Source organism: Delphinapterus leucas, chromosome 8, assembly GCF_059928025.1.
Source record: "Delphinapterus leucas isolate spDelLeu-1000000601 "Yukka" chromosome 8, BTC_Dleu_Yukka2, whole genome shotgun sequence".
Classification (NCBI taxonomy): Eukaryota; Metazoa; Chordata; class Mammalia; order Artiodactyla; family Monodontidae; genus Delphinapterus; species Delphinapterus leucas.
Window position 1 is genome coordinate 2,541,673 of NC_143136.1, and position 144,179 is coordinate 2,685,851.

Sequence of the window (144,179 nt, forward strand, 5' to 3'; positions counted from 1 at the left end):
TGGGACAGCTGGCCTACACATTTAAGGATTTATCCTGAAATCCATACTTGTTGGATGTCGAGGGTGGCTCTGAGTTGGGGCTCTGTACAGACCCAGGAGCCATGGAGCATCTTTACTTCTTTCCAGAGGAACAGAGAGGGGTGCTTAGTGCTGGTCACGTGACAACTCACGCTTATCCTTTGGCTCATTCCTTCTCTTCGTTCCGGCATTCCTTATCTTTTTGGATCATAAAAATGTTTCATACGATGTACATTTTCCTTCAACTCTTTTGTTCAGTGGAGTTGTGTTTCCCCCTCCTCTTCTCTGTAGGGAAGGGAACCCCAGAGCCCTGAACTTTTGGAAGGACATCCTACCATATTAGAGCACGCACACACACAACCTTTGATCCTTTCTCTGACACATGGCACATTAATCATACTTTACAGACTTGCATTGTCTGGGGCTTACATCATGAAGCATGGTCCTGTGAAGAGACTGGATCTGAAGAACACATGAAACAGAAAATGCGTATTGTCAAACTGATTTAAACTTAGAGGAATCAGCAGGAAATTGTTGGCATCATGAATCATGGGCGAAAGATCTTTGCATCACAGGCAAAGTGCTTCATTCCAGCATCTGAGGGTCTGAACCTGAAGACTCCTTCCAGTAAGGACTTTCCATTGCAAAGCAATACTGAAAAATGAAAGGATGCTTTCACAATTCTTTTATTTTTGTTTTTTTATTTTATTTTTTTTTTTGCGGTACGCAGGCCTCTCACTGCTGTGGCCTCCTCCGCTGCGGAGCACAGGCTCCAGACGCTCAGGCCCAGCGGCCATGGATCACATGCCTAGCCACTCCGCGGCACATGGGATCCTCCCAGACCAGGGCACGAGCCCGCGTCCCCTGCACCGGCAGGCGGACTCTCAACCACTGCGCCACCAGGGAAGCCCCCACAATTCTTTTATTTTTTAAGTTTATTTTTTAGAGCAGTTTTAGGTTCACAACAAAATTGAGAGGAAGAGAATTACCATATACCTTCTGCCCACCACATGCACAGCCTCCCCCATTATCCACATTCCCCACCAGAGTGGTACACGTGCTACAACTGATGGACCTACAGGGGCACATCATAATTACCCAAAGGTCCACACTTTACATAAGGTTCACTTTCGGTGCTGTGCATTCCACGGGTTTGGACAAGAGTATAATGACATGTATCCATCATTATAGTATCATACAGAGTAGTTTCACTGCCCTAAAGATCATCTGTGTTCCTTCTACTCACCCCTCCCCCACCCCCAGCAGCCACTCATCCTTTCATTGTCTCCATAGTTTTGCTTTTTTTCCAGAATAACATAAGTTGGAATCAGACAGTATGTAGTCTTCTCAGATTCACTTCTTTTGTTTAGTAATACACACTTAAGTTCCTCCATGTCATTTCATTGCTTGAAAGCTCATTTCTTTTTAGCACTGAATAATATTTCCCTGTCTGGATGCACCACAGTTTATTTGTCCACTCACGTACTGAAGGACTTTTTGGCAATTATGAATAAAGCTGCTATAAACATCTGTGTGCAGGTTTTTGTATGAACATGTTTTCAGCCCCTTTGAGTAAATGCCAAGGAGTGTGCTTGCTGCATCCTATGGTGAGAGTATGCTTAGTTTTTAAAGAAACTGTCAAACTGTCTTCACAAGCGGCTGCACCGTTCTGCATTCCCACCAGCAACGAATGAGCGTTCCTGTTGCTCCACATCCTCGCCAGCATTTGGTGTTGTCAGAGTTCCGGATTTTGGCCATAGGTGTGTAGTGGTACTTCATTGCTGTTTAAATTTGCATTTCCCAGGTGACCTATGTAGGGAGCATCTCTACTTATTTGTCACCAGTACATGTTTAGTGAGGTGTCTGTTAAGATCTTGGTCCATTTTTTAATCAGGTTGACTGTTTTCTTAGTGTTGAATTTTAAGAGTTCTTTGGACATTTTGGATAATAGTCCTTTATCAGATGTTTCTTTTGCAAATATTTTCTCCAGGTCTGTGGTTTGTCCTCTCATTCTTTTAGCATTGTCTTTTGCAGGACAGAAGTTTTTAATTTCAATTAAGTCCAGCATGTCAATTCTTTTTTTCATGGATGGTGCTTTTGGTGTTGTACCTAAAAAGTCATCACCATACATAAGGTCATCTAGGTTTTATCCTATTTTACCTCCTAGGAGTTTCAAAGTTTTACAGTTTACATTTAGGTCTATGGTCTACTTTGAGTTAATTTTTGTGAAGGGTATAAGCCCTGTGCCTATAGGTCCAGCTTTTTTTGCATGTGGATGTTCAATTGTTCTAGCACCGTTTACTGAAAGGACTATCTTTGCTCCATCGTATTGGTATTGCCTTTACCCCTTTATCAAAGATCAGTTGACTGTATTTATGGAGCCTCTCTGTGCTCCCCCTTCTATTCCATTGATCTATCTGTCTATTCTTTTGCCAGTAAGACACTGTCTTGATTCCTATAGCCTTATAGTAAGTCTTGAAATTGAGTAATGTCAGCCCTCCAACTTTGTCCTTCTTCAGTATTGTACTGGCTATTCTGGGTTTTTTGTCTCTGCATATAAACTTTAAAATCAGTTGTTAATAACCACCAAATAACTTGCTGAGATTTTCATTAGGATTGCTTTGAATCCATAGATCAACTTGGGAAGAATTGACATCATCACCATGTTGAGTCTTCCTATTTATAAACATGGACTATCTCTCCATTTATTTAGTTCTTAGATTTCTGTTATCAAAGTTTTCTTCATATAGATCTTGTACATATTTTGTTAGATTTATACCTAAGTAGTTCATATTTGGGGGGTGCTAAGGTAAATGGTATTGTGTTTTCATTTTAAAATTCCACTTGTTCAATGGTGGGTGTATAGGAAAGTGATCGACTTCCTTGTATCCTACAACCTCATTTTAATTAATCAATGATTGGTTCCAAGAGGGTCTTTTTTTTTTTTTGTAGATTCTTTTGGATTTTCTACATTGACATTCATGTCTTTTGCAAACAAAGACAGACTTCTCTCTTGCCTCCCATACTATATACTTTTAATTTCATTTTCTTGTCTTATTGCATTAGATAGGACTTCTGCTTTCATGATTCTAAAATATTTAAAGTCACCATAAAAGAGGAAAATGAGCATTCAGGCCTCAATTTGTATTCAGACTCCACCAGTTATGACAGATGTACACAGAGTTGTGATCTTGGGCAAGTAACTTAACATTTTTTAGCCTCAATTTCCTTTTCTGTAAATTGGGATGATAATGGTATATACTCCAATAAGCTGTTGTAATGATTAAGAAGAATAATGCAAAAGAGTGAAGCATGATGTAGGTGTTAGATATTGTTCCATTTTCATTCTCACATGTGCTACCTTGAGATTTCCAGGCTGTTCCATTAATGACCTTGTTCCCTCTCCACAAGTGATCCCAGGTGGGCCCCGTGACTAACACAGAACTTCACTTCCTGTGATTCCACTCCTGGAAGGAATGTCACCCCATCCTCTGGCTTAGAACACGGTTCCTACGGAAGCAGAACAATGGCCCCCTAACACATCCATGTTGTAATCCCCAGAACCAGTGAACACTTGACCTTCCGTGGCAAAAGGGACTTTGCAGATGTGATTAAGTCAAGGGTCTTGTGATGGGGAAATTAACCTGGATTATTTTGGTGGGTCCAGTATAATCACAGAGCTCCTTATAACAGGGAGGCAGGATGGTCTGAGTCAGAGAGATGGAAATGGGAGAACAGAAGCCGAGGCTGGGTGATGCAATGTGGCCATGAGCCAAGGAACACAGGCAGCCTCTAGAAGCTGGAAAAGACAAAGAAATGGATTCTCCCCTGGAGTCTCCAGAAGGAAGAGCACCCTGCTGACACCTTGATTTTAGCCGCATGAGACCCGTTTCAGACTTCCTGCCTCTAGAGCTATAAGGTAATAAAACGGTGCTATTTAAAGCCTGTACACTTGTGGTCACCGGTTACAGCAGCCGTGGGAAACTACTCCAGCTCCCTTCTGGATTAATCACCTAGGATAAGTCCAAAGTTCTGGGGCTGAATGGCTTGGTGTTTGCACCTTCATTAATGTTGTTTGCTTTTCTGGTTGAAGTCTGGCCTGGAGAGCCCCTGTCCCACCAGGCAATTGGATTTTCTTAATCGCTGTATTTGCTTCATTTTCCTTCTAAGAGTCACCCTAGCCAGGCCCCCATGGAAGGCCTCTGACCAAATATGACAATGGTTTTGATGGACTGTCGTAAAGCCTCATTAAGATCAATAATTATTCTTTCACTATCAAAATCTACTCCAAAAAGATCTGGTTGGGCTTGTCCTTGATGCCCTGGATCTATATCAGCAGTGGTTCTACAAGGCACGAGGGGTGCAGAGAAACTCCTTTCCACATCCTTCCGATGCTGTTTACGTATTTGCCCCAGAGCCATTTCTTCAATATACCAACCTCCAGGCACATTAAAGAAATAATTTAGGAAATAGTTACTAGGACATTGTAGGACCTGGGGTAAAGGAAGCTGTGACGTTTCTTGCCACAGAGAAATCTAACTGGTTTATTGTTCATTTAAAAATTACTCTGTCTTGCTCTAGCTTTGTCATTCAGAGCTGCTGTCTGCTGTGTAAAATGGAGGAATATGACGAAATAAACCTTGCTAACTTTAGGAGTTGACAGTTCATTTAGAATAATAACAGAGGTGAACTGGGTATGAAAACCTGTCTCACTTGGGGTATTGGTACAAGCTAACTTTAGGAGGAGTTGACAGTTCATTTAGAATAATGACAGAGGTGAACTGGGTATGAAAACCTGTCTCACTTGGGGTATTGGTACAAGAGAGATGAGTCTTGCCAAAACCTGACATGATTCGGTGGCTGCTGGCCAGTGATTTTCAAGCTGCATGGGCCTTTAGGAGGCTCAGGTGCACTCCTGTCACCGTGCAGCACCGTATGACCTCCCAGCAGGCGGCCAGCCCTCTTTAAGCTGCAAAGGCAGATGCGGGCCAAGCAATGCAGAGTCTGAGACAAGAGCGCTGAGTCAGGCAACCTCAGGCCCAGTGCTGGAGCTGCTTCCAGGCTCCGGATGATGTTGAGGTCTTTTTGGTCACTGTCAGGTCAGGATTGGCCCCTTCCAAGGGCACTGCACGCAAACGAAGTCTCTCAGACGATAATTCACATTTGTTGATTGAGTCCTGAGTGCCAGGCATCACGTGAGCCTGGGAAAATGCCTCGGACAGAAACTGGGATGCAGTTCGTGTCCAATCAGTGTAGGCTACTGTTATTATTAAGATCATTACGATTACTACTGATACTCAGATGTGGGGTAGTCCTGTCTCTGAAACAAGGTGGACGCTCCCTAAAGAGGGAAAACGTCTTACACAGGTACCACACATGCTCCATACCCCCCACAAAATGCACCAAATGCTCGCCCTCCATAGATGCTCACTAAACTGTCCTTGACTTGAAATGACGTCCGATGTACAGTCTTTTTTAAAGTCTAACGATACGGAACCGAAAGTGTTTTTGTAGAATTAAATGACAGAGGTTCTGCCAACGTCCACTGGCTATTAGAGAACATGTGTGTGTTTCACGGGCTTTGTTACCAAGGAGCTAGTTTATCCTCCCCTGAACCTAAAGTGAAATCACAGCTCTGGCCTAAATGAGATCATTTTTTTCTATTTTGGGCAAATAAAGATGTTCAAAAAAATGTTCTCTTCAAAGTCTGCTTTGAAGAGCCAGTGAGAGAGTTTGATAGCCGAGCAGGAGGGAATCAGAAGTAAGTTGTGACTTCCTGCTTTCCTTTTTAAAGTTCTCATGAGCCTTCTTTTGTGGGAGTCTTGGTTATTAATACGACACCTTGTAGATAGAAACACTGGATCCCTGGAGATGAAAGAGTGTCAGAGGCCAGGGTGGGCACGCTGCCCGCATTCCCTCTCACTCTATCCCTTCCCCAAGTCACCACTCGGCATCATAACATTTAAGAGCAGATGGGCTGGTCTAGATCCTTTCATTGAAAAGTCTCGAGAGATCCAGCTATTTTCCCAAGCTCATGAAGCCAGTAAGAGCTGGAATCAGTTTGAACCGAGGGCTCCCAACTACCAAGTTTCTCCTGCAATTTTGAATTAAAAAATATATATGCCTGGATCAATCTCTGGAGCTTTTGAATAAGAAAACTTTGGACCCAAGAGTTACAAATCACCCTGTCCCTTGTCCCCTCAGTAGAGCATCTGCCCTCAGCTTCTCCCCCTGGGTCACCATTTCTCCTTGGAGGGCATGTCACATGGTTAGAACGGTTCTCATGCCTTGAACCCGGTGGCCTCACTGTGGCATCAGGACAGGGTGCCTGGAGCTTGTGGGAAATACCAAGCCTCCCAGCTGGTCTGAGCTGAGTGAGAAAGATGTGTTTGCTGTGAATTGGGGAAAGTTGGGACATGGGTACACTTTGGTGGTGGCTCTTGCATGAAACTCTAGTTAATATGAATAGAACCACATCACAGCACGAATTGTACTCAGTATAATTCATCCCAAATTAGCCATATTAATTCCCAGCCACTGTAACTCAATTCAGTTTATCACTCAAGCCTAGATCAGCTACATACAGACTGGAAATAAGTCCATTATCTCCAGTATACACCAGTAAAATTTGTTTACTAGATACCGTTATGTGTAGAATACAAAACTAACTAAGACCCAGATGTTAAATGTAGCCTTTTTACATGGAAGATCAAGAGATGGGGTAGAGAGGAGAAAGTGTGTAAAATGCCAAGTCAAGTATGAACTCTAGCACAAAACAACCAGAAGAAATGGAAACAATCTAGGGCACAGCCATAACCTAAAAAAATAACTTGTGTCTTCAGAGTGAGGAGATGTTTCTATCTTTGAAACAAGACAAGATGATTTGAAAAAGGAACAGAGAATGAAAGTGAGCCCTTAAACTCTTTTTAAAAATGTATTGTACAACATGGGGAATATAGCCAGTATTTTGTAATAACTGTAAATGGAAAGTAAGCTTTAGGAATCGTATAAAAAAATCATTTTTTAGATTTTAAAAAATAAAATAATGGAAAATAAAAATTTAAAATTACTGCAAAAAATAAATGTATGAATGATTAAATTAAAAAACTAGTAACAACACGTGATTACTGAAATAAACATTTCAACAGAATATTTGGAAGATAAAAGTCAAGAAAATCTCAAAGAAAAATAGAACAATATGACAAAGAAACAAGTAAATGAGAGCCCAGATTCTTCCAGGTTGTCCTGGACTAGTTTCACCTGAGTGAGGGCACCACCAGCCTCAGCCGGACTTGCCGACCTCAGCCCCATTCTTGGGAGCACGTCTCTGATGGATAAGTGCTCAACACCACAAGTATCAGTTAAACCCCAAACTGATGCAGTCATCTTTTTTCATGGTGGTTGGCTCACTTTGCCAGTGAGTTTTATCTGAAGTCTGAGTCTTTTTCCTTAAACCCCAAGAACGATCCACTGTTTACACACATAATCTCGTTCAGCCCACCCCGTACTTCCATCTCTAACTGTATCTCACTTCTTGTCATCAGATTCCCAGCTGACCCTGGTGCCAAGAGCATGCGGGATCTCTCTGGTTCACCTCTTTGGAAGAGAAACCTACATCTAGTTGGGGACAATGGCGGTCCAGACGATGGCCTAGCAGGAGCTGGAGAGATGGGTCAGGAGGAAGCACTCCGATTCCAGTGCTGCATCAGCAGATCTGCATGACCACAGATGAGCGTGTGGCCTCCGGGGGTGCCTGAGCTCATGTGCGGTGCCCGCGCCAGCTGGGCAGCACCAAGCACAGAGCAAGAACCCAACAGTCACTCGCTCTACTCTCACAAGTGTGCACCACGGTGAAGTGCCCCCAGCAAGAGTGGCTGGTTCTATTTCCCCCAGAGGAAGGAAGGATGCTAACGTGGCCTGCAGCTCACTCAGGACTCTTGCCAGGGATGTGCCGTAACCTCCAAGAGACTGTGAACTCTGAGAATAGGAGAGAGGCAAGAACCAAGGCCAGCCCCCATGGGCTTGTCCTTCCCATGAAGCTCCAGCTCGCTGTGCTCTGCTTCCTTCCACTCTCACTGCAGCCTTCAAGGCAGGGCTGATATTCCCTCTGTTTGCAGGCGAGGCAAGGGAAGCAACAGTGTAGCTGCATTGGTTACCCAAGGACCACGCAGAGAGTAAGAGGCAGGGCCAGTGTTTGAACCAGGCATCTTCCCAGAGAGGTTAGTAAGTGCTCAGTAAATGGAGTGGAAAAGACTTCCTGCTCTGGTTGGACATAGGGTGCTGGGGGTGGAGGTGCAGACCCCCTCATATGAGCCCTATCCTTCCAGCTCAAGGAAACCCAGAGAACACAGAAGGCTCTGGAAGCACAGTTTAGAGTCTCCAGGGTAGGCAGAAGGAAGGGTGGGCGTCCTAGAAAGTGGTCCCCATACATTAGGAAGGACGCCAACGGAGGGAAGCAAGGCTGAGATGTGTTGCTAAGGACCCCGAGGGCAGAATGATAAGAGAAGGGTCTAAGTATTCAAAGAACACGCTGAGAAATGGTTATGGGGAGACAGAGAAGGAGGACACACACCCTGACCTCAGCAAGGCTCAGACTAAGTGGAGATAAAGACAGAGCATCACACAGGACCCCTGACGTGGCACAGGAGTGACGTGGGGGTGGGTGCCGGGAGTCCCTCGTGTCCCAGAGCGCTGGGGGAGGCACCTCCAGAGGTGGGCGCGCACTGATTCTCCGGGGACGGGCAGGATGGGAGTGGGAGGAGGGAACACAGGAAAGTCCTCCAGGAGTGGGGCAGGTAGTGGTTTCTCATTTCGTACCAGACGCGTGATGGAAGGGGCAGGAGAGTTCTCCGAGGGATAAAGAGTAGAATGATCTCTTTAGGAAGGAAGGTTGGTATTGGGAGCTGAAGGGAAGAAGCCAGGATGTGGGAAGGGGTCAGACTGAGGAGGGATGGGGGGCTGGGTCAAGGCTTTGAGCTTGATTGCTTAAAGATCTCGAGAAGGAATCGCTTCTGGTGACGATGGATGGAGGGTTTAGACTAGGAAAACTGGAAGCAAGGGTATTGGCCATAAAGGTACAAGGATAGCCTGGGGGAGAGGGAGGTTGTGTGAGCCTAAATGAGACCAGGATGCAGGGGCAGAGGAAAGAAAGAGAGGAATGAGTGGGAGAGGAAAGAGAGGAAGGCTTGGTCCCAGCCCTGGTTATTATCAACTTTCCAACACAAACTGCCTAGCTGCTGTGAGCTTCCTCATCTTTCAGATGTGGCTCTCGTCCTCCTCCTCGCCCTCCCTCTCATCCTCTCCCTCATCCCTTCTCCCCATAGTCATTCTGTCCTGCGGAAGTGTGTGTGTCAAGGGCTTTATGAGAAGCTGTAGGTAAAGGGCCCAGCAAAATAGCTGGCACACGGCACTGAATGAAACGGCAGAGATGGCCACTGGTGTCCGTACCCAGGAGGCCGCGGTGTGACCAGTGACTCGTTGGCTGTGAGGCTGAAAGAAGGGGTCACAATGGATGCATATATGCCATGTTTACAGGAGCCAAGGATGGGACCAAGGACAAACCTAGGGGTGGTTTGTACTCAACCAGGTCAGTCCCCAGAGGTGTGACTTCCTGCCACCACCTGAAGGGGGAGAGAGTCTGCTGAGCACCAGTGTAAGCTCCCTCCCACCCACTTCATCTCCCAGATGTCCAGGTCTCCCCAACTGCTCTGACATCTCTCTAAAGGAAAGAACTTGGAGAGCTGGTCCACATGCCACACACCCACGGCTGCCCCTCCTGAGAGCTGTCTCCTTTTGGAGGTTTCTTATTCAGCCTTTCAAACATGAAGAAACACGTGACAAGCAAGAACCCTCTGTCTGGGGCTGTTTACTCGCAGTCCCTGGCCTCCGGAAAGGTGGTTCCTGGTACAAGAATGAGGAACAGAGAAACTGCAAGCACTCTCAGGTCTGTGGTACTTTCTACCTGTACTCAGACAGGCGTGGCTGAGATCAAGACACAAGAAAGGCATCAGAAAGGGCAATGCTGTCTAAGACGCCAAAGAGCTGCAATGGGAATTGAAAACAATACCTTCGTTGGCTTCTTTGGCCATATGGCATCACCACTTGCATTGTTTCCATTAAAAACCTTACAAAAATTGTATTCAGCAAGACCATTTACATATTTAGGTTTAACCTGGGATTAACTTAATCTGAATTGTTGCATGTCCATCTGTTTCCTTTTCTGTTTGATCCTTAGACATTCTAATGTAATCAACATTGTTTTGGAGTTAATTTTGAAGTTGAGGATGGAGGGGAGGAAAAAGTATATTTAAATGTGAACGTGGGCCAGGATAACGCTGATTCAGTCCTGACAAAAGGAGGAAGAGTGAGCACAAGGCCCGGGTCTGCACTGGAGGCTGCAGAGCTGAAATGGATACGTCCATTGTGGGGGCTTTGACTGCCTGCCATCAGCTTGTCTACGTTTCCTCTGTGTCTGTGCGTCACACTCCTGGTGTCTCATGTTTTCCTTCTACCCCATATTCAGAAATACTTGAGAAGAGTCAACAGATGTGGTTCTATCTCTATGGCTCTTTGTTATTCAAATTAGGGAGGAAAGCAAAATTTTAGGGAAATGGTTTTAATTAGCAAATGAAATAACAAACGTCTTCCACTAGGGCGGACCAGTGTATCTGAAATTGATTTGCAAATAGGAGTTCTGTTAATCCTTTCAATGTTTCCTAAGATATGGTTGTGGAAAATGTTATTCTGCTTTTACACAGAGAAGCTGGGCTCTGTGAGAAGCAAGTGGCCGTATATTAAAGAGAACCCTTTGAGAGGCAACCGCTTTAAACTGCTTGTAAACATCACTTGAAATGAAAACCAGAACTAGGCTGCTTCTTCATGAATCACTCGCACCCAGATGTGGCAGAGTTAAGTTGAGAACTTTCTTGTTCTGATTTCCAGATGACTTTAAAAAAAAAAAAAAGTTTTTATCATTGGGGTGTATCATATCAGCCTTAGGAGATGGTGGAAACTTCCTGCTACACAGGGGGACTGTCAGGATGAAACAGGCCATCGTGCCTGCCTGTGGGTCTTTTGCTGTTGTTCTTGGAGGGGGCCTGGAACAAACTAAACCGTGAACGTGTAATTCCAGAGAAGAGAGGACCGTCCTGGGAGGAGCTGCTTCAGAGCTGACATTCCGGTTCCAGAGGTCGAGTTGGAGCAGATTCCGCTCTTCTGCATGATTGGGCCTTGGAGTAGCGGGGATGGTGGTCCCCATGTCCTAACCCCTGGAACCTGTGAATGTGACCTTACTTGGAAAAGGGGACTTTGCAGATTAAGATAAGGATTTCAAGATGAGGCCACCCTTGATTATTCAGGTGGACCCTAAATCCAATGACAAGTGTCCTTATAAGAAACAGAAGAAGAGAGACACAGAAAGAGGAGAGGCCGTGTGAAGACAGAGATAGAGGCTGGAGCGATTCAGCCAAAGTCTCAGGAACACTTGGAGCCACTGGAAGCTGGAAGAGGTGGGAAGAAGCCTCCCCGGAGCCTTCACAGGGAGCGTGGCCCCGCTGACACACGGGCTTCGGGGTTTTGGCCTCTAGAACCGTGGGTAAATACAGTTCTTTTGGGCTGACCCATTCCTGACCTCTACCCTGAAGTCCTTTTGGGGTGTGTTGAAGGTCCGCGACTGCAGTGGCCAAGAATGAGTGGCTTCATTCTTGTAGAGGCGGATGGCAAGTGCCAATTTTTAGTTGGCATTTGAAACTACCAAGTTTGTGATACTTAGTTATGGCAGCCCTAGGAAACTTATTACAGGCCCTAACACAGAGAACACAGATGAGCTGGGCAAAGAAACCATTGGGGTCACCTTCCAGTCCCTTAGACCCACTGGAGGGGAAGAGGGAGGGGCTGGGGCATAGAGCGGGTGGAGGCGGCCAGAGCTTTGATACAGCAGAGAGGTGGAGAGGACTCTTCTGACCGCCTGCCTGCTGGTCCAGATGGAGAGGACCAGCAAGTTCATCAGTGGGGCTCAGCAAGTTCACAGCCCAGACCAGGTGGGCCAGGGGCCTCAGCCTCCCCAGAGAGCGGAACCCAGGCTTGTCAGAAGTTGGGGTCTGGACCCCTGGCCAGTGTGGCTGAGCCTCCTGGGTTGTCCCCAGGCACACATGACCTACAGACCCTTTAAAAATTCAGAGCTCGAGATCAGTCACTCTCTAGTTCAACTTTAGGTGTTTGAGCTTGAATTCAAGCTCCTGCATTTAAGTCAAGATGCATCAGCCACTTTTACGTTAAGACCCACAGGCTTCAACTGAAGTAGGGAGACTGGCAACTGAAGGAAGTTTGTCTTGTTTGTTGTCGGAGGGAGGCACCCAGACCCTAAAATGGGTTTTCCCAGGACCCCAGGCTCTACCTTTAGGATCCTTAAATGAGAATCAACCCTAGTGATAGGCAGGAAGACTTCAGGGCTGATCTGATCGCCAGGCAGGCCTCAAGCCCTGCAGCAGGAAGATTCATGTCTGAGCAGAAGCCCCCGAAGCCTCAATGCATGGAAGTCACGGATGGAGTGAGCTCTGGATGTGGGGCGCCCCTCTCTACAGGGTGGACCACCCCATTTGAATTTATGGTATTTCTGGAGGTCTGGTTTTGTAGCTTTAAAAGTTCACAGTGTTCACTGAAAGGCATTTCTCCCTTAGGTAAGGTTTGCAATATGGGCTAGAAGGACATGGAGAGAAATACACCTGTTTAAAAGTCATATGTAACCTATTTAAAATAAAGATATGATCCAAGACAATGGATGCTTGAAAAATACAACTGAAAAAGTAAAATTAGAAACTCTGTGGATGGACTCAAGAGCAGAATGGAGATGAAGAAGAAAGAGTCAGTGAACTTGAAGAGAAAACAATAGAAATTACCCCAGTCTGAACAACGGAGAAAAAAATAGACCAAAAAAAAAAAAAAAGTGCCTCAGGACCTGCAAAATTACAACAAAAAGTCAAAATTTATGTCCCTGAACTCCCAGGAAGAGAGAAGAGAGAGGAAAGCCCTAAAAGTATTCAAAGAAACAATGGCTGAATAATTCCCCAAATTTGGCAAAAGACATAAACCTTCAGATTCAAGAAGTTGAGAAAACCCCAAACAAGAAAATTCAAAGAACCCCATGCCAACACTCATTACAACCAAACTTTAGAAAACTAAAGACAAAGCAAAAATCTTGAAATCAGTGAGAGCGAAATGATGCTTTACCCAGGGAAAAAGAGTTTGAATGCCGTTGGGTAACTGGACAGAATTCACGGAAGCCAGAGTGACATGGCACAATGTTTTTCAAGTGCTGAAACAAAAGAACTGTCAACCCCGAATTCCATATCTGGCAAAATTACCCTTTAGGAATGAAGGGGAAAAAGACATGCTCAGACAAAGGAGCACTAAAGGGATTTACTGCCAGCAGCCCTGCTCTGAAAGAAAGGCTAAAGGGAGTCCTCTAAACAGAAAGAGTTGAAGGACTCTCGGAGCATCAGGAAGGGAGAGAGAACAACTGAAGAAGCAAAAATTTGGATCATGGTATTTTGGAGCCCTGAGCCAGCAAGTAAGAATCTGACTACTCTGAAACTGCTGTGCAGAGAGACACATGGAGATGGAACGCTGAAGTAGGGAAACTCTGGTATGGCCTCCATGCTTGTGTTGTCCCCGTCTCCTGCAAACGGGCGAGGCCATTACCCTGGATGGCCTGACCTAATCAGGTGGTCCCTGTAAACGATGTTCCAGAGGTCAGGGATGTTCCTGCTGACCTTGGAGAAGCTCTTGTGAACTGCTGGGTGCTGAGCGCTCAGTCCCACCACTGCAAGGAACTGAATTCCGCCAGCAAATTGGAGGAGCTGGGAAGAGGACTCTGCACCCCCACTGAGAATGCAGCTCAGCCAAGAGAACCCAGCTAAGCTGTGCCTGGGTTCCTGACCCACAGGAACTAGGTGGTAACAAATGGGTGCTGGTTTAAACCACAAAAGGCATATCTAGGCTATTGAAAATAGAGATATGATTCAAGTCAATGGTATTAGGTATCTGTAATCATTTTTCATCAATAGAAACAAAAGGTTTACTTGAATATCAAAAGTTTTATAAAAGCCAACATATTCAGTGATATAAACTCAGTGGAAATCTTATATTTATCAGCTCTTCCACAAGGAATTAGAATTTGCAATTACATGTATATTAACAGCAAAACAGTTTAGTTATATCAACGCCCTTGTCATTGCTCCAGTCTGGTACCTACTCAAATGCCCATTAATGTCTACATTGAGAATACTACACAGCCATGATGAAATTAATGTCTATCCTGTGATATATTCCCACAAGAGAGTACTACACAGCCATGAGAAAGAATAGTCTACCCCTACACATTGACAAATCCCACAAATACAATGTTAGGTGAATAAAGCCAGACACTAAAGCATACATGCTCCATGATTTCACTTATACAAAGAACAAAACTGTGGCCGCACTAACCTATGTGATTAACAGTTATGATCGTGGACTTTGGGGGCGGGGGGTAACGCCTGGAAGGGGGCACCATGGGGGACTTCTGGGTGCTGGCAATCCTGGTGGCTGGTTTCCTAGGTGTGTTTAGCTTGTAGATATTTACATGTGTACTCTTCTCTATGTACACTGTGTTTCATTAAAGTTTTAAATGACAAAGAAAGGTCTTTCAATAATAAAAATATAAGTGAATTTTGTTTTTCTGGGGAATCTCATTGCTCTGCTGAGACTGAAGATTCTCCTTCTAAGAAGTGTGCCGTGGCACCAACTACATCTTTAAAACGGAATGCCACACGATCCGTAGAGTGTGAATGGGGCTGTGACATCAATGGTACATGAGAGGTCACATCGTCACTCTATGGGGTGCACTATGGCAACAGCTGGGGTTTAAACGTGCAGATAAATCATCTTCTTGATTTAAAACCACCAGTGGATGCCTACTTCTACCTCCAAATGAATTGCTCAATAACTCTCCAGAGTAGCTGGCTTTAACTTAGCAAATGCCCTATGTGGCCCTTTGGGCATCAGGTACGACCCCCAGCCCCGGCACGGTGTGGAAAGGCGACTGTGGAAGCGTCAGCTGAGTCACTCCAGGGAAGAAGCAAAGAGGGGCCGGGGGTGCCAGTGCCTTTCCTTTGCTCTGAGTGGGGTCCCGCCATGTCTCCGCCCGGCTCTGAGCAGCACCCCAGGAGCTTCACCGCCCTGCCTGCTCCGGGTCACTGGCTGGAGGCTGGGGGAGTGGGAGGGAGGGAGGAGCCAGAGCCGTCCCACAGCAGCAGCTGTGTCAGCCCCCAGAGATCTCTCGGCATCAGTGAACTCTGGAGCATTTACTTGGATCTAAAAGCTTGGGGGAATGGCTCAAACTCGGGCTGCTTAGCTGCAACACTGTTGCCCTTCTGCTTATTCCCTGGACCTGACTGGGGGTCAACTTTGTGCCATGGCCTTGAGATTTACGAGGCTCTCCCACCCGCAAAGGCTGGTGTCATCCCTAATGTGGACCCTTGCTCCTTCATCCGTATAAGTGCATCAGACTTGGATTTTTGGAAAATTTTTACTGGGGTGTGGGATGGAGGTGTCTTATATGCTACTGAGGTATTAACTCAGAACGTGTGTCATGTACAAATCTGTTTAAGTTGGAGTCTCCCAGGTTGCCTTTCTGTCCAGGGCTCAGAAGAGAGCTCAGGGCTCCAGAACGCTCCAGCCCCGGACAGGTTAAGACGTCAGGCCCCACAGATGCCAACGGCCCTCTCCGCCGCTGAACAGCTCGCCTGACCCTGCCTGGGCACTCCAGGAAAGCCCACCTTCAGGGACCTCGACGGTCTGCTCAAAGAGTCCACGCCACGCTCCGCGGGTCTGCAGAATCACAACCACGGGGTGGGCGGGGCTTCAACGGGCCACGCCCCCAGAGCACCTGCCACTCCCAGGACAGGTAGCTCAAAGGTCATTCTTCCTCCCCTAAATGAATAGAGAACCCAAGGGGGATTGCTTTCAGCCAAGGTGACTCTTCATTACAAAATATTCACAACCAAGTTTTCAAGCAGCTGTTTCTTTTAATTCCGTCCTCATTTTTTAGATAAGATTCTGCGTATAATAATAATGATTAGCAACTGTTCAGAGACATAGCTAATACAGAAAATGAATTAGACATGCATGTGCATTTTGGAAGGCAGGTGAGCAAAAGTAAAAGACGAAGGGTCTCTCCTGCGTATGGGCTTTATTTGGCTTGGGGGTGAAATGCACCAATACAAGAGCAGATTATCCTTTTTCAATCACCTAAGCTAATGGACTTGTTTCCCTGAAAACTGAGGTTAAATATTTACTGGCTTACCATCCTTGTTCATTCTTTCAGGCTTTTAGATTTTTCTAGTCTGTTTCAAATCACAAGGCTACTCTATGTTTGAAGCCCCTTTTATTTTATTTTTTAATGCAACAAAGGTCACACAAACCAGCTTTTAAGGTTTGTAGGGGACTCGCCATATTTATTTTCTCAAGTTATTGGTTCTGATCCCATGCCCTGAGAGATACAGCGGAGAACGAGTCTGTTCCATGAGGCACGTTTGCATCAGTGTTAAAAAGTCCTCGCTGTGGACCTGATTAATAGAGTATGTTTGAACTAACTAATCATTTCGTGCTTCCTCTAAATATGTTTTAATTGAAGAGGCAATACCATTGGTATGAGGGGACTTCTGAAAACTTCTAGGGGAAGCTGATATGTGATTGAGCAGGAAAAATACCCTTCTAAATTCTTAAAATAACAAAGTTAACTTTAACTCTCAAAACATGTTAGGTAATCTATTTCTCTCTCTGGTACTTTAATTTCAGGATTGAGGAGGCAGTAGTTATTTCTGAGGGCGGAAAATAGACCATTCTCTTTTCAATTAGCTCAGAAATACTTTATTTTATAATTACTTGTTTCATCAGCTACTACCCCACTGGTTTTTAAGGTATGAGTTTGGGTTTGTTTTTGGTTTTGTTTTAATATTTACCTTAATGCTAATAATGGCAGATCCAGTGACAGGTGAGGAAATATTGTGAGACCAAATCTTTGTACATTTTCAAACTCCCAATTGTCCCCCAAAGTGGTGGGGTGGCCCATCTGTTCCGTGCAGGGGTGTGTTGGAAAGTTCTAAGAACACTCTTAAAGGGACACACATTTGTTGGAGAGGTTGCGTGCGAGTACCGTCGGGGAGGTGGGTTTCTCACTATTAACTCTTCATGATCTCTGAGACAGCCACATTCGGGAAAGTGGGTGGTGAATCAGATGTGGTGGGGTAGAGATTCAGGAGAGCTTTGGTGCTGCACCAGAGAGGATGAGAATAGCTAGGGCAAATGATGGCGGCCGTAAGCTTTTAAGAGGAAAATACAGCACTCTGGCCTTATTTTTCCTTTCAAAAGTGCTTCCCATAAATGATGGAAATCCTGTAAATATCCCCTTCTCAGATCCGTCGCAGGAAGACGCAGCGGTGAGGAGTTAGTGTAGTTTGTGGTGGAGTGAATTCTTTGACCTAATTCAGAATGAGACTCTTTGGGATCCTTCTGCTTTAAAGCGGTCCCGGCACGGGGCTCCTGAAGCATCCGCGGCCAGTGCCAAGCCGATTATCTCTGCTTTTTATCTGCAGACGGAAATGGGAGCAATACATGCAAAATTAGCTCCATAAATAAATGCTGAGGTCTAATTGCCCAGTCGGCCCCAGCCCAGGAGGCTGTGGGACGTTCTCTTGTCTCTTTCATCTCTGGTTGTGGCTGCCCAGGGCGTACAAAACCGTGTGTTTTCTGCCTTCGGAGGAGAGCTCTGGTGGCCTCCATCCATTTTCCTAGTGGAGAAATGTTTACTTTGCACTAATTGGTCTCCCGCCTGGCAGCCTCCCGCAATAGCCACAATTCTTTGAGCGGAGCGTGAGTCTTGTGTGGAAAAGAGAGAAGGTGACAGGAGGCAAAGGTCAAGGGCAGAGACCTAAAGGATAATGGCGCTTAACTATTCTAGAACCTTCTCACCAAAAGGTGAGTTCCAGAATGAGGATTGTCCTCAAAGTCACACGGCATCCTTTCTCCCCAGAGAAAGGTTTCTGACACCAGCGACCCGGGGTCCTAGGCCACATTCCTAGCCATTCTTCAGGTCAAAGGGATTTTCTTTCTATCAGAGGCTTTAATTTTCTTAAACATTCATTATTTTGCTGTGCTTATAAAGCAGCCATATGGTAGAAAACGTGGACAATGCAGAAAAGTGTAATAAGGAGAAAAGAAGTCTTCAACAATTTACCGCTCAGAGATAACCACCAAAACTCAATATCGTGTAGCTGCATGCTCTTTAAAAGGTGCTGTGATCGTTTTTTATGTGCAGTAACATAACCTGCTTTTTTTCACTTAGTATTACCCCATGTACATTTTCTGTTATTAAAAACTCTTAGGAAACAGTTTATACTGTGTCATGTTTCATCACTTAATTTTCCATGATTTATTTGAAGACATATCTCTGATGATGGACACTGTGGTTATTTTCAGACTTCATTATTATAAATGAGGTGGTGACGAACATCTTTGTGCATAAATCATTGTCTCCATTTTTGATTATTTTTTTAAAGTAAATGACTCAGCATGGCATTATGGGGTCAAAGACAATGGACATTTGATCATTGTTAATAGGTACTTCCAAATCCCTTTCCAAAAGTGTTCTGTCGGTTTGAAACCCCACCCCTGCCAAAACCTAGGAAAATACCTAGGCATTCCACCCACCCTGCCTGCAGCACTGGACATTAACGTTTTTTTTAAATCTTTGAGTATGATAACTTATTGCTTTGATCTGCATTTCTTTGACCATCAGCAAAGTTAAACACATTTTTAACTGATTCATACCACATTTTGTACTGTTGCTATTTTTAAAATTAACTCCTTAATCTTAATGATGGTGACCTTGTAAGGCAGACATACAGCGTGTTTTTCTACATAGCTCACTAGTTATATAAACAACAATTATTCACTAATCCTCCCAGTCTTCAGTGCTTTGTGATGCCTTCTTTGTCAAATACTCACGTCTCTTCTCGCTTTCTGGGTTATCTATTCTGTTCCTTCGTCTGTCTGTCCTGGATCAGTTGACCAATGTAATGATCAGGGGTATTATTTCACTGTGTTCTGACATCTGGTCTACTAATGAGATAGGCACAACTGTCTCACTGTTATTCCTTCATTGAGTGTCTGTCTTTTTATCCCTGGTAGCTTTTCAGATTTTTTCCTTCTCCTTGATATTTGAGTTTACTATGTTCTGTCCTCATGTGAATTTGCTTTTATTTATCCTGTCTAGGACTTGAGGATATTCTTAAATTGCAGCACTCATGTCTTCCTTCTATTCTGGAAAAATTCAGGCATGATCTCTACAGATATCACCTGTGCCCACGTTTCAACATTCTCTCTTTCTAGAAGTCTTACTGGATGCACTTAAGCATCTTATTTTATTCTCTACATCTGTCAATTTCTCATTTATATGTCGACTTATCTTTCTGTGCTGTGTACCCATGAGTTTTCACACATTTTTCCAGTTCATTATTTCTCTCTTCAACTACATCATGTCTGCTACTGGAGCTTTTTAAAGATATGCACTAACCTAAGGTTTCTACTTAATTGTATTTCAAATTTGCTTATTTTTGTTTCATAATGCCTACTCTTGTTTTAAACATTCTTAGCTTCCTTTGATTCTTTGAATATTTAAAATATTTTTAGTTTAGAGTTTCATTCAGATTATTCTGTTAAGTCTAATCTTTGGGTGTGAATTCTTTGGGGGAGTGGATTCTGTGATCCATCTCAGTTGACACTGGACTTACCTGTAGTCAGTTCTCACCTGTGACTTGGTTTTCAGCATGGCGTTTCATACCCCAAGAGAAGACATGTGAATTTGGGTTTCACACCTGTGCACAGCATAGGCTGAGTTTCTTCTCAATTCACAGCTTGTTAAAGGAAGTTTTCTTCCAGGCCGTGACCTGGGGCCAGAACACAGAGATTTTTCTGCTCTCTGTTCATGCATGGTGAAGAACTTTCCAATTTCTCATCTCTTAGATTCAGATAAGAAGAGCAATTCCAGATTCTTGGGTCTCAGGGTCACATGTAGCCTCTGTTGCTGTAGAAACTCCAGCCCACACCCGCTTTGGAGCCAAAACTCCTGCTCTAGCTGAGATTGTCCTCTTTATTTCTGGGAACTGGAGATTTGCCTTGCTTGCTTTTGTCTTGGCTCAATATTTTAAGTTTGAATCAGCAGTTCTAAGTGTCTGGAACAGGCATGAACATATCTCATGACTGCTGGGTCCTTTGTAATGACCAGAAATCTACTTAATTATCGTAGATTGAAAATTGCTATAAGATCCTCTTTCTTCCCTTCCCTTCCCATTCTTAACTTTCTTTTTCCTTCTTTATCCATTTTCACATGACTTTTTCCAGAGGCACCTATTTTTGTGAAGTTAGAGAAATCCTGTAGGAATTTGAATTAATTTAGGAGGAATTTTTATTTATCTGATATTTAGTCTTCTTATTTAGAAACATGGTATAATCAATTCTAAGTTTCATGTTCATTATTTTGTTGTTTACTATTACACTTTCTTTTTTCTTCAAAATGTTCATTCGCGTATAAGCAACATTCTTGGTAATGAGTTGATGAATCTTCTTGATTTGCATATTCAGGTATTTTCAAATAGCCTAGGAAAGTTTTCTTCTCTTATAACTTTGATTTCCCTTGTATTTTCTCTTTTTTTTACATGGGTTTCATGGATCTTCATTCTCTCTCTTCTTTGTCTATCATTTTCTCTCTCATAATTTTCTTATTTTTATCTGCATTTTGAGATGACATTTCAAAAGCTTATGTTCTTCACTATAAATCCACCTTTCTGCAGGTGAGCTCGGTCTCCGCTGCATCCACTGCAGCTTTTGTGCAGCCTCCTCTCCTCTCCCTGTGCTCGGCAGCTGGTCCTTGTCTTGTCACCCCAGCACCTCCTCCCTGAGGCTCCACTTCCACACGATTGGTGCAGACCCAGAGCTACGTATAAGCAGGCCAACTGTGTGGATGGATGACTTTCCACCCTCTTACTCCATCACGCCTACTCTCTTCTGAGAGAAAGCATGCTTTGATCATCCTTTTTGTTTCTCAGTCCACCTTCCCTGTCACCATAGTTGTTAGAGGTTCCACCTTATTCCGACATACCCTGTCCATCACACCCGTACCGCCATTGCTTTGGACCAGATCTGAGGACCCAGGCAGGACTGGGCAGGGCCCTGCTGGGACTCTTTCTCTGGTCCTTATTTCTCCTGGTGCATGAGTTCCATCTCCCTCACCTGTATCTTGTCTCCTGTCACCTGGCAAGGGCTTTGGCCACCAAGACTTTGCTGGTTCACAGCTGTGGCTGCACACTCCCGGAAGACCAGGCCCCCGCACCTCCAGGGGAAACATTTTTTTTTCCTTGTTGGTTATTTATTTTAAATATAGCAGTGTGTACTTGTCAATCCCTAACTTCCTAACTAACTCCCCACCACCCTTCTCCAGGGGAAACATTTTGACTGGCTCTGCAGGGTCTTATGCCCAACCCCATGGCCTGAGGGCAGGCTGCTCTGATGGTCAGCCCCTCTAGAACCACTGGTTCACATAGGGAAGGATACGCTCCCCAGAAGGAGGGAGTATGGACCCCAGAAGAGGAAGGAGAACTGAGAAGACAAAAAGAGTGTGTGCCCCCAGCCTGGTCTGTATTTAGAATTGGACATAGGTCCTTTCCAAGGTTTCAGAATAACCACTGAGTCAGTTAATGAAATGAAAAAATGTTGCCAGTAGATTGTTGATGTCCTGTGGCTGAAATATCTGTCAAATCCATTGAATTCTTCATTTTGTAACCTATTGTTTTTTCTGTTTTTTTTTATTAAGGCATAGTTTACTCAGTAAAATTAATCCCTTTTGATTTTGACAAATGTAGCCACCAGCACAATCAAGATATAAAACAATTCCATCACCTTCCAAAATTCCTAACCTATTTTTGAATCAAGAAGATATAACCAGTGGTGCATCAGAAAATGAGATTTCATTTTAAAATATTTAATATGTAAAGATATATTCATGGTTACCCTCCATCACATTTATATTGAACTTGTTTAAATCTGGGGCTGGTAGAATGAATGTGTGTGTGTGTTTGTGTGCATGTGTGCATGTGTTTAATGCCAGCAATACTAATTCAACAAAATTGCCTTCAAAAGCCACCCAAGTATTCCCTCTCCTGCCAACGTGCATTTCACAGCCCCACGTCCTTGAAATGCCCACCCAGGTTGAGTTGCAAGTCCCTTTCCAGAAATTAGAGCAGAGTGGGAGTTATGCTCAGAGGGAAATAGACAAGGCGTCCGGAGGACGGGAGGCGAGAATTCTACTGTTGAACCACCAATGCCTTAAGCATCCGGAGAAAGGTTACAGAGAGATGGGAGAAGAGCAGGAGAGGCTTGGTGAGAAGCGGGCACAGAGCAGGGCTGGGGCAGACCAGAAGCGGTTCAGGGACACAGAGAGAGGGCAGAAGATGCCGCGGAGCTGAGCAGGCGTGGGACTGGGCTGAGGGCACCAGCAGATCCTGCGATGTGGTGGGAGCAGTGACCAGCTATCCGCCCACTGCCTGGGCAGAGCCGGCCAGCGTGGGGGTCTGAGTAAAGCATTCCAGAGGTGAAGACAGGGCCACCAGGAGAGCTCTTTGCCAACTTGTTTCTGTCTCTCTCCAACACACATGCGTGATCACACAGGTGACTCTTCTCTGCAAAGGTCCTTCCCGTAAAGCAAAGGTGCAATTACAAAGGCTTCCAGAACATAACTGCAGCACCAGAGACCCCTCAGGTTAAGTTAGTTTGAACTGAGCCAGAGTCAGATGATACGTTTTTAATCTCAAAGAAAGGTAGTATTTAGAGGTAGAAGAGATGAGCCTCTGAGTTCAGTGACAGCACTCGGAATTAAGGCCGGCCGGAGGATGCAGCCTCCCAGCTCTCTGGCAGGTGTTTGCTCCAAGTCAGACTTGCAGAGTTAGCTCCTCGGACCCAGGAAAGCCCAGCCTGGAATCTCTGCCACCAGCACATGGAATCCTCAACAGGCTCACGTCTTCCCAGGAACGGCGATGCTGGTTAGGTACATGCTGAGATTTCCACATCTCCAAGGTGAAGGTCTCTTACCAAGCAAACAGCACAATAAATGTCATTAAATGCCTTCAAACTAAAACAAACCCAAAAAAGTTCATGCAAATTCAGGGAAATTGTGTAACCTATTTTCCCTATTTTTTATTAAAGCACAGTTTGCATTCAGTAAAAGTCATCCTTTTTAATTTTGACAAATATATAGGAATGTAACCACCACCACAATCAAGATATAAATTCTGGTTTGTCACAGAGTGCAATTCAAGGTCAGGACAAGCTATTACCCCCGCAGGGCTGCGTAAGGATATGGCTCTGATATCCTGTGGCTCTTAGTTTCACATCCGGGTCAGGCCCCCTGAAGCCGAGCGACTTTGGATAAGTAACTATATCTTCCTAAGGTTTCCCAGCTACAGATGGAGAGGACAGCATTGCCCACCTAACAGGGGGTCATGTAAGGATGGGACGAGTTGCTGGGAAATGTGTAGGCAGCTCTGGGCATGTGTCGCTGTGAGCACCTGTCAACGATGGAGGTGGGAGTCAGAGGTTCTCATCTGTCAGCACACCCAGGAGTCTGCCTTCTGCCTGAGATTTTGGTTTGTCTTTCAACTAAAACTGAGACCCACTGTGCAGAATGAGGAAAAGCAGCAACAAACAAACGACAAGCAGCACAGGTAAGTCTCCCACGGCATTTCCTGTGCTCCAAGTAGGGCTCTGAGTATTTTACATACACTGACTTATTTAATCCACACAACGTATGTGGTGAGCATACAGAATCTCCATTCTACACATGAGGAAACTGATGTAGCGAGAAGGCCATTTGCTCAGGAATTCATTCACAGCTGGTAAGGTGTGGGGTGGGGTCTGTGTTTTTAACCACTACACAACCCACTGTTTCCAGAGCGAGGGCACAGTGGGGAAGCAGAAGAACAGGTTGGACACTATGAACATAGATGCTCATTTATCTACAAGGAAAGATGTTCCCCATATATAAGGTGAGAAGAGCCCTCTATAAATCTAGGTACATCGAAAAACAAAGAATTCAATTTAAAATGGGCAAAAGACTTAAACAGATGTTTCTCCAAAGAAGATACACAAATGGCCAGAAACACGTGAAAAGAAGCTCAAAATCACTGATCATTCGGGAAATGCAAATCTTCATATCTTTCAATTAGGACGGCTGTTATCAACAAACACACACGCATTGACCAGAAAGTGGAACCCTTGTGCATTCCTGGTGAGAATGTAGAATGGTGCAGCCCCTGTGGAAAACAATATGGCAGTTCCTCAAAAAATTAAATAGAGAATTACCATAAGATCCAGCAATTCCACTTATGGGTATAAACCAAAAGCATTTAAAACAGGGATTTAAACAGATATGTGTGCACCCATGTTCGTAGCAGCATTATTCACTCTAGCCAAGAGGTGGAAGCAATCCAAACTCCAACAGCAGATGAATGGATGGATAAATAAAATGTGGTCTATCCACACAATAGAATATCATTCAGCATTAAAAAGGAAGGACATTTTGACGCGGGCTGCAACATGGATAAACCTTGAGGACATTATGCCGAGTGCAAGAAGCCAGTCACAAAAGGACTAATACTGTCTGATTCCGCTTCTACAAAGTACATAAGATAGTCAAATTCACGGAGACAGAAAGTAGAATGGTGGTCGGCAGCGGCCAGGGAAAGGGGGAGGATGGGGATTTAGTGTTTAATGCGAGCAGAGCTTCAGTTTGGGAAGATGAGAAAGTTCTGGAGACAGATGGTGGTGACGGCTGCACGACAATGTGGATGTGCTCAATGCCACTGAATATAGGGAGAGGGAAGGAAGGAGAGAGATTATCAAATGCTGTCTCTGGGGTTCGCTCAGTTTAGGAGTTACCTTTCTTTTCTCCTTTACATTTTTCCATACTTTTGACAGTACTTTGATGACAACCATAAGCCTTTTACTGAAATCCCCTACTTCCCTCATCTCCTCCCTCTCCCCATCCGAACCTGCCTTTGTGCTGCTCCTTGATGGCTCGTCCCTGGAGGTGGCAAAATACAATTAGACCCATTTTGCAGACAACAAAGTGAAGACTCTGAGAGGCAACATGAGTCACCCAAGGTCACCAGGTAGGTGGGGAAGTCTGGAATCCAGTCGGCCCTGCGGGGGACACAAGAACACCCCCGTCTGCCTTCCTGCAAGAGGCTGGTCCCTGAAGCCCCAGTCATCATCTCTACGGGGAATATGTTTGTTTTCAGAGGCTGGAGCCTGTGCCTGTCAGAGGCCTGGTGAAATAAAGGCGGTGGCAGTTGGGTCTGGGCTGTGGCCGGGTGCGTGCTCGGCGCCGCAGGGGAAAGCATCGAGAACAGTGACACTCTCTGACTTTGTTATCCAGGGAACTGGAAGCCGACACCTCGCTTCCCACGTGGGTTGACTTGGTTGGGACCAGAGGTGGGGGGCCGGCCTCTGTGGTTTTCCCTGGAGGCCTCGGTACCTTTTCCCCCACTGTGGCTGCCCCTCATCCTTCCCCTGTGACCCTGCAGAGGCCCCAGGCCGGGCGTCGGGCTCCCACCTCGGGGCGGGGCCCGGGCTGTCCTCATGGCCCTCTGATGCCAGCATCCGCTGATTCAGACTACTGGCTACCACTGGACTCTTACTTTTCCCTTTCAGAATGGTCTTCGGGAGGGGGTGGCTATTATAAAGTTCAATTTCTACTGTGTTTGAATTAGCCCCATTTATAAATCTGTTACCTTCTTTTTTTCTCCCTTAGATCCTACAACCACAAATCGCATTGGCTTACAGTCATTTTTTTTTTTTTTTTTTTTTTTTTGTGGTACACAGGCCTCTCACTGTTGTGGTCTCTCCCGTTGCGGAGCACAGGCTTCGGACGCACAGGCTCAGCGGCCACGGCTCACGGGCCCAGCCGCTCTGCGGCATGTGGGATCTTCCCGGACCGGGGCACGAACCCGCGTCCCCTGCATCGGCAGGCGGACTCTCAACCACTGCGCCACCAGGGAAGCCCTTTACAGTCATTTTTACGCTGCACTCACTTGTTTATTATTTGGATCCTAGGAGATTTCTGTGCTAATAGAAGCTGTTTCTACATATTCAGCGTCAGGAGCCACGAACCGACCGCTGGCTGCCCTTGGCCGGGCTCTGCGTGACTCTGAGACGTGCACGGGCCAGGACGCCAGGGACCTCAGCCCCGGTCTCCAGGCGGCCTTCGGAGACGCTGCGCAGTCCAGCTGGGGGACGTGGGAGCCTGGGTGGGCAGGAGGGGACAGGCGGGGCAGCCCCCAGCCGAGGACACTTCCTGACTAGTCACTGGCCTCTTTCCCAAGCTCTGCTCCTTCTTGGAGGTTAGGCAGTCACGGCGGCTCCGTCTTCGATGGAAAAGGCCAGGATCTGCACTTTTTTTTTTTAGCAACTGTCCTTTCCAGCTCACAACGTGCAGGCTCAGGCTGTGTTTATTTGGATCTTTCCGAGGAACCCTCTAACCGTATCCATTTCTGTAGACAGAGTTGGCAGAGTGATGGAGCTTTCCTATTCTTCTTCTTTTTTTAAGTTGCAAATGCTTAAAATTCTGCTGGCCCTTAAGCTCCCAAGGGGACCCCCAGCCTCAGCCCCCTGTGCCGTTGCCATGGCGATCTCCCCTTCCCTTTAAAGTCTGGAATGCCACATTCCATAAGATTTGCACAGAAAGTCGTTTGATCGTACGCAAAGCCCTGGCTGTCGATCTCGAACATTCTGTATCAATAAACACGCTCGAGACCCTCTCTCTGCCTTGCTGTAAGAAATCAAACTTGGAGACTCATTTAGGAGACTCTGGAGGAGTCCAGGATAATAGACGGCCCAGCCCGGGTATAGCACGAATTACCTCCGATTCTGTCCCTCAGCAGGCTAGCGTTTTAAACTATTATTACACGACCAATAGCCTGCATTACAGAGCAGTGGTAAAATTATGTGTAGTCGAACCCAACACCGACCAGGCTCAAAATACTGAATTTTACACAGACACTAAGGCCATTTAAAATGTTAAAGCAAATTTAAATCCTTAAATAAATAACTTTAATTACATAAAGAACTAGATTTCAAGGAGATTATGGTTATTTGCTAGAGGAAAATAGCCTCCAAGTTGTCTTTACGACGTAATGGTTAGTAATTTTTGAAGGAGTATTCTCTTCTCTAAGCCTATGTGTTCAACCATTTTCTGAAATAGGAACAGGACTAATTGCTCTCGATTAAAAGATTGTCCCTATTTTGTGTTAGGTCAGAGGGACGAAACTAAACAAAAGATACAATGTTTCTTTGTACAGAGAAATTGCTTTGTCAAAACGGAGAATTTCCACCATCAAAAATAAAGCATCAGGAATAGAATTGCTACTTTGTTACAATAAGACAGAATTCCTCTGTATTGACTAATGATGGATTTTATGTTTGTTACTAAGCAGCAGGGTTTTTAAAAATTATTATTTCAGGAGTGTGTCCTTCCTTGTTTGCAATTGTGCTTTAGCTGGACTAGATGACAGTCAACACACCTGCAGAGTTTTACAAGCAGGAGCAGTGCTGGGACTGAACCCAGGCAGTCAACTATTGTAATGAATCCAGAAAAGAAGTACACCACTTGTTTTCCCTCAAAGATAGAGGTGATGTGGCAGCGTTTTCAGATGTGCTTGGTAAGGCGGGGGGTGGGGTGGGGGGAGCAGTCTCTGCAGGTGTGTCCACTGCCATAAATCTGTTAGGAGCGCTTGCATGATAAAATAAGGGAGTGGATCGCCTGCTTCGAGAAGACAGCTCAGGAAATTGCAAAGACAGAATAATGCACGTGAATCTGGGCCGGCAGGCTGGCTTCCTTGTGCTTGTACAAAGGGGTAAATCAATTCTTCTCCAAACATCTAGGACCACTTAAATGCAGAGTCTAGGCTGGATGGGGTTGGATCTGCATTTTACCCTAAACAGAGAATACCCATTGGAATATTGCATCAAATTAGCTTCAGTAAACTTCCCACTCCTGTTATATTGTTTTCTCATTATGAGATATACTCTCTATGGCAAGGCTGAGGAAAGAACCAATAATCCAAAGCCCAGTTTTTTTTTTTTTATAAAGTCTTTACTATATAACAAGTCAATGAGCCAAAAGCATTCATTTTTAAACACTGTGGGCACATACTTTAGAAAAACGTCCTCCTCTGCAATGATTGAGTTTGTGTAAATGTGGGCGCACATGTTGTAGACGAATTATATGTTCCAGAATTGCAGAAATGAAATAATTCTCAATTTTAGAAATGTTTGGAGACAGAGAATGTGATTTCCATTGCTAATTTAATGCAGGTTTTTAAAAATGCCTTTTATAACATCAAAATATTACAGATGGAATATATTTTTGTCCTTCTCTTTTATCTAGACAAATTCAGGAAAACCCAGAGGTTTGGTATGACATTTTCATCAAAAAAAAAAATATCACCGTGCTGTGTCAGAAACACTCCTGTGAAAATAGGAAGAGAGAATTTAAAGACTTTTTCCTTCGAGGAAACCCCTTCAGGGAGATACACTCAGAATTACCAACATTTCTACCAAAATATAAAGTGTAAAGAAAGTCTTCAATTAAACCAGAGGTTTTTTTTTTTTTTTAAAGAAAGCTGTATGATTTAAATGCTATCTTTTCCTGCATAATTTAAAATTACTTTTTATTTTTAATTAGATGTGACATTGTTTGCTGAGGTCTTGGTACCTTCTGAACTGTTATAAAGAAGAAATTCATTTAAGCTTCAGTTTAGCAATCTGCAGTTTTCCAAGAGCTCAAATAAGTGAAAATTAAAGGGTAATATTCAAAAGAATCCACTAACTACAAAAGGGGTCTATATTGAGTTTATTACAAGTTAATGAATTGCTATGAGAACACATTTCCGGTTTTAAAAATTAGTTTTAAAAGACTTAAGCAGAATATCATGTAGGTAGTAAAACTGGAAGTTTGTTTTTTAAAAAAATATCCTGTCATCATTAACTGAGGCTGTAGCTTCAAACGTCTTCAAAACCTGAAGTCACAGAAACAGCTTCTTCCTCCGGAAGGTTTCTAAGTGGCCATTTCACATAGAACATCCTTAGCTTTCCGTGGAAATATGTCTTCTACGGCACTTTCATTTTCTGAAGTGATTTGCTGGAGTTCATAAGAGAAGAACAGCTTTATGGTTCCCTGTGAGGATTTTACTTAACTTTACATAACTTTACCTCATTGCACTTTTTTGCTATTTGAGCAGCTCATCTGAGCTTTAGGTCACCCCCTAATGCTTTGCCTGTTAGTTTCTGGGGACCTGAAATCACCAGTGCCTGCAGCCCGAGGGGAGGGAGCCGAGGAAGCCTGGGGGCTGCTGTCAGGGTTGCCTGGGCTGTCCCCATGCTTGGACACAAGCACTCGGCCAGTGCGGGTCTGCTGGGGCCTCTACCCTTTTCTGGACCAAGGATGTTCAGTAGAAACAAAGGAAAGCCGACCTTGACCTATCTCTCCTGAGCTTTTAACGATCTGGAAGGAATAGTAGGTCTGTTTTCATAGAAAAGGGTGAGCCTGTTGCAGGATTTTAAAAGAGAAGTTTGCTAAGAGCCAGGAAGTGTGGAAGAATTGCAGCAAGGGCGACACCGTATTTAATTTGGCCTCGTGCGGTAATTCTGATCTGGGGAGGCGGCCTGGCTTTGGCATGAAGCCTGCCGCGGAGAGCAGCCCTTGGGTGTCAGTGGAGATGCAGAAGCAGGGTGGCCACAGTTGCACACAGAGAGCAAACGATTAACGTGAGAGATTTGTGACCGTCCCTTTGCGTTTACATTCAGGAAGAATGGGCAGTGAGAGGTAAGAGAAAGCACACGTTCAGGAGGGTTTTCGTTGGAAGGAGAGGTACAAGGCCGTGGTGAGAGCACCCGGAATGTGTCACACGCCTTGGCAAGCTTCTGGGCTGGGCAGGAACAGAGCCATCGCCCCCCCCCCGCCCCCCCCTCCCCGCACTTACTCCCTTTGCTGGCCTCTGTCTGATGCATCTGGTAATTAATTGCTCACTGGAGAACTACCTTTTCAGCAAACCAACATGTTTTCCGTGTTTTCAGATCAAATGAAAGGACATTTCTTTTCAGGTTCTGAATCCAATCCCACATTTCAAACAGCATGTGATCCCGGGCTGCAGCCGGAGCCGGGCCAGGGGTCGGGAGAGCTCCCTGGCAGGAAGGAAGGAATCCAGGCTGCCTGGGACACCTGTAACCTTGGGGGAGGGCCTCCTGGACGCCCGGCTGGGAGGGGACGCACACCCCCTCGTGGAGGAAGATGTGTCGTGTTACTGTGAGTCCATGTGATGGTGGCTCTCCTGCCAGGCGTCAATAAAACTGCATGAACTGTGGAAACAGCCCACATGTCCATCAGCAGATGAATGGAAAAGCAAAATGTGGTCCATCCACACAGTGGAATACTATGCAGCCTTAAAAAGGAAGGGCATTTGGACACAGGCTATGACTCAGAACCTTGAACCTTGAGGACATTATGCTCAGTGAAATAAAACAGTTGCAAAAGGACAAATACCGCATGATTCTGAGCAGTTCCCTACAGTAAGCAGTCAAGTTCACAGAGACGGAAAGTAAAATGAAAGGACCAGGCTGTCTGGTTGCTGGAACCACTCTCGGGCTCCTATCCCCAAAACGTCAGCAATTCACTGTGTGATCGTAGGCAAGACACTCACATCTCTGGACTTTAAACTCCCTAATTTTTACAAAGGAAGGATTTGAACAAGATCTTCTCAGAAATTCCTCCTAGCCTGGATTTTGGACAGCCAGAGTGATGATCTACAGTTCTGAAATTAAAAATTCTAATGTTCATGCTATTTCTTTTTGACAGAGAAAGGTAATACTGATGTAACATCTCTCTTGCCTACACTTGTGTGTGTGTAAACAACGTGGAAAAAAAGGGTGCCCGGTGATGCTTTCCCTAACAGAGAACATATTTCCGTTGTGCAAAACCGTAGCCTCCTCCTAACTTGCCTTTTATTTTTATTTTTTTAACATCTTTATTGGAGTATAATTGCTTTACAATGGTGTGTTAGTTTCTGCTTTATAACAAAGTGAATCAGTTATACATATACATATGTTCCCATATCTCTTCCCTCTTGCGTCTCCCTCCCTCCCACCCTCCCTATCCCACCCCTCTAGGTGGTCACAAAGCACCGAGCTGATCTCCCTGTGCTATGCGGCTGCTTCCCACTAGCTATCTATTTTACGTTTGGTAGTGTATATATGTGAAACTTAAAAGCTTTTGCACAGCAAAGGAAACCATAAACAAGACCAAAAGACAACCCTCAGAATGGAAGAAAATATTTGCAAATGAAGCAACTGACAAAGGATTAATCTCCAAAATTTACAAGCAGCCCATGCAGCTCAATATAAAAAAGACAAACAACCCAATCCAAAAATGGGCAGAAGACCTAAATAGACATTTCTCCAAAGAGGATATACAGAGTGCCAACAAACACATGAAAGAATGCTCAACATCACTATTTATTAGAGAAATGCAAATCAAAACTACAATGAGGTATCACCTCACACCAGTCAGAATGGCCATCATCAAAAAATCTAGAAACAATAAATGCTGGAGAGGGTGTGGAGAAAAGGGAACACTCTTGCACTGTTGGTGGGAATGTAAATTGATACAGCCACTATGGAGAACAGTATGGAGGTTCCTTAAAAAACTAAAAATAGAACTACCATACGACCCAGCAATCCCACTACTGGGCATATACCCTGAGAAAACCATAATTCAAAAAGAGTCATGTACCAAAATGTTCATTGCAGCTCTATTTACAATAGCCCGGACATGGAAGCAACCTAACTGTCCATCAACAGATGAATGGATAAAGAAGATGTGGCACATATATACAATGGAGTATTACTCAGCCATAAAAAGAAACGAAATTGAGTTATTTGTAGTGAGGTGGATGGACCTAGAGTCTGTCATACAGAGTGAAGTAAGTCAGAAAGAGAAAAAGAAATACCGTATGCTAACACATACATATGGAATCTAAGGAGAAAAAAAAAAGGTCTAGGGGCAAGACGGGAATAAAGACACAGACCTACTAGAGAATGGACTTGAGGGTATGGGGAGGGGGAAGGGTAAGCTGTGACAAAGTGAGAGAGAGAAGCAAGGACATATATACGCTAACTTGCCTTTGAAGTTTTTCATCTGCTGCGTGACCACAAGAGGGCGATGAGGGCAGTGGATTCTGTCAGCACATGTGGGAGCCAGGGTTGCTGTTCTCTCCTGGATCCTTTCAGCGTCTCTCTGGGGCTCAGTGCCTGCCACAGCTTCTTCAAGGGACTGAGAACAGATATGGAGGCAGCGAAAGAGCTGAGACCATTTAAAAATAGAATATCTCATAATCACCAAATAGAATTCATTTAACAATTAAACTAGCTAAAAAATATTTTAGCGTCAGGCATTTGTTTCATTGCAAAGTAATCTAGGAAGCATCCAGAGCTTAAAACTCAAATGTCATCCACCCGCGCCGCAACCCCCCCCCCCCCCGGCTTGCAGGCTCCGGGGTGATGTTTCCAAACCTCGGAGGCGGTCAGGCTGGGTGGCCAGGCGCTTCCTGCTCACCATGCTGCCATGAGCTTGGCTTTGTCCCAGTGTGACCTAAGGACCATCTGAGACACAGTGCTAGTGAACTGATTCTGGTACCAGACTGGGAACGGGCAAAACTAGTCCGTAAGGGGAGATACATTGAAAAGTTCCCTCCCCAAGCGGGCCACTCTCCCGTCTTTGTGGTTTCCTCCTTGGTCCAGCCAGAGCGATTATTTGCATCCCGTGTCCCAGGCTACCATCCACTGACTGAAAGATGCAGCCGCCCCTCTGGTTGGGAATGTATACCGTGTCCTGCTGGTAAATTATGACCACGCCCTTCGAGGCTGACACCTCCTCCTGGACCCAAGCTGCTTTGAAGCCCCTGCTTTCAGCCTGGTCATGTATCCTGCATGAAAGAATGTCCCTGAGATGAGTGAGTTTCTTCCAAAAGGCTGGGCCTGTAGTAACTGATTAATTGTTTTCTTTTTTTATTGGAGTCTAGTTGATTTACAATGTTGTGTTAGTTTCAGGTGTACAGCAAAGTGAATCAGTTATACGTACACATATAACCACTCTTTTTTAGATTCTTTTCCCATATAAGTCATTACAGAGTACTGAGTAGAGTTCCCTGTGCTACACAGTAGGTCCTTATTAGTTATCTATTTTATATATAGTAGTGTGTATATGTCAATGCCAGTCTCCCAATTCAGGGTGATTTCATGAGCAGTGACTACCTCCCAGGCACTGTCCTAGGTTTCCCATTTGTGGAGACTCACCTCTGTTTTCCAATAGACTTGCATTATAATTTTATTTGTGACTGATTTCCAATGGCAGCTAGCATTTCTGCTTTCACTTTCTCTAGTCCTGTCTCTTTCCATCCCAAAACAATCTGAGAACCTTGAAAAGCCTAAGACATCACATATGAAAGTTACTGCTGCAGTGGACCACTGCATCTTTCAAGTCACCCTTTTGTCACCGATGGATACAGACTGGTATTGTGATGGCACAGTGCCAGGCAGAGAATACAGACACAGTGCTGGGTCTTCCCTAGCGGTCCAGTGGTTAAGAGTTCACCTTCCAGTGTAGGGGGTGCAGGTTCGATCCCTAGTCAGGGAGCTAAGTTCCTGCATGCCTCACGGCCAAAAAACAAAATATAAAACAGAAGTAATATTGTAACAAATTCAGTAAAGACTTTAAAAATGGTCCACATCAAAAAAAAAATCTTAAAAAACAAAAAAAGAAAGACACAGTGCTGTCAGGCTTAAGTACAAATTTGTGGTACCTGTACCTCAACCTAAATTTGTTTACACACATGTGTAAATGTCTCCTGTTTGTTTTATAATTGACCAAATATTTATTCAAAGCCTAAGGTACACAAGACAAAGTTGTTCAGCTCTAAGGATAAGAATAAATTCAACAGGGCCCTTGGCTTCAAGATTTGCATCAAGAAGAAACAAGACTCATACACACAAAAGTGTACATGGTAGCGTTTGCCCGCCTTACACTTGTGAAAAATGCCTTCTACTTGCTTTGTTACTCTCTGGTTAAGTTCACATATTCACGTATTCGTGTACTCAACATGCAGTCAGTCCCTACCAAGTGCTGGGCACTGATGCAGACCCTGGGGTGCTAAAAATGAAATCATGGGGATGGAGAGAGCCTAAATACAATAAAAGACCTTGCCACTTCCTTCCACCTGAAATGAAAATAAACAAAAACTAGACGAAATATAAGAAACAACCTTGGGTTTTTAGGCCACAGTACAGGAAGGGGGCACCAGCCAGGGCCCATCAGACTCCCTGAGCTGAGAAGATAGGGTTGAGAGTTTGGGGAAACCAATGTAACTACGTTTTGCAGGGCGTAGTACCAGAGAGAACACTGGAGGTCTGCAGAAGCTAACCTGGAAGTGTTAAGCTGATTTCTGATCAGCAGATGTGTGTGAGAAAAACTGTCCAAGGCCAGGAGAAAATGGGTTAGAGGGACAGTGCCCAGGATGCACATATGTCTGGGAATAGTGCTTGTTCCAGCCAGCCAGACTGGAAAACCTCTAGGGGCTCTGGGTACCAGCACTTGCCTTAGTAATGGAGAATAAGTACCCTGGATTAAATGAAGCTCTGGTCCCACCAACACCAAGACTCAAGAGGATCAGACTGTTTTCAAGAAATTCAATTGCATCCCAGAATAAAGTTCAAGAATATTTACAGGAATACAAAACACCCAGCACCCAAGATGAAATTCACAATATCTGACATCCAATCAAAGATTACCAGGCAGGCCAAAACCAAATAGAATCTATAATGAGGAGAAAAATCAATAAACTGACATAGGCCCAGGCCTGACACAAATGTTAGAATTAGCAGACAAAGAAATTAAAACATTTATCATAACTGCATTCCATATGTTCCAAAAGTTAAGAAAAGACATGAAAGATATAAATATATTTGAAGAAAGATGGAAATAATAATCCAAAAATTTCCAAATTTGATGTGAAAACTATAAACTCAAAGACCCAAGAAACTCAGTGAACCTCAGTCATGAGGAATACATGAAGAAAGTTACACCAAGTTAATCAAATTGCTCAATGTCAGTAAAGGAGAGGAAAATCTAAAAAATGGCCAAAGATAGATGGCATTTTATATAGAGAAACAAAGATAAGACAAGAACAGATTTCTCATCAGAAACAATGTGAGTGGGAAGATGGTAAAGCAACGTATTTAAATTACAAAAACAAAAAAGCCGTCGGCCTGAAATTTCATACTATAATATATTCCCAAAATGAAAGTAAAACAAAGCCTTTTATTAAAAACAAAAAAAAGAAAGAAAGAAAAAGGTAAAAGAAGCGGAGACATGAAGGTACACTACTGTAGGGTTCATCTACTCTGCCTGGTATGGTTTAGCACCCCTGGAAAATAGACTGCGATAACTTAAAGTTGTACAGTATAAACCCTGAGGCAACCACTCAAATAACAAAACAAGGAACTATGGCTAAGAAGCCTTATAGGGGGATAAAATGGAATCATAGAAACTACTCAGTTAACCCCAAAGAGGGCAAGATGGGAGAATAAAGAACAGATGGGACAAATAGAAAATGAATATTAAGAAAATAGCCTTCAATTGAACCACGTCAGTCATCGTGTTAAATGTAAATTGCCTAAATGCCTCAATTAAAGGGCAGGTGTTGCCATATTGGATAAGCGAGGCCCAAACTCTATGCTGCTTACAAAAAATCCACTTTCAGGCTTCCCTGGTGGCGCAGTGGTTGAGAGTCTGCCTGCCAATGCAGGGACACGGGTTCAGGCCCTGGTCTGGGAGGATCCCACATGCCGTGGAGCAAATAGGCCCGTGAGCCACAACTACTGAGCCTGTGCGTCTGGAGCCTGTGCTCCACAAGAGGAGAGGCCGCAACAGTGAGAGGCCTGCGCACCGCGATGAAGAGCGGCCCCCGCTCGCCACAACTAGAGAAATCCCTCACACAGAAACGAAGACCCAACACAGCCAAAAGTAAAATAAGTAAATAGATAAAAAAAAATTTTAAATCCACTTTAAATGTAAAGACACAAATAGGTTAAAGGTAAAAGGATAGGAAAAAGATATATCATGTTATGCTAATTCACATAAAGTTAGGATGGCAATATTGCTATCTGACAAAGGAGATTTCAAAGCAAAGAATATCACCAGAGATAAAGTTATTTCCTAATGATAAAGCCGTCAAGAGGACTTAAATATCCTAGATATTAAAGATATTAAAAGAATAAAGGATTTTATGAAACTTTATGCCAATAAATTCATGGTCTTTGATGAAATGGACCATTGCTTGAAAGACACAGGCTATCAAAGCTCACTCAATTCTTTTCCAACAACAAACACAGCTGGTGTTGAAGGAAAAAGACCCCTATATCTGAAGAAATGAATTCTGTGCCCGTAGAGAAAGACCCTGCTTGGCTGCAGCTGGAGTTTGAAGTTTTCCGTTTGCTACTTCTGGAAAAGGAACCACAGATAATGTGAGCTCAAATCTGGATTAAGGACAGATGAAACCTTTTGCCCAAAGTCAGAGAACCAGGCTGCAGAAACAGGAAGTCCCCACTCAACTCAGAAACTCTGCGAGGTCAAGGCCTCCTGGGACCCAGGATTTCTGGAAAGGGATGCAGCACATCCACCAGCCCTGAACTTCAGATTCCAGATGATCAACTGACGGAAAACGACCAGGGCTTCGTAATCATGGAGGTTCAGAAAAGACTGGCCGGCAGAACAGAAGGAGAAAAAAGCAAGATGTGAAGCAAAAATGTGCTTCTGGAAACAATTTACTCTAGGAAGCATCAGTTAACGTCAGGAAGTGTCCTCTGCAGGCTCAACATAACCCAGGAAAATACAGTCTCCATTAACAAGGGACGAAGAAGTCGGTACCAGACAAGTGCTAACCCTGCCTGTGGCTCCTCCCCAGACCCAGCCAACGCCCACCCCATCGCCTGTTCCATCCAACCTTGAACTCTGACCTCGGCTTTCTCTTCTCCAGTTGCACTGCTGTCCTGCCCAACCAGACCATGGTGCTGTCTGCTCCCGCCTCAACCTATGGCCACCAAAGACCTGTGGCTGGACCACCCGCCTCTGGGTTCACTGTTCACAGTGGATGGGTGCACTTCCCCTTCCTCGGTCTTGTTCAGGCCATTTCTTCTGCCTACAGCGGCCTCCTGACTCGTCCCTGGAGTTCAAAGGCCCAGCGAGCCTGCCTTGAGTCACAGCAATGTCCCACCTCCTCTCAGCCCATGGTCAGGTCTTCATCTGACACGTGCCTAGATCAGGCCATCTGGCTGCACCCAGGCTCAGGGGGATCTGCCGGCCCGAGTCTGAAGCCTGACCTTTCACCCTCAGCTCCAGGGGTCCTTTCACCAAAAGGGCTGCTGTCTTTGGTGTCTGTGGGAGGGTCAGAACCCATCTTCAGCCCCCATAACTCTGAGACCCGCTCCCTTGCCCTCCCGCCCAAGCGGGGCCCCGGGGCAGGTGCCGGATCGCAAGCGAATGAGGCCCTGGCTCTGAGCCGGGCTGGACTGGACGTGAAGTCACACCTGGGCTCTTTCAGGGGTTGGGTTTGAGAAGCATGACTGAGCCAAGCCTCAGCATCCCCCGAGCGGCCGTGCGGGTTACTCCTAAAGGGCCGGCCTGGGCTGCTGCTTGAGTCCCCGCCCCATAGAGACACGTGGGACTTGCCGGGCTGAGCAGACCCCCGGTCCCGCTCTCCGCCGCGAGTGTGGCAGGGGCGCAGCTCAGGCCCGTCTAAGGCACAGGAGAACAAGAGGGGTCAAGGGACAGAGGGTCTCAGGTGAAGTGGGAAGCTGGGGACAGCTGTTCCATGTCATGCTGTGTCTTCTGTGGGGCTCCCTCGGGTGGGTTGTGCTAACGAACGGCGCCCTTCTCTCTTGGACCCTCCTCGGCCAGCGCTTCCGGTGTGTTGGGGGCAGCCAGGCCTGGGCGAGCTCCCCTCCGTGCAGCAAAACCCTTTGTTAATTATTAAAGGACGCCCCTTCCTCCTCAGGCTCACAGGAGACCCCAGGGCGGCCCCGGGCCCCAGGGAGGTGGGAACCACTTGGGCTGATTGGTCTTGGCAGGAAACCAAATTAGCCGGAAACACCGGGTGTGTTTCTCATTAACCAGGTGGTGCCGCCGGACGCCCAAGGTGGGCTCTGGAACCAGAGCCCTGTCCTCTCCCACATGGGGGCTGCCCTCTCCCTCTTCTCTTCTGCAGAAAGTGGCTGGCGAAAGGGACACATTTCCTAAAAACAACGCAACCTGCTGACATGTAACTGCGAAAAGCAAAAGCTCTTTTCATGGCTGAGAGGCCAGAGAAAGGGTGACAAGTGTGCCCGACCCTTTGGAAAGTTTACACCACCTCAGGCTTGGATTGATCCCGGATCCTAGCATGGCCAAGGGCTGGAAAGCTCGAGGCAGGCATCAGGTTCAAGGCTCAGAGGCTCCAAGTGGCCGGGGCTGTCTTTGGAGGCTGCAGAGACCAAGGGAAGTTGGCCCTCTCAGACATTAGCAGAACGGGAGAATCATGACCGTGATTGCACACGTGGATATGCATTTCACAGCTCACATGCAGCTTCAGGGTCAAATGACATCTCTGCCAGACTCTCTTCCTCTGTCGTCTGAGGGGCTGAACCCACCCCCGCCCAGGGATCCAAGCATCAGAAGCAAAGCTGGACTTGGGTCCTGGCTCCTGGGGAGGAAAAGCCGGCTTTGGGGGTGTCACTCTCGGTGGACCCTGGGCTCACCCCACACCAGACAACAGGCCAGTCTGCGGCCAGAGTGGGGTGCTGTGACATCAACAATCCTTCCGGTCACGCCGGCCACTCCCCAGCTTCCCTCCACCTCTGGTGGCTCTTCCTCTGAGCACCCACTGCCCCGGGGTGGTCCTAGCCCCCCAGCTCCAGTCTCACGCGTCCCTCTGTCGGTTCGGCTTCTCCGCTCACATAGACCAGATGCATCTCAAGTCAAGGGCCCGTGACTCCGTCGCTTTAAATGGTCCTCTGTCCATCCAGCCGCTTGTCACAGAACCAAAGGGACCTCGATTTCTCCTTCTCCCTCCCACCACGTCCAGTCAGTACCAACCCTGTCAGTTTCTCACCACAGTAGCTCCTGGATCTCTTTGCTTCTCTCTACACCCTGCCTCTGAGCCTCAGACAACAGCAGTTTCCGACTGTGCTTCCGCTGGTCTCGGGCCACATCCACGGTGGCCAGGGCAACTTAAACACACAGACAGCATCCATCGCTCGTGTGTTTCAGACGGCCCGGCGACACCCTGCACACTTAGAATGAAGCCCGAAATCTCCTCACTGGCAGGAGCTGACCACCATCCCTTCCCTCTCCGGCTCCCTGGGACACCCACACCTCCCAAACTCCAGGTCTCTGCTCCTCTGGATGCCCTCTGTGACCCCCATCTCAGGAGGAGCTCCCCCCAATTTTTCCTTGTCACAAGGCCATTTGTTTCTACTAGTTACTTCCGTAATAACTAGGCTTGGTCTCTTCTTACAAGACCATGAGCCCCACAAGATCAGGGCTGGTCTACTTCCTCTACCCCAGCTGTGGCAATCTGCCCTCATGCAGTCAACACAACAAAGACTTATTGATCAAGTGAATTAGTCATGTTTATGCAAATCTCTTCCCATGATTCTCTGCCCATTGGAATTCTTAAAGATCACCCCCCCACCCCCCCACCCCCGCAGCCAGAAGTCTTCCAGGATGTCCTCTGGTCGTTGATTGCTCGCTCATGCCACTTCCCCTGATCTTCAGTTGAGCACAGGACACGGGAATCCTTGTCCTTTTGAGTTCTCACTGGACATGCAGCACCTGAGTTGGTGAATCCAGTGACACGTCTGTCTGGGGCCTGGGCTGCCTTCAGCTGAGAAGCTGGCTCTTTGCTGATGCCTGTTGCATGGAAAAGACTGTCTCTGGATTTCACGGACTCTGGAGGCTGTGACTGCCTCAGTCACTGGGTCATGGAACTGTGCTGAGGAAGCAGACTGGACCTTGCTGTCCTGAGCGGTGGCAGAGTCATGCCAACACCATCCAAGTCTTGAAAACATGTGCACACTGAGGCCTGAGTGGGGGGTTTGGATATGCAGGACACAAAGGCAAGAGCTAGGGAAGCAGGGAAGTAGCAGCATGCCACACCCCACCAGGCTGCAATGTCCCAGGACCGGAGCTCGCTGGTAAACTTGGCTGTTGGGATCATTCACATGTGATGTTTTTAACCCAAAGGCTCTCCATCTGGCTTCTTGATTGGCTGTGATTTCTTCTGAAAACATTTACGGTCCTTTGAAGTATTTATAATTGTGTGGGGGGCAGGGTGAGGGATCCCTTTTGGCAGTGTTTAGCAGTTTCTGTGGCTGAAAATAGAATTTGGCCTAATAGCCGGGTGGGCGGGGTTGAGGGCCAGAGGTCAAATTCCACTTGTTCCGTAATGAGCACTAATGAAGTGATGGGTTGGCGGAGCTCTGTGTTACAGGAGGGAGCAGCGGGCTTGGTTGGGGGAGGTCGCTGGGCTGTGTGGAAAGAGGCTGAGTGAGAAGTGCTGTGTGCCCACAGGTGACCCCCAGCTCCTTGGGGTCCAGCACCCGAGAAAGGTGTGAGGCTGTGAGTCATACTGTCTTCCTTTGCTCAGAAGAGGTAGGTGACCTGTGGAAATCATGGAGCGAATGGGGTCTATTTTTAAAGCATGGGAAAATCTTCCAGTCCCTTCATCCTTTCTTTAAAGAGATTAAGTGATGGAAGGAGCTCTTGAGGCAGTAATATCCCATGACAGAGCTTGTCTTCCAGAGGAAGCTGGTGCTGAGGCAGGTTCAGTGGGTGTGTCCCGGTGCCCTGACACCTGCCCCCTGGCCTGGTACCTGCAGCCTTTGTCCCAGCCTGCTTCGTGGGGAGCTGGTGGGGGGATGGGAAAGAAGGAAACCCCAGGGCAGCTTGTTCCTGGGCCACAAACAACACTTGTTCTGGATTGAACTGTATCCCCTCAAAATTCACATGTTGAAGCCCAAAGTGCCAGGACGTCAGAATGTGACCTCGTTTGGAAGCAGGGTCACTGCAGATGTAATTAGTTAACATGAAGTCACACCGGTGTAAGGTGGGCCCCCATCTAATGTGATGGGTGTAAAGGGAAATTTGGACCCAGACATGCCCAAAGGGAGAACACCATGTGAAGAGGGAGACAGGGCCTGGGGTGACACACACACGAGCCAAGGGACGCCAGAGGTTACAGCAGCTGCCAGAAGACATCCTGGGACACAGTCTCCCTCATGGCCTCAGAAGGATCCAGCCCTGCTGACACCTTGAACTTGGGCTCTGGCCTCCAGACTGGGAGACCATATATCTCTGCTGTTTAAGCTGCCCAGGGTATGGTGCTTTGTTATTGCAGCCCCAGGACACCAACCCATCCCCTAAAAGGCCATTGTCTGAGAGAAAACTGCTCTCTCATGGTCTCCCCAGCTGACAAGGAGGACGGTCCAGTCCCAGGGCTGCTCAGGTGGGCTCATGTGGAGAACAGCTGCCCCAGAAGTGGCATGTTTATAAACATGGAATACATATTGATTTACAATTTATTGTTCCTGCAAGTTTTATATCTAAATTTTTAAAATAAGTTTCCCGGATGTTCAGGCAAAAGGAAAATTATAACAAGTCGAGATCAAAATATTCAAAAAGAAACGGGGAGTGTCAAAAATAGCACTATGTGGGTAAATACACAATAGTCTTTTTTCTTGTTATTTTAACATCTTTAAAAAGGTTTAATGTTGTTAAATGTTTTCCTGTTTAATGCTTTAAATGTTTTAATGTCATTGAAATCAATGAACTACATTGTGGGTTTGTAATAAATGTAGAAGTAAAATGAATGACAACAATAGCACCAAGGCTGGGGAAGGAGGAATGCATGTCAGCTTATGCTGTACGTGAGGATGAGGAATAGTATCGCCTAAAGGTAGGGTCTGATAAAACCATCTGTACCATAAATAGCAACATAGATTTACAGCAAATAAGCCATCAAGGCAGGTAAGATGGAATTGTGTTCAATATAGAAGGAGAGAAGTCAGGTACAGTTCCATGGTAGTTGGGGTGCTGGGGCATGTGGACGTTCTCATCTGGTTTCTTCTATTTTCTCAAGAAATAGAAGCAGGGTCATCAGTGGAGAGTGAACATTCATTCATTCGTCCATCACATAAATGCTATGACTACCTACTCGTGCCCAGGACTGGTCTAAGAACTGGGGGAACAGCAATGAATAAAATGCCCTCGTTGAGTGTACATTCTAGGGGTGTAGACCGACAAACGATCGCAAGTCTTTGGTGCTATGAAGGCACATGAAGGTGGGCACAGTGACAGGGAGTGCCGGGGCCCATGCCTCGCTCCTCGAGGACTGGGGACCAGAGTCAGGGCTGCAGGCAGCCTGGACTCCTGGGTTCCTCAAGTGGCTGAGGAAGCAGGCGAGCAGAGCATCCTGGGGCTAATCCTGGTGGCCTGTTAGATGGAGGTGGTCAAAGCTGTGGCAGAGGTAGGAGGTGGGAGAAGATGGAGGAAGAGGTGAGGGGATGGGTCTGGCCGGGGTCTCGCAGGGCCCTGGACCCCTCCTCACTCCTGCCAATCACGTGCGGAGGCCTTCAGGAGTCTTCTCTGGACCCGTGGAGCTTCTGGGCTGCCTGGACTCCTGCTGTGGAGAGGGTTGGGGCTGGGACGGGTGGTGACATCTGAGAAAGCAGAGGAGGAACAGGTGAGTTCAGGGAGCAGGTGAGCAACTAGACCCCCGGGGCCCACCTAGCGTTGGTGGGGACCCATGTAGAGGGACAGGTCAGCATGTCATGCCTTTTTCTTGGATACGTGCTTCTGCGGCCAGGCCAGGTGAGGGGGTGAGGACAGTTGGCCTGGAAAGTGAGGACAGTGGCAGGAGTTTTATTTGGAGCAGAATTAGGACTATAGCCCAGGAGACGGCATTTCAGAGAGCTCCTCAGAGCTGCTCCGGGTGGTGGTGGGGAGTCAGTATATATGTGATTTTAGTGAAGGGGGATATGAAGTGAAGCACACATTTTGGCAGAGACCTGCTGCTCGTCACGAGGAGCAGACATCACCGTGAAGGATTTTAGTGCTTTTCTAGATATGAGAAGATGCAAGAGTTGGACTCATAAAATCTTCTCCTGAAAATATCTAACCATCTGAAGCCTGTTCTGTAAGTTTTTCCCAGAGCGCAGAGGGCCTCATTCCTGCTCTCCACCCTGAGCTCCTTTCATGGGGGTGTTGAAAGTCAGCAGCTGCAGTGGCTCATGATTTAATCCTTATCGAGGCAGATGGCAATTGCCAATTTGTAGGTGACAGTGGTGACGGACAGAGAAAGCGAGGCTGCGGGGGGGAGGGCAGTGAGGACAGGGGAGAGCGAGGGACCAGGAAAAGTTCTCCTAAAGGCACCTGACTGCGGGTATGATGAGAACTTGAGTTACTCAATCTCCCCAACTGCCATCCAATAAAAGTCTTATTATCTGTCTCTCGGGAGAGCTAGGAGGAAGTTCAAGTTAAAAAAACACCAGTGACGTTGTTTCAGATATGAAAGAAACGTACAACTACAAAGATGCTGCACTGTGAGCTTATGGAAATGAGGCCCATCCAGAGAGCAAGAGAGGAAAGGAAACTGAAAAATGAAGAAGCCAATTGTGTCTCCTCCAAATCTGGATGCTTTTGCAGCTGCCCAGAGCCTCGGCCCCGCCCTGGGTCAGGGCGATCCCGAGAGCAGGGAGCATCTGACAGCTCTGCTCCCACACAGCATCTTGTTGCTTCACAGTTTCTTTAATCCCATCTTATCCAGGACAGACAGGTGGGGTTGTCAGATCTACAGGATGAAAGGATTTGGAGGAAAAACAAATAGGAACTTGACTAAACAGAGCAAAGACACATAAATGTACGATCTTAAATGACACAAAAATGGACGCTTAGTTGTGTAGAAACACAAACGAAAACTAGAAGGACCCGTCAAACTGTAAACTGCTCGTGATTACGGATGACTTTGTCGTTTGCTTCTTGTGTTTTTCGGTTTCCTATTAGGGACATGTTAACTTTTAAGAAATAAATGTTATTGTAAAAATCTTTAAAAAATGGCTTCATGGAAATGTTTTCAATGATAATTTAACAATAATTTTCAATAATAGTTTTCAATGATAATTTTCAGAGCACTGCTCTGAAAAGCACTAGCCCAAAGAATTTAATGCATTACTTTAATCTCCATGCAAACTGACCACAAACAATCATTTAACTCATGTCTAGCTGGAAAGAGACATCCTCACTTTTTTTGTTCTTCTGAAAACCATTTATTTACAAAACCAATTGGTATGGGCAGCTGAGATCCTAGAAAGTGGAATAACGAATCACAGACTGTCAGCACATTCAAACGTTCCACTGGGCTTTGCTGGTTACTGCTCTCTGCTAACAAATCTAAATAGCCAGTTAATTTGTGTACATTGTTGCTTTTCCTAAAGCAAGTTATCTCATGTCTCTTAAGAGATCTCTAAAACCTCCCAAACTTTGCTCTCTTATTTTTCTTTTCTCTCTCCTTTTTTAATCATTTAATGAATGAATTATAACTGTGTGTGGCTCCATATAGTGTTCATGAGAATAATCATCGGGTCTTCCCTGGTGGCGCAGTGGTTGAGAGTCTGCCTGCCGATGCAGGGGACGCGGGTTCGTGCCCCGGTCCGGGAAGATCCCACATGCCGCGGAGCAGCTGGGCCCGTGAGCCATGGCTGCTGAGCCTGTGCATCCGGAGCCTGTGCTCCGCAACAGAAGAGGCCACAACAGTGAAAGACCCGCGTACCGCAAAAAAAAAAAAAAAAAAAAAATCATCGGACAACTTCTCCTGTAAGTAGAATTTTCATCTCTTAACACAGCTCAAAATTTCCAATGCCAACTGTAATACGTTTTTGGTAGATGAATGTAACTCATTTTGACAGCATTAAAACTGATGAAAATTCAAAGAAGAAAGCCACAAGGCCATCTACACTGAAATATATACTGTGTTTGAATTGTAAACGTCTTTCAAATCCAAATTTATAAAGTCCATAAAAAAGCAAAGATAAATATCAGTTATTTTTCATAGCCCTCTAAATTAATGACTTACAATTGTCTTCTAATAATTTATAAAATACATTGATTTAAATGTTCATTTAATACCATTTACTAGTACACCCCTCCGTGGGATATTATTTTGAAATAACATTTAAATTGTCTCCGTCGTTAGTGTGAAGGGTTAAATTTCTGCATCACAGCATCTATTTACATGATGTTGGCTGACATTTATGGACCCACATCTCCCCTTTCATCTTCCAGATGGCATTCTTCTGAAACTTGCAATCATTTTTCACACGCTCATCTGTGTGTGATCTGGGGTCGGAGCCTGAGATAAGAATGTCACTGACTAAGGCAACACAGGCAGTGGAGGAGCAGATAGATGGTGTGGATTTTCATATGGAAATGTCGGAACGTGACATCTCAGCTCACAGAGGGCGGAGATGACGCTGAGCACAGCTTCCTCTCCTTGGGGTTGGCACCTTGGCAGGGAGGGAGGCACCACCTTCTACAGCCGGCTGGGGGGCTGCCATTCTGCAAAGGGGCCCACGGGGAGCTGTCCTCTTCAGCACTACTATCCAGCAGCCAGACCTGGGCACCCAGAACTGGACGGCAACTTGACTCTCAGAAGAGGTGGGCAGACAAGGGTGTGCCAAGGGTCCCATCCATCCACCCCAGATGGGCAGCCAAAGGGAAAGCTGTCCCCCTAATATGGCCTCGCAGAGGTTCAAGACTGTCTGGCCCCAGAAATCAAACTTAAAGAGGTCTTGCTCAGAGTCATAGGTGGATTATCCATGACTTGTTGCCTTAATGACCTCAACTGCCTGCCTCGTTGGAGAGAGTCTGTCACTGGTTGGCATCAGCAAGACTTCCCAGAGCAGCCTGTGAAACGAAGAGATGCACAGCCCGGGCTCTGAGAGTGACGGGCTCAGCAGACGGGGGCCACTGCCTTCACATGGCATCAGGGCACCTGCTCCTTGCTTTGCCAGTGGTGACCCCCAAAGAAGGGCAGAGGATAGAATGAAAGGATTGATTTTAATCAGCCTGCAATCGAAAGGTGTACTGAAGTCATTCTAAAGCAGGTTTAACTTCCAGCTCAAATTCACAGGTGGAATATCATGAAGATGCTCATAGGTTTCAGTGTTTGGGGGTGAAGGGAGAGAGGAGTGAAAAAGAATAATGCCATGGGATGATGAAAGATACAGTTTGCTGTAGACTGGGAAACAGCATGCCATTAACACACTGCCAGAACCACATGATGGGCAGTCAGATTTCTTCTGATCCTACTCCCCTTGACAATAAGGGTACAGCTTTGAAAAACAGCATAGGCGTGCCCACTCCATGCAGGACCTGAGAACACCCAGTGCCTCTCCCCACACAGCCTCTGCCCATCGTGGAAGCACCAGGAAAATCTGTAATGTCAAGGGACCCCCGCGAGCACAGATTCTAACAAGCTCTCTGAACCATATCCCATAGCCAAGGGTGGTTTAGATCCTAAGACAGGGTCACTCTGAACTACCGCCAACTACGCTCTCCCCTACCACCCTGTCTTAATCTCAGAAAAAGAACTGAAAATTTTATTATATTTCAAGAAGTGTCAGTACAGCTCCCTGCCAACTATATAGGTAACTGGGAACTCTTAAGATATAAAATGTCTTATAGTTCAAGTGGCGCACACACAGACACACACACACACACACACATACACACACATCATCCAGTCGAGGCCTCCTTGAGTCTTTCTCAACACAGCAGCCAGAAGGATCCTTTCAAAACTAAGTCAGATCACATCACTTGTCTCTTCAAAACCATGTTACCTGAGAGCAACCGTTGCCTGGCGCCCACGGTCCCTCTGCCTGCATCCACAGCCGCTCTGTGCCTGGTCCCCTTCCTGCAGCCACACGGGCCCCCTCGCCAGTCCTCAGACACACACGTCTCCTCCCAGCTCAGAACCCTCGAGCTTACCATCCTTCTGGACTAATCTTCTCTCAGATATCCACGTGGCTCCCTCAAGTCATGGTTCAGTGTTTGTGTGCTTTTCCTGAGAATCCTATTTAAAAGTTCCCCTGGGGAAGGACCTTCAAGATGGCGGAGGAATAAGACGCGGAGATCACCTTCCTCCCCACAGATACATCAGAAATACATCTACACGTGGAACAACTCCTACAGAACACCTACTGAACGCTGGCAGAAGAACTCAGACCTCCCAAAAGGCAAGAAGTTCCCACGTACCTGGGTAGGGCAAAAGAAAAAAGAATAAACAGAGACAAAAGAATAGGGACAGGACCTGCACCAGTGGGAGGGACCCGTGAAGGAGGAAAGGTTTCCACACACTAGAAGCCCCTTCGCGGGCAGAGACTGCGGGAGGCGGAGGGGGAATCTTCGGAGTCGCAGAGGAGAGCACAGCAACAGGGGTGCGGAGGGCAAAGCGGAGAGATTCCCGCACAGAGGATCAGGGCCGGCCGGCACTCACCAGCCCGAGAGGCTTGTCTTCTCCCCCGCTGGGGTGGGCGGGGCTGGGAGCCGAGGCTCGGGCTTCGGGCGGAGCGCTGGGAGAGGACTGGGGTTGGCGATGTGAACACAGCCTGCAGGGGCTTAGTGCGCCACGGCTAGCCGGGAGGGAGTCCGGGGAAAAGTCTGGAGCTGCCGAAGAGGCAAGATACTTTTTCTTCCCTCTTTGTTTCCTGGTGCACGAGGAGAGGGGATTAAGAGCGCTGCTTAAAGGAGCTCCAGAGACGGGCGCGAGCCGCGGCTAACAGCGCAGACCCCAGAGACGGGCATGAGACGCTAAGGCTGCTGCTGCCGCCACCAAGAAGCCTGCGTGCAAGCACAGGTCACTATCCACACCCCCCTTCCGGGGAGCCTGTGCAGCCCGCCACTGCCAGGGTCCCGGGATCCAGGGACAACTTCCCCAGGAGAACGCACGGCACACCTCAGGCTGGTGCAACGTCACGCCGGCCTCTGCCGCTGCAGGCCCGCCCCGCATCCATGCCCCTCCCTCCCCGTGGCCTGAGTGAGCCAGAGCCCCCGAATCAGCAGCTCCTTTAACCTCGTCCTGTTTGAGCAAAGAACAGACGCCCTCCGGCGACCTACACGCAGAGGCGGGGCCAAATCCAAAGCTGAACTCCAGGAGCTGTGCGAGCAAAGAAGAGGAAGGGAAATTTCTCCATGCAGCCTTGGGAGCTGTGGACTAAATCCCCACAATCAACTTGATGTACCTGCATCTGTGGAATACCTGAATAGACAACGAATCATCCCAAAATTGAGGTGGTGGACTTTGGGAGCAACTGCAGACTTGGGGTTTGCTGTGACTGACTAGGTTCTGATTTTTATGTTTATCTTAGTATACTTTTTAGCGCTTGTTATCATTGGTGGATTTGTTTATTGGTTTGGTTGCTCTCTTTTTTTATTACTTTTAAATTTTTAAAATTTTAATAATTTTTTTATTTGTTATTTTCATAACTTTCTTTTTTTTCTCCCTTTTCTTCTGAGCCATGTGGCTCACAGGGTCTTGGTGCTTCAGCCAGGTGTCAGGCCTGAGCCTCTGAGGTGGGAGAGCCAAGTTCAGGACTTTGGACCACCAGAGACCTCCCAGCCCCATGTAATATCAACTGGTGAGAACTCTCCCAGAGATCTCCATCTCAACGCGAAGACCCAGCTCCACCCAACGGCCAGCAAACTCCAGTGCTGGACGCCCCATGCCAAACAACTAGCAAGACAGGAACACAACACCACCCATTAGCAGAGAGGCTGCCTAAAATCATAATAAGTTCACAGACACCCCAAAACACACCAGTAGACGTGCTCCTGCCCACCAGAAAGACAAGATCCAGCCTCATCCACAGGCACCAGTCCCCTCCAACAGGAAGACTACACAACCCACTGAACCAGCCTTACCCACTGGGGGCAGACACCCAAAACAATGGGAACTATGAACCTGCAGCTGCAAAAAGGAGACCCCAAACACAGTTAGATAAGCAAAATGAGAAGACAGAGAAATATGCAGCAGATGAAGGAGCAAAGTAAAAACCCACCAGACGAAACAAATGAAGAGGAAATAGGCAGTCTACCTGAAAGAGAATTCAGAGTAATGATAGTAAAGATGATCCAAAATCTTGGAAACAGAATGGGAAAAATACAAGAAACGTTTAAGAAAGACCTAGAAGAATTAAAGAACAAACAAACAGAGATGAACAATACAATAACTGAAATGAAAAATACACTAGAAAGAATCAATAGCAGAATAACTGAGGCAGAAGAACGCACAAGTGACCTGGAAGACAGAATGGTGGAATTCACTCCCGTGGAACAGAATAAAGAAAAAAGAATGAAAAGAAATGAAGACAGCCAAAGAGACCTCTGGGACAACATTAAACACACCAACATTTGCATTATAGGGTTCCCAGAAGGAGAAGAGAGAGAGAAAGGACCCAAGAAAATATTAGAAGAGATTATAGTTGAAAACTTCCTTAATATGGGAAAGGAAATAGTCAATCAAGTCCAGGAAACACAGAGAGTCCCATACAGGAAAAATCCAAGGAGAAACATTTCAAGACACATATTAATCAAACTATCAAAAAATAAATACAAAGAAAAATATTAAAATCAGCAAGGGAAAAGCAACAAATAACATACAAGGGAATCCCCATAAGGCTAATAGCTGATCTTTCAGCAGAAACTCTGCAAGCCAAAAGGGAGTGGCAGGACATATTCAAAGTGATGAAAGGGCAAAACCTATAGCCAAGATTACTCTACCCTGCAAGGATCTCATTCAGATTCAACAGAGAGAGTAAAAACTTTACAGACAAGCAAAAGCTAAGAGAATTCAGCACCACTAAACCAGCTTCACAACAAATGCTAAAGGAACTTCTCTAGGCAGGAAACACAAGAGAAGGAAAAGACCTACAATAACAAACCCAAAACAATTAAGAAAATGGGAATAGGAACATACATATTGATAATTACCCCAAATGTAAATGGATTAAATGCTCCAATCAAAAGACACAGACTGGCTGAATGGATACAAAAACAAGACCCATATATATGCTGTCTACAAGAGACCCACTTCAGTCCTAGGGACACATACAGACTGAAAGTGAGGGGATGGAAAAATATATTCCATGCAAATGGAAATCAAAAGAAAGCTGTAGAGTAGCAATTCTCATATCGGACAAAATAGACTTTAAAATAAAGACTAATACAAGAGACAAAGAAGGACACTACATAATGATCAAGGGATCGATTCAAGAAGAAGATATAACAATTGTAAATATTTATGCACCCACCATAGGAGTACCTCAATACATAAGGCAAATACTAACAGCCATAAAAGGGGAAATCAACAGTAACACAAAAATAATAGGGGACTTTAACACCCCACTTTCACCAATGGACAGGTCATCCAAAATGAAAATAATAAGGAAACACAAGCTTTAAATGACACATTAAACAAGGTGGAATTAATTGATATTTATAGGCCATTCCACCCAAAAACAATAGAATACACTTTCTTTTCAAGTGCTCATGGAATATTCTCCAGGATAGATCATATCTTCGGTTACAAATGAAGCCTCGGTAATTTAAGAAAACTAAAATCGTATCAAGTATCTTTTCTGACCACAACACTATGAGAATAGATATCAATTACAGTAAAAAATCGGTAAAAAATACAAACACATGGACTCTAAATAATACCACTACTTAATAACCAAGAGATCACTGAAGAAATCAAAGAGGAAATCAAAAAATACCTAGAAAGAAATGACAATGAAAACATGACTACCCAAAACTTATGGGATGCAGCAAAAGCAGTTCTAAGAGGGAAGTTTATATCAATACAATCCTACTTCAAGAAACAAGAAACATCTCAAATAAACAACCTAACCTTACACCTAAAGCAATTAGAGATAGAAGAACAAAAAAACCCCAAAGTTAGCAGAAGGAAAGAAATCATAAGCATCAGATCAGAAATAAATGAAAAAGAAATGAAGGAAATGATAGCAAAGATCAATAAAACTGAAAGCTGGTTCTTTGAGAAGATAAACAAAATTGATAAACCATTAGCCAGACTCATCAAGAAAAAAAGGGAGAAGACTCAAATCAACAGAATTAGAAATGAAAAAGGAGAAGTAACAACTGACACTGCAGAAATACAAAGGATCATGAGACATTACTACAAATAACTCTATGCCAAAAAAATGGACAACTTAGAAGAAATGGACACATTCTTAGAAAAGCACAACCTTCTGAGACGGAACCAGGAAGAAATAGAAAACGTAAACAGACCAATCACAAGCACTGAAATTGAAACTGTGATTAAAAATCTTCCAACAAACAAAAGCCCAGGACCAGATGGCTTCACGGGTGAATTCCATCAAAGATGTAGAGAAGAGCTAACACCTATCCTTCTCAAACTCTTCCAAAGTATAGCAGAGGGAGGAACACTTCCAAACTCACTCTACGAGGCCACCATCACTCTGATACCAAAAGCAGACAAAGTGGTCACAAAAAAAGAAAACTACAGGCCAATATCACTGATGAACATAGATACAAAAATCTTCAACAAAATACTAGCAAACAGAATACAACAGCACATTAAAAGGATCATACACCATGATCAAGTGGGGTTTATCCCAGGAATGCAAGGATTCTTCAATACATGCAAATCAATCAATGTGATACACTGTATTAACAAATTGAAGGATAAAAACCATATGATCATCTCAATAGATGCAGAAAAAGCTTTCGACAAAATTCAACACCCACTTATGCTAAAAACCCTCCAGAAAGTAGGCAGAGAGGGAACTTACCTCAAAATAATAAAGGCCATATATGACAAACCCAGAGCCAACATCATTCTTAATGGTTAAAAACTGAAACCAATTCCTCTAAGATCAGGAATAAGACAAGGCTGCCCACCACTATTATTCAACAAAGTTTTGGATGTTTTAGCCACAGCAATCAGAGACAAAAAAGAAATAAAAGGAATCCAAATCCAAAACGAAGAAGTAAAATTGTCACTGTTTGCAGATGACATGATACTACACATAGAGAATCCTAAAGATGCTACCAGAAAACTACTAAAGCTAATCAATGAATTTGGTAAAGTAGCAGAATACAAAATTAATCCACAGAAATCTATTGCATTCTTATACACTAATGATGAAAAACCTGAAAGAGAAATTAAGGAAAAACTCCAATTTACCATTGCAACAAAAAGAATAAAATACCTAGGAAAACCTACCTAGGAGACAAAAGAACTGTATGCAGAAAACTATAAGACACTGATGAAAGAAATAAAAAACGACACAAACAGCTGGAGACATCTACCATGGTCTTGGGTTGGAAGAATCAATATTGTGAAAATGACTATACTACCCAAAGCAATCTACAGATTCAATGCAATCCCTATCAAATTACCAATGGCATTTTTCATGGAACTAGAACAAAAAATTTCACAATTTGTATGGAAACACAAAGGACCCCTAATAGCCAAAGCAATCTTGAGAAAGAAAAATGGAGCTGGAGGAATCAGGCTCCCTGACTTCAGACAATACTACAAAGCTACAGTAATCAAGACAGTACAGTACTGGCACAAAAACTGAAATACAGATCAATGGAACAGGATAGAAAGCCCAGAGATAAACCCACGCACCCATGGTTAACTAATCTATGACAAAGGAGGCAAGAATATACAATGGAGAAAAGACAGCCTCTCAATAAGTGGTGCTGGGAAAATTGGACAGCTATATGTAAAAGAATGAAATTAGAACACTCCCTAACACCAAACACAAACATAAACTCAAAATGGATTAAAGACCTAAGTGTAAGGCCAGACACTATAAAACTCTTAGAGGAAAACATAGGCAGAACACTCTATGACATATATCACAGAATGATCCTTTTTGACCCACCTCCTAGAGAAATGGAAATAAACACAAAAATAAACAAATGGGATCTAATGAAACTTAAAAGCTTTTACCCAGCAAAGGAAACCATAAACAAGATTAAAAGACAACCCTCAGAATGGGAGAAAATATCTTCAAATGAAGCAACTGACAAAGGATTAATCTCCAAAATTTACAAGCAGCTCACGCAGCTCAATATCATAAAAACAAACAGTTGATTCAAAAAATGGACAGAAGACCTAAATAGACATTTCTCCAAAGAAGACATACAGATTGCCAACAAGCACATGAAAGGATGCTCAACATCACTAATCATTAGAGAAATGCAAATGAAAAGCACAATGAGGTTATCACCTCACACCGGTCAGAATGGCCATCATCAAAAAATCTACAAACAGGGCTTCCCTGGTGGTGCAGTGGTTGAGAGTCCGCCTGCCGATGCAGGGGACATGAGTTCGTGCCCCGGTCCGGGAAGATCCCACATGCCGCGGAGCGGCTGGGCCCGTGAGCCATGGCCGCTGAGCCTGTGCATCTGGAGCCTGTGCTCGGAAGCGGGAGAGGCCATAACAGTGAGAGGCCCGCATACTGCAAAAAAAAAAAAAAAAATCTACAAACAATAAATGCTGGAGAGGGTGTGGAGAAAAGGGAACCCTCTTTTTTTTTTTTTTTTAAACATCTTTATTGGGGTATAATTGCTTTACAATGGTGTGTTAGTTTCTGCTTTATAACAAAGTGAATCAGTTATACATATACATATGTTCCCATATGTCTTCCCTCTTGCATCTCCCTCCCTCCCACTCTCCCTATCCCACCCCTCCAGGCTGTCACAAAGCACCGAGCTAATATCCCTGTGCCTTGCGGCTGCTTCCCCCTAGCTATCTACCTTACTACGTTTGTTAGTGTGTATATGTCCATGACTCTCTCTCGCCCTGTCAAAGCTCACCCTTCCCCCTCCCCATATCCTCAAGTTCGTTCTCCAGTAGGTCTGCATCTTTATTCCTGTCTTACCCCTAGGTTCTTCATGACATTGGGAACCCTCTTGCACTGTTGGTGGGAATGTAAATTGATACAGCCACTATGGAGAACAGTATGGAGGTTCCTTAAAAAACTAAAAATAGAACTACCATACAACCCAGCAATTCCACTCACTACTGGGCATATACCCTGAGAAAACCATAATTCAAAAAGAGTCATGTACCACAATGTTCATTGCAGCACTGTTTACAATAGCCAGGACATGGAAGCAACCTAAGGGTCCATCGACAGATGAATGGATAAAGAAGATGTGGCACATATATACAATGGAAGATTACTCAGCCATAAAAAGAAACTTGTAGTGAGGTAGATGGACCTAGAGTCTGTCATACAGAGTGAAGTAAGTCAGAAAGAGAAAAACAAATACCGTGTGTTAACACATATATATGGAATCTAAAAAAGAAAAAGAAAGGTTCTGAAGAACCTAGGGGCAGGACAGGAATAAAGACGCAGACGTAGAGAAAGGACTTGAGGACATGGTGGGGGGAAGGGTAAGCTGGGACGAAGTGAGAGAGTGGCATTGACATATATAAACTACCAAATGAAAAATAGATAGCTAGTGGGAAGCAGCCACATAGCACAGGGAGATCAGCTCGGTGCTTTGTGACCACCTAGAGGGGTTGGATAGGGAAGGTGGGAGGGAGACTCAAGAAGAAGGGGATATGGGGATATATGTATACGTATAGCTGATTCACTTTGTTATACAGCAGAAACTAACACAACATTGTAAAGCAATTATAGTCCAATAAAGATGTTTTTAAAAAGTAAAATAAAGACAATGGCAAAAAAAAGTTCCCCTGGGAACTACTTACATCCCTTCCCTGTCTTGTTTTTATCCGTTGTACTTGTCGCCTAATTAAATATGCAAGCATTTACTATCTTTCTATCTCTCTACTCTGTCTTGAATATAAATTCTATGAGGACATGACTTGTTTGATGTATACGTACACACACAGAGAGAAATGGAGCTAGCACCTAGGACAGTAATACTTAGCAATAATGAGCATGAATAAACATCTATTGAATGAATGAATGAAAAGATATAATTTGTAAGGAAAGGCAAGATCATCCTTGTGTATCTTTCTATCTTCATTTAATACCACATCAGGAGAATGTTCTCACATTGTTCAATGTTCTTCAAAATTAAAATTTTCAGTGTTTGTAATCTGTTCCATCATACAGATGTAGGTAATTAACCATTTCCCTACTTTGGAGAATTTGGATTGCTTCACACTCACAAGTTATCCTGCAATCAGTACGCACCCATTCATTTACCATGTATTGATTGAGTGTTGAATATATGCTATGTGCTGTGCTTCGTCTTGAGGCTGCAAGAGCAGCTAGGACCCGGTCCTTAGGCAGGTAGAAGAGAAGAGTGTGGTTTACGTGTGGTGAGAACCGGGAATGTGCACTGGAAACAGCTGTTCAGGGATTTATTACACCCACAGGTCACTGAGCTCTGTTCACTCTTCTGTATTTTTTCTCTTTACTCTTTAGATGGAATCATTTCTGTTTACCTATCTTCAAGTTCATGAACCTTTATTCTGCTGACTCCAACCTGCTGGTAAGACCATCCAGGGAAGTTTTTATTTCAGATGCTGTACTTGTCAGTTCTCAGAGTTGTGTTGTTTTATATACTCTCTTGCCAATTGGATCAAACCTAGCTACTGCTGTAATGAAAACCTGAATACATTACTGATTACTTGGCTGGTAGGCATGAAAAGCAGAAGAAAAGAGTGAAATTGGTCAGACACTCCCCGTCTTCCACTGAATAATAAAAAAGAGGAGGATAAGATGGAGATAAATGTAAAGGCGGTACTGTGCTGCTGGGTCACGGGACTGTTTCAATCTGCAGAGCGTCCTATCTGATATGGAAGGCTGGCAGAAACCACAATGAAATCTAGCTAAAAAATGGGATTGCAATCTATGGATTAAGTGGAGGTCATTGCCTGGTAAATCTCCATAGCTCGATTGATCAACAATAAGACTTTCATCAATAAGTTTCAATCCAGTGCAGGAATCTCATCCTGGGGCTATTCTGATAATGGGCCTAAAATGCAATGCTTCTTGTTTTAATGAAACTGACAGAATCTCTCAAAAACAACTTATGACATATTTTTATGTATTTTATAATAAACAATATACTAAGGAAGAGAATACATTGATAATGGCTTAGCTTGCACTTTGGATGTTCAGTACAAATATTTCTAGACTCTACAGTTGCAATGCAAAGCATGATCAGAAGACATAAAATGTACAGAAACCTGCATATGTAAAAGCAAAAAAGAGTGTTGCTTCCAGTAAAACACTGACTTAAGAATAATATTAAATCAGCTACTCTTCTTCACTCTGAGTGAGATTTTTTCTGAGATTTCCTTCTTCTTTGAGATATTCTCTGAGATTTCCATTCAAAACTAGTTTTCTAATCCAAAAAGTTCTTGCTTATTCTTATAACAATAATCAAGACCCCATGCTGAAGGCTTCAGGATTGACTTTTACCTCAAAGCCAAAACAGAATGAAGCTTCCTCCCTGTGTATCCCACAGACCCACAATAGTCCTTCAGGGCTGGCTGGTAAATTGAGGAGTAGTCATGAGGGCCAGACCTTCTCAGTTCCAGGTTAGACTATTGTCACATATTTTCGCCTTCCAGATAATTCGACACAAAACTATCTCAACATTCCTTGCCTGTGTCCATTTGATCCCAAGCCTCTTAAATGGTATCTGTATCTTTATTAAGATAAAACGAAAAGAGTATGGGTGGTTTTGAAGACACGGGAAGGAACACACTTATTCTATTTCCAAGGGGCTAATACTAATTGGCCATCAAATCTCCCCCAAAGAATAAAAATGCCTTTGAGGATATGAATGTGTTAGAATTCCCTCAAAAGAAAGACGGGTGAGAGCGACATTTCCCTTTTCTATTGTTTAAAGAACAGAATATGTTTCTTTTTATCCTAATATAAAAGTTAATGCAATAGCATAATAAAAAGCAGAGATGGAATTTCTTCTGTAAGGGAATTTCAAAGAGATACAATCTCCTTTTGAAAAGCTGAAATGACTTTTAAGTGAAATCTGCTCGATACATACATAGGGTGAGCTGGTTGTTACCCACACCCGGCACAAGTTATCATTCACCTGACAGCTACGTGATTTGTCCATATTAGAGAGTATGCTGTGGATCTGTGAGATTGCTCTTGCCAGTATGAGAACTATGAGAAAAATTCGTCTTTAAGAGTTTTCGTTTTACTACTTAAAAAAGAACATGCCAGTTCAGTCCCCCTTCTTCTACGTTCAGGGCTCCATAAATTAATTCCAGTCTTTTTTCGAGGTGAAAGAAATTTCTCTGATAAAAAGTCATTGATGTTTTCACATTTTTCATCATCTTTTTAAAAAACTGTACCATAACATTTTATAAAGCCTAATTTAATGGAATGTCATGTTCTTTGTTTTACAGTGTGGATCTGAGAACAGCCCGGCTTTTTTTGATAATGAAAAGCAGAGTTTTAAACATGGAAAAAAATAATAAAAAAGCACTATGTTATGGAATATTAGTGTTATGGTATATTGATGCAATTATTTTTAAAAAGAAAAATAAAGTGATCAGGGTTTTTCAAACGAAGAATATATGGATTCATTTAAGGAAAAACCATTTTTATGGATGCCCAGCATTTTATATTATTTTTATTACAATGGCACTTGAATAGGCATTAACATAAGCCAAAGTATTGACCCTTTATAATAGCTTTTATGCAACAAATAATGGAAAGAAATATGCATAATAAGAACAGATAAAATGAAACCATTGAGATCCTTATTTACAGCAACAGCTTGATGAATGGATGATGTTATTTTGCTGAGATTTGTCTTGTCTCTTAAAGATGATGTTATCCTAGGTGACAAGGGCCTGTTCCTGTGGCTCTGCACACCCCCAGGTCCACATGCTCTGTGAAAAGCTGCTTTTCTCACAACCGTTTACTCCCTGAGCCTGGAATCCTCCTGCTCTCAGCTGGTGTGAATGCATCGCTTAGTCACAGACTGCCTTTGTTCTTTCTCTCTAACTTTGAGCAATTACACGCCTACTCCTCTCCACCATGAACACAGTGCAGACTTGGTGCCGAAATCACGTGGCTTGGTTGGTTCTAAGCTGGCTATCTAGTCGATCCAGAAAATGAAGGCAGCATTTTAAAATTCTGCTAGAGAGGGAATTCTCTGGCGGTCCCGTAGTTAGCACTAGGCGCTCTCGCTGCTGGGGCCCTGGGTTTGATCCCTGGTCGGGGAAACAAGATCCCGCAAGCCAAAAAAATAAAATCAAGTAAATATAAAATAAAACAAAATTCTGCTAGAGAATACTTCTGCAGACCCCAGCTGGATTGTCACTGATGCCCTTGCTAGCCCCTGGCTGAGGAATAAACGGTTTAAACACGTATCATTGTGAAATCAGTTTTTCATCTTTCTCCTTGGTTCTTCCTTCTTTGCAACAAGTTCTTCTCATTTGTGGCCTAGAAAACTGCTAGTCACCCTGCAGTACACCCCCCCCCCACGAATGTCACTCTTCTGCAAAGTCTGTAACAGCATAGGTGTGTGTACACACACACACCACAGGTGAGGTCAACCTTCATAGTCGGCACGTCCACAGCCCTTTGTACCAGGCCCTGGGGCAGCACTTCTCATTCCTGACCATCCCTGTTTCTATCTCCCCCAGCCCCTCAGTCTGTCCATAAACTCAAGAAGAAGGAGCCCCATTTCTCCATCTTCATCTTACTAGAGCCAGGAGTTGACAGGCCCTCAGGAAATGCTGAATGAATGAACTGTCATGGGATGGTTAATTTTATGCATCAACTTAGCTAAGGGAAGCCCAGATAGATGGTCAGACATCATTTCTGGGTGTGTCCGGGAGGGTATTTCTGGAAGAGATTAGCATTTGAATCTGTAGACTGAGTAAGGAAGATCCACCCCACCGGTGTGGGTGGTCATCATCTAATCCGCTGAGGGATCGAATAGAACAAAAAGGCAGAGGAAAGGCAAATTCTTGTTTTCTTCTTGAGTTGGTACATCCATCTTCTGCCCTAGAACATGGGAACTCCTGGTTCTCTGGCCTTCAGACTCTGGGACTTACAACAGTGGCCACTGCAATTCTCAGGACTTTGCACTCCGACTGAGTTGCAACAACAGCTCTTCTGGTTCTCGAGCCTGCAGCTGGCAGATCACATGACTTCCCTGCCTCCATAATCACATGACGCCTATTCTCCTAATAAATCTCCTCTTATACATCTGTATATCCTACTGGTCTCTTTCTCTGGAGAACCCTAACACACATCAAAATACACACCTGCTTGTAAAATTCGAAATGCAGCCAGTAAATAATCAAAAGTCAAAGGAACCAGGGGATGCATGCTGTGTATTCGTGGTCCCTCCCCATCTCTGCATAGACCGGGAAGATGTGGTCTACAACCATGGCAGGGGATGTGGAAATATTTTCTTCTGTTTTCAACAGATGTTTCAGGGTGGTTACTGCAGTCATGCACTTTGCTGTCGGGCAGAAGCTCACACCACGCATCTCCAATAAATCACTTGTAAACTGTAGCTTGGGAGCAGGAAAGCTTGCCTTGCAGTTGTTTTGCCTCCAGGCCTGGGGTGAAGATGGGGTGTGCTGGTTCCCTGAGGGGAGCAGGCGGCACAGCTGCTCCACATCCGCTGCCTCGGGACGGCCTGCCGAGACCTCCAACCCTGGGGAGGGGGGCCTGAAAGGAAACAGGGGGCCGGCTGATTGCTCCCGGGCTCCAGGGTGGCTTCAAGTCTGAGCGCTAATGCCCAGGGAGACCTGCCTGGGAGCCACAGAAGAACAAGAAGGTAACATGGCCACATTTTTAGTTTCAGAAACGTTGATTGACATTTGTTGAATGAATATATGGCATTCGTGGAGAAGACGTCTCTAAGCAGGGTGATGGTGGGGAGGCGTTCTAGGACAAGAGGCCTGCAGAACACCCAGTCCAGCCTGGTGCCCCAAGTCACCTCTAGTCCATCAGTAGACGTGATGGTTACACCTGGTCTCCTCAGCCTGCCAGGTCAACCGGCAAGTCTGGGCTGGAATCAGCCACAGGTTCATAGATACAGTATCTTTGTGTTATTGATTTAGAACTTAATATGGTTAAATAACATGGTCTATGGGATGCTAATTCTTTGAACTTTGGTGGGACAAGCTTTGTTGGGCTTAATAGATGGCCAGTTTTTAGAAATGCCCCATGTGTTTTTGAAAGAATGGGTACTCTCCAGCTGCTGGGTGCAACGTTTTACGGATGCCCATGGGACCCAGACCTTGAATTACGTTGTTTCAATCTTGTTTGCCCTTGCTGAGTGTCATTTTTTTTTTCTATCAATTACTAGGAGCAGTATGTTAAAACACAGGTTAGTTTGGTGATTTGGACGATCTCTCTTAGTGATTCTGTCCATTTTCATCTTATACTTTTTGAAGCTATGTATTAGGTCACACAAGGCTAAAATTGTCATATTTCCCTGGTAAAATTCATCATTTTATCAATATATGTTGACTCTATTTCTAGTAAAGTTTGTGTCTTAGCCTTTATTTGCTCTAAAATTAATATATTTATAATAGCTTTCCTTGGGTATTTGCCTTTTTCTGTCCCTGTATTTCCCAACTTTCTTTAACTTAAATTCTGAAAACAATATTTTTACCTCTCTCTCTAAAAACATAAAGGACTTTTGAATGCCTTAACTCTGACCATCCCTTCCCAATTTATATGCTATTGTTTTCATTGATGTGTGAATTTCCTTCATCCATAGATTACACATTATTATTAGTGTTTCTACCATCAGTGTCCGGACTTACCATGGGCTTACTCTTGTTTCACAAACTGTTTCCTCATGAATCTCAGACCTTTCTTCTGGAACTCTTCTCCTTCCTAAAGCATATCCCTTAGAAGTTCCTTCCAAAGAGTCTGTCTGTTGTGAATTCTCTCCATTTTTGTTAACCTGAGGAATATTTATTTCACCCGCATTTTTGGAAGATAGACATTCTGAGCATAGAATTTTAGATTGTTAATTGTTTTCTCAAAACATTTCAAAGATATTCTTCTACTGTCTTCCGGGTTCTCTTGCTGTTGAAATGTCAGTGCTCAGACTGTTCTCCATCATCAGGGGACCTGTTTTCTCTCTGTTTTTAAGTGTTCTCTTTGTGTTTGGTGTCCCTCAATTCACTACGTTGCTTCTAGAGTGATTTTCTTTTTATTTATTCTTCTTTGTGTTCATGAGTTTCTTAATCTGAACATTAGAGCCTTTCAACAGTTATGGAAAATTCTCTCTATTTATCTTTTCAAATATTGTCTCTTTCCCATTTTCTCCACCTCCGTCTTTTTATCTTTCATAACTTCCATCTCTTTCACATTTTACATTCTATGTAAATTATTCAGATTTACTTTCTAATTGACTTCGTCTCTCTTCAGCTATATTTAATCTGTTGTTTACCCCATCTATTGAGTTTCTGATTTTAGCTATATCTTTCATATTTTGCAGTTTTATTGGTTCTGTTTTATATCTACTTTTTCATTTCATTGATAGTTTCTTGTTATGATACTTTCAAAATCTTTTATTTCTTGAAATAGATAAAAGAAGTGTATTTTAGGGACTTCCCTGGCTGTCCAGTGGTTAAGACTCCTCACTTCCAATGCAGGGGGCACAGGTTTGACCCCTGGTCAGGGAACTAAGATCCCGCATGCCATGTGGCATGGCCAAAAAAATAAAAATAAATAAAAATAAAAAATAAGGAAGTGTATTTTATATTCTAGCCTCTGATAAGGATGACATCATATTTGTGGGTCACATTCTGCAATTTGTAGTTTCTGCTGACTCTCACTCTTGGTGGCTTGTTTCTTTGTGTGAATTGGCTATTTGATAGTGAATTCTATAGCCCATAGGATTTTATTTGTTGCGGCCCAAGTTTAAAGTTTATTCCGCCAAATTTGCATCTTTTAGGTGCCTGGGGAATTGACCCACTTGTGACTTCTTTAAACTAAATTTTCAGCTCCTTTTCCCAAATACAAAGAGTGATAGAGTGTGAATCCCAGCCCCAACCTTCTGTGAATATGGGCTTTATGTTATGAATTTTTTGAGGATTCTTTTCCTTTATTCAGATCCACCCAGAGTAAGACCATCACTTTCAGCAGGGCAAGCTGTTTTGTTTTTCCCCCAAATTTTGCCTACTGAAGAGGCACACTTTAGGGGATCTGGATTTATTTAAGGTTCTCTGCTTTGACTCCCAGCCAGGCTCAAGCCCCCAGGTTTGTGATCTGTCCCTGAATCAAGTGGCTTATTAAATCCAGGCTGTAAGTCACAAGGGATGGGCAGATACACCCAGGAAAGTACCATCTCCAGAGACTAGACTATTTCTCCAGATTCATGCTTGTTTCAAGCTCTGACAATTTCTTCTCCTTCTCCACTAACCCAGTCATGCATATTAAAAGCAGCTTTCTCTTTATACTCTATCCAAAGTTTTGGGCATTCCATAGTGGGGATTTCTCCAGTCATGGTAGGGAACAGAAGAATCACTGCTTCTGCATTTCAATATTTTTTAAAACCTTACTGCTAGGTAGAGATTGGCACTGTAAACTATTTTTCCATTCTGAAGTTTTCTCCTTCTTTGGTTTCTTTGACAATATTCTCTTGCCTTCTTTTTCTGTCTCTTCAAGAAAGATCACTCTGTATTCAGTTCATCAAGCAAGCTAGAAACCTGGGAGCCATCCTCAACTTCTCCTCGCCCCGCATATACAGTTGGAGCTGAAATCAAACTGCACTTTCCTCCTTATCTACCTGTCCCCACGCCTCCTCCATCTCACCTGTTGCTAGATGTGTTTCAACGGCTTCTGAGCCATCCTCACACCTCCAGCTTTTCATCCCCTATGGTCTTCAGGTGAAGTATTTCTGCATCCTTCCTCTTGCAGACAGTGGCTTCAATATATTGCCTGCATATCAGGCTGTTAGAGGGTGGCTCCTCCCCGTGTACAGATAGGTGAGTCCCTGACCCTTGTGGGCCAGCCTCAGGGGTGCTGGATGGCACTGAGCCACTGCTCCACAGGTGGTGATGGCCAGAATGATTGATGGTCCTTCGTCTCACACACTAGTTCATTTCTAACAACCCTGAATTTGACAAATATACTCCCGCCTGTTCAACCATAAAATTGAGAAAAATTCATTTCACTCAGTGATGCCTTCCTCTTGTTCCTCTCTGACAAGACCCTGGATGTACAGCCCTGGCTTGGAGCCTGAGAAGACTCCTGAAGGGGGCGTGGCCAGTTTCAGGGCTATAAGCTAGAAAGATTGGAGAGGCTGAATGGATTTCAGGAATTGACAGCACCTCCAAGTAAAATAATAAATTGCCAAGGGAAGGATTTTAAAGAGTCGTACTGTTTCATACATCACTCTTACACTCAGTTAATGCTGATTAAGTGTTGAAGGGGTTTGTTAGGCTGTAGCCATATTGTGAAATCTGCCTGATAAACACAAGCCACCTGCAGGGGGTGCATTAGAATAGCTTGCCCTGCCACTGTCCTTTTATGTCAATTTGGACACTTAGTTAAATCTCATTTTCTTCTCTTGGATAATGTGGAATCGATGCCTCTTTCAAAGAGCAGCTGTGAGTATTAAATGAGGTGACACTGGTAAGCAATGGTGGAGGCCATGGAGCTCTGGCACATAGTAGGTACTCAGACAAAACAACTTCCTCTCATTTCCCTCTGCCTTCCTTCTATGAACACTATCTAATAGGTGTTTCCTAAAAGCACCTATTCAATGCCTAAATATCTAATATAAAATTCCAAACTGGAGAAAACCATGTCTTAATGGCATCTCATTCATGCCGATGTCTGGATTTCCCAGTCACATGTCCCACTTTTTAATTTTCTATTCTAGCGTCAGGTAGATGCAGGTCATGAAGGAAATTCTGGAAGGGAATGCATTCACTGTCCCTGGAGTAATCTGGCAAGGCCTGTAATACCATGTGTGTTTGTATGTGTGTGTGTGTGCATGCACGTGATGTGTGTTCATGCCTGTGTGTGTGCATGCCTGTCTGTGCACATGTGAGTGTGTGTGCATGTGTGTGTTGTGTGTACATGCCCACATGTGTGTGCATGTGTGCATGTATACGTGTGAGTGTGTATGCACATGTGAGTGTGTGTGCGTGCATTCTCACTGATGTTTGTTCTCTGGTCATTCCTCCCTCACCCCTCCCTGCTCCCTCCTGCACAGCCCCTGGCCCCATCAATCACAGAGATGGCACCTCGTAAACCTGCCAGCCTCTCCCAACTCACTGGATTGTCGTGCAGATTTACGGAGTGACTCTGGGCGACCAGCGACAGCTGCTTTGCAGGCAGCAGATGTTCACACGAGAACCAGAGAGGCAGCCTGGCAGCAGTCTGCGCCAGCATTTGGGGCTCTGCCATTATGTGGAACAAACTCTTCGTTCCAGGCAGGCAGGGAGGCAGGATGCTTTGTGCTTCACCTCCTTGGTCCTGTGGCCCTTGTACTTTGTCTGCAGAATTGTTGGTAAGAATTAACCAAAAGAGGAGAGATTTGTTCAAGATGGCAGAGTAGAAGGACGTGCGCTCACTCCCTCTTGCAAGACCACTGGAATCACAAGTTACTGCTGAACAGTCATTGACAGGAAGACACTGGAACTCACCAAAAGAGATGCCCCACATCCAAAGACAAAGGAGAAGGCACAATGAGATGGTAGGAGGGGCGCAATCAAAATAAATCAAATCCCATAACTGCTGGGTGTGTGATGCACAAACTGGAAAACAATTACACCACAGAAGTCCACCCACTGGAGTGAAGGTTCTGAGCCTCCCATCAGGTTTCCCAACCTGGGGGTCCGGCAACCGGAGGAGGAATTCTGAGAGAATCAGACTTTGAAGGCTAGAGGAACTTGACTGCAGGACTTTAACAGCACTGGGGGAAAGAGAGACTTCACTCTTGGATGGCACACACAAAGTGGTGTGTACCTCAGGACACAGGGGGAAGGAGAGTGACCCCATAGGAGACTGAACCAGACCTACCTGCTAGTGTTGGTGGGTCTCCTGCAGAGGCAGGGAGTGGCTCTGGCTCACCAAGGGACAAGGACACTGGCAGAAGAAGTTCTGGGAAGTACTCCTTGGTGTGAGACTTCCTGAAGTCCCCCAATAGCCCCATCAAAGAGCCAGGTAGGCTCCAGTGTTGGGTCACCTCAGGCCAAACAACCAACAGGAGGGAACTCAGCCCCACCCATCAGCAGACAAGCAGATTAAAGTTTTGCTGAGCTCTGCCCACCAGAGCAACACCCAGCTCTACCCACCACCAGTCCCACCCATCAGGAAATTTGCAGAAGCCTCTTAGATAGCCTCATCCACCAGAAGGCAGACAGCAGAAGCAAGAAGAACTAAAAGCCTGCAGCCTGTGGAATGAAAAGCACAATCACAGAAAGAAAGACAAAATGAAAAGGCAGAGGACTAGGTACCAGAAGAAGGAACAAGATAAAACCCCAGAAAAACAACTAAATGAAGTGGAGATAGGCAACCTTCCAGAAAAAGAATTCAGAATAATGATAGTGAAGATGATCCAGGACCTCAGAAAAAGAATGGAGGCAAAGATCAAGAAGATGTAAGAAATGTTTAACAAAGACCTAGAAGAATTAAAGAACAAACAAACAATGATGAACAATACAATAACTGAAATGAAAAATACACTAGAAAGAATCAATAGCAGAATAACTGAGGCAGAAGAACAGACAAGTGACCTGGAAGACAGAATGGTGGAATTCACTCCCATGGAACAGAATAAAGAAAAAAGAATGAAAAGAAATGAAGACAGCCTAAGAGACCTCTGGGACAACATTAAATGCACCAACATTTGTATTATAGGGGTCCCAGAAGAAGAAGAGAGAGAGAAAAGACCTGAGAAAATATTAGAAGAGATTATATTTGAAAACTTCCCTAACATGGGAAAGGAAATAACCACCCAAGACCAGGAAGCACAGAGAGTCCCAGGCAGGATAAACCCAAAGGGAAACATCGTGAGACACAAAATAATCAAATTGACAAAAATTAAAGGTAAAGAAAAATTATTAAAAGCAACAAAGGAAAAACGACAAATAACATACAAGGGAATGCCCATAAGGTTAACAGCTGATTTCTCAGCAGAAACCCTACAAGCCAGAAGGGAGTGGTATGATATATTTAAAGTGATGAAAGGGAAGAACCTACAACCAAGATTACTCTACCTGGCAAGGATCCCATTCAGATTCAATGGAGAAATTAAAAGCTTTACAGACAAGCAAAAGCTAAGAGAATTCAGCACCACCAAACCAGCTTTACAACAAATGCTAAAGGAACTTCTCTAAGTGGGAAACATAAGAGAAGAAAAGGGCCCACAAAACAAACCCAAAACAATTAAGAAAATGGTAATAGAAACATACATATTGATAATTATCTTAAATGTGAATGGATTAAGTGCTCCAACCAAAAGATACAGGCTCACTGAATGGATACAAAAACAAGACCCATATATATGCTGTCTACAAGAGATCCACTTCAGACTTAGGGGCACATACAGACTGAAAGTGAGGGGATGGAAAAAGATACTCCATGCAAATGGAAATCAAAAGAAAGCTGGAGTAGCAATTCTCATATCAGATAAAGTAGACTTTAAGATAAAGAATGTTACAACAGACAAGGAAGGACAATACACAATGATCAAGGGATCAATCCAAGAGGAAGATATAACAATTATAAATATATATGCACCCAACATAGGAGCACCTCAATACATAAGGAAAGGGCAGAGGGGAAGATGGCGGAAGAGTAAGACACAGAGATCACCTTCCTCCCCACAGATACACCAGAAATACATCTACACGTGGATCAACTCCTACAGAACACCTACTGAATGCTGGCAGAAGACCTCAGACCTCCCAAAAGGCACAAGGAAAATGCTAACAGCTATGAAACAGGAAATCAACAGTAACACAGTAGTAGTGGGGGACTATAACACCTCACTTAACGCCAATGGACAGATCATCCAGACAGAAAATTAAAAAGGAAACACAAGCTTTAAATGACAAAATAGACCAGATAGATTTAATTGATATTTATAGGACATTCCATCCAAAAACAGCAGATTACATCTTCTTCTCAAGTGTACACGGAATATTCTCCAGGATAGATCACATCTTGGGTCACAAATCAAGCCTTGGTAAATTAAAGAAAACTGAAATCATGTCAAACATTTTTTCTGACCCCAATGCCATGAGATTAGAAATCAATTACACGGGAAACAATGTAAAAAACACTAACACTTGGAGTCTAAACAATGCATTGCTAAATAACCAAGAGATCACTAAAGAAATCAAAGAGGAAATCAAAAACTACCTAGAGACAAATGACAATGAAAACACGACAATCCAAAACCTATGGGATGCAGCAAAAGCAGTTCTAAGAGGGAAGTTTATAGCAATACAATCCTACCTCAAAAAACAATGAAAATCTCGAATAAACAATCTAACCTTACACCTAAAGGAAGTAGAGAAAGAAGAACAAAGCCCAAAGTTAGTAGAAGGAAAGAAATTATAAAGATCAGAGCAGAAATAAATGAAATAGAAACAAAGAAAATGATAGCAAAGATCAATAAAACTAAAAGTTGGTTCTTTGAGAAGATAAACAAAATTGATAAACCTTTAGCCAGACTCATCAAGAAAAAGAGGGAGAGGACTCAAATCAATAAAATTAGAAATGAAAAAGGACAAGTTACAATGGACACTGCAGAAATACAAAGCATCCTAAGAGACTACTACAAGCTACTCTATGCCAATAAAATGGACAACCTGGAAGAAATGGATGAATTCTTAGAAAGGTATAACTTTCCAAGACTGAACCAGGAAGAAATAGAAAATATGAACAGACCAATCACAAGTAATGAAATTGAAACTGTGATTAAAAATCTTCCAACAAACAAAAGTCCAGGACCAGATGGCTTCACAGGTGAATTCTATCAAACATTTAGAGAAGAGCTAACACCCATCCTTCTCAAACTCTTCCAAAAAATTACAGAGGAAGGAACACTCCCAAACTCATTCAAGGAGGCCACCATCACCCTGATACCAAAACCAGGCAAGGATACTACAAAAAAAGAATATCACTGATGAATAGAGATGCAAAAATCCTCAATCCATTTTGAGTTTATTTTTGTGTATGGTGTTAGGGAGTGTTGTAATTTCATTCTTTTACATGTAGCTGTCCAATTTTCTCAGCACCACTTATTGAGAGGCTGTCTTTTCTCCATTGTATATCCTTGCCTCCTTTGTCATAGATTAGTTAACCATGGGTGTGTGGGTTTATCTCTGGGCTTTCTATCCTGTTCCATTGAACTGTATTTCTGTTTTTGTGCCAGTACCATATTGTCTTGATTACTGTAGCTTTGTAGTATAGTCTGAAGTCAGGGAGTCTGATTCCTCCAGCTCCATTTATTTCTCTCAAGATTGCTTTGACTATTCAGGGTCTTTTGTGTCTCCATACATATTTTAAGATTTTTTGTTCCAGTTCTGTAAAAAATGCCATTGGTAATTTGATAGGGATTGCACTGAATCTGTAGATTGCTTTGGGTAGTATAGTCATTTTCACAATATTGATTCTTCCAATCTAAGACCATGGTAGATCTCTCCATCTGTTTGTGTCATTTTTGATTTCTTTTATCAGTGACTTACAGTTTTCTGAGTACAGGTCTTTTACCTCCTTAGGTAGGTTTATTCCTAGGTATTTTGTTGTTGTTGTTGTTGCAATGGTGAATGCGACTGTGCCCTTAATTTCTCTTTCTGATCTTTCATTGTTAGTGTATAGGAATGCAAGAGATTTCTGTGCATTAATTTTGTATCCTGCAACTTTACCAAATTCATTGATTAGCTCTAGTAGTTTTCTGGTGGCATCTTTAGGACTATCTATGTAGAGTATCATGTCATCTGCAAACAGTGACAGTTTTACTTCTTCTCTTCCAATTTGTATTCCTTTTATTTCTATTTATTTATTTATTTTTGGCAGCATTGGTTCTTCATTGCTGTGTGTGGGCTTTCTCTAGTTGTGGTGAGCAGGGGCTACTCTTCATTGTGGTGTTGGCTTCTCACTGTGGTGGTTTCTCTTGTTGCAGAGCATGGGCTCTAGGTGTGCAGGCTTCAGTAGTTGTGGCATGCAGGCTTTAGAGTGCAGGCTTACTAGTTGTTGTGCATGGGGTTTGTTGCTCTGAAGCATATGGAATCTTCCTGGATGAGGGCTCGAACCCATGTCTCCTGCATTGGTAGGCGGATTCTCAACCATTGCATCACCATAGAAGTCCCCTTTTATTTCTTCTTCTTCTCTGATTGCCATGGCTAGGACTTCCAAAACTATGTTGAATAATAGTGGTGAGAGTGGACATCCTTGTCTTGTTCCTGATCTTAGAGGAAATGCTTTCAGTTTTTCACCATTAGAATGATGTTTGCTGTGAGCTTGTCGTATATGGCCTTTATCATGTTGGGGTAGGTTCCCTCTATACCTACTTTCTGGAGAGTTTTTTTTTTTATCATAAATGGGTGTTGAACTTTGTCAAAAGCTTTTTCTGCATCGACCAAAATGTAAGGCCAGACACTATAAAACTCTTAGAGGAAAACATAGGCAGAACACTCTATGACATAAATCACAGCAAGATCTTTTTTGACCCACCTCCTAGAGTAATGGAAATAAAAGCAAAAATAAACAAATGGGACCTAATGAATTTTAAAAGCTTTTGCACAGAAAAGGAAAGTACAAACAAGACCAAAGGCAACCCTCAGAATGGGAGAAAATATTTGCAAACGAATCAACGGACAAAGGATTAGTCTCCAAAATATATAAACAGCTCATGCAGCTTAATATTAAAAAAACAAACAGCCCAATCCAAAAATGGGCAGAAGACCTAAATAGACATTTTTCCAAAGAAGACATACTGATGGCCAAGAAGCACATGAAAAGCTGCTCAACATCACTAATTATTAGCGAAATGCAAATCAAAACTACAATGAGGTATCACCTCACACCAGTTAGAATGGGCATCATCAGAAAATCTACAAACAACACATGCTGGAGAGGGTGTGGAGAAAAGGGAACCCTCTTGCACTTTTGGTGGGAATGTAAATTGATACAGCCACTATGGGGAACAGTATGGAGGTTCCTTAAAAAAACTAAAAATAGAATTGCCATGTGATCCAGCAATCCCACTACTGGGCATATACCCAGAGAAAACCATAATTCATAAAAACACATGCACCCTAATGTTCATTGCAGCACTATTTACTATAGCCAAATCATGGAAGCAACCTAAATGCCCATCAACAGACAATTGGATTAAGAAGATATGGTACATACATACAATGGAATATTACTCAGCCAAAGAAAGGAACGAAATTGGGTCATTTGTAGACACGTGGGTGGATCTAGAGACTGTCATACAGAGTGAAGTATGTCAGAAAGAGAAAAACAAATATCGTGTATTAATGCATATATGTGGAATCTAGAAAAATGGTACAGATGAACCGGTTTGCAGGGCAGAAACTGAGACACAGATGTAGAGAACAAACGTATGGACACCAAGGGGGGAAAGCAGTGGGGGGTCGTGGTGGTGTGATGAATTGGGGGATTGGGATTGACATATATACACTAACATGTATAAAATGGATAACTAATAAGGACCTGCTGTATAAAAATAAAATAAAATAAAATTCAAAAAAAAAGAGAAAGAATTAACCGAAAGACAGTCAATGGAAGTGGTATATATTTAAGAGGTAAAAAGCACGACAGTCACGCTTGGAGAGGTCATGAACGGAAGCCAGGACGGCATCATGGGATATCACCCCCAGAACGTGGGTTACCCTCAGGGTACAACGTTACCCAGCTCCAGACCTCCTGGGGCTGCACGGTCCCTGCTCCTGCCCTTGGCCGTTCCATCCTTGGCCTCCAGGTTCCTCCTGACCCTGATGCTCCCAGGATGCTGCTCCACCAGCATTTCTGGTGTTGGGGGACCCTCAAACCACCTGTGTGGGACAGAGCCCGGATTACCAGCCCTGTCTGCAGATGGAGAGACTGAGGCACAGGGAGAAGGAAATAGACCTATAAAGGGGAAGGATCAGGATGGAATCTGGCTTTTTGGCTCGTGGCTTAGCACCCTTTGCCCCACTCTGCTGTGGCTCAGAGACACCTGCAGAAGATGAACAACTTCACACGTTGATTTACCACCCGCCTTGTCCCGCAGACCCCACCAGCCAGCCAAGCAGAGCAGAACCTGGTTGAAACCTGCCGTGGCCTCTCAGCATGGCCTTCAGGGAGCTCTCAGGGGACAGTGGCAGCATCAGAAGTCCCGAGGAGGGTGCCTGCCAGCTCCATGGTGTAGGTCATGTCCTGGACACCCATCTGTTTGCCCATCGGGGCTCAGCTCCTTGCTTCTGGGGTCAGAGAGGGCCCTGACCTCCTGCACCTGCACGGCTCCAAGCTCAGCTCCTTTGTGGCTGGTGCACAGTCTGCTGCTCGTGGAGCTACAACAGGAAAGACAGCAGGAGAAGGCGGAGGCCCCGTGTGTGCACCAGGCCCTCACCCTGGGGTGGGGGGCGCACAAGCTGCCTCTGCCGGCGTGCAGACCCCTCCAAAGACAGGCTACTCCTGCCCTGGGAGCCCAGGGTCCAGTGGGGGACACGCAGGGGACACACGGGGGACACGTACTACATAAGCACAGGGGCTGTTGTGCGCTGCGGCGGGAGGGCGGGGCACTGTGGGGGGGACACCAGGGACCTCAGCCAGTTGTTGGCGGTGAGGGAGGTTCCAGAAGGAGCGACAGCCAACCTGAGATCTGAGGGCCGGAGAGAGCTGCCCAGAGAAGGAGCAGAGCCAGGAGGGTGTTGGCTCAGATGTCGGCACAGGAGTCAGGGCCATGTTGGGGGAAGTGAGGCTGGGAGCAGGGCCAAGCGGGGGCGGTGGGGGAGGAGGCCGCCCCCACCAGGGGCACGGGAAGGGGTGGGAGAGCAGGGAGGGCCTATCTCGTGTTCAGAAAAATCATCGGGGCACAGTGAGGGGCACGGATTGGAGGGCAGGACAGGGCTTCAGGCCAGCAAGGACACTGCTGGGACAGCGCAGGCAAGATGGGCCAGCTCAGAGGCGAGTGAGCAGTTCGAGGGAAATTTAGGAGGGGGACTCGACAGCCGTGGAGGGGGACTTGGAGGGAGAGAAGCACAGGCTCCCACACACCTGGCCACAGCAGTGGTGGAAGGGATATCCCAGAGACAGGGTCTGCAGAGTCTGAGCCCCAGGCCCTGACCCCACGGGTGCGTCTCAGCCCACTCAGCACAAGCGTGGTTGTCGTGAGCGTGGGTCCCAGCGACTGGCTGCAGGGTCTCCATCCTATGGCCAGCACAGGTCACCTACAATCCCTGTGACTCAGTTTGACCGTTTGTACAGTGAGGACCAGTCCCTCCCTCCTCAGGATGCTGTATCATGTGAGGACACATAACAGTTCTGGACCAGCCCTGGGACCTGAGAAGTTCCCCTTGTCTTGGTTCATTTAGAATGTTGGAAGCAGGCATGCTCCCCTTCCTGACCCCTAAGAAAGATCACTGCGGAACTGGACCCTCGTCCAGTGAGTCCCTTGATTGCAGCTGTAGGATCTGAACGTAGGAACCAGTGTGTTTTGGCTCCTGTCTCCTCCCTTGTACCCAGGGCTGCCATCTGAGAGCTCTTGCTGGCACTCCTGACCCTGCCTTAACCAAGCTCAGCCAAGACTGCAAGAAGATGTGCATCCAAGGAGGAGGCGGTCCTTGAGCAGAATCCTAAGGAGGCCGAGTCTCCTGGCGGAGGAGGTGTTGAGGTGCAGCAGCCCCCATGGTGGTGGGGATGGCAGGCAGCACAGGGAGAGCCCCAGGGGAGTGCCAAGCACTGGGGAAGCAGCTGAGTTCAGGTGGGCTCAGGGTCTGTGCAGGGAGGGTGGAGGGTGGGCAGTGCCCAATGGTGGGCCTCAGAGGCCAGGGCCCAGGGAGCCACACAGCACCACTGAGCAGGGCATGGAGTGAGCAGCCCTGCACTCGGGGAAGCTCTGGGGGCAGGGAGGCCACGGGGCTATTTCCCTGTCACAGCGCGAGGAGACCAGGGCCCACAGTGGGCGGTGGCAGAAGGGGACAGGAGATCAAGTGTGAGGAATGGGCAGAAGGAGAATGGCCGAGGCCTTGCAGCGGATGGGGCTGTGAGTGGCGGCTCAGGGCCCAAGAGGCTCGAAGCTCAGGGCCCTGGGAGCTGGGAGCGGGCCGTAGGCTGTGGATCCATGGACACCCGGCTGGAGGGAAGGACGAGGCTGGCAACAGCCCTTGGTTCCACTATCAGGACCTTCTGGAAATGCACTGGCCAGCTGCACACGGGGTTGTGCTGGTCTCTGAAATCCTTTGACACCCCCAGAAAAAGCACTTTGTAATCACAAGGTGGTTTTGTCAGTGTTTTCAGTTTTGAGTTCACCAGTCTATGAACTTCTTCTAGAAGTCCAGGACAATTGGATGCCCACCAAAGTCGTGGGTGCCCACCAAAGTCCTCTCGATGACTTTCCTCACACTCACGTCGAAGGGGGGCTCTTATCAGTACGTGCAGGACTTTCCTGCCTGCTCCTTGTTTTATTCCTTGATGTCCACTGTTGCCCTATGGCCCCCAACCTGCCAGCGGCCACCTGCACATTGCATTAGCCGGTGCCACTCTCCACCGGCCTATTGATCAGCCTTAAATACAGGACTTAACACCACGCCGAGCCACTTATCTGTAAGGCCCGGGCTTCAGGCTCCTCCGGTTCCCCCCTGGCCGTTGAGGAAATCGTTCACATGTACCAGCACGCAGCCCAGCTCAGTCTTCTGCTTTGCACGTTAGTCAGACAGCCCGGGGCCCAGTGTCTGCTCCCCCAGCGCCCACCTTCCCACTGTAGACATGGAGGGACCCACTCACACACCTGAGGCTTCGAAGGCACGTCTTTCTTGGTCATCAGCAACTGTCTGGCAGCGCGGCCCAGTGCCCTCTTCCATCCCCACTCACGTCCGTGCCTTGGAAGACACCTCTGAGGCCCATCCAAAGAGCTGGCAGCTGTGTCTGCACGAGCAATTAGCCCATTGACCGGGGTGCGCCCACTGAATGTCCCCAGAGGGGTCTCCATTTGGTCCTGTGCCCAACTTCAGATGATAAGCGGAAGCCCCAGGAGAATAAGTGGCTGGGCAAGTGTCACAACTCTCCCGGTCTCCCGACCCCAGATGCAGGCATTTTCACAGCAGCACCCCTGGGCGTGGGCTGTGGCTTGTCCCTTCCTGGGCAGTAGGTGGGGCCTCTAAGCTTTCCCGTAGGGCTCAGCCCCAGGCTCCATCTGATTCTACTCCAGCTGCGTCTCCCCAGTAAGAACTGCGCAGCTCAGTCTTGACCACCCCTCGGATCACGAGAGATCATGCCAGCTTGCCCTTTTAAGTCACTATGTTTCCGGGTGGCTTGTGACGCAGGAATAGATACCCAAAGCAACCTGAGGGCTGTGCCAGCAATTGTAGCCGTGTCGTGAGGATCCTGGGTGCCTCGTGTAGATGAGGCCCCGCTGAGCCGGAACTAGTTCTGGCCTGACTCTGCCACCGGCCAGCTGCGTGACCTTGAATGAGTCACTTTTCCTGAGTCCCAGTGTCCTCATCTGTCCGGTGGGAATTTCCACTCCTTCTGTATTGTTTCTGCCTGACTATGGTCATTTGTTTATATCAGCTGATAGAACCCAGGTTAGTAATGTAATTCTGAGTTTGGCTAATTTTGCTTGTTCTGTGGCCTCATCTGTATTCTCAGCCCAGTTGTGATTATGGGCTTCTGGAATTCCTCCTTTCTGGGCTCCTGGTACCAGCATCTGGTACAAAAGGTGCTCAGATCTCGTGATGGTCAAAGATTCCCTTCCTTTTGCTTCCAGTTCCTCAAGAAGGATGCTCTTCTGGTTGGGCAGAACTCTCATTTCAGTCGCCTTCGCTGGAGAGGCAGCAGCAAGAGAGAGAGAGAGAGAGACGTCCATGGAAAAGGGTCCAGAGACAGAGGTCTCTTCCTGGCTCTGTCCTCAGTTCCTCAGAGGAACTTGATCTATAAAGTGAGGGGCTGCAGGGAGTCTGAGGACCTGAGATGCTCCACACACCCATTAGTTCATCCACTCAGCAAATATTTATCAAGCACTGATTGCCTTTGTGGCAAGTCCTCTGCTGGAAGCTGAGGATTCAGTGGTGGGAAAGAAAGACGCCATCCCCGCCCACCTGGAGCCTTACAGTCTAGAGGAAGACCAGCATTAAATAACTTCTTACACGTGTAACCAGTCTACAAAGGGGTGGGGGAAGGAGCTAAGGGAGCAATAAGAGATTGTCCTGACCCAGTAGGAAGGGTTCTGATCCAAGAACACAAGGTGATCTATAGAACGGGCAAGTCTGGGCCCATTCTACCAAATAGGGTAGGAAAGGCAATCCAGGGAAAAGAAGTGGCATATGCAAAGGTCCTGAGGTCTGGAGTGACTGGAGAACAAGAGAAAGAGAGGCACAGGTGAGGTGGACAGGAAGAGTCACCCCACTTAGGATCTGGTGTGGCCAAGCAGCCGATTTGGGATTTTATTCCAAGACCAACTTGAAGCCCTGGAGGTTATTCCCAGACGAGGTTAGATAAACACATTATCCTAGACAAGGTGTGGACTGGATTAAGAGGGGGTAAGAGTCTAGAGCAGTTCAGAGGCCTTGGCAAAGGTCCAGAAGAGAGGATCAGTGTACAGGTAAAAGAAAGAGATGGAGGGACTTCCCTGGTGGCACAGTGGTTAAGAATCTGGCTGCCAATGCAGGGGACAGGGGTTCGATCCCTGGTCCAGGAAGATCCCACATGCCGTGGAGCAACTAAGCCCAAGCACCACAACTACTGAGCCCACCTGCCACAACTACTGAAGCCCGTGCACCTAGAACCCGTGCTCTGCAACAAGAGAAGCCACTGCAATGAGAAGCCTGCGCACTGCAAAGAACAGTAGCCCCCACTCACTGCAACTAAAAGGAAAGCCCACGTGCAGCAATGAAGACCCAACGCAGCCAAAAATAAATAAATAAATAATTTGTATTTTTAAAAAAAGAAAGAAAGAGATGGAGCAGTGAGACCAGAGCTTTCAGCTCCGCCGTCCACCTGCTCACCATATAGTTTTGAGCAGATCTTACTCGTTATGGTCCCTTTCTTGGTAGCACGGCAATAACCACCATACCACTGAGCTCACTGGGGCGCTGGCTTAAGGCAGACAGAGTGAGTTCGCCCTGACGAGGTTCGCCCTGACGAGGATCGACCGTGATGGACCAGAGAGGCGAATGAAGGGGGCAGTGGCAGGGAAGGTGCCCAGGCTTCGGCTGGGTTAGCTAGGCGGCGGTACCAACGGTCTCCGAGACGCAGACTAGAGGGGTTGGGACTTGAGTTCAGTTACAGGCGCGTCGAGTCCACACCACTCGTGAGATCCCCAGGCGGGGATGAAGTTTCGACCAGCCCGGGCAGGAACCCCTGATGATGGATGGAGAGGGTGGTCACTGCTGTGCTGGCAGCATCCCCTGCACAGGAACCTGCACTTCCCACGAACGCAGCACCTGCTATGCTCCTGGAAGAGTCATCAACTGCCGAAGGCAGGACACACGCTCACAGAAGACAACAACATTGGCGTGCTCACCCGTGGGGAGTCTCAGCGGAACCCTGCCTCCCCTGAGAGACGTGAGAACGTGGACCTCTCTGCCGACTAACGCACAGCAGGGATGCTGGGGTCTTTTCTCAGGGCAGGGAAGATGGCTTCTCTGTAGAAGATCAACTCTGTTTTTGTTTCATTTATTCTATGTGTTAATGGGTAGAATATGGTGTATGAGATAAAAGAAAAAAGAAGTAGACCTCCATGTCCCTTCCTGTGAAAAAGAAAATAGCTCTTTCCTCTTTCATCCATCAGATGAGGTGCTGTAACCAGAGTCTGTGGGGCTCACGGAGATGACCTGGTTACATGAGAGCTCAGAGCTCTGCCCGACCTTCCTCCTCCAGGTCCACCTGCAGGAGGTGGTGCCATCCGGCCCGCTTTCCACCTAGTTCAGGAGGACACCTGCTCTGTCGTCCATTTCAATGAAGCTTTTCCAAATGGAGTGCTGAGCTGGAAACAGGGAGACCCGGGCCCCACCCCAAGTCCCCCTGGAACCCACTGCTTGGCCTTGGACCCACCCAGTCTCTGCATCTCAGCTCCACGGAGTAGGGGAGTGGGGGTCGATGGCTGTGGATTCAACGGAAAGTGAAGGGAGGTCCAGGAGGAGGGCTGGAAGGTGGTGCCTTATGTAATCTTTGACGTCACACAGAGTTATGAACTTTTATGTGTCTCTAATTCTTTTGTATTTTTTAAATAACCTTTTAATTAAAGAATAACATATATACAAAAAGGCAGACAAGTTATAGGAGTGCCCTTTACTGGATCACAGAGCAAACACAGCCATGTTACTGGCACACAGAACAAAAAGCAGACAGACACAGCAGGGACCCAGGAGCCCCGCTGCGCCTCTCGCAGCCCCCCACCCAGGGTGACAACATAATCCTGACCTCTGACCCCACAGCTGGATTTTCATATATATGTGTATATGTGTATATTTAATATTTGTATTTAACGTACTATAAAATTCACCCTTTGGAGCATACAAGTCCATGTGTTTTGACACGTGCAGAGAGTCAGGTACCCCTGTGAGTCAAGGTAGAACAGTTCCATCACTCCAAAAATGTCCTCCCCTACCCCTAACTGCCACTAACCACTAAATTGTTCTCTGCCCTCTAGTTTTGCCATTTCTAGAATGTGGAATGAAGAGAATCGCACAGTATGTAGCCTTCTGTGTCTGGCTTCTTTCCCCCAGCATAATGCGTTTGAGATGCACCCACGTTGTCACATGAGTCAATAGTTCATTCCTTTTTATAGCTGAGCGGTTTCCATTGTTTGGATGGATCATAGCTTGTTCATCCATCCGCTCACCAGCTGAAGGATGTTTCGGTTGTATCTAGTTCTTGGCTGTCATGGTTAAAGCTGCTATGTCCATTCACATACAGGGTTTTGTGTGCTCATAAATTTACCTGTCTCTTGGGTGAATATCTTGGAGTGAGACAGCAGGATCACAGGGCAAGTGTGTATTTCACTTCGCGAGAAGTTGCCACTGTTTTCCGAAGTGGCCGTGCCATTTGCATTCCCATCAGCAGCGTGCGAGTGTTCGGTTGCTTCACATCCTTGCCCACACTTTATATGGTTGGTCTTTTTAATTTTTGCCATTCTAGTGCAGGGACCCAGGCAGAGCTTATAGTGGGGCCAGACTGTCCACACGCACGTGCTCAAGGCCCTCAGGGTGCAAGACAGACCTTGGCAGGCAGGGCCAGAGGCAGATCTGGCCTGCCAGGTCATGAAGAAGGCATATTTGTCCAGAGGAGATGCAGGTGAGGGGACAGGACATATTCTATTTAGTAGTTAATTCACTTGATTTAATGAACTGTGGTTTGAGGGCTTCTGTTGAACTCTTGCCCTAGTTCCCCAAAACAATGGGGACAGGCCTGATTTTTATTTCAGGGAGAGGTTAATGCAGACGTGGTTGGTTTAGGGAAGACAGAAATCTAGGAAAGAGGGAGAGAACGTTCCAAGGCTGCTCTGGCTTCGTTCCGCTTATTCTGAAATGTTTAGAAACTTCCCGTCCCGCTCCCCACCCCCACCCCGGGGGGATCCATCATCCCAAGTCACTTCCTGTTGGTGACCCTTTCTTCTCCAGCCCACCCAGGGGCGCTTGGGGGGACACACAGAGCAGACTCTCACCCCTGCTTTCTAGAAAGCCCATCCTTGCCCCAGGGACTTTAAACACACTCTTGGAACCAGAGTGAATAAAAATTTAGCGTTCACAGACATGAAATTTGGCTGCAAGACTCTGTGCTCCAATCCCATCGTTCTGGGTCTCATCACCATGAGGAGATTAAAGCAAGAAGACACGAGCCTTCCCCCAGCTCCAAGCTCCTTAGCTTGAACTTGACTGGGATCGGCTGATAAGACCATACATGTAATGTCCCCCACGATACACACTGCCCAGCATGACCTGATATCTTCTAGAAGTTTCTGTAGGCAGTGCAGGTGACCTCATATACTTAAAAGAAGATAGTCCTGCAGAAAGGAAGAAACGGCAGGTGCTGCTCACTTAGATTTTGAACAGTGATTCCTTTCACAGTTCTCGAGCTGTCCTCCAAATCACCCCTGCTATCACTGAGAAACCGACACTTCCAGTAAATCTCCAACAAAAACGGCAGGGACTACAAAACAAGGGGTCTGATTTTCAGTTACCTCTGACTGCCAAGTGACACTTGAGCAGGTCTTATCTGCAGGGGGTGAGGCCAGGAGTGGGTCCTGCTCTCAGGCCGGGGCTCCCCTTCCTGAGAGGCCCCACTGGATGAAAGGGGCTGGGGAAAATGCCACTTGACAAGAACGGGGTGTTTTGGAGTCACACACAGCATTTCAGTTGTGCTTCCGATTTTTCAACTCCAATGATAAGGCAAAGTAACACAAGTCAGGAAGACGGCCTGCTCTTCCAAATGCCGCCATATGGGGTAACTCCAGAGAGCTGCCCACACACCTGCTGTTTCATCTTATTCCAAGCTGCTCAAGTCATTTTCTTTGAATGAAAAAATATACAAGGAGAAAGAACACCTTGAGAAGTTCAGAGAAATAGAGACCTGAAAGGTCTTGTATTTAAGCCTAAAGCAATCAGAAGAAAAGAAATTATAACAACTAGGGCAGAAAGCAGTGAAATTAAAAACAGAAAAATCAATAGAGAAAAATCAACAGAACCAAAAATCCGATTCTTTAAAAAGACCAATAAATTTGATAACCCTCTAGCCAGGCTAACCAAGAAAAAAGAGACACAACTTAGTAATATTAGAAATGAAAGAAGGATCATCTCTCTGATCTCATGCACATTAAAAGGATAATAAAGGAATATTATGGACAAGTCTGTGCTCACAAACTTGATACCTGGGATGAAGTGGATCACTTACCTGAAAGACACAAACTACCAAAACTGACAAGATATAGATAATCTGATAAGACCTATAACTATTTTTTAAAAGAATCAGTCAATAATAATCTTCCAAAAAGCACCACCAGACCCAGATGGTTTCACTGGTGAATTCTAACAAATATTTAAGGGAAAAATATTGTCAATTCTCTACAAAATCTTCCAGAAAATAGAAGCAGAGGGAACACTTCCTAATTCAGCCTATGGGGTCAATATTACCCTCATCCAAAAGCAGATAAAGAATTACAAGAAAAGAAAACAACTACAGAGCAATCTCTTGTGCATAGATACAAAAATCCTTAACCAAATATTGGCAAATCAAACCCAACAATGTGTAAAAAGAATTACACACCACAGCCAAGTGGGATTTACTCCTTGTATACAAACTGGTTCCATATTCAAAAATCAACTCATGTCATATACCACATCAACAGGCAAAAGAAGAATGATCATAATGTCACATCAATTAATTAAGAAAAAAAACTTTAGGCAAAATCAACATCCATTTGTGTAAAAGCTCTTAGTAGACTAGAAATGTAAGGGAATGTCGTCAACTTGATAAAGAACATCTACAAAAACCCAACATCTAATACAACACTTAATGATGAGAAAGTGGGGGCTTTACCCCAAGACTGGGAACAAGGCCAGGGTGTCCCCTCTCACCACTCCTAGTCAACATTGTAGTCAAGTCCTAGATAGTGCAGTAAGACAATAAATAGAAATAAAACGTATACAGATTGAGAAGGAAGACATAAAATTTTATCCACAGATGACATGATTACCTATGTCAAGTATCCCAAAATATCAACAAAAACAATCACTTCCGGAAGTGATTATACGGAGGTCACAGGATACAAGGTTAATATATAAAAGTCAATTGTTTTCCTATATACCAGCAGTGAACAAGTGGAATTTGAAATTAATGTAATGTAAATTATCACATACATTTTTGCATAAAAATGAAATACTTAAGTATCAATGTAACAAAACATGTATAAGATCTATATGGGGGAAACTACAAAACTCTGATAAAAAAAATCAAAGAAGATCCAAATAAATGGAGAGATACTCCATGTTCATGAATTGGAAGACTCAATATTGTTAAAACATCAATTCTTATCAACTTGATCTATAGATTCAATGCAATCACAATCAAATTCCCAGCAAGTTATTTTGTGGATATTAGCAAACTGATTCTAAAGTTTATACAAAAGTCCCAGAATAGCCAACACAGTACTGAAGAAGAGGAACAGAGTTGGAGGACTGACATTACCTGTCCTCAAGATTTACTATAAAGCTACAGTAAACAAGACAGTGTGGTGTTGTTAAAAGAATATATACAAATAGATCAGTGGAACAGAATAGAGAGCCCAGAAATAGACCCACACAAATATAATCGACTGATCCTTGACAAAGAAGTGAAGGCAATTCAACAGAGAAAGCATATTCTTTTCAACAAATAGTTCTGGAACAACTGGATACCTATACGACCAAAATATATATAGATATAGATATGTATACATATGCATGCATATATATATATATATATATATATACACACATACACATATATATATGCAGAGAGAGAAAAAGACAGACCTAACACATTTCACAAAAATTAACTCAAAATGGATCAAAGAGGTATATGTAAAGTGCAAAGCTACAGAATCTTTAGAATGTTACATAGGAGAATAACCTAGGTGATCTAGGGTTTGGTGATGAGTTTTTTATATATACCACCAAAATCACAATTCATAATCGAAAAATTGATGTTAGGCTTTATTAAAATGTAGAGACTTCTGCTTTGCCAAAGATACTGTTAATAGAATGAAAAGGTAAACAACAGATTGGGAGAAGAATATTTGCAAAACACATATCTGATGAAGGACTTGTATCCATAATATACAAGAACTCTTAAAACTCAAAAATAAGAAAACAAAAAACTCAGTTTGAAAGAAGACAAAAATATCTGAACAGACCCCTCATGACATAAGATGTACAAATGGAACATCAGCATAAAAAGACGTTCACATCACCTGTCATTAGGGAATTTTAAATTAAAACGACAGTGAGGTACTATGACATACCTGTTAGAATGGCTAAAATCCAAAAGTCTGACAATTCCAAATGCTGATCAGAGTACAGAGCAATAGGAACTTACTTTCCTTATTGGTGAGAATGAAAAACTCGTACAGCCACCTTGGAAGACAGTTTAGTAGTTTCTCACAAAGCTAAACATAGACTTACCATATGATCCAACAATTGTGCTCCTTGGTATTTACACAACTGAATTGAAAACTTATGTCCACACAAAAACTAAATACAAATGTTTATAGAAACTTTATTTATAATTTCCAAAAACTGGAATCAACCAGGCTGTTCTTCAATAAGTAAATGTATAAACAAACTACCATATGACCCAGCAATCCCATTACTGGGCATATACCCTGAGAAAACCATAATTCAAAAAGAGTCATGTACCACAATGTTCACTGCAGCACGATTTACAATAGCCAGGACATGGAAGCAACCTAAGTGTCTCTTGACAGGTGAATGGATAAAGAAGATGTGGCACATATATACAGTGGAATATTACTCAGCCATAAAAAGAAATGAAATTGAGTTATTTGTAGTGAGGTAGATGGACCTAGAGTCTGTCATACAGAGTGAAGTAAGTCAGAAAGAGAAAAACAAATACCGTGTGCTAACACATATATATGGAATCTAAAAACAAAAAAATAGTTCTGAGGACTCTAGAGGCAGGACAGGAATAAAGATGCAGACGCAGAGAATGGGCTTGAGGACACGGGGAGGGGGAAGGGTAAGCTGGGACAAAGTGAGAGAGTGGCATGGACATATACACACTACCAAATGTAAAACAGATAGCTAGTGGGAAGCAGCCGCATAGCACAGGGAGATCAGCTCGGTGCTTTGTGACCACCTAGAGGGGTGGGATAGGGAGGGTGGGAGGGAGACGCAAGAGGGAGGGGATATGGGAATATATGTATATGTATAGCTGACTCCTTTGTTATACAGCAGCAACTAACACACCAATGTAAAGCAATTATACCTTTTTTTTTTACATCTTTATTGGAGTATAATTGCTTTACACTGGTGTGTTAGTTGCTGCTTTATAACAAAGTGAATCAGTTATACATATACATGTATCTCTTCCCTCTTGCGTCTCCCTACCTTAATAAAGATGTTTTAAAAAAAAAAACTGGTACATCCGTACAATGGGATATTATTCAGCAATAAAAAGAATGAGCTATCAAGACATGGAAAGACAGGGAGGAACTTTAAATGGATATTACTCGATCAAAGAAGCCAGTCTGGAAAGCCTGCATACTATATGATTCCAACTACATAACATTCCAGAAAAGGCAAAACCACGTGACAGTATAAAGCTCAGTGGTGGCCAGGAGTTTGGAACGAGGCAGGAAAGGATGAGCAGGTGAAAGGCAGGGGATTTTTAGGGCAGTTCAACTGTCCTGCATGATACTGTAATGTCAGATACATGACATTACGCATTTGTCAAAATCTATAAAACTTTACAACACAGAGTGAACTGCATTGTATGCTAATTTTTAAAAAATTGTTTAGGAACTGGAGGAATCCCAGGAAAAAATGCAGACTTTGATAAGAGAATAGAAATATATTACAAATATATGAAACAACCTCACTGAAGGGGTGGTGGGAACGGACTGACTTAAGGTTGGAAATAAATGGAGTCTGTAAGACTAAACCAAAGGGAACTGTGTATAAGTACCGTATCCCCATGAGGATATGGTTAACAGTTCTGATACTCTTTACTCAATCTGCTGGAATTGAAAGACAGAGTAAAGAGACGGTGGATGGTGGGAGCCACGTTCTCACTGTTGGCGGTGAAACTTATAGCTCAGCAAGGAGAGGAGGGTAGAATGACCCGTGAGGTACTGGATCACAGTTAGAGAATCAGTAGAACTCATGTTTAACCTAATGTACATACAGATGTATGTATGTACACAGAGAAATATTTGTACACATGTATATATACCTGGGTTTGTATATACACATATATTTCCTTGCTCTGCCGATTAAGAGGGCCTAAAAGACAAGACTCCTTCATGCAAAAAACACACCCAGCACCCAGACCTTGGTTTCTAATACCATTCTTCAATGAAAGGGAACAAGACACCTTAGAGAAATGGCTGATTCTAGGACTGGGGCAATAAATATACAAGATAAGCCTGGAGAAGAAAGTAAGAAAGAGAAAGAGAGGAAAAAAGAAAGAAAGCAGGAAAGAAGGGGGGGGGCATCTAAAGGAGTTGAAAATTTAGATCCACACAAAAACCTGCACACAGCTGTTTATAAAATCTTATTCATGATTGCCCAAACTTGGAAACAACCAAGATGTCCTTCAGTAGGTGGATGGATAAATAAACTGTGGTACATCTAGACAGTGGAAAATTATTCAGCACTAAAAAGAAATGAACCTTCAAGCCATGAAAAGACATAAAGAAACTTTAAATGCATATTACTAAGTGAAAGAAGCCAATCTGAAAAAGGCTTCTTTTCATATATGCTGTATGATTCCAACTATATGACATTCTGGAAAAGGACAAACTACAGAGACAGTAAAAAGATCAGGGGTTGTTAGGGACTGGGAGGATGAAAGGATGACTAGGCAGAACACAGAGGATCCTTAGGGCAATGAAACTATTTGGTATGATAGTACAATGCTAGATGCATGTCATTATACATGTGTCCAAACCTATACAATGTACAACACAAAAAGTGAACAGGAGGGTAAACCATAAACCCTGGGTGGGTGATGGTGAAGTGTCAGTGTAGGTTCATCAGTTATAACAAATGTACCCTCTGGCGGGAGATGCTGCTGACGGGGAGGGTCTGCCTGCCTGTGAGGGGAAAGCACGGGGTATGTGGGAAGTCTCTGTGCTTTCCTCTCACCATTGCTGTGAACTTAAAACAGTTCTAAAAAAAATAAAAGTTTTAAAACTATCCTAAAAATAAAAATAAAATTTTAAAAGTTAATAAACTAAAAATTAAAATTTGAAAAGGAAGGAAGGAAGGAAGGAAGGAAGGAAAGAAGGAAAGAAGGAAGGGAGGGAGGGAGGGAGGGAGGGTACATTGATGCGGGTATGTATGTCAAAGGGGCATATGAGTCAAATGAAATAGCCCCAGTGGCCAAAGCAGGAACAATTTGAACAACAAAAAAAGTACTATTGAATTAAAATGCAAAGTATAAAATAAACATCCATGAGTCCACATTGATATAAATATTGATAAAATTAATAAAAAGGTAACAAGAGATAAATGTACAGCATGGCAACTATAGCTAATAACACTGTATTGTACATTTGAAAGTTGCTGAGAGTAAATCTTAAAAGTTCTCATCACAAGAAAAAAGAATTCTGTAACTACGTATGATGACAGATGTTAACTAGACTTACTGTGGTGATTATTTCCCAATATATACAAATATCGAATCACTGCGTTGTACACCTGAAACAAACATGATGTTGTATGTCAATTATACTCAATAAGAAGTAAAGAAATGGGTAAGAAGAGACAAATCACCAGTGCAGAAGAATTCCAAATAAAGCTTGCAGATACCCCACCCTAAAGGAGGGGTGAGCATAACTCCTCCCTGATACTGAAGGGGTCAGTGTGGGAAGGAGGGAAAAGGGAGAAACTTCATGGCGGAAAAACCGGATAGACGCTGCTTCAGCCAGGAGGTCAAGGTCAACACCAGGGGTCATAACTCATGTTGGTATCAGGTAGTCTTGAGGAAAATAGCCCTTTACCTCCTCCAAACCATAACTTAAGTCTAATCACGAGAAAAACGTCAGATGGATTTCTCTGGAGGGGCGCTTGCAATACACCTGTCCAGTTCTCCTCAAGATTTTGTCAGGATCATCAAAGACGAGGCAGGTCAGAAGCTGTCCCAGCCAAGAGCAGCCTAAGGAGGCATGATGAATAAATGCAGTGTGATCTGAGAAGAGAAAAAGAGCGCTAGGTGAAAACTAAGGAAATCTGAATAGGGGATATGGACTTCTGTTAATAAGGATGTATCACAATTGTACAAAACGTAGCAATTTACTGGTGTTAATCACTAATAAGCTCGGGAAACTGTGGAGGTGGGGTATAGAGAACTCTGTGTACTACGAGTTCAACTTTTCTATAAACCCAAAACTGTTCTAAAAAGTAATGTTGGGGCTTCCCTAGTGGCGCAGTGGTTAAGAATCTGCCTGCCAACGCAGGGGACAAGGGTTCGAGCCCTGGTCCGGGAGGATCCCACATGCCGCAGAGCAGCTGGGCCCATGCTCCGCAGCGGCTGAGCCTGCATGTCCGGTGCCTGTGCTCCGCAACGAGGGAGGCCACCGCAATGGGAGGCCCACACGCCACGGCAAAGAGTGACCCCCACTCGCCTCGACTAGAGAGAGCCCGCGCGCAGCAACGAAGACCCAATGCAGCCAAAAATAAATAAATAAATAAATTTATAAAAATAATAATAATGTCTATTAGGGTTTTAAGTTTAAGAAAGAGAAAAAACAGACAAACTTTACCAGGAAGTTGTAGATTGCTGAGGAAACACTGGGTTGTTTTCGGGCTCAGAATGGGCATTGAGTTGATTTGATTCAGCCCCACACACTTACCACAAACTTACCTCCACTGGGAGCTGCTTTCATGCCCCAGCTATAAGGAAAAGTCTAGATACCTCCCTCCATTTCTCCAAAAGCACAGTGAACTTGGCCTATGGCATTCATGCTAAGAGTTCTGCTGATCTCCTTTCTTCGACTTTCTCAAACTTAGGGCCGTGTCACTATTGTTGATGGGTCAACCCAGTTCATAGCTTGTTCTTGCCTTGCACATATACCTAAACCCTAATTACTGGTCAGGTGGCCTCAGACAGTGCTTCCTAAGGTCCCTGTTGGCACACCGAGCTCCTGCAGGTCTGTTGTCTCCTTGCTGTTCTATCAAAGAGCCATTTATCAGTTTCTCTGTAAACTCTAAAAACGTTAAAGCATAACATACTGTAAAGTACACAGACATTTTTGTCAATGTTCATAAAAATACAGAGGGGTAATTTATATTCAATAAAATGCATAAACCTTAAGTTCATTCATTTATCTCAATGAATTTTTGCAAACGAATAAACTCCTGGAACTATCACCAAGTTCAAGACATACAGCACTACAGGCATTCTGTGTGTATGTGTGTGTGTGTGTGTGTATGTGCGTGCGTGCGTGTGTGTGTGTAACTTACCAGATGGAGATGAAATACATTTTTCTAATCCCTGCTGTTCTGAGCGGCAGGCACATTTCTGCTCTTTGCAGCTGAGCTTCACCGTTTCCAGGACTCCTGTGCTTTGCCTCACTGGAGTCTATTTTAAACGTTTCCTGGCTGCTTTTTATTCAGAAAGAGAACTACAATGAACTTCTTGAACTGGCATCCTTCAGATAAGGAGGCTGAATCTCAGTTTTCTGCTCGTGATTGACCCATGGCTTATCTTTAAAACAATTCTGTGCTTCTTGCAGAGAGAGCTGAAGCTCTGGGAGTTTGAGGTGAATTCACTGATGAGATGGCAGAAGCCGAGATGAGCAGGCTCCCGGGAACCCTCCTGACCTCGGCTGAGCGCTGTTAATAGCCGTGCTGGAACGTAGCTGCCCACACCAGGGTCTTGTGTCCCAGGGGAAGGAGTCGTTCTTCAGCTGCATCACCATTCCCCCAGGGGGCTTGTCAGTCACAGACCCTTGGCCCCAGCCCCAGGGTTTCTGAATCAGAAGGTCTGGGGTGGGGGGCAAGGTTTTTCATCTTTATCAGGTTCCCAGGTGATGCTGCCCCTGCTGCCTTTGGGGACCACACTCTGAACCACTGTGTTCCGGGCCGGGCTGGCTCCTGCCTGTTCAGGACTTTGAGCTGAGAGCTGCAGCACCAAGGGGACCAGGTGTGCTCGACTCCCAGCTCTCAGGACCATCCAGTGTTTCTTCATCTGAGTTCTTCACGGAGGATGGAAGGAACTCTGTCCAAGACTTGAGAGCTGGGCTCTGGGTGTCCTTTCCCTGACCCATGGCTCTGGAAGACGTCCTGGTCAGCAGGGCCTGGGGCTCCTTTACAGAGATGCTCTTGGTATCACAGCTAAGCCACAGGCTTTGGGGGCAGGGCTTGTGCAGGTTTAAACGACTCAGTGGAGACAGGGTGGAGCTTGGGGTCGGGCACTTTGAACACACACAGTTCGGTGAATGTTCCTTGGATGGTGACGGTGGGGGGCAGGCAAGTCCTTGTTTGAGCTGAGCTGGGTTCAGACCCATCTGGGCACCCCTGACAAATGGGTGGGGACTGAGGGCCTCGTGGGGGTCACAGTAAATTTGACCCAATAACTAAGCCTCAGAGTAAACAAGGGGAGAGTCCCTCGGTACCCTGGGTTCACCCCGTTACTGAAACCCTCATCACACTGAATTTCAAAGGCTCTTCGATTCATCCAGGGTTTCTCAACCTCAGCTGGATTGGCACTTGGGGTCGGATAATTCTTGGTTGTGGGGCTGGAGTGTGTGTTGTAGGACTCTAGCAGCATCCCTGGCCTCCACCTACTGGAGACCAGTACCAACCCCTCCCCTTCAGGTCAGGACAGCCCAAAATGTCTCCAGATGCCATCCAGTGTCCCCTGGAGGCAGAATAGCCCCCAGCTGAGAACTGCAGTTAGTCTGTGAGCTCCTGGCTGAGAGGGACCATTCCTTCTGTCTCTGTGTCTCCAGGGCCCAGCACACAGTAGGTGCTCACTAAAGGGAAACACCCCACCTGCCTGCATCGGGTGCTGTGTGCAGCATCTCACACTCATTAGGCCCCTGATCTTCACAACTGCCTGTGAGGAAGACTCGTGTGAGAGACGAGGAAACCAAGACACAGCAGGTGAAGCCACTTGCCCAGGATTCCTGGCCAGTTCGCAACAGAGTCCGCACTTAAACTCCATACTCTGCTCCCACCTGACTGGCTCAGCTGAGGCTGGCGCCACTTCCTGTCCCACAGGAAGTAAACTCTGCTTTTTAAGGCATGACCTTGACACTAAACCATGTTTCCCGTGGAAGGTCAGGCAGCTCTTGTTATACCAGGAGCTTTGAGATATCCAGCCCTTCTGGGGAAGGATAGAAAGACCGACTTGAACGTTAGGGAAAAATGATTGCTGATGACCATACAAAAATCGAATGCCAAAGGAAGCCATTGCCAAGGGGAAAGCCAAGATGGGACAGGACTTGGGCTCTGGAATAACGGATACAGGAGTCACAGTAAGTTTAAAAAAAAAAATAGTGAGCTTGCTTTTCCCCTTTCATCAAAGTACTGATGATCAGAAGATAAATCATGTTTGGAGAAGAATCAAAGTGATTGGATTAAGCTTTCCTGCAGTGCTTCTGACTAATCTTGGATCTGGGGAATTTAACTGAAAACTTACCTCCGCAGAACACTTGAACTCTCCAGCTTTCAGAGAGACACTCTTGTCGATTCTGCAGAATCCCAGCGAGACATTTCCTTCTACAGAAATGCACCATACCTGAGATACAGATACAAATGCTCTGTTCTCCCAGCAGTTGTGCTGGGTTCATGGATTATAATTCAAGTAATGGTCCATGATGAGATCATCCCGTCGCCTAACAAGCTGAAATCAAAAGAGTCCCCGTTCCAAGCAAGCATTCCTTTCTCCTCAATGAGAGGGAAGAGGTGTGACGTTACATGACCTCTCGGTTCTAGAGATTTCCCCAGCTGATGGCGGAGTGAAATGATCTTCCCATCGCTGAGATTTCAGTGAGCTCAAAAGTTTTCCTGGGTTCCCTCCTGGGAGCGATTTCATTCTTCATCTGCCCGCAGTGCTCCAGAAGTACCCTGCACTTGTGAGCAAACCCCTAACAAGATTTCCAACTAGACCCTTGGTGGTGGAATTTGCCAAAACAGGGACACGAAAAATAGATGAGCTCTTCTCCTAACTGGGTGTCCCCAGACCCAGGAATCAGGGTGAGGGTCCCGGGCCCACTGGTTCCTGTGACATGGTGACTCTCCAGCTGGAAGGCGGCCCTTGCCAGGGTCCCTCCCGCCCGCTCGGGGGACCTAGGCCATCCCCAGGGGGCAGCCTCCCCTCCACAGTCTCGAGCCTCGTGAGGATAGGGAGGTCAGGACGGTGGGTGTGCAGAGAGGTGGAGAGAAGGTAAGACTGGAAAACATTCAGAAACTATGACAACTGTGTCAGGAGCCCGAGTCCCACGGAGCCAGGCAGGAGCTCTGGTGCTCATCTTTTCCAGCTGTGACGTCATGGCAGGTCACTGAAGTTATGCAACCTCCAGGTTTCTGACCTAAGAATCAGAGGACAGGCTGCTCTTTGTAAATTAAACATCAACTGTACTCACACCCCCAGGAAGGAGTACATTAGGACGTGGTGAAAGCTGAATCGTGTGACTGTGTGTGAGTATATTATCAGACTCATGACTGTCACGCGTTGTCTCTCTCCTGCTAGGATTTACACTCCACAAGGGCAAACCATCCTCGCTGGTGCGTCTTTTGTGCCGACTGTCACGCAGACGCCTAGGCGCTCAGGAAACGTTGGTTAAGAGAAGGAAGAGTGTGGCACACACTCCCCTGCCCCCCAGCAGCACCCACGGCGCCCCTTCCCACACCTCGCACGGCCGCGTTTCCCACCACCTGCATATGGCATATCTTCCCCCAAAGTGTGGGGAGGACACAGAGGTTCTGCTCGAAGGACCAGCAACCTGGGTCAGTATCGACCCCATCACTAACCGCTCACGTGGTTTTGGGCAGGTCCCTTCCCTGCTCAGGGCCTCCTTTGCACAAAGATGGGGTTGCCTCAGGCCAGTGGCTTTTGGTCTGGCTCCACAAACACTTGAGGTGGTTTTCCCACCAAGACCTCTGGCGTCCTCATCCCTGGGCCCTGACCCGCACCTCACCTGAGTCATTCTACTTGTGCATTTCCGTGTGCGTAGCTTCTGAGAAAGATGTTGCTGGAACTAAACAAAGTTCCATCCCAAGTCCCTTCTCTGTTCTAACTACGATGCATGGGCATGACACAGACACGGCTGGGAGAGAGACGTGACGTCCTCGTGGACACCACGCTGCCTCTTGCAGGACATCTGAAATTCCGCAGTGGACAGCTCTGTGTTTCACGAGGGGCTCTCATGGCATCTGCAAGACGGGCAGGCCCGAGTCACCCTGGGCAGTGGGCCCTCCCAGGAGGATGAATCTCCCCAACAGGACACAGACATCCCCACCACCTACCACTGAGGCAGCGCCCGTCAGCTCCGTCTCCAACGTTCCGCGGTTTCCGTCATAAACTTGCATCATCCCGAGCCTTGGCCTCTATCACTGCCCCCAGAAAACCTTGCCTGAGAGATGGGCGCCGCGCCCCGCCCCAGACGCTTCTGCTTCCGCACAGAACTTTCCGTCCAGCTGTCCCTGAGCAGCAGTGATGCGGCTTCATCATAGTTTGAGGTACTGCACTGCGTAGATCCCACCAGTGAGGAGACGGCTCTAGGCAGTTTATTACTCACACAAGAGGCACAAGCAAGATCATCTTGGTATCAGGTTCCTGCATCCCTAGTCTCAGATTATGACACTGAACTGGAGGAACCAGGTGACAGCCATGAGCAGAGGAAGTCTGTCACAGGAGAGACGATTCTAAAATACACCCACGTGTCCTGACAGCTGCAGCTGTGCCCTAAGGGGGGCCAGGGGCAAGTCCCGGGTCTCACCAGAACAAGGAAGTGGATGAGACACTATGACTGCCTCTCACGAGACAGGGAACCTCCTGCGAGACAGGGAGTGGGGGAGACATGGCCTCAAGGCGAGCTACCCCAGGACCGCCCAGCTTGCCGTGTTTCTGGAAGGATCAGCAGGTGTTCTGCGTGGGACGTGCAAGGGCCCTGTGGTACAGTCCCCCCCCCCACTACCTCCTTCCCCTTCTCTAAGGAAAAGGGTATGTCCTCTTGTCGAAGCGTAAACCCACTCTCAGCTCTTTGGATTTTACTGCAACTCTCCTCGGAAACCCGTTTCATCAATGATCCCTTCTCTTTTCTGAATCTTCATCCTACCCGGCCTGCTGGGTGTTTAGACACAGTATAAAAACACGCTGCACACACTTAACTTAAAAAGAAAATAAACTACTAAAAAACATACTTCTGAATCTCCCCTAAATCGTCACTCTCTCTACCTCTCTTTTCTCTTTCCCTCTCTCTGGACGCATCCATCTACACGCCAGGCTTCGGCTGTTACCTCTGTGTTGAAGATGCCTCGATCTGACGCCCAGCCCATCCTCTGGAGCTGCTTCCACAGAGCCGGGTGTTGACTGAGTATCTCCACCTGACTGTCAGAAGAGCATCTCACATTTAACGTGGTTATGAAACAACTGCTCATTCCCCTTCAAACCTGCTGCTCTTCCCCGTGTGCACCTCCAAGAGCCCACTTACAGAACCCAGAAATGTGGCAGACAGCCTAGACTTCCCTTTCTCGTACCCCTAACTTCCAATATCCATTTGGAGACTAAGTCTTGTTTATTTTTAAACGTTTCTTTCCTTTTTAAAGGAAAATACTTCCTTTTATTATCACCATAGTTTTTGCATCTAGATATGTAGGCTTAATAGCTCAAAAGCTTAGTGATAAATATTAAATATATTTTAATTTTATCCCACTCTGCCAAGAAAAATTAACATTCGTTATGTGTAATCTGGGCCCACTTCCATGAGTAACGTGTATGGCTGTATAAATGGCTTAGCTTCTCCTGCTGAATATTCAGAACCAAGACCCCAGAAAGATGGGACCGGGTAAGAATTATTTTATAAAGTGTACTACACAAAATGATGACTAATTTTAAGCTAAATTCTAAAGTAAGAATGAGAGGAAATGAGGGATATTTTCTTCTAGAAACAATTTATAAAGAGTTCTAATCCATAATTTTTTTTTACAAAATGGTTGTAGGAAGAGGTAAAATCTCAACCTGAAATTCGGAATATTGTGAGGGAGTTTCACTTCCAGGTGTGATGTCGTGTCTGGAAAGAGACTTTCCATTCAGGTAAAAGCTGGACAAATAGATAAAAACTAAAACACCTTTTTTGAGACATTGGACTCAGGAATGTAAACTCTGAAAGAAAGGGAAGACATGTGAGCAGTGAACCTTATAATTACTCTAAAATGACAGCTGAAGGCACTTTCTGGACCACAGTACAGGGACAGCCTGGCAGTCTTGCAGCATTGAGGAGAAAGAGATCAACGTTCCAGAAGGCTGGGTGAGCAGAATCTGCACCGCAGAGAACCAGAGAGAAAGGAGCTACACAGAGAAAGAGCTACACACCTCAGAGGTGTCTGCTTGCTCTACATTAAGCTTCTTATGTGTAGAGTAAAGGTACCTGTGGTAGGCAAAGACATTCTGGGGAGTTATAAGCAGAGCAATGCCCAGAACTCACGCAAGGCTGGGAACATTTGAGTTCTGACCAACAACAGTGGATAGAACTTGTTGAATATCTTTGGAGTAAAGGCTAATTGAGATCTTCCCCAGCAAAGCTTATAAACAAGCCTTGAAATGACTAAATGGATCCACAAACAGCTCAAATGACTGGCAAAACAATCTTCATTCTTTAAAGGGAGAGACCACAATCTGGTACTCAACAATGTATTATGACAATGCCCAGTAACTGGTCAAAAATTACTAGACATGTTAAGAAGCAGAGATATGTGATCCACAGCCAGGAGAGAAAATCACTCAATAGAAATAGACAGAGAAATGACAGAGATTTTGGAATTAGAAGACAAGTAGCTATCACAAATATTCCCAACCTGCTCAAGGATTTAAAGGAAAACATGAGAAGAGAGATTGAAGAAATTGTTTTTAAAATCCAAATGGAATTTATAGCTATGAAAAATACAACATTTAAAAGGAAAACTTTACTCAGTAAGATTATCAATAGATTAAACATTGCAGAAATTTGGTTCATAAACTTGAAGACATAGCCGTAGAAATTATCCAATTGAAGCATCAAGGGAAATAAGATTCAGAGCTAATGAACAGAGCCTCAGAAACTTGAGTGTAATATCAATCCGTCTAGCATATGACTATTAGAAGTTTCCTTCTAATAGAAAGAGGAGGAAAAATAATATTCAAACAAATAATGGCCAAAATTTTTCCAGTTCATTATAAATTATGAACATAATTTCTAAAGTATAAATCTATAGATAAAAATAAACCAGCAGCAAACTCCTATAAGGAAAAAACAAACGTATAATGACATATATGCATTATTACAGTATTATGCAGAGTATTATCACTGCCCTTCCAATCCTCTGTGCTCCACCTGTTCATCCCTTCCTTCCCCCAACCCCAGGCAACTACTGATATTTTTACTGTGTCCATAGTTTAGCCTTTTTCAGAATGTCATCTAGCTGGAACACAGTATGTAGCCTTTTCAGACTGGCTTCTTTCACTTAGTAATTAGCATTTAAGGTTCCTCTGTGTCTTTTCATGGCTTCATAGCTCACTCCTTTTTATGTGTTGAATAATATTCCATTGTCTGTATGTACCACATTTTATTTATCCATTCGCCTACTGAAGGATATCTTGGTTGCTTTCAATTTGGGGCAATTATGAATAAAGCTGCTAGAAACATCCGTGTGCAGCTTTTTGTGTGGACATAAGTTTTCAACTCCTTTGGATAAATACCAGGGAGAGAAATTTCTGGATCCTGTGGTAAGAGCATGTTTAGTTTTGTAAGAAAACACCAACCTGTCTTCTACAGTGGCTGCACTGTTTTGCATTCCCACCAGCAGTGAATGAGAGTTCCTGTTGCTCCACTTCCTGAGCAGCATTAGATATTGTCAGTGCTCCAGGTTTGGGCCATTCTAATAGGGGTGTAGGGGTATCTCGTGGTTGTTTTAATGTTCATTTCCCAGATGATACATGAAGTGGAACATCTTTTCACACCCGTATTTACTATCTGCATGCCTTCTTTGGGGAGGTGTCTGTTAAGGTTTTTCTCTTGGTTTTTAACCAGGTTGTTTATTTTCTTTTTGAGTTTTAAGAGTTCCTTGTATATTTTGGATAACATCCCTTTATCCGATATCTCTTTGGCAAATATTTTCTTTCAGTCTGTGATTTGTCTTCTCATTCTCTTGACATTGTCTTTTAGAAAGCAGAAGTTTTAATTTTCACAAAATCCAGCTTAGCAAGTATTTCTTTCATGGATCATGCTTTTGCGTTGTGTCTAAAAACTCACTGCCATTCCCAAGGTCATCTAGGTTTTGTCTTTGTTTACCTTTTATCTTTTTGGAGTTTATAGTTTTGAGTTTTATATTTAAATGCAAGGTCTGTGATGCACTCTGAGGTAATTTGGGGCAAGGGTGTAAGGTCTGTGAATGCAAGGTCTGTGATGCACTTTGAGGTAATTTGGGGCAAGGGTGTAAGGTCTGTGAATGCAAGGTTTGTGATGCACTTTGAGGTAATTTGGGGCAAGGGTGTAAGGTCTGTGTCTAGATTCTTTTTTTTTTTTTTTTAACATGTGGCTGTTTGGTTGTTCCAGTACCATTTGTTGAAAACACTATCTTGTCCCATCCTGTTGCCTTTATTCCTTTGTCAAAGATCAGTTGACTATATCTATGGGGTTATAGCTCTGGCCTCTTTATGATGTTCCAGAGATATATTTGTCTGTTCTTTTGCCAATCCCATGACATCTTGATTACTGTAACTTTGCAGTAAGTCTTGAAATCAGGTACAGTCAGTACTCTGACTTTGTTCTTCTCTGTCAATGTTGTGTTGGCTATTCTGGGTCTCTTGCACTCCCTATAAACTTTAGAATCCATTTGTCAATGTCCACTAAATTATTTGCTGGGATTTTGATTGGGATTGCATTGAATCTATTGATCAAGTTGGGGAGAACTGATTCTTTTTTTTTAAATTACTTTATTTATTTATTATTATTTTTGGATGTGTTGGGTCTTCGTTGCTGTGCACAGGCTTTCTCTAGTTGCGGCAAGTGGAGGCTACTCTTCATTGCAGTGCACGGGCTTCTCTTTGCAGCGGCTTCTTTTGTTGGGGAGCATGGACTCTAGGCGCACGGGCTTCAGTAGTTGTGGCATGCGGGCTCATTAGCTGTGGCTCTCAGGCTCTAGAGCACAGGCACAGTAGTTGTGGCACACGGGCATGTGGGATCTTCCCAGACCAGGGCTTGAACCAGTGTCTCCTGCATTGGCAGGCAGATTCTTAACCACTGCACCACCAGGGAAGTCCAACTGACTCTTGATAATATTGACTCTTTCTATCCATGAATGTGGAATATCTCTCCATTTATTCAGTTCTTTGAATTCCTTTATCAGACTTTTGTAGTTTCCCTCCTATAGATCTCACACATATTTTGTTAAGTTTATACCTAAGTATTGCACTTGGAGGGTGGGGAGTGCTAATGTAAGTGATATTGTGTTTTTAATTTCAAATTCCACTTGTTCACCACTGGTCTATAGGAAACAATTAGCTTAACTTTTGTATATTAATTTGCATCCTGTAACCTTGCTATAGTCACTTAGTTCTAGCAGTTTTGGTAAATTCTTTTGAATTTTCCACATTAACTATCATATCATCTGTGAACAAAGACAGTTTTATTTTTTCCTTTCCAACCTGTATACGTTTCATTTCCTTGTGAGTGAGTGTGTGTGTGTGTGTGTGTGTGTGTGTGTGTGTGTTATTGCATCTGCTCGGACTTCCAGCACAATATTTTTTTTTTCTATTTTTATTTTTATCTATTTATTTTGGAACATCTTTATTGGAGTATAATTGCTTTACAGTGGTGTGTTAGTTTCTGCTTGGAAAACTTCCTGTTCCTCGCCGTGAAGTATGTTAGATGTAGGCTTTGTGTAGATATTCTTTACCAAGTTGAGGAAGTTCTCCTCTCTTCCTGGCTCACTGAGAGTTCTTGTCACGAATATGGGTCGGATTTCGTCAAATGCTTTTTCTGCATCTGTTGATAATGATCCTGTGACTTTAGGCTGTTGATGTGATGAGTTACATTAATCAGCTTTGGGGTGTTTGTTGTTATTCAATCTTGTAATCAAATTTGCTTCTTTTTTTCCTGTTCAACTCTAATTCTTAATGATCAATATCTACCTGCAGTTCTATATTAGGACTTTACATTGGGGGGCTTTTAATCTTGATTTATCTCCTGGTAGTCTAGAGTAGGTTTAGGGTAACTCAGGAATGAGCTTTAGGGATGTATTGTCTGCACTTCTGCCTTCTTGCACTTTTTTAACAGTTGCTTTCACGCACAAAGGTTGCAATGCCCAGCCCTGAGCAGTTCCGATATTTGAGAGGCATTTATCTGCTCTCACAGACTGAGATGGGGGCAGGGTGTCATCAGGGTATCTAAACGCACTGCCGAACCTGGTGCGTTCTGTAGGTATTTTGTGGGTTGGTTGATCCAGACGTAGGACGTGCTATCCTGCACATCCTTACTGGCCTTATGCCCTCTCCTTCTGAGCTTCATGCCTGCAGGAGCAGACCCCTGCCCTCTGAGGTCGGGGAGACACCACCTGCCAGCTCTCTTCTCTTCGTGAGACATGTTGTATGGTAGGAGGTGTTGTCTCCTTCACTGAAGTGGGAGGAGGGGATAAACATGGACAATAGGGTGGTGACTCACCTACTCTTCCGCTCACCCTGCTTGGAGCCCACAGGTGGGCTAGGGCGGTGGGGCTGAATCAGTCACGCACCCCGCCTTCTCCACTGGAATGTAACCCTCCACTGCAGAGGGCAGGGAATGCACCACCTAGGGCTGAGATTCTCGACCCTCCCCTCCTCTGTGATGGGCTTTATCAGCAGCTATTTCTGGACACGTCTAGCATTCACTGGTTTTCTCCTACTTTATTTTCTGGTCCTATTTATGGGGTGGGGTGGGGAGGCACACACTCACCGGTAACTTGGAAGCATTCCTGTTTGCTTTCTACTTAGAAACATTTGCAAGGTGGCCACAGAGGCCGGCTGTCATGGACTTTGCAGAAACATATTCTCTTCCCAGACTCGCCTCGAGCTGAAATAGTCTCGTCTGGCTCATCCCTCTCACACTTTTGTTAAGGAGACCAAACCTGAATTGCCAAGGAATCTTGCCCAAGGCGCCCTAAATTTTCAGACCAAAACTCAAACCACCTTTTCATGTTTCTTTTTCCTTTACGATACAACCTGCTCCGAACAATGTGAATTATTTCTGCCACTTAGGCATGGTATGGCATCTAAGAAAAAAACCTTCCTTCCTGAAGGGATTATGATTCCAAATGTTCGGAAATATGCAGCAAATTGGCATCTTCTGCACATAATGGTCACCTCCAGTATGCAGGCCAGGCTCATCCGGATGTGTGAGGATGCGGCCCGCTGACCTCCTTTGCACAGCATCTGTCTGCCCCCTGTGGGCCTCCAGCCAAAGCCCTCCACCTCTGCTTTTTCTCAGACACACACATGGACCCCTGGAGGATGGAGGCGGGCAGCCCAGGCAAACATCAGACTAAAGATGCTTAATTTCTTTGTGCCAAAAAGAAAGGGAAAAAATTGCTCACTTAGAAAATTCAATCTATCTTACACATTAGATGTTTGATACTTTTAGCTCTTCTCTAGTTTTACTAAATTTTTAGCATGATTGAGCCAAACCCACACAGCTCAGCAATTTAAAATTGGAGCTATAAAAATGAGAGCCTTGGTTTTTCCACTTTTCCAGGAACTGGAGAGTTTCAAAGCCTCAGACAATAAGCCATATACTGTAAAAAAAAAAAAAAAAAAAAAATGTAGCTACGTGTACAAAGCAATTTGTAAATTAGATAATGTTTGGGAGTAGCAACTTTTCAGAAAATTTTGAGGCTAGTGGGAAAAAATTTTGTGTGTATGTGTTGGCGGTATGGATTTGGGAAGTTTTTCAAAATGAAAATAAATGTAACACTTAGAGGTCAAGAATGTCTTCATTGGTCTGAGAACACTAAAAGTTATACAATTGAATTTGCTTTTAAATGGTCATATCAGATATGTTTAGAAAATATAAACTCCTCCTCCAAAATATTTCTGGCCAATTTTAAAAAATAGTCTTGGGATAAAACTAAGTTTTAAGGGACCCCCTCCTAAAATATTCTTGACCTTCATGAGTCTAGCTGCATTTATCCCTAAGTATAGCTGCAAAGAATTATATTCTTCCCCAGCTCTAAAGGATAGCTGGCTTTCAGAGAAAGACAAATAGCATATGATATCACTTATACGTGGAATCTAAAATAAATGATACAAATGAACTTATTTGCAAAACAGCAATGGACTCACAGACATAAGAAACAAACTTATGGTTACCAAAGGGGAAACGGGGGGAGGTATAAATTAGGAATTTGGGATTAATAGATACTACTATGTATAAAATAGATAAATAACAAGGACCTACTGTATAGCACAGGGAACTATATTCAGTATCTTGTAATAACCTATAAAAGAAAAGAATCTAAAGAATAATATATATATATGTGTATGTATAACTGAATCACTTTGCTGTACACCTGAAACATTGTACATCAACTATACTCAATAAAAAAATAAAATTAAAAAAACAGAATAGCTGGCTTTCTGCATGTGCTGTGTCTTCTCCTGGGAATCCTGTCCCCTCGGCATGTCACCTACCCCACCGTTCCCATCCAGTGGCAGCCCCACCCCTTCAGGGGCCGGGTGAGGAGCCAGCCTGTGCACTGACTACCCAAAGTTAGTCTCATGCTGCACTGAAATCACAGCTCAGATGTCATCCTCCCCAATGAGCCTGGCCACCGGGAACACAGCGGTACACCTGCTTTGTCCACCTCCTTCCCCCAGGCGCAGCCAGGTTTGGACAGGGAGGTGGTTAAGGCTACGCTGAGTCCACGGAGGCGGAGAAACCAAGGAAGGGGAGGGGCAGAGGGAGAGGGAGAGGGAGGAAACTCCAACGGAAAAGGACCTGAGAAAGAGAAGAGGTTTGCATTCCCGAGGGAAGCACTGCTCCTCTATCTCAGGAAAAGTGTCCTTTCGCAGCATCTTACACTGAGAGCTCTCTGATCTCCTGACGCTCTTCTTCCGCCCAGGGCTGCCACATCCGTGCTGTTTCTCGCCCCAGACGTCTTGCACTGCCCGTTTCTCACCTGCTTCCTCTCCCCACCATTCTCATGGAGATGAGCACAATGCAGGCGATCACGTCTACGACCCACTGCGGCATTATTCACACAAGCCAAGACAGGAAACAAACTAATGGTCCATCGAGGGATAAATGGGTAAAGATGTGGTATGCCTATCCAGTGGAATACTATTCAGCCATTAAAAATGAAGGAAATCTCCTGCCATTTGCAACAGGGATGACCTTGAGGGCCTTATGCTAAGTGACATAAGTCAGACAAAGACAGATACCACACGATCTCTCTTATAAGTGGAATCTAAAAAACACCAAACTCATAGAAACAGAGAAGAGATTGGTGGCTACCAGAGGTGGGGAAGGTGGTCAAAAGGTACAAACTTCCAGTTATAAGATGAATAAGTCCTGGAGGTGTAAGGACAGCATGGTGACCATGGTTAATAGTACTGTTCTATGTATTTGAAGGTTACTTAGAGAGTAGATCTTAGAAGTCTTCATCACAAGAAAAAGATTATAATTATGTGAGGTCATGGATGTTAGCTAAACTTATTGTGGTGGTCATTTCACAATATTAATATATGTCGAATCATTATGTTATATATCTTTTTTTTCTTTAAAGAAGATGTTGGGGGTAGGAGTTTGTTAATTAGTTTATTCATTTTTGTTGTGTTGGGTCTTCATTTCTGTGCGAGGGCTTTCTCTAGTTGTGGCAAGCGGGGGCCACTCTTCATCACGGTGCGCGGGCCTCTCACTATCGTGGCCTCTCTTTTTGTGGAGCACAGGCCCCAGGAGCGCAGGCTCAGCAGTTGTGGCTCACGGGCCTAGTTGCTCCACGACATGTGGGATTCTCCCAGACCAGGGCTCGAACCCATGTCCCCTGCATTAGCAGGCAGATTCTCAACCACTGCGCCACCAGGGAAGCCCTATGTTATACATCTTAATCTAATACAATGCTATATGTCAATTATATCAATAAAATTAGGGGAAAAAAAGGCTTGAAAACTTAAGTGGAAAAAAAGAGAGTTAATGAAACTAGTACTTAGTCACAAGTGCTTCCCAATAATACAATGACTTCTGAATCAGTAAAAAAAAAAATACAAAAAACCCACACACACACATACATATATCTTGGAGGCTTCTATAAGCCAGACAATGAACTAAATTTATTATTATGTATTACCTTATTTAACTCCTTAAACAACTCTATTGTGTAGATACTAGATACTATTACAGATGAAGCTCAGGGAGGTTAGTTACCTGTGTAAATCATCCCATTAACACTGGGCCCACCACCTCCATGCTATTCTGTATGACCCTGTCCCTCTAGCTAGGTTGCAAGAACCACACAGTATTCCAGTTTTATAGCCTCTAGAGGACCCAGCACTGGAATGAACATACAATAGGTGTCCAATAACTTGTTACAGAGGTCACTGGTGACCCCGGTGGACAGAAGGCAGAGTAGGTGGTCATGCTATCAGTGGTTATTTGGGCATCCTACAGGCAAACCACCTCCTTGAAAATTAAATTGATGATAAATTTAAAACTCAAGATTATCAGTTTAATTTTGCACATTAGATTATGCAGATTAAGTCCTATCATAATAGAAATGTGTTATAAGTAAGTTATTTGGAAGCCCAAGAGAATGACTAATATCGCTGGAGGAATAGTCAATATAAAAAAATTCCAGTACAGCCAAAGGACCTGCCTGCTCCCACAGGAGAGGTTTGGCCTCTTCTTGCTTGTTCAGACATACCAAATCATGTGCTCAACATGCAAGCTAAAAATCCATCTATAATTAGATCTGCCTAGAAATGAATAAAAGGCATTCCAAAAAAAGTTCTTCAACAATATAACAGTAAAATGGCCATATGTTTAACTTGGCTTCAAGTCGCAAAATATCACAATGTTATATGCTATTAATGTCGTAAATTTATATGGGCTTTTCAACTGATCCAAAAGCTGAAGAGAAGAAAGTAAGTTAAATAAAAAGGAGGTGAAAGCTCAAGATACATGGAAAGAAATACACAAAATATTTACTTTTAAAAACAATGTAGGTGACTCCACTGTCCATGTTGTAACTTTCCTGTTTACAAATATTGGACTGATTTTCACAAAGTCATTGGGTTTCTGATATATTTTAGGGCAAGTACAGACATCTGGTTAACAGAGCATCCAAGTACACATTCCTTCAATGTTTTTAGTCTCTCAGTCATTTGTTTTCTTCCTGCAAAACTAATTGGTGGAGAGCCCCATGGAGTGGAGAACAAAAAGCTCCCCCACACATCCACAACTTTATTTCTTTAATGAAATGCATAGAGCAATGGTCAGGGATTCTCTTCCACCGTCCTTTGATCGATTCCTCTACATCTATCTGTTATTTTAAATACCTAATTGTCTATAATAATAAAATAAATACATGTTTACTAAGGAAAATTTGGAAAATGACTAATACTATGAAAATATCCAAAAGTTCCACTTCCAGGAATGATAGGATAGGTAATTCCTGCCAACACTTCAGCTGAGAAAAACTAGAAAAGCTGGACCAAAAACAAAAAACAAACAAAAAAAACTTTTGGAAGACATCGGACAGCTAACAAAGCAAAGAAACATTATAAGGCAAAGATCCAGGAAAATTTTTTAAAAAAACCTCAGAGAGTCCAGCTTTTCCCCAAGAGCCATGTCTCCATTCCAGAAATAAAAAAAAAAAAATGGTGAGAAGCTGAGCAGCACTTTAGATTCACAGGAATAAGAGGAAAATTAAAGTCTGCCCAAGAGAGAGTTCTTGGGATATCTGAAGATTATAGAGCATGAGTGAACCAGAAATAGATCATTCTTGCAAGGACAGCACCCAGCTTCCTGTCAAATCCTGATCAGATTAAGGTCATCTGGGATTACCAATGCCTGTAGCCACCTTGTAGAAACAAATGTCAATTCCCTCTGTAGAAATATAATATCATCCCATAGCTCAATTATCTCTACAATTCTTCATACACCATATCTGGCACTCAGTGAAAAAATAATCAGCCTTATGAGAAGACAAGGGAAAAAAATCAAAACCAAGGAAAACAACAGACAAAAGAAATGAACCCAAAGGGGATTCAGATAATGGGCTAATCAGACATACACTTTAAAATAATGACCACTAGTATTTATATTTAAGTGAATAAAAGACAAGATGGAAATTTTTCACAAAGAACTTGAAATTTTCAAATGTGGAGATTGTAGAAGTGATCAAATACAATCAACACAAGAGCACAATGGATGAATATAATGGATTAGACACAGCTGAAGAGAGAATTAGAGAATTTAAGAGCAGAAGAAAATATCCTAACTGAAATACAGAAAGGCAAAAGGAGGAAGAGAGAGAGAAGCATATAGCACTTGGTAACAGATTTAAGATGTAACTGGTTCCTAGGGAGAAAAGAGAAAATGTGCCAGAACTTCAGTAAGTACAGGATGTACTGAATTGCACAAGATTTCTGTAAAGTTTGGAAACACAGACAAATGTAGACAATGTTTTCAAGAACATATTCAGCCTGCAAAAACAAAAGTATATTAGCTCCATTTCCAGACTTGAGGATACCCTGTAGACTTAAGACCATCAAAAAAAAAAAAAACCCACAAAAAAAAAGCAGTGGAGATACGAGTGAAAACTTGTATGTAAAACCTGCATGCTTTGACAAGGCAGGAAATTTAGGAGGATAAAGAGAAAAATAGAGTAAGCTCATGAGTTGATTTATAGGTAATAAGTAGCAATGGATGAGGGTCAAAAGATATAATTAAGACTGACAAACCAAATAGTAGAAGCCTAAACAAATAAAGCAGGGGAGGACTAAGGACATTATATGAAGGAATATAATGTATAAATACAAACATTATAAATATTTAAATATAAAGCTACCCACAAAATTATACAAAAAGTACAAACCTTCCCAAATACCAAATAAATAACAAAATACAAAAAGGAAAAATAAAACAGACAGTATAGTAAAAGAACTCAATTAAATACATTTAATGGGGTAAATATACATTAAGTAATGTGACAGAGTTGGAGAGTTCAGAGTTTGGTCATAGCAATAAGTTAAAAGGACATAACACACTAATTGGAAGGAAAACATGTTAAGACTAACTCAAAAGGCCAAGTCCAATTCAATGCTGTATGTAAGAGACAGGCCTAAAATGAAGTGATTTAGAAAAGTTAGAAATGAAAGAGAACAAGCAAACAGACAGAAAGCAGGTGTTGTGCTCTTGATAGATGACAAGGTAGGATTTGGGGAAAAAAGCACTACATGAGACAAGAATGACAGTGTATAGTGCTGAAAGCTATAATTCAGGATGAAAATTAAATTTTAATATCTATGTTCCAAATGATGCAACAGTGCTGATAAACAGTCACTGTAGCAGAGGCAGGAGAAAGGGGTAGAAACAGCCCAGTAGCCAGTGGCATTAACCTGCTGTTCTCATAAAAAGATGGGTCTGGGGAGCAGCAGCAACAGATCAATGAGGAGGTAGAAAACCTGAACAGGGGCTTCCCTGGTGGTGCAGTGGTTGGGAGTCCGCCTGCCAATGCAGGGGACACGGGTTCGTGCCCCGGTCCGGGAAGATCCCACATGCTGCGGAGCGGCTGGGCCCTTGAGCCATGGCCGCTGAGCCTGTGCGTCCGGAGCCTGTGCTCCGCAACGGGAGAGGCCACAACAGTGAGAGGGCCGCATACCGCAAAAACAAACAAACAAACAAAAAACCTGAACAGAAGACCCAATAAGAACACTTAAAACCCTGACCTCAATGCCAGAGGAAGCATGTGCACACAAAACATTCTTGAAAATTAACTGTATTTCAGGCCACAAAGGGAAGCTCAGGAAATCCCAGGAAGTAGAGTTAATACAAACAATATTTTCTGTTCATAATGAAACAAAACTCAAAATTAATAACAAAAAGCCCCTTCTATCAGACAATTGGAAAAACCTGTCAGTTAAAAACTTTAGGGTGAAAAGGTAAAAGCAAATCTAAATTATAGAATTTCTTTTTAAAAAGATGATAATGGAAAAGCTACAGACAAATCAATAGGATAAAGTTAAAGAAATGATCAGAAGAAAGTTCGCAATGTAATGCCTAAATTGCTAAAAAATGAAACAATGAAAAGAAATAGGTTAAATATTCTACCCAGTAAACCAGAAAAAGAATGTAATCTAAAAGTAAGCAGAAAGAAGGAAATAATAAAGATAAAAGCTGAAATTAATTAGTTGGAAAAATAAAAAACAGTGGAACTAATAACTAAATTGAAATGCCAGTTATTTCAGAAAAAGAAAAACCACAAGTGAAACTAGTCATGAAAAGGGGGGAAACGCAAACACACAAAATAAGAAATGACAAGGGTGGAATAACTATTGAAATAAAAGAACGTTTTAAAACATGAAACTACTTTGCAAAACTCCGTACAGATACATTTGAAAGTATCAATGTATTGATAACTTCCTAGGAAATGTATGATTTATCAAAATTAACCCCTATAGAGATAGAAAGTTTAAATCAATCATTCCATAGAATGTTATCAAAGAACGAAACCCCGAAGAGCACCAGGCCTACCCAGATGGTTTCGCAGGGAATTCTACCAAACTTTCAAAGGCTGGATAATTCCCACTCTACTTAGATTGTTTCAGACACAGAAAAAGAAAAATAACATTAAAATGATTTTTATGAAATACAGTGTTGATACTCACCAATGAAGTATGTATGATCAGCCCCCAAATCGGGCAATCTGCTTAATGGACAAAGGCTGAATGTGCCCCTAGAGTCAGGCCCCAGCACCATGACAACCTGGCAGGGCGTTAAAGGTGGTATGCAATATAATGAGACCAAAAAAGTATTTAGAAGCTTAAGAAATAGAAAAGGAGTAATAAAACCATCTCTATTTATAGACAATGAGAATCTAACCTGGAAAACTCCAGGGCATCGATGATAAAACAAACACAAATAACAAAAGAAGATTCATCAATGTATCAGGCAAGAGTAATACACTTCTTACCCACAGACAATAATCAGAAAATATAATGTGAGAAAAGATTGCAATAATAATAAAAAAGATAAAATAACAGAAAAGATTAAAACATAAAAACACAAGAGATCACAATTAAAAAGATAAAATACTTAGGAAAATGTAACAAAAATGTTCAAAATCTATATGAGGGAAACTTAAAAATTCTCCTTAAAGACACAAAGTAGACTGGGAGCAAATGGAAAGATCAATTGTTCTTGAGATAAACACTAAGGACAAAAAGAACTGCCAAACCCTTAAGGTCTTTTCAGTCATTATACTGTTGCTGTCAGTATTGGTATGGCTATCAAAGAATCTAGATATGTATTATGAAATGAAACAAAGGCTTGGTATTGGTGGGCACTAGGATTTTCATCATGAAGAATTAAAAGGTCAGGTGGAAGATTAATAAGGACCTTATGGATCTGAATTTAAGTTGGAACTATTGGGACTGAGCAGTATGTATTTTAGCCTAGCTCCCTCCTAGTCACCAGACTAAGGATGTCAGAACTTGCCCCACCAGGAATGAGCTGGACCTCCTGCAAGAAAAAAGGGACCACATCCCGAAGGAGGTGCAGAACTCGGCCACTATGAACCAGCGAGGTCAGCAGAGGACTTACAGGACCAGGTCCTGAGGGTGCTGGACCCAGGGTGTGGAACATGGATTGGCCAAGTTTGCTCATGTGGAGCGTTTTCCTTGAGCCAGTAGTTAGCATCCTGCTAGGTCCCAGGAGACGGTGCTAACATGAGGTTATGCTGGCTCTTGTGAGCTCGGAGAAAGTGATGACCTACACTAAATGAAGTAGAAATCTAGAACCACAGCAGCAGAGGATGGAAGAAGGGATAAAAAGACAGAGAAACAGGCATGCCAGAGGGCGTCTGCTACATGAGGCCAGAAATCCGCTAGGTGACCATGTTCTGTAGGAAGGTCCATAGGACATCACATTTGGCAAAGCAATTCAGGATGCAGTGATGAAAGGGTGTCAGCTTCATTGAGAAGCTCAGGGTAGCCTGGGGTGGATGGCAGGAGACGGCATCATAGAATGAGACTCAGAGAGCAAAGAGGAAAACAGGCGCGGAAAATGATAGAGGCGAGGTAGAGGCACCTAGCCATCAAAGCCAAGCAGGGAAGAGGAATACCCAAATGTTGGGCGCTGTGTGGATTGACCTTGATACCTGGGACCTGAAGCACCTTCACCTGGGGTAAAGTGGGGGCTCATGGAGCCATGTAATAATAAAGGTAGTTCTGACCTCAGTACGGATCATGGGGGTCACTAGGTCCACTGTCACTGTCCTCATCCTCAATTGTATAATTGCAATGGACAGACTTGGTAACGGCCAGAAACCCACACAGGCTCGTTGGCCAGAGGATAACAGCTATCATAGTGTAGGTGAAGTAGGTCGAGACCTCTGAAATGTTCCCCCCTCCCAAGCCAAGACAGTCAGTCAAAAATAATATCACATCCCAGGGGCATGGATAGAAATTAGTGCCACTGTTAAATACCTAAAAGATCTATACTGGTGGCCCTCATCCTATCCCCACTGGATTCGTAGATCTGGGCCCTATATACAAGCCAGCATGCCCCAGAGGATGGCAACGAACTACCACAAACCCAAGCAAGTAGCAGCATCACCTGCAGCCTCTGGGTCAGAAGTGGGATCTCTGCTAGAGCAGCTGGAGGTAGCTGGAACACAGTCTTCGACCTGGTGAGTGCATCCTTTCCCACCTCTCTCAGAAAGGAGGACCTGAGACAGTGTGCGTTCACGTGGATGGACAGCAGCATTGAAGCTTTTGCCCCTGGCTGGGTTAACTCTCCCATCCTCCATCATAACACAGCCCCAGGTGGCAGGATCATCTGGTCATTCTGCAGAACATCACAATGGTCTACTATCGCCCACAGACCCCCATCACCATCACTCGTTTGGGGCTTAAAGAATGTTGGACCTATTGACACGGATCCTGCATCACCTCACCTCAGACTCAGGAATCCATTTCACAGCGCAGGAGGTGTGAAAACAGATGTGTGGTCAAGGGATGTACTGGTCCTATCACATGTTGCACCACCCAGGAGCTGCCAGCCTGAGCGAGTGACGCAACGGCCCATCGGAGGTTCAGCTGAGAGATTGGCTTGGCAACCTCCAGAATCCAGTGTGCATCCTAAATCACAACCATTATATGGAAGGGTGGAAGAGAGGGCGGAAAGGAAGGAGAGAGATTGGACAGGAGTGTAAATTCTTGAATGCAGGCTAGGGCACAGGGTTGTTCAATATCTCATTCGTCCAACCTTCCTGTAGACCTGAGAAAATTTTCAGAGTAAGACATTGAGAATCAAAAGCAATGAGAAAGCACCAAAATGATTAGATTGGCATTTTGGAGAGAAAGGTCTGGCTGCCAGTGGAGAGGGGGTCCGTCAGGGACCAGCGTGGTGGGTGACGGTTGTGATGACGGAGGAGAAGATGCATTCTGTACATATCTAGACCTAGAGGTAAGACACTAGGCCTTGTTGGTCCTTGCTGATCTGGAGACCAGAGTCAAGGCACAGCAGGGACGTGATGCCTGGCACCACCCCTTCCTACCAGGTCCTCTGAAGACCCAGGCCACCTCAGCCTTAGTCCCAGCCATCGTGATTGCACTAAAGATCCCACAGTATCTGGCCTCAGAACTGGATGCTACCAATGCCTGTGACCCCGGCCCTGCCCCCTCCTGGTTTGCTGAATTTCCCCCGTGGCCAGCTGAGGGCTCAGATGCTCCAGTCTGAGTCCTCTGGGTTTGTCCCGTGTGACTGTTTAGGGGGAGGGTGTCAGCTGCCCGTGGGCACATGGAAGGCTAAACAACAGGCCAGATCATGGAGATCTTGAAGGTCGGGCTACCCATGTGGCCTCTGTCCTGACAGCAGTGGGAAGTTTCCAGAATGTTTCAACAGAATGGAAGTTGCCAATGTTTCCTTGAAAGGTTATTTTGGAAGGAGGACCGTAGAAGCTGCCGGGCCCCCAGCGATGGGTGATGGGATGAGGTGGGCTGTGCAGGGTGACCAGAGAATGGGTGACAAATGGGGGTGCCACCCACGATGCAGGATGTGAAGGGCTCTGGGGGCAGTGAAGGGGGCAGGTGGGGGAAGAGAGGCAGGACTCACCCTCCAAGATGGAGAGGAGTTTTGTCAGAGAAGATGATGAGCTGGGGGTGAGCAGCCAGCCAGGAGGAGCCCTGGGGACCCTCAGGGAGAGTCACCAGCAGGTCGCTGGTCACCGAGTCTGGATCCCAGAGAAATGGTCAGGGCTAGAGGACCATCTCCCCGGGGCTGCTGCCTTCGATTGGGGAGCGGCCTCTGTCCGGACAGTCAATCCCCTCCACCCCTCCAACCAGCTTAGTCTTCCCTGGGCTGAGCTGCAGCTGGGGGCACATCTGTCTCCCCAGCTGCTTCTATCCTGGGAGCTTTGCTCTCTTTTTTTCTCCCCTGAGCTGTTTTTCATGCAGACCCAGTGGAAGATTTTTTTTTTTTTTTTGCTGAATTATTATGAATTTCTTTTCTTTTTATAGGAACAGGATCCAACGGAAACCAGACTTTGGAAAAAATGTATAGGAGGTCTGCTCCAACTCCCTCTCACCCTCCCCAGAAGCTAATTCTCCCAGTCCTTCCTGGCTGTGCACGGTTAGTCCCCGGGTTTCCCTCACCCCCAGCCCCACAGCGAAGCATAGCAGCACTTCACATACGATGAACCGTCGGTGGGTGCGTATCACTCAGCTAATCACCGCGAGCTGCTCTCATGGCTTTTTGTGAAATCATCCATCTTCCAAGAGTCCCTCTTTCTCCAGGGTCCCTGAGCCCATGATGATTCATGTCATTCTGGAAAAGGAGCAGGAAATGGACTTAGGGCACATAATTGCCAGGTGTGAGAGTCACCTGTTGCCCATGTGTTGCAATATTGCCAGTGTTGGTACAGCCAGCAGGGCTCCAGGACACTAATCCTCTGGACCCAGAAGCACATCCGGGTGAGTAAAGCAGGGACCACATGGTGAAAACGGCAGAGTGATAATAGGACTTCAATCCTGTCACTTTTCCCTGCGTCGTCCCCCACCCAGCTGCCCCAGTGTGGCTCACTTAAGATGCAGACACAGCTTAAGGTACAGTATGAAGAGTTGAAGATGCTTGTAAAGCTTTAAAAAGTTTTCTCCTCTAGGACACATGTGCTGAAAACCCCCCGGGAGCCATGTTCACAGTTCAAGGGAAATGGCAGTGAGCCTGGGGACCGTCTGGGAAGGCATGTGGCGCACTTCCTCCTGCAGGGCCGGAGCAGTGGGACAGCCACAGGAGGGATGCTGCATGGACCACAGGCTGGGGCGGCTCGGCAGGGGGCGTGGTCAGGGCGGGGCGTCCAACCTGACGGAGGAGAACATGTGGCCCCCCAGGGGGCTCTCTCCAGCGAGTTTCCCTTAGGTCATGGCCAGATGTACCCTGAGGCTGGATTCCTGTCAGGGCTTCATTGAGAAACATCCCTTGAGAGACAGTGGGGGGAGCAGGCCGGGGAGAAGAGAAGCCCTGAGGCTGCAGTTTCCGCAGATGCAGCCCAGCCCAGTCCCAGCAGAGATCACCCTCCTTACAGCTTCCGTGTCAGGCTTGTCCCGCAAGGCAAGGGAGCTGGGACTTCGGCCCCTGCATGTGCAGCCATGGCAGCGTGGGGCATGTCAACCTCAGGCACTTTGGTCCCCAAAGTTCAAGGGCTTCTCCAAGAAGGAGAAGCAGGTGCCAGCAGGTGGAGGCAATGGCTAAAGAGGGTCTGAGGGCAGCCGTGCAGAACACGCTGTGTCTGCTGCATGAGTCTACATGCATACAGACAAGCACGTTCCATTTGTCTACATGCATACATGAACATACCATGTGTCCCTACATGTCCACATACATATGCCACGTGTCTGCACATGCATGCTGCCTGCACCTACATGTGCAGTGCATGGTGGGTGTGTCTGCATGTACATATGCATGTTACACGTCTACATGTGCACCTGCTACATGTGTTTGCACATACATATATGTGTTTCATTGTCTTCATGCACACATATATGGTTTATGTGTCTGTGTACACATGCATGTTACATTGGTGCATGCACACTACGTGTACTGTATTGCATATGTCTCTGTGTACACATACAAGTTATTTGCATGTGCACATACATGCTACATGTGCCTGGCATGTGGCAGAGCTGCACTCTGAGGGGAGGGAGACTGGGAGAGCAGGGCAGGCAGGTCCCCTGCCAGTTCTCCCAGCCTCACTGTTGGGGCAAGGCTAGCCCCTTCTTGGGTTGTGTCCACTATCCTGAGAGGGCTCCTCACTGCTGGGTTTCCTGACGCGCAGACCTCTGCCTGGGCCCTGGGTACCTTTGGCGTTACACCTGTTACCAAGCAGGATGGATGAGAAGCTGAGCCCTGCTCTCATCACAGCAATGACACAGCCATGCGGCCTCCCCACCCTGCTGCCAGGCTCAGGCCTGAGGGTGAGCCAGGTGACCCTGCCTCGACCACAGGGCCCCCAAGACAAAGGCCTGCTAGATTTGAGGTGCTGGGCAGAGGGGGACACTCAGCCTGCCCCCACAATCCAGGTCTGAGGGGCACATGTCAGGTCCATGCAGCTCACCCAGCACACACCACATGTAACTGCATAAAGAACTTGTCTTTGGACGTGACCATGACGGTACAGATTCGTGGGAACATTTTATCCCCAGAAGGGTAGCCGTCGGCAGAAATACAAAGCTGCTGTTTGACCCTCGAGGACAAAAGTAAGCAATGCATGCACCCTATAAAGAGAGAGGAAAACAAAGGAACAGCAAAGAAGCAAAAGAAAAAGATCAAAACATGGAAAATGGAGAGCAAGACGACAGACATGGAACCAGCTGTGATAAGAATTACAATTGAAAATGTCTTAATTAACAGGCAGAGCCTCTCATATTGGGTGAAAAATAACATTCACCTCTCACAGGCACGAAATAGTCCTGAAATGCTGAAAGCAAGAGTAGGGACGGGCTGTGCTCTGTCGGACGCCAGCAGCATCATGAAGCACCAATGTGAAGTCAGATCCCAGGTGAAAAGCAGGAGGGGCAGCAGGCCTGATTGCTCCTTGGTCCAAAGGCCGAAGGCAGCGGGGCAAGACATGTGGATCTCCAGCAGGGCGTATGAGGCAGACTTTGGACGTGGACGCGGTGCTTTTCTCCAGGAGACAGTCGAGACTGGGGGCGCCGTGAGTCCTGGAACAGTGATCCCCCCTTCTTGGGTGGACCACACCCTGAGAAGCCCACTTGCCAGTTTTCAAGGAGGAGACCCACCCAAGGCCCAGGAGGACGTCCTCAGGATGCTGACATGAACCTCAGAGTCAAGCTGAGGCCCTATGGAGGGTTTTCTGGGACGGAAGTTGTGTAAGATTTCTAATTCACCCACACATTTGCAGCCCCCACCCCATGGGCTTTGGATGGTTGACTGCTGATGTGCAGGGAGACCAGCTGAAACACAGCATTACTGAAACCCCGCAACACCAGTGTTCATGGAGCCCTGGACCTGGCAGCAGGGCCACTTGGGAGAGAGAGCTGGAAGCCGTGGGGTCCGTTGGCTCCTGGGGGGCCCACATGGAGGTGGGGGTCGCTGGCTGAGCCAGAGCCTTAGGGAAAGCATAAACGTGGCTTTGAACTTTATGTAACTGACGTCCCCGAGGGATTCTCAGCCTCAGATGGCGGGCAGGGCACGATGACGGGGATGGAGCTGATCGGATCTGGATGGCCCAGGTGGAGGAGGCTGTGTTGGGAGGAGAAACTCAGGCTCGGGGGATAGCAGGGGAGTCTGTTCAGCTGGAACAGAAGTTACACACATCGGCCAGGAAAGAAAACAGAGCGACCCCCCAGCCAGGACCACCATGGGGTGGCAGGCGGTGGTGGAGTCCAGGGGATTATCAAAATGCTGAGAGAACTTTTGGAGTCAGAGGCAGAGAGAAAGAAGCTGTAAAAGGCAAGACTAATCGCGAGAAGTGATTATAAATATACGTCCCCGGACTTGTAATATGCACACATTCACACTGCCTAACGCTTCACACTGTGCTCTGTGCCCACCTGTAACTCTGTGAGCTCTTCCTGGTCTTGATAAAGTACTGCAGCCCTGCAAGGAGTCCCCAGTGGGGGAGGCCGGGGGAAGGGTCCGTGGAACCTCTCTGTGCAATTTTCGCAACTCCTCGTAAGTCTATAATTAGTCCAAAATTAATTTTTTTTTAATTTACTAATTTAGGGGCTTCCCTGGTGGCACAGTGGTTGAGAGTCCGCCTGCTGATGTAGGGGACACGGGTTTGTGCCCCGGTCCGGGAAGATCCCACATGCTGCGGAGTGGCTGGGCCCGTGAGCCATGGCCGCTGAGCCTGCACGTCCGGAGCCTGTGCTCCGCAATGGGGGAGGCCACAACAGTGAGAGGCACGTGTACCGCAAAAAAAAAAAAAAAAAAAAAAAAAAAATTTACTAATTTAGTAAAGCATCTCATTTAACAATGCAAATGTGATTGTTAGGGATCTATTAGTCATTTACACCCCGGTATGAATTGATTTAAAGATGATTTCCTCTAAGCATCTGGTTGTCATTTGACCAGGATCAGACAGATGTGGAGGAATAGTCTCTTGGTGAAGCAGGTACCTTGGGGGCTGAGAAGTGAGGGTCATTCTCCTCCTCCGCCACTTCCATGCAGCCCGTGACCCTGGGCGGAAACCTCGTAGTGAGTCGCATGCATCTCCCCAGGCCGTCTGGAAAACTGCACAAAACCACTCTTCCACCAACTTGGACTACAGGCGGCAAGATGTTACTCCCGCCGAACAACTGCTGCCCGGTCCACCCAGTCCTCGGCGAACGCGGGAAAGTCTCTAGTCTGGATTTCTTTGCCCGGAGGTGGGGCAGCTGTGGGGCCTCAGCCTCGTGACATTTCAGGGCCTGATGAGACAGACGGTTCTCTTTGGCCAGCCACAAAAAGAGGCTTGTCTTTAGATTTATTTCAAATGCATCTAATAGAAGAGTTAAGCAATTTTTATTTTCCAGCTTTAGAATAATCCTTAAAGTTCAAACTGTATTTGTCTGCATGCAGAATATATATTTTTGTGATCCACTGAACATCTAAGAAAAAAAGCCAGAGCTTCCCTGGTGGCGCAGTGGTTAAGAATCTGCCTGCCAATGCAGGGGACACGGGGTTCGAGCCCTGGCCTGGGAAGATCCCACAGGCCGCGGAGCAAGTAAGCCCATGCGCCACAGCTACTGAGCCTGCGCTCTAGAGCCCTCAAGCTGCAACTACTGAGCCCACGTGCCACAACTACTGAAGCCCGTGGGCCTGGAGCCCATGCTCCACAACAAGAGAAGCCACTGCAATGAGAAGCCCGCGCACCGCAACGAAGAGTAGCCCCTGCTCGCCGCAACTAGAGAAAGCCCGCACACAGCAACAAAGACCCAACACAGCCAAAAATAAATAAATAAATACATAAAAATTTTTAAAAAGGAAAAAAAGCCAATAGACAAAGTTCCAAATGTTTACCCTCCAAAAGGACAGACGCTCTACCGTGTGCTTCCGGGGGCCACTCACTTTCCAGCGGGGTGACTGTCGAAGGAGATGTGATGTCACAGGCTTGCTCTGCTGTGGTTACACACACGGCAACTTAGTAGAAATCAGTTTGTTTAAAGTCAGACCCAGTAAAGCAAGCACTTCGCCTAATGTGGACGTTCAGCTGGCTTGGCATGTGGAGGAGCTTGCGGGGCAGCTCCCGAGGGGCTGGTGACCCATGGACTCATCGCAAAATTGAGCCAAGACAAGTCCTCACCAGGTGCTTTTCAGGTTCCAACAGACCACAGAGAAAGTGTAGCGTGTGTCCAAGAGGAGAAATATCCTTCTTCCTAGAATTCCGTTTCTGAGCTGCAGGCCAACATTTTAATGTAAATACCTTGGACGGTAGGATTTATGAGCTCTGTAAAGTACGAAAGGTCCGACCTCATCTGAGACATTGACAAGGGCTTTAAAAGCATCCTCCAGCCCGTCAAGGCAGATCCGCCAGAAGCCACTCCTGTGGTCAGCCTCCAAGGCGTCCCTGTCTTGGGGATTTCTCTCCGCAGCTACTGCTCTGACCCTAACACACTCGGGCCCCCTTGGGTGAGGACTTGACTGCCACGCTTGGAGGCTCCTTTGGGGGTGGAGGTACTAAGTATTAGGGGTGTGACGGCGTGGGTTTGAGCAAGCACCTGGCCTTAAGCATCAGGGCGTTAGTATTTCTTAACCAGGATGTCTCGTAAAATGAAAAGCAGCCACAAATAAGCCATCCTGACAATGTCAGTGGGGAGTGGAGGGGACAGAATGTGTGTAGAGGATGGAAACGTGGGGTCAGGGAGATGAGGGTGAGAGGTCACCAGCAGCTGAGACCCCTTCCCTTCTCCAGAAGCAAAGACCACTTAACCCACCAGGGGAAGGAGGCTCTTCTAATAGAAAGAGAAGCCGGTGGCTCAGACACTGAAAAATTCACAATGTGGACGGACCTGTGAGAATTGGGGAGAAGTCAGGAGAGAGTTAAGGTGTAAAATAAGCTGCCCAAAACCTCTTGACAAATACAAATTAAAGAGGCACATGAGGGTCCAAGGGCCCCAAGACAGGGAGCAGAGGACTTTGGATGGAGCTCATGCCAAGTGCTGTGTGCAGTGTGCAGCTGTGTGCAGTGTGCAGTGTTCAGAGCACGGGTGCGGTGTGCTGTATGCTGTGTGCAGAGCAGGGAGGGCTCAGCTCTTTGGCTGGGGGAAAGTGGCTTGGGGACAGGGTGAGTGGTGCTATGGCCAGGCCAACAGGGGGATCCCTCACCCCAGTTCTCTCTGTACAGACATATAACAGACTAACATACAGAGGCATCAAAAAGATGCCTCCTCTGTCCTCAGGAAAGTGTGAGAGGAACCCCCTCTGACCACAACAAGAGCAGGGGAGCCTCGGCCCCTGGGCTCGCCCTCCAAAGAAATACATGCAGTTAGCTTTGCTACAAAGCGCTCCCAGATGAAACGCTGGAAACACAGCAAATAAAAGCAGTCAGGGCTGGAATTACCTTGAAAGCTGATGTTGGTGCTTCTGACTCTGCCCCCACCTCTGTCTCCCTCTCTGCCCCCCTTTTGCTCTCTCTCCTGTCTCTGTCTCTCTGTGTCTCCGTCTCTGTCTCTGTCTCTCTGTTTCTCAAACACATCTGTCGAAGGTCATAATGGCTACATGGAAACCGAACCATGGGCCTGTTCTCCAGAGCAGGGGGCAGAGCACAGGAGGTGAGGTCTTTGGATGCCGAGCTTTGAGCCGTTAACGGGATCAAACACAGACTCCCCGGGGCTTTGAAACCACAGCTGTAAGACCCCAGGTGTCCTGAGGGCCCTCCTTACATACTTTTCAATGTCCTCTCCCAATGGCCCCTGAAGTCTGGCTGTCACCCGTGCCAGAGGTGGGATAGGTGGAGGGGCTGGCGGAAGGGTCCCAAACAAGATCGCCGCCCCCAGCCGCTCCTGGGCCCAGTGACCGGCCGCCTCTTCCAAACAAGCCCACGGGAGGGGGGGGCGCAGCACCCACAATGTCACCTCCGCCCCGCCCTATCCACGGCACCCTGGGAGACATGGTGCATCCTGTTCTTCTGCGCTATTTGTCATGCGTGCTTATATCTGTGGGGATGGCCAGCGGCACAGAGGAGCGACAGGCACGAGCAGGAAAGGCATAAATGGGAGAAACGTGCCGAGCATCTCCAGACCAACAGCCGGGTCCTCACTGCGCGGCCCCCACCTGCCCCTCCTCCAACTGAATCCTTTCCCCATTGCAACGCGTCTCCCTCTTGGAAGCACAAGCCCCCTTTACTGCGTGTGAGGGCGCCACGTGGTGGAACCACAGAGATCTTTTCTTTGTGGGGAAGCCCATCCCAGGAACCACCATGTCCCTCTGTCCCTCTGTCCCTCTGTCCCCAGCAGGCCTGTTCCTCCCCCCTCAGGGTCCTCTCTCTGCTCCTGAGTCCCCGCCACTGTGCTTCTCCCAGGGATGCGTTTGTCCACAAGCAAACTCAGAACCTTGTCCAAGAGGGAAGGCGGGAGGGCTGGGCCTGGAGGGGATCACAGCCAGCCCCGCACTGGAGGTTGTGTTTCTGAACTGGAAGGTGAGAAACGGGACAGGTTCCGTGACCTTGGGTGGGATCCTCGACCTCTCTGTGCCTCTGCTTTGCTCATCTATAAAACAAGGAAACAGGACCACCGTCATGGCTGCTTGGCAGCAGGAACAAGTCCTGATCGACAGGCCCTGCCTCCTCCTAAATACCACATGAGCTCGGCTGTGTATTCTTTCAGATGTAGGAATTCGATTATAATTTTTGAAAGAAGTTTTAATCCACCTTATAGGCGATATGGGGCCTGTATTGGTGTCTTGCTGCTGCTGTAACAAATACCACAAACTTAACAGCTAAACAACCGAAGTCTATTCTCTTACAGTCCTGAAGTCAGAAATCTGAACAGAGTTTTACGGGAATAAATCAGGTGTGTGGGCGGGGGGCGGGATTGGCCAGGACCGAGGCTGCTGCATCCCGGGGCTCTCAGCCCCGTCACACATCCTTCTCTCCCCGTTTCCACCATCATGTGGCTTTCACTCCCGCCCCCCTCCTGGACGGCGAGCCTGTGCTGATATGGGGCCGACACTGAGAGTCCAGGATGACCTCCCATCTCCAGACCCTTCGCTTGGTCACACCGGCAAAGCCCCCTTCTCTACATAAGGTAACATTATCAGTTTCCAGGGACAAGGATGGGGACATCTTTGCAGGGTTGTTATTCAGCCTACAAAGGGGACTCCTTCTGGGACAGAAATTCATCCTGCAGTGACCATGTACTGACCTGGCTGCGTGCCACAGTCTGACTCGGGCGTCGGGTTTCAGAAGTGATGGAGCGGCTCAGAGTCCCCGCCCCCGACAAAGGAGAGTCATCCATCCCCGGAAGAGGCAGCCACGAGACGGCACAGACGGCAAGACCCAGAACAACCCCCGCACGGTCCCACCAATGCTGACAGATTCTGTCTCTCAGCATAGCACAACCCCCAGGGCAGCCCAGTTCCTTAGACCTGCCAAGGTGGCCACCTGGGCCTGGGAGTGGCCCTTGGTCCCCGTGAGTGTGCCCTTCAGTGCTTCTCTGCCCTCCCCCCTCATTCCTGGGCTGTGCTCGCCCCAGTGCCCACCTGTGATGTGCTTCCCCTCGCTCCAGGCCTGGAGAGCTGCACGCACCTCACAAGTGCTTATAAGAACGTAACATCGGAAATGTTAACAGAAGAGCTGCATAAAAGAGCCCGTCAGCAACGGGCCATCCGCATGGCCACCCCCGGACAGGTGCGCCTTCTGCTAGACAGAAGCCACCAAAGCCTTGGGGTGAGCAAAAGGGAGACTGAATTCTCTCAGTACTATCTTTATGATTTTTCGGTAAATCTACAACTGCTCTTAAAAAATGTTTATTTTTTAAATCTCCGTCTTGTCCAACCACCCCCTCTTCTGTCTCGATATGCAGACTTTAAATGGCGCTGAGGCACCCCTGGGCTGTTGGCACTGGATTCCTGGGTCCATCAGCTCCCTTTGTCAAAGGAGCATAACTAATTCCAGAACCCCAAATTCCCCTAATTTCTCCATCTGCAGAGTCAACCTGGAAGTGCCAGGACGTTTCTACTTGGGCCCGACCACTTCCGTGTGAGAGCCAAATACCTGATACCCGTGGGACGTGCAGGACAGCATGTCTCTCTGAGGCCTGACACAGCCCCGCCTTGCCCACTCTCTAGCTTGTCTGGGTCAGGACACATGAGTTTTACGACCATAATCTCCTTAGTTGACCCAGAGCTAAGATGCTAGGGCTGAGAATCCCTTGGAGAAGGAATTTCATTCATAGACTCATGACAACTTCGCTCTAAAAGCCTTGGAGGAATTCCTTGCAGTTCAGCGGTTAAGACTCCGCACTTCCACTGCAGGGGGTGCGGGTTCAATCCCTGGTCGGAGAGCTAAGATCCCACAAACTGTGTGGTGCCGCAGAAAATCAATCAATCAATCAATCAATTTTTTTGTAAAGGCTGTGGGACCAGGCACCCCCTAGACGCCCCCTGACTCTGCTGGTGTCCACTCCACCGTGTTAGGAATCACCTCCACGCCTCCTGGCATCCCCAGAACCTCCTCCCCAGCGTCTCAGCTGAGGCTTTTCTCTCCAGCTCCCACCCGCCGGCTCCTCGGCAATCTGAGCTTTCACCCTCGCGACGTGGCCACAGCAGGGTTTGCGCCCAGGCCACCCCATTGCCTTCACTGGCCCTTCTCCTCCTCTCCAGTGGCGCACTGGTGCCCCTTTCACATCCCCAAACCCTCACCTGTGACCTCAGGGTCACGAGGAAAGGTGGGCTAGAGGAGCAAAGAAGACGTCAAATTGGTGGACAGAGGCCACGTGATGGGTCTGGGGGTGTGTGGGGCACTCTGAGACCTCAGACGTCCTCACCCCAAATCTAGGCTGGCCCCCAGGAGAGAGGTGGGAGGGCCCCCTGTCACTGGACTAGGGGGACCGGTGAAGATCTCGGACACGTGAGTTTGGGAAACCTTGCCCTGTGAGGCCGGCGGGTTCCCGTAGGTGTAGCTACTTTATCTCGCTCTCTCTTTGCATTGAGGTATCTTCCAGTTAGAGGAATTCAGGGTCCACTTTAGGGGCTGGGAGACTGGGGAGGGAGGAGTGGTCTGCCCCAGCCTCCAGCCTCGAGGAGGAAGGTGGATGGGTGACGGGAGGTTTTCTATGAGAAAGACAACCAGCGTTCAAGGCAGGAATACGGGGTTCACCCATAGCCCCAGCTTTCTCAGGGCCCCATCTCTCGGGACACAGAGGGTGAAAGGTGATCAAACCCAGCAGCTCTAAAAGCACAGCTCGAGAAGGAACCGGATGCTTTGGTGAGGGTCTGACTTGTCCCCGATGGATGGGGATTCTGCCCCCCATTACTGCAGACACTCTGCTTCTATTAATGCTTCTCAATCACATTTGGGCAGCCTCAGTCCATGGTGCGGTCATCGAACTTACCAAAACCTCTGGAACAAAAGTCATGAGTGCATTGATGCCCAGCTTACGGTGTACAGTCAACTGCAACTACCTGTGGAAACGATGCTGGGTGCAAAGTTAGTGGAAGAAGGAGGGGGGCCTTTGGGGAGGTTGTCATCCAACTAGGCGTTCAGGAAGGGACATCTCTTGCGTACCACGTCCAGAACACTCTGCCCCACCTCTCCCGCCAGCCACTGCTGCCGTGACCAGGTCCCCACAGGCGCTGGCCAGCTTCACACCGGTGCACATAGCGTCACCCAGCCTGGAGCCTGTATCCAGAGTGAGGGGTGGGGAGCTGACGCCAGCAGCCACCCTTGTCCAAGGGGGGATGAGCACTTCCCCAAGGGTGTCAGTGTGGTCAACACCCGCCCCACAGAAATGAAGTGTCTCTGTATTGACTCTCCCTCCTCCTTTCTGTCCTCACCTCTGCCCTCCCGGGCTTGCCAACACCCTCAGGAATCTAGGGAGCCCTCTGCCCAGCCTCTGCTCTCTGGGGGGTGACCCAGGATAGGAGTCTGGCAAGGAAAGCTAGGGTCACGATGATGAAGGCAACAGCACAGCCCAAGGAGAGGAGATGGGGCTGGGGGTCCTCAGCCTGCGCCCACGAGCCAGCGGAAGGCAGACAGGCTGGTGCGCCCACCATGATGGCCAGCGGGCAGGACTGGTGCCCTCAGGAGGCCTGGGGCAGCTGCACTGTGGGGGCAGAGTTGGCAGATCTGACTTGAGAACACGTGGAAGGAAAAGCCGGAGGCATGAGAGTGGGGCTGGTGAAGACACAGAAGAAGGAGACATTTGGGCATCCAGGGCTGCTGCTCCCTCAGCCTGGTGGGCGCCCAGCCCCTCCTGGCTATGTCCTGCTCACACACAGGGGTTGTGGAGGAGTCGGGAGGGCCCAGAGGCCCATCTCGACACGACAGGACTCTTCACAGCTCAGCCTGCCCCCAAGGGACATCACACCATCGTCCCATCCCACCAGGAGCCAGAGCTGCCGCTCCCACCACCTCTCCCCCCCCACTCCTTCCTTCTTTCTGTGCATTAAAGAGGCTTCCTCAGGCCCACAGGGCAGAAGAAAGGATTTCTGCAGATATTGGAGGTTTGCTGCATTTTCAGGGGCCCCAGATGGACTTGATGCCCGCTGACTGCGTCACTGGTGTTGGGGGAACCCCTGGAGGGAACTGTGATGCTTCCCATTTCCTGCTGATGCATGGGCTCCCGAGAAAAGGCCAGCGACTGGGCTGTTGAGGGCCTAGTGATGATATATTTGACTATATTTACACATGGTCCCTATGCTTCCATGCCAGGCATCCGAAGTAATCATAAAAACCTCACAGTCGCGAAATGATGGTGGCATCATTGTTCCCACTTTACAGATGCGGAGACTGAGACCAAGAGATGAAGCAACTTACCCAGTTGTGACTGAAGCTGCCTGGCCACTCCGCCCACTTTGCCACCCAGCCTCCTCGGGGCCCCTCGGGCAGCCCTGGACCTGCTGTAAATGGCTGATTCTTCTATGAAGATGTTTGTCCTTTCCCACACTGATTTCTGTGAGCTCTCGGGGCCGGTGTCCCATCTGTGACACAATCCCAGCCCACCTGGCAGGGCTGTGTCCACATTCAATAGGTGACCCTGTGAAGGCTGATGACAGCTCTGGGCTCTAGGTGAGGCCATGTTGTCGTAACTCGCACGGAGCAAGCCTCTGTCTCTAGATGCCCATGGTGACGTCACTGCTTCATTTGCCTTCCACCTCCCGTATGTCAGTTTCACATTTTTAGAAAGAGTAATAAAACTTTTCCATTCTCTTTCCTAACTTCAGTTTTATGCTTAGAAAAGCCTTTTCACCCCCAGAGTGCAAAAATATGCACCCATATTTCCCTCAAATTCCGTTACCATTTCATTTGCACTATGCTTATCTCTTCAAACCATCTGGAATTCATTTTATCGTGAGGTAAGAATCCAGCTTCAATTTTTTTTTCAAAAATTGTAGCCACCTATGCCAGTAACATTTATTGCAGAGTTCATCTTGACTACATGGACTTAATTCCCCCTTTTCATGTAAGAAATGCTAAAATGTCTTGAGTCATTTCTGGATTGTCTATTGACTGCCATTATTCTATTTCTGTCCACACGAGTACTGGGCTACTTTAGTCATTATCTTAAGATAGTTTGCTATTTGGTTCTCTGGGTCATTTCACATGGTTATTTTTCAGAGTATTCTTGGTTATTCTTGCACATTTTTTCCAAGTGACCTTAATATCATTTTGTTCCTCAATAGACTTTGGGGATTTTAACAAGAATTTCATCCCCAAGGCATCAAGGCACCTTCCCCGGAGAACGGACACATTTAAATACGAAATCTTCCCATGTGGGAACACAGGTGTCACTCTGAAGAGACTCCCGCCAGCATTTTCACATTTCTCCTGATTTCTAGAGCTCTATTCTTGATCGTTCAGTTACTCTTGAAAATGAAAAGCGATTTTCCATTGAGCCACATTTCATTAACTCGAAGATGCCATTGATTTGAAGATGTCACCTTTTCAGGAAAAGAAAGTAGAAAATATTTACTATATACAATGGACATGAAAACATCCCCATTTCTGGAAAATTAATCAGTGAATAAGTGAGAATATCTATATTCCTCAATCTGGTATATATAGATGGAGAGAGAAACATGCTTGGTTTTGCTAATCAATACACAGAACATGTAGACAGACCATGAACTCCTGGACTTTCATTTTGTCACCAGCTACCTCTGAACTCATGCTTGTTATTGTTTTTCAGTAAATCAGATCGTCTTCAAATGATGGAGGAAAAAAGGTCTCTTTGATGGTAGCTTGTTTTCACTTGTCTTGTGAATGGTGACTTTGTCATCAGTCTCATTCATGGGTCGCTGGATACCAGTCTTCTCCCACTGAGCCTTTCCAACGAGTAGATGTCAGGATGGCAGTGGCGTACCTGCACCAACACCTGCACACGTGCACCAGCACCTGCGTGTCCACACCAACACCTGCACATCTGCACCACCACCTGCACGTCCCCACCAACACCTACACGTCTGACATAACTTCCCGTTGCCTCCCACAGGTCAGCAGTTTACCGTCCATTTGGAGCTGAGGGAAGGCCTTGGGCCATCCCTCTCTGTCCTATTGCTTTTTTTCTTTTTAACATCTTTATTGGAGTATAATTGCCTTACAGTGGTGTGTTAGTTTCTGCTTTATAACAAAGTGAATCAGCTATACATATACATATATCCCCATATCCCTTCCCTCTTGCGTCTCCCTCCCTCCCACCCTCCCTATCCCACCCCTCTAGGTGGTCATAAAGCACCGAGCTGATCTCCCTGTGCTATGCGGCTGCTTCCCACTAGCCATCTATTTTACGTTTGGTAGTGTATATATGTCCATGCCACTCTCTCACTTCGTCCCAGCTTACACTTCCCTGCCCCCCATGTCTTCAAGTCCATTCTCTACATCTGCATCTTTATTCCTGCCCTGCCCCTAGGTTCTTCAGAACCATTAATTTTTTTTTATATTCCATATATATATGTGTTAACATCGGTATTTGTTTTTCTCTTTCTGACTTACTTCACTCTGTATGACAGTCTCTAGGTCCATCCACCTCACTACAAATAACTCAATTTTGTTTCTTTTATGGCTGAGTAATATTCCATTGTATATATGTGCCGCATCTTCTTTATCTATTCATCTGTCAGTGGACACTTAGGTTGCTTCCATGTCCTGTCTATTGTAAATAGAGCTGCAATGAACATTGTGGTACATGACTCTCCTTTTTTTTTTTTTTTTTTTTTGCGGTACGCAGGCCTCTCACTGTTGTGGCCTCTCCCGTTGCAGAGCACAGGCTCCAGACGTGCAAGCTCAGCGGCCATGGCTCACAGGCCCAGCTGCTCCGTGGCATGTGGGATCTTCCCAGACCGGGGCACAAACCCGTGTCCCCTGCATCGGGAGGCGGACTCTCAACCACTGCGCCACCAGAGAAGCCCACATGACTCTTTTTGAAGTATGGTTTTCTCAAGGTATATTCCCAGTAGTGGGATTGTTTGGTCATATGGTAGTTCTATTTTTAGTTTTCTAAGGAACCTCCATACTGTTCTCCATAGTGGCTATATCAATTTACATTCCCACCAACAGTGCAAGAGGGTTCCCTTTTCTCCACACCCTCTCCAGCATTTATTGTTTGTAGATTTTTTGATGATGGCCACTCTGACTGGTGTGAGGTGATACCTCACTGTACTTTTGATTTGCATTTCTCTAATGATTAGTGACGTTGAGCATCATCCTTTGTCAGTTGCTTCATTTGCAAATATTTTCTCCCCTTCTGAGGGTTGTCTTTTTGTCTTGTTTATGTTTTACTTTGCTGTGCAAAAGCTTTTAAGTTTCATTAGGTCCCATTTTTTTATTTTTGTTTTTATTTCCATTTCTCTAGGAGGTGGGTCAAAAGGATCTTGCTGTGATTTATGTCATAGAGTGTTCTGTCTATGTTTCCCTCTAAGAGTTTTATAGTGTCTGGCCTTACATTTAGGTCTTTAATCAATTTTGAGTTTATTTTTGTGTATGGTGTTAGGGAGTGTTCTAATTTCATTCTTATTTACCATTGCAACAAAAAGAATAAAATATCTAGGAATAAACCTACCTAAGGAGACAAAAGAACTGTATGCAGAAAACTATAAGACACTGATGAAAGAAATTAAAAATGATACAAACAGATAGATATACCATGTTCTTGGATTGGAAGAATCAACATTGTGAAAATGACTATACTACCCAAAGCAATCTACAGATTCAGTGCAATCCCTATCAAACTACCAATGGCATTTTTCACAGAACTAGAACAAAAAAGTTCACAATTTGTATGGAAACACAAAAGACCCCGAATAGCCAAAGCAATCTTGAGAAGGAAAAACGGAGCTGGAGGAATCAGGCTCTCTGGCTTCAGACTATACTACAAAGCTACAGTAATCAAGAAGTTATGGTACTGGCACAAAAACAGAAATATAGATCAATGGAACAGGATAGAAAGCCCAGAGGTAAACCCACACACATATGATCACCTTATTTTTGATAAAGAAGGCAAAAATATACAATGGAGAAAAGACAGCCTCTTTAATAAGTGGTGCTGGGAAAACTGGACAGCTACGTGTAAAAGAATGTCCTATTGCTTTTTGACCTAAGTATTCATAGGATCCCTTCTTCTTCCTGGAAGTTCAAGTGTTTATCAGTATGTGTCAGGATATTTCTCCCTTTCTGAATGTAGCGGGTCCTGGGGAGCCCGTTTCTGCTGTGCAGTAGCCGTTCTCAGGCTATTTTTCTTCCCACTTGTCTGAATACTGTTTTGTGCCATTTATTCCAGCTCCTCTTCAGGGCCACTGACCCCTTAGCTGCTGGGCCTGTTCTTCTCCTCCTACCCCCAGGATCTTCACCTTTCCTTCTTTCTAAATCACTTGCCTTTTCCAGGCACATTCTGGTGCTTTCTCAGGCTCATCCTCCATGTCACTGAGTGGATGTTCTAAGTGCCAGTGTTGCCCTTCACGGAACTGTCATTCTGAAATGACCTCTTTGACTTCACAACTGTATTCCCTCCTCACACCAAGCTTCCTCTCCATCTCTCGCCAGCTCTTTTCACCTTTGTTGTCTCCCTTATTCTTTCATCTCCAGTTTCACACAAAAAATCTTTTTCTTGATTTTTGAAGTTAGAAAACAGTTTGCTATTTACAATTGAGTTTTACTTCCTGTAGTACACCCTTTACAAAGTGTGTTTCTCTCTTTTCTTACCCACATAATTTTTATGCTATTGCACTTTTGTATTTTCTGTTCATATGTATTTTCTGTGCACATGGACACCAGTCAAAAGTGACCTAACCTAGAGTTAGGGATCCCGGGGCTGACTTCCTAGTCTCTTCCACCAGGTGGGACACCCCCTGAGATAGAGCAGACCCTGCAAACACTCCCTCCCCCAGTGGTGACTGGGAGGACCAGAGTAGGAGGCTCCAAGGCCCTTCAGGACACCATGACAAATGGCATCCCCTGGGCTTCCCTGGGCCAGCCGACTGGGGTGTCGGGAAGCTGGGCAGAGCATGGGTGGGGTGAGAGGAGATGTGCTGTGGCCATTCTGGGTTCACCTGGAGGCAAAGGCGAGACCAGCTTGACCAGAGAAGATGGTCCATCCCTGCTCCAGGAAGACCATGCCCTCAGGCTGGGTGATGCTCCACAACGTGAGATGTGCACAGTAGGGAAAAGCCTGGGCAGATGGGCCCTCCCGAGCCCTCCAGCTTGAGGCCTAAGATGAGGTGCCAACAGCCAACAAACAATCCCATTCACCTTGTTTCTGAGGAGACAAAGATGGTGGCACCCCTCACCTGTCATGGCCTAATTTTCACCTCAGTGTTTACACCCTCAGTTATAATAGCTAACAGCTTTCCAATAATAAGCCCCTAACTCTGTGACCAGTACCCAGGCTGAAGCTCTTCTGGGTCAATGACACAACGCCAGTGTAATCACAGCTGATAAGACACCATGACGAAATCCTTCCTGAGGTGAGAACAGTGAGGTTGTGTGAGTCCAAGATGCATGAAGTGTGCCCACAAGACACCTGTACCTCCTGCCAAACAGCAGTCTCAGCAGAGGCATCATCACTGTGTACTGCTCAGGTATAGACACCAGGAGACCCCAAAGGGGACAGCGGAGGAAAGCAGGCAGGACAGGAGAGGCCATGTGTAGAGAAAGGCGGGAGGTGACACTGCAGGGGGCACTGCACAAGGACAGGGAGGTGCCAGGAGAGAACGTGACCCCAAGTAAGCCTGTCCCCCAACCTGCTACTCTATGACCCTGAGCCTCCTCAGTAGTAAAATGAGTCACACATTTCTGCCTTACCTGCTGCACAGGTAAGGATGAAAGTTGACAATGAATTTGCAAGCAGTTTGTCACTCTAAAGCATCCTTATTCATACAAGTGGTTATTTAGCATCATCCAATTTGTCTTCTTAAATTTGGTTGTGTCTAATCTCAGCCAGTCCCTACACTGAGATCTTTGATCGCTACCATCATGGCCATCATGGTGTCATCATTCCCATTTATTGAGCCTTAACTATGTGTCAAGCAGTACAGAGAATTTTGTCCACATTATTTAATTTATTCCTCACATATGAGATATATAACTACATATCCCCTTTTATAATGTGTGTTCCCTCTGCTCAGGGGAAGAACCAAGGCTCAGATACAAGTAAGATGGCTTGTCTGGATTCATAAAGCAGTGAAGGGCGGAACCCAGGTTTGAATCTGATCTCTGGGTCTCCTCCCACACCATGTCACCTTGCAGAAGCCCTGGAAGTTGGCTGGAACACAATGGAAAGTCTTCATCAGGAACCATGGAACCATGGCTGGTAGAAAGGGTGGCCAGAGCAGAAGAGAAGGAGGGACAAGGAACCTCAAAAACTGCCCACCCTTGGCAGCCAGCATCAAGGTGGGATTTGAGGTTAGCCCAGGCTGACAATCTCCTTTAAATCTCAGGCTGTGTGACAGCAAGTCCAGCCATCAGTGTGTGTCAGGCGGTGGGCGTAGTGGGATGAGGAGGGAACACCGCTAATTGGTAAGGGCTGTTAAGAGCGTCTGGCTTCCACTTTGTTGGAAAATAGAGCACATTTATGCGTGTTTTGAAATTAAACATCTGTCCCCAATATTATGTGGCAATGGACATTTTCCCCCCGTTTTTATTAGTTAATGAAATTTCTGTTCTTTTAATATAAAAATAGATAATGAATGAGTCTGACGACACCAAGGAAAAGTCTCAGTTCTCTGAAAGGAAATGAGCTTGGCAGAACCCACCATGTGGAAAATTTTGGGAAAAGCCCCACCAGGGAATCCACGTGCTGCTGTCCTGCCCAGGGACTCCAGTGTCCTTTTACCCCCAGGGACCGTCCAGGCAGGTAAGAATCATAGTGACTTAATGGGCCAAAGAGGAAATCAGGGATGGCTCTAAGGACCGTGTCTGACCAGAGATGATGTAATGGCCTAGCCCCAGAGAGAACTAAGGGCCCCCAATACTCAAGTCTCTTTCTCTTTCACACACTCTCCCGGTGCCCACCCCAGGGAGGGCACTGCAGCAAATGCCACTGATCACCTCCATTTTAAACCCATTCCTTGCCTGATGAAATGTCAACCAAATTTGCAGAAACATATATTCCCATACCCTACAGATGATTGATTATATTTATAAATATCTACTTGTTCCTGAAAGTATTTCTAGGTCATTGATGTTCTGTGCTCTCTGGATCTCTATTCAAAAGATTTCTGAGTCAGCCTAGTACTGTGGACGTAGAGCACCTTTCCCCCTCAGCCTCCTAAAATCTTAAATGTTCATCTTGACCTCTGTCTCCCCAACACCAAAGCCATGGTTAAAAACTGGTCATGAGCTAAAAGAGCAGCTTCTGAAGTTGTTCAATGTGTCCCAGGGTGCCTTGGCCCTGTGCCATCTTGCTACAGTGCTGAGGATGGACCAGGCCTCCTACCTCAATCTTCACTAACTGAACAGAAGCAGGGATGGCCTGGACCAGAGCACAAGCACTAAATCTTTGTTCTTTGCCAGGACCAGCATCTTCCCATGATGGAGAGCCTCCTCTGAGTCTCTGCTGCCTCAGGAGCCCAAGAAAGACTGGGCCAGAGCCAGAAGCCAACCTCAGCAATGGCTCCCAAAGTTCTTGGGCACCTCTGGGGCTCTTCCAGAGGTGGAGCTCCCTGCTCACTCCACAGGCTTGGAGATCCAGCCAGGAGAGCAGTGCCCAGCGCTGGGGTGAGGGCAAGTCAGGGGCTCAGGGAGGAGGTGACCCTTGGGAACACATGCTTTGTGGGTTGGGGTTTGGGTACACACTACCAACGAGGGTGGAATTGCCTTTGTAAATGAGAACTTCCCTTTGCAGATTTGCACAGGCCAGCCTCTGACTTCTAGGTCAGAAATTAATTCCTAATCCCACAGACTCAGTTCTCCCAGCTGACCTGGGAGTATGAGCCAGCTGAAATGATAGAAACAAGAGTCTTCCTGGCACCCTCGAACATCTTACAAAATGACCTTCAATGTATGAACCTGAGGGGTGCTTCTAGCCCATATTCTTTGTAATTAATCCCAGTTAACAATTGTAAAGCGATGACAATAGAGTTTAGTTTATGATCTCATTTATCACTCTCCCCGTCATTAAAATATGAGATGCAAGTGCCCCACCCAAATACTTGAAGAAAAGCCAGTGAATGCAAAGTATAAATTCCTTCCCCAGTGTCTCTGGCTTGTGGACTTGTCGTTATGGGGTGGCCGCAAGCACTGGCCTCCTTTCATGTCATCTGGGATTTACTTATGGAGCAAGAAATGAAATAGACTAAAATCAGATTTTGTCTGGGGAATCCATCTTCTTCTAAGCCAAATGAAATGCATGTATTCCATTAGTATGTGGTAGGAGATTAAGATGATGATAGAATTGGCCAATCTACCGTCTTTTAGGACAGAAATGGCAATTGTTTGCTTGTGGGAAAGAAGCATTTGTGAGTTTAAAAAAATCTGAAAATGAGCATAAACATTCCATGACTCATGAATTAGTCATTCAGTGGTACATTTTTCCCCAACTCCCTGGAGCAGCTGACCTAATCAAGGTGCTTGATGGCTGAGTGGACTTTATTCCATCCCTCCCCACTGACACACACATGGAGTTGCCTTCCCCTCAGCTACACCCACATGAGCATCCTGCTGACTCTTCTAAGAAATGACAACAATAGATAAATAAGGAGGATGGGGCAAACTCCTAGTTATGCAACTTAGGGCTGTACCCTAGTGTGTGCAAGAGGGAAGACTCTGGTTTCTGGGTCATTGTTCAAACTCCTCTGGAAAATATGTTTTGATCCTTTTTGTTTTTCCAGGAGGCAGAACTAGAACAAAATGTGGAAGTTTGAAGGAGAGCTATTTGGGCTCAATGCAGAGAAGGATTTTCTCACCAGAGCTGCCCCACCATGATGCAGTCCACCCTGAATTCTCCCATTGTGTAAGTATTTTCAGTAGCACCTGGACTACCATCAGCTGGGGACACTTTCAGGGGGTGGACCTGAGCAGTCACAGTTGGTGTTCTTCCCTTATTCCCCCCACCCCAGCGTAAAACTGATGATACCTGAAGCTCTGTCCCAAGCCTTCTTCTACAGCAGGAGCAGGCCAGAATGCCAGGGAGTTAAGGGCCCCTAGGATCAGCTCTCCATCAATGACGGACAAGAAGTGGTGGATAAATACCCCAGCTCTCGCACCCCTCAGGTGGGCCGACTCAGACGTGATCCACAGTGGGCCAGAGGCCCCCAGGAGGATGGGGCCCAGCTGTCCCCCCGCCAGTCATTGACGTTCCTCCCATGTTCCACTCTGTATTCACCTGCCAGTGCTTCCTAGAAGCCCCTCCAAGATAAATTACTTGTGTCCAAATCCTTATCTCAGCGTCTGCTGTTGGAGAAGCGCAACCTAATTAAGTAGCTTCGTGCACTGGGGTGGTTACATTGTGAGGGAAGAAAAACTCTCTGACTCTCTGGAACCTTGACATCAAAACCTGAGAAGAAGATAAAGGGAGAGAGTTGATAATGGTTTGGAGATGAAGAGGCTGAAGCCAGGATAAATCCAGGGACCACTGACCACGCCCTGAGAACCAGAAAGAACCAGCTTAGGTGTGCTGGGATGCTCACTCGGCACAGCCCCAGAGGAGATGGCAGCCCAGTTGGAATATGCATCCTGAGTCTCAGAGATAATTGTATGTGAAAACCTCACAGACACTCATTAGCCCTCTGACCCAAGTTGGTTCCATAATCTTCAGGGGGTTTTATATCATATATATTTGTAAATATACACTAAGTACACAATAATGATGGCATTTCAAATCAATGGGGGGAACAGGGTAACTAACATTTATAAATTCATAAAGTTAAACATTGTTTTGTCTTAAACTAAAATAATTTCAATTGTGATTAAAATATTAAACATGAAAGAAAAACAAAATTATGGAATTCCAAAAAGACATGATAGTTGAATATTTACATAACCATAAAATGGCATGGGGAATTTTAAGCGTAACCCCAAAGCAAAAACTATAAAGAGAAAAGTAAGTGAATCGGTCTACACAGACATCGAAAACTTCTTTATATCAACAATAAAATGAAAAAGAAGATACAAAATGGACAATACACCAGACAAATTGTTAATGGTCTTGATATAGAGAGAGCATTTCAAAAGAAACAATGGAATAGAAGTGGGCTAAGAATGTGAATATAAATGCTACATAAATTAGGGGAAAGTTTAATCTCACTAGTAGCTAAAGAAAAATGCCATCATTCCCTATCGAAAAGAAGAGGTCTATTAGATATCTATGTCCCATGTTGATGGAAATGTGAGAAGACAGAGAAATACTATCCTGAAGTCTAGGAAGAAGTGGAAATTTGTCTGAACTGGAAATTGGCAATATGCACAGGCAATAGAAGCTCCAAAAATAGGTAGGGCCTCGTACTCGTGAATTTTACTTCTAGAAATTTAATGCTCCTCCTCTCCAAATGTAAACTATGTCCAAAAGCAATATTAAAAAACATTCATTACAAAACAGTGTTGCTAAGTAGGAACTGTTAGAATAGGAACGACTTAGCCACCTAAAAATATGAATGTGATTATATAAACTATAGTACATCTACTCAATAAGACACTAAAATGGCCATTAAAATTATGTTGAAGCAACGCATATATTGACATAGAAAATGTTCATAAAATGTTAGATGAAATCAGAAGTTATAAAATTTTGGGGGGAAGTGTACATAAACGTAAAAGCAATCTGAAAGCCACTAACAGTTGTTTCTTAGTGAGTGGGAGGATCATGGGTTTGTCCCACAGGATGTTCTGACTTTAATAAAAATTGATGCAGCCACTATGGAGAACAGTACGGAGGTTCCTTAAAAAACTACAAATAGAACTACCATACGACCCAGCAATCCCACTACTGGGCATATACCCTGAGAAAACCAGAATTAAAAAAGAGTCATGTAGGGCTTCCCTGGTGGCACAGTGGTTGAGAGTCTGCCTGCCGATGCAGGGGACATGGGTTCATGCCCCGGTCCGGGAAGATCCCACATGCCGCAGAGAGGCTGGGCCCGTGAGCCATGGCCACTGGGCCTGCGCGTCTGGAGCCTGTGCCCCACAGCGGGAGAGGCCACAACACTGAGAGGCCCGCGTACTGCAAAAAACAACAACAACAACAACAAAAGAGTCATGTACCACAATGTTCACTGCAGCTCTATTTACAATAGCCCGGACATGGAAGCAACCTAAGTGTCCATCGACAGATGAATGGATAAAGAAGATGGGGCACATATATACAATGGAATATTACTCAGCCATAAAAAGAAACAAAATTGAGTTATTTGTGGTGAGGTGGATGGACCTAGAGTCTGTCATACAGAGTGAAGTAAGTCAGGAAGAGAAAAACAAATACCGTATGCTAACACATATATATGGAATCTAAGAAAAAAAAAAAAAGGTCATGAAGTACCTGGGGTAAGACGGGAATGAAGACACAGACCTACTAGAGCATGGACTTGAGGATATGGGGAGGGGGAAGGGTAAGCTGGGACCAAGTGAGAGAGTGGCATGGACATATATACACTACCAAACGTAAAATAGATAGCTAGTGGGAAGCAGCTGCATAGAGCAGGGAGATCAGCTCGGTGCTTTGTGACCACCTAGAGGGGTGGGATAGGGAGGGTGGGAGGGAGGGAGATGCAAGAGGGAAGAGATATGGGAACATATGTATATGTATAACTGATTCACTTTGTTATAAAGCAGAAACTAACACACCATTGTAAAGCAATTATACTCCAATAAAGATGTTAAAAAAATTGTATAAAGTATAAAAAAAATAGAGTTACAGGAAAAAGAAATCTATTATCTTGGGGGTAAGAAAAAAACCAACATCTGAAATTTCATTTTGAATAAACATAATAAATGTAAATCATCTATATGTTTAACTAAAACAGCTAGGAAGGGGACAAAATATTTTTAATTAAACAATATAAGAGGAAGGAGATCATAAGGAATAAAAGATAAATTAAGACATTATGAAAGAGAATAGTGCCATTGACAAATAAAACCATGTGTTTGAAAAAGCAATAAATAGACCAAAAAAGCAGAATAAAAATGTGCATATGCACTATGATCTCAATCATGTATTTTTAATAAATTTATTTATTTAATTTTTTTTTTTTTTTTTTTTTTTTTTTTTGCGGTATGCGGGCCTCTCACTGTTGTGGCCTCTCCCGTTGCGGAGCACAGGCTCCGGACGCGCAGGCTCAGCGGCCATGGCTCACGGGCCCAGCCGCTCCGCGGCATGCAGGATCTTCCCAGACCGGGGCACGAACCCGTGGCCCCTAGCATCGGCAGGCGGACTCTCAACCACTGCGCCACCAGGGAAGCCCTATTTAATTATTTATTTTGGCTGTGTTTGGTCTTCATTGTTGCGCGCGGGCTTTCTCTAGTTGCAGTAAGTGGGGACTGCTCTTTGTTGCGGTGCGTGGGCTTCCCTTGTTGCAGAGCACAGAGCACAAAAAAAAAAAATGTGAAATCAGAAAATCCTTTAGACAATGTCAGAATGGAATGTGTTCATACATTTGTGGTAGATAAATATTTCTTACGCAGCACAGACTGTACTAACCTTAAAAGGAAAGCCTGATTGATTGAACTATGTTAAAATTGCAAACTTTTGCTCATCAAAAAAAAAAAATTAAGAATAAATGCCAAACCGCACAATATGGGGGAAAATATTTTAACCACAAATAATTGATGAAGGTCTTATATCCAGGAAACATTTTTTTAAGCTCCTATAAATCAATAAGAAAAAGACAACCCAATTTTTTAAGTGGGCAAGAGACTTGAAGAGACCCACAACAAAAGAGGATAGCCAAGAGTCCAGTGACCATAAGAGAATGTAATCATTTCCTTCGATTATCAGGGAAATGGACACTTATATCACAATAAGATCACACAAAATAGTCATCACAATACCTAAATCTAAAAGAAGGATAAGACCAAGTGTTGGTGAGGATGCGGAAAGACTGGAAGGGGCATAAATGGAACGACACTGTTGAAATACTATCTGGCAGTATCTACAAAAGCTGACTTTTCTATACCTAGCAATCCCACTCCTCAGGATACACCCCACAGAAATGAGTGCATAGCCACAAAGAACGTGTATAAAAATATTTATAGCAGATTTTTTCAGAATAGCCCCAAACTGGAAGCAAACCAAAGCTCCATCACAGCATAGAATCAATCAATAAATGGAGATATTTTTATACGGTGGAATACCTACTACACAGCAAGAGGAGGGACTGAACCACTGTTTCCTGCAACAACATGCACAGAGCTCACAATGTTGGGCAAAGAAGCCAGGCATGAGGAGTAGGGATCATATGACTCCATTCATATAACATCAAACATGGGTGTAACTAGGATTGGCCTTAGAAGTCAGGACAGCAGTTACCTTTGGGGAGGGAGATGGGGGAAATGAGTGGGAGGTGCACAAGGGGGTTTCTTGTGTGCTGGTGTGTTCTGTGTCCTTGTGTGGGGGAATGTCGCATGGATAATTTCACTTTGAAAACAATTTTTGAATTGTATACAGAAGAATTGTGCACTTTGTAAAAAATGTTTAATTAAAACGAAAAGGAGGGGGACTTCCCTGGCGGTCCAGTGGTTAAGACTTTGCCTTCCAATGCAGGAGGTGTGGGTTCGATCCCTGGTTGGGGAGCTAAGATCCCACATGCCTCACAGCCACAAAACCAAAATATGAAAACAGAAGCAATATTGCAGCAAATTCAATAAGGACTTTAAAAATGGTCCACATCGGGGCTTCCCTGGTGGCGCAGTGGTTGAGAGTCCGCCTGCCGATGCAGGGGACGCGGGTTCGTGCCCTGGTCCAGGAAGATCCCACATGCCACGGAGTGGCTGGGCCCGTGAGCCATGGCTGCTGAGCCTGCACGTCCAGAGCCTGTGCTCCGCAACGGGAGAGGCCACAACGGTGAGAGGCCCACGTACTGCAAAAAAAAAATGGTCCACATCAAAAAAATCTTCAAAACGAACAAGCAAACAACAAACAAAAAGGAGCACACCCATGTTTATAGCAGCGTTATTCACAGTAGGTAAAACATGGAAGCAACCCAAGCTGATGAGCAAAATGTGGTCCATCCATACAGTGGAATATTATTCAGTCTTGAAAAGGAAGGAAATTCTGACACATGCTGCACCTTGGATGAACCTTGAGGACATGATGCTAAGTGAAAGAAGCCAGTCACAAAAAGACACATCCTGTATTGTTTTAAATACTTCCATGAGGTCCCCAGAGTCATCAAATTTATAGAAACAGAAGGTAGAACGGTGGTTGCCAGGGGCTGGGGGAGGGAAAAGGGGATCTGTTGTTTAATGGGGACGGAGTTTCAGTTTTCTAAGGTGAAGAGAGTTCTAGGGATGGATGGTGGTGATGGTCGTACAACAATAAGAGTGTACTTAATATCACTGAACTCTACACTTAAATGATTAAGACGGTAAATGTTATGTTCTGTGTATCTTACTACAATAAAAAGATTGAAAGAAAAGCAACAATAACCAAAAGGAAACCACCCATATGTCTAGCAATAATGGAAACGTTTGGTGACTCTAGTCGTATCTGATCCACTTCTGCTTGGCCAGGAAGGATTCCTATGCAAAGCACACCTGGAGGGGGCGGGCAGGGGGCAGGTCACACAGCTTCTGCTCCTTTCTCCACTGCAGAATGAGCACCTCCTGAGGAATAGCTGAAAGGATTAACAGACCCAGTTTAAATGATTTTATCTGATTCTTCAGTACATGCTATTTCAGATCCTGCTCTTTTCACCTAGCATAACTTAAGCTTGTCCTCAAAATGCTATTTTGAGGATTTCATAATATCTAGGACAACAACTGGCTTATGCTCAATACCTGGCCAGCACACGTGGAGGGAGCTGCCAATACCTTTGCTCCAGGTGCTCAGGCACAGCCTTATCAGCCACCTGGGGAGGGGGATTGAGCAATCACAAAGCCACAACAGATCCTACCAGCCTCTTAGAGGTTAGGTAGCCTCTAATTCAATTGCTTTTACACAGATCGTTGAACTACGGTCCCAGAGGAAAATGACTTTGTCAAATGCCATCAGGCAATTGCAAAGCAGAGAACAATGGAATCCATGTCCTCCAATCTCTAAATCAGGGCTGTCTCCCACTTTACAAGGCAGAGTGGATTCAAACCACGCTGGGGAAGATGGAATACAGCTGTGAGACGCTGCTGGCCCTAAAGATGCTAAGATGCCTGTAAGGGGATGAGGTTTGTATGTGGAGATGGCATCTCCCTCCGTCTCTAATGCCACCACTTGTATTCATTCAGCCTGGGTGTGTGGCTACCCTTTTAGTTTTTATTGCTGCATAGAAACTTACTGCAAATCTATCAGCTTAGAACATTCCTGTTTACCAGCTCACAGTTCTGCAGATGAGAGGTCCAGGCACAGCATGGCGGGGTTCTCTTCACAGGGTCTCAAAGGCTGGAATCCAGGCATCGGATTCTGTCTTCTCATCTGGAGGCTCGACTAGGGAAGAATCCACTTCTGAGTTCGTTCAGGTTGTTGGCAGAATTCAGCTCCTCGTGGCTATAGGGTCGAGGCCCCTGCTTTCTTGCTGGTGGTAGGCCAGGAGCAGCTCTCCCCTCAAGGAGGCAGCCCACATGCTGTGCCACGTGGTCCTCTCCAGCACATGTGGGATCTCACTCATGCTTTGATGCTCTGACTTCCTGTCTCTGATGTCTAGAAACTTCAAGGGTCGTGTGCTTAGGTTAGGCCCACACAGTAATCCCTCCAGTGCCTTTAACAACCTGATCATGGGAGTGAAATCCTTTGTATTCACATATTACACAGGATTTCTACACCAGGGTGGGATTGGGGGCTATCTTAGAATTCTGCCTCTGGCACTGTCCTGAAGCAGCCCCAGAGAGCCTAAACACTGGTCCACGGACGTCACACCACAGCATTAGAGCCGTGGTTCATGTTGGGAAGGACCTCAGAAGACAGGAAAACCAGTTCCTCAGATCTCCAGGTCATGGTGAGTTTGACCTTGATTCTAACTTGGGGAAGGCAGCTCTAGTTCAGTCAAAGCACAACCAATTCCCTGCTCTGCCTTCTTGGTTGGACTCAATTTTTTAGCATTTCCAGCTTTTTCCTCCACCTGCAAGAACCCTGTGGAAATTATTCCTAATGGTCCATGAAAAGATCAAGGACCAACCACACTCAAATGTCTTCAGTCACCATGTTCTAATTTATTGGCAATATGTTCACTAATGCTTTTCCTGATTATTTCCTAGTTAGGTTGCTTTACCAGATGAAAATGGTCAAAGACAGTTATTAATTAAATGAAAATGCAGCGACCAAATGTGAAGATCTCAAACTCTTTTATTTTAAAGTATCTTTTTTTTTTTTTAAAGAAACACTGGGCAGGAGAAAAAATTGTCATACCTTTTTAGCTTATAAATTTATTCTCAACATCCATATGCAACTAACTTCTGGCTTCATTTCCTATCAAACGAGTCTTTGAACTTGTTTTCCTTCTAAAATCATCCCAAATAAATTTGAATTAACTCATGAGTCAGGCTGCTTTTGTTAAAGAAACACTGTGGAAAGAAAATTGAGTCCATTTCCAAAGTGGAAGAGGAAACAGTGGTGAAAGAATAATTTATAAAGTGTAACTTCACTGCTAAATTTCTGATGCTTGTCTTTTTGAGACAATGCCTTAAAATCCTGGCATTTTAGAGGCATAAAGAGACAAAAGGTGCTCTGATATGAATTCTTTGTCTTACAGATAAAGAAACTGAGACAGAGAGGTGAAGTGGCTTAAAGTCACACAGCTGGTTAGTGACTAGCCCCAAGAGTCCAGATTCTCAGAGGCTCTTCATGTGGCCAGGTCATCTCCCTGACCCCCGGAACAGGGACAAGGAGCCACCCTAAGATGTCTCCAACCCACTTATGGTTTCATGCAGAGGGTGTTGCTAATGGAAATGCAAAATGACGTAAATTAGGCCGATTCTCATGTGTTACTGTTTTGAACAAAGACAGAACATCTGTCTTCACTTTGCCCCTTGCAGGAGAATCTTCTGCATGAGCTGCTTTGGATGCATCGTGATGATCCTTTGCAGGGTAAGCCAAGCAGGGAGACTGAGGGATGAAGCGACAGATCTCAGGGTTGGCATTGGGCTCCTAGAGTCTTCACTCCAGAATCTGATGACCATTATTTTGGGGAAGATCTGATGAATATCCAAAATGACTTCCCAGGCATGCCATTTCATTCCTCTTGTCCTTAAAACCTATAATTTTCTTATCAAAGAGTCAATAGTAGTTTAATAAGTTATTCAATGCTATTTTTTCATATTAATAAGGGACATTTTGAAGCTTAAGAATGACTTGCAAAAAATCAATTCAAGTGTGATGTGTTGGCATAAAGCATTGATAGTACTTTTGTGTACAAAAAAATGAAAACAATTTTAAAAGTCTATGAGTTTTGGAATCAAGAGCTTTTTTATTGAAATACAGTTAATTTACAATGTTGTGTTAGTTTCAAGTGTACAACAAAGTGATTCCTTTATAATATATATATATATATATTCTTTTTCAGATTATTTTCCATTATAGATTATTACAGGATACTGAGTATAGTTCCCTGTGCTCTACAGTAGGTCCTTGTTGGAAAAAAAGAACTTTTAAATACAGGGCCTGTCAACTTTGGCACCATTAACATTTGGTAGTTTTGTATGTGTCTGTCCATCCTATGCACTGGAAGAAGTTTGGCATCATCCCTGGCCTCCACCCACTAGAGGCCAGTAGCATAGTCTCTCACCCTAGTTGTGACAAACAACGATGTTTCCAAACATTGCCAAATATCCCCTGGGAGCCAAAATGGCATTGGTCAGCATCTAACAGAATACTGGCAGTGTATTTCAGATTTGAACGGGCATAGCACCTGCTGCTATCCAGACCCAGGGAGCCCTCAAAGGCAGTTTTACAATAAAAATCAATATCTAATATCACCAAATAGCTTTCTAAAGTTCAATTTAAAGGACTTCCTAACAGGCAGAGCTGCCCAAGGAAATAGAAGCTTGTTTATCAATAGATGTATCAGCAAGGGAGGAGTGTCAGGAAACTCTCTGGTCCAGACTGATGTGGAGAGAGGCTCCTGACAGCAGGTAGAAGCAGGACAAGAGGGCATTTACCCATCTCAGTTCAAGAGACTGGCATCAGCAAGTTAAAAAAAGTTACTTATCTGTAAAATATTTACTACTTAAAGCCCAGCTTTCTATCTCTTAATGTTTTTAGGTTGATTAAAGTAATAATATCATATTGTAGAAATTTTGGAAAGCACATAAAAAGTACAAAGAGACATAAAGCAATCACCCTCAATCTGACCAAAAAGAATTGCTCTTTGACATACATGTATATTTCTGTTCATATGATGTTCTATGCATATTTTCTTATTGTTGCGCTCACTTGTTTTGCTTTAAAATTCTGTATTCAGGAGTTTTCCTCCTATCAAGAAAATTCTTTGGAAGCAAAATGTATCATAATTTAATTAACTATCCTCCTATTGCTGTGTTTATAAAAGTCACCAAAAAAAGGAATTTTTCTTCCTGATTGGTGTGTCTCATGCTTGTAATATACTTAGCTCAATGCATACTAGGTGCTCAGGGAATGAGTAAGTCCTTGTTATTGTGTTGTTAGGTTGCTTCCTTGAAAAGTAAAACTCTCACCAGCAGTGAAAGAGTTTCTGTCTCATAAAACCTTCACCAGCATTAAGTACTACCATCTCTTCATTTTTTGTAATTTAATGGGTGAACATAAAACTCATCATTATCTTAATTTAATTTGTATTTCTTGACTACTGGTGAAGTTGAATACTTAAGTTGTTTATTAAACATTTTCTGTCATACATGATCTGCTTATGACCTTGTTTTGAATTTCTTGGAGACTTAGTTCTTATTTACTTGCATGAATCCTTCTCTTAATAAGGATTTTAAACATTAACCATTGTCTTTCACTGATGTTTATTTCCTTATTCTTTAATTATACAATTACACACCAATTTGCATGAGGGAAAACTCCCAGGCAAGGTGAAGTTTCAAATAAAAAACATAAAACACATGACAAAATCTATTGCTGTAAGGCACATTAATAGAACCAAATCATGGAAGAATTCGTACCTAATGAAATAAGAAGGAAATAAAGTAATTTGAAAAAGACTTTAAAATTAAATTGTTAAAATTTTTTAATTGTTATAATTTACAGAAATAGAAGGAATAACAACTATTAGAGGGAATAGAAATTTCAGGATTAAGAAGGATTCATTTGGAAATCATGGAACTTAAAAACATTGAAATAAACAAAAAATCAATAAGTGGCTTACATTACAATACATTAATAGATAGAACAAAAGAGAGAATCAATGAATTAGAAGACAGAACTAAGGATATCACTCAGAATGCAGCACAGAGAGATGAAAAGTCAGCTCAGAGACATGAAGGATTGGTTGAATCCAAGCTACATCTAATAGGAGTTCCAGAAGAAGAAAATAAAGAAAATGGGCGAGTGCAAACACTTCAGCAGATAACAGCACAGAATTATCCATAACTGGAGAAATATATAGGTCCTCAAATTGAAATTCACTGAGACATGAGAAGGATTTTTAAATTTTTAAATATTTAAAAAGGAATCCAAACATAGACATATGATGAGAAACATCAAGGGAAAACTAAAATATTTAAAACGTCAGAAAGAAATGACAGATGAGCAGCAGAGTTTTCAGCAATACAAATAGATTCCAAAGCTTTGAAGTAACAAATGCTAAGGGAAAATAACCACCAACATAGAATTCTATGCTCAAGGATATATTTAGACACACTCATAGACACATATAGATATATTTAGATACACAATGATTAAGAGAGTTTCTATGCTTATACCAGTGGTTTCCAAATTTGTCTGCATATTGGAATCACCTTAGAAGTTCCATGATATATGATGTCTGTGTCCCACCCCCAGAGATTATGATTTAGTTGAGCTAGAGTTTGGCCTGGGGACTGGGATTTTTATATTATGCAGACAAGTCTAGCGATCACTGGCACAGACCCTTGAATTAACTACTGAAGAATGAACTTTAACAAAAAATGAACCCCCCAAAACAATAAAGGAGTATAATAAAATATAGTGAGCAAAGAAATCAGCAAAATGTTGGTCAATTAAACATTGCATTTTAAATAATACAGTAAATAATCCAAATTGTATCTTCATTACAAAATATAATAATAATAGTGAAAAATATATTTCATTATAGTGAAAAATGCCAAGAACTAAAATTCTAAATAATAATGTGGACAATAGGAAGTAGGAAGTCAGAGGGAAATTAATGTGTTCCTAGATTCTTATCTTCTTTGTGAAGAGGGTTTAGAGCTAATTATCAAATTAATTTGAAAATATAAAGTTAAATCATTTGTTTAAAAGTTATAGGTGACCATTTGGGCTTCCCTGGTGGAGCAGTGGTTGAGAGTCTGCCTGCCGATGCAGGGGACATGGGTTTGTGCCCCGGTCCGGGAAGATCCCACATGCCGCGGAGCAGCTGGGCCCGTGAGCCGTGGCCGCTGGGCCTGCGCATCTGGAGCCTGTGCTCCGCAACAGGAGAGGCCACAACAGTGAGAGGCCCACGTACTGCAAAAAAAAAAAAAAAAAAAGTTATAGGTGACTATTAAAAGAACAGATATGAAACGTCTAACTGTCAAGTGGCAGAGCAGGCGACAGGGAAATAAAGGAAATGTTCTATCTAACAAAGTCATTAAAGAGAAAAAGAAACAAGGAAATTAATGTTGACTAGAAAACAGAACTACAATGCTGGCAATAATTTCAAATGAATCAGTAACCACAATAAGTGTAAATGAATTATAAATCACCTTTCTAAAGACAGACTTTTTTTAACCAGACAGACCCTAAAATTGAACTTTTGATTAGACACCAAGATAAATAGATGTGAAAATCCTATCAAGTGTCAGATTCACAAAGGAAATGTTTGGGGACCAGTCCACTGCCTCTGAGCTCACACACACTCAAGAATATCATGGGAACTGGACAATGGAGGGATCATGGATTTGTGGAGTGCAGCTTTGGTGAAAGTGGTGCTTACAGCTCAAGCCTTCCTGACCCAAGAGAATGGGCTCAACTGTAGCCCCTGGAGAGCCTGATGTACGTAGTGCAGACTGCGTCCTTCCTCCTGCCTGCTGACCAGAATAAAGGTTCTGGTCAGCTGCTTTAGCAGGTGTGTGAAGAGAGGGTTCCTACATGGGGAAGACTTATACAACCAGACGTTGTTAGGACAAGATGTTCTCCTGTACCAGCTGTGGGCCATGCAAAAGAGAGGGGATGGAAGAGGGGGAGACAGACTGGAAACTGAAACAAGAGACACGTGTGTTCATGCACACACACACACACACACAGGTTCAGGTTCTTCCCCAGAGGACCACCTGAAGTGTCTGAGGACCTTGAGCAGCAGACCTCTGAGGTCCAGCACAGGAGCACCAATGATGGCATGAATGACCCTGAAGAACCCCAAAAAGGTCCCACCAGAACCAGGGTAAAACCTCTGCTAGACCCACAAGGCAGAAACACTCCCCCACTCCTCTCCTCTCTCCGTATGCTCCAACTGGGCCAAGGGTAGTGCCTCCCTGAGGGCTATCAACTCACCAACTACGAGACTTCGCTGGGGTGTGTGGTGGTAAGTGAATATGAAAGTTTTGATTAACAGTTCAGCCACATTTATTGATTTTTGAATTGAGATGTGTTTGAGGACTTGGTGGCAACCTGGAAGTCAGAGGTGAGTCAGGACCTGCCCAAGCCCACGACTGTGTAAGATGACAGCCAATTAACAAGTTTTAAAGAGACAGAGAACAAAAATAAAGTCCTTCTTTAATTACAGCATGAACTGTGTCTTTTCCACATACTAGTCACACAATATTCAGCTACATATGCACCATGAGAGAAACACCCAAGCTCACGGAAACTGAGAGGTTGAAAGTGAAGAGATGGGAAATGACAAGCAATTGCTAAACAAAAGAAAGCTTGAATGGCTTTATGAATATTAGGCAAAAGAGCTTAAGAAAAAAGTATTATCAGGGACTAAAAGATAATTCTTAGTGATAAAAGCAATAACTCTATAAGATTGGTAATCATCGATACACACACACACACACACACAGACATAGAATAACATAGCCTCAACATACACAAAGCAAAAATTGACAGAAATATAAGAAGTCAACAAATCTATAACTGAAGTAAAACATTTTAGCACACTTCTCTTACTAACAGATAAATCAAGCTTTCAAAATATCAGTAAGGATAGAAAAGATTGAAATACCATAATTGAT